The 144,179-nt window shown below is 37.5% G+C and overlaps 4 protein-coding genes and 2 long non-coding RNA genes across 7 annotated transcripts; 5 read left to right on the top strand and 1 right to left on the bottom strand.

Annotated features, from left to right (window-relative positions):
• Positions 1 to 44,134: 44,134 nt before the first annotated feature.
• LOC149696374 (uncharacterized) lies at positions 44,135 to 44,767 on the top strand. Its single transcript, XR_016382407.1, has 2 exons — positions 44,135 to 44,375; positions 44,436 to 44,767. It is a non-coding gene; the product is annotated as an uncharacterized LOC149696374 (long non-coding RNA).
• Positions 44,768 to 63,407: 18,640 nt separating this feature from the next.
• LOC149696373 (uncharacterized) lies at positions 63,408 to 64,908 on the top strand. Its single transcript, XM_089867336.1, has 3 exons — positions 63,408 to 63,531; positions 63,584 to 64,459; positions 64,556 to 64,908. The coding sequence occupies exons 1-3, from the start codon at positions 63,408 to 63,410 to the stop codon at positions 64,906 to 64,908; spliced, it is 1,353 nt and encodes a 450-aa protein (XP_089723462.1).
• Positions 64,909 to 72,954: 8,046 nt separating this feature from the next.
• On the top strand, positions 72,955 to 74,335 carry LOC149696372 (uncharacterized). 2 transcript variants are annotated; one of them, XM_089867324.1, is made up of 2 exons: positions 72,955 to 73,244; positions 73,319 to 74,335. In XM_089867324.1, the coding sequence occupies exon 2, from the start codon at positions 73,500 to 73,502 to the stop codon at positions 74,154 to 74,156; it is 657 nt and encodes a 218-aa protein (XP_089723450.1). In that variant the 5' UTR covers positions 72,955 to 73,244; positions 73,319 to 73,499; the 3' UTR covers positions 74,157 to 74,335. The 2 variants fall into 2 exon arrangements, with proteins under 2 accessions (XP_089723450.1, XP_089723449.1); XM_089867323.1 differs by having other exon boundaries at positions 72,955 to 73,248.
• A 23,399-nt stretch (positions 74,336 to 97,734) lies between these two features.
• Positions 97,735 to 105,262, bottom strand: LOC149696371 (uncharacterized). Its single transcript, XR_016382419.1, has 2 exons — positions 105,094 to 105,262; positions 97,735 to 98,703 (listed from the first exon to the last, which is right to left on the bottom strand). It is a non-coding gene; the product is annotated as an uncharacterized LOC149696371 (long non-coding RNA).
• Positions 105,263 to 121,370: 16,108 nt separating this feature from the next.
• On the top strand, positions 121,371 to 123,402 carry LOC149696370 (uncharacterized). Its single transcript, XM_089867335.1, has 4 exons — positions 121,371 to 121,508; positions 121,574 to 121,660; positions 121,739 to 122,380; positions 123,307 to 123,402. The coding sequence occupies exons 2-4, from the start codon at positions 121,577 to 121,579 to the stop codon at positions 123,400 to 123,402; spliced, it is 822 nt and encodes a 273-aa protein (XP_089723461.1). The 5' UTR covers positions 121,371 to 121,508; positions 121,574 to 121,576.
• An 11,138-nt stretch (positions 123,403 to 134,540) lies between these two features.
• Positions 134,541 to 136,441, top strand: LOC149696369 (uncharacterized). The gene is made up of 4 exons (XM_089867334.1): positions 134,541 to 134,612; positions 134,660 to 134,833; positions 135,428 to 135,583; positions 135,664 to 136,441. Exons 1-4 carry the CDS (start codon positions 134,541 to 134,543, stop codon positions 136,417 to 136,419), a joined length of 1,158 nt encoding a protein of 385 aa, XP_089723460.1. The 3' UTR covers positions 136,420 to 136,441.
• The last annotated feature ends 7,738 nt before the right edge of the window (positions 136,442 to 144,179 follow it).

Below are 144,179 nucleotides of genomic sequence, written 5' to 3'. Positions count from 1 at the left end.
TCCCTTCAAGGGAAAAATGTCTATACTCTGAAGACCTAGTCTGATCCTTTTATTTGGTCTTTCTTTTCCGTTTCATCAGATCTCTCTCCTTCAACTTCTAAAATACTCCTCGACGTCGGCCTTTTTGTACTTCTCTTTCCTTCGGACCCGACTATTTCTATAAGTGGCAGATCACGTCTGAGTTTTTGACGCAACCTGTTATACTCCGCAATGGCTCGTCCATCTGCCATAATTTTATTCAGGTCTAATTGCAAGAGATGGAAAATGGCCAAGGAAGTCACTTGCGATAAAGCGACGTATGCCGTGCCAGTTCCAATTAAATTTGATCCCAAATCAATAACTGCGCATTTTAAACTCATTCCCTGGCTTTTGTGTATAGTAATGGCGTATGCCAAGATTACCGGAAATTGCGTTCGTTTCACGTATAAATTGGTCATTAGCAAGAACTTGACGCTCATTTTCTCGACTAAAAAGTCGGGCTTATTGTTCTCGTCACTTGGTTCCCGATCTACTCTTATACGGATACCAGTGATGTTCCCACTGTCGTTCTTTTGGAATCCCGTTATAATGGCCATGGTGCCGTTAATGACACCTTCTTCAAAATTTATGTTTCTCCTAACCATTACTCGAGATCCAACGCAGAGATACAGCTTGCTCTCTAGATCTCCAGTTTTTGACGGCTCATTGTCTAACATTTTGAGCCTCCTGACAATGTTTTTGGTAATTTTTTTGTCGTAACCAATTAGTTTGTCTTAGCATTGAACGCATTCAACTTTCTTTCGGCTTTCCTCGAGCATTTTTAAGTTGAACTTATCGCACATGACCAAAACAGATGGGATGAAATCCCTCTTTAACTAGCTTAAGGTAAAGATTCATAGCCACCTCAATTTTGTTCCCACCCGGAAGTAGTCTACTTTCTAAGGTTGAAACGTCATCTTTCGTAACTGTCCCGATTCTAATTCGGTTAAGTAGGTTGCCATAAACTCGGTCGTCGGCCTGTCGAACGTTTTGCGTTAGTTCATCGTAAAGGAAATGAGAATGTTATACCCCATAGAGATTAACATTACGAGATAGGATTGAATATAAATAGAAAATCGCTTACATGTTTTTTCTCAATTACAGGCGAAGTATCCCGAAATTTACGCTTTGTTTCTAAAGAAACGTGCAGCTAGGAAAGGCGCAGCTCGCCTCAACCAGCACAATTGGAAACGCGCAATAGAAAAAGGTCGGAATTGAGTGATATATTGAAAATGTGGACAAGAGGATGTACTAGTATTGAATACTTTGCTTAACCAAAAGTAAGTGAATAATTTCAAGGATTCAGTCTCTTGGTCTACGCTCAAACCAAAAAATCTGAGGACTGCTTCTATTAATGAAAATTACGAAAATTTAATCACTAAGATCACTTTCCAAAATGCCACCTCAAGCTGCTAAACCCAATGAAGTCCAACAGCCCGGCATACCCTATGAAGCTCAATAGCCCGCTAAAACAGATTAAATCCAAGAGCCCGCTCAACCCGATGAAGCCCAACAGCCTGCTAAACCCGATGAAGCCCAACAGCCTGCTAAACCCGATAAAATCCAACAGCCCGCTAAATCCGCTGAAGTTCAACAATCCGAAAAACGCGAAGAAGTCCATCAACCAACAAAACCTGTTGAAGTCCGCGGAACTACCTCATCCAAGGAACGCCGCAAAATCGCGAAACCTAAAAGATTCCAACAACCCACGGAAAAGTCACTAAAGCGAGGACTGATTATTATTCTTGGGTAAGCTTTTATTTTGAAATTTATTTTTAAGGTTTTAAAAATAAAGTATTTTAACTACTAGTTGATTTATTTTTCTTAAACCATTTCTAAAATTTCCACAATGTCAAAATTACGTACAAGTATATTATTTAGGCTTTAGGTTATAGCAACAAATGGAGTAATTATATTTTCTGTTTTATTGGCACTTTGTAAGGAAGAATAATTAGGCTGAAATGGAGATTTCGGCTTCAGTTAATCTTAATATCCTATTCCGTGGATTTATGATTATTTAGACTCAAAGTTGATAGTCCTATCACCTATAAAATAAAAATTTTAGTATTTCAAGTTAGATTTTACTATTTAGTTAGGTGTAGTGATAAGCGTAATTAATTTAAATTCAGAGAAGAAATTTTCCAGCCACCATAAATAACTCGGATAAAGCAAAGGAGGAACCATCTATTCCATTTTCGCTTGGTAAGTGCCTAATTAAGTTAATTGCTTTTACTATAGAGGTATGAGTTAGAATACCATAAACAATTATGTGGCATAAGCGAGAATAAGAAACACATAAAGTGCATATTAACAAAGCGCTGTTAATGCAAAAGTATAGAGGAGGATAGTTTGATTCGGGATTAGAATTTGTGGCCAAAATACCAGGATGCTTTTCTAATTTCGTGAGATTGGGGCGGCTAGGATATTTAGATTCGGCCCCCAACATGTTAAATCTGTTTGGCTTTGATATTTTTCGGCTTAAAATGCTAGATACGCTTTTTGACGAGGACCAGACTGTGAAATAAGTAAGGTTTTTTTAAACTGGTTATGTTGCCAGTAGAGCCCATGCATTTTAATTAAAAAACGGGAGAGAGTAAGGATGACGGTATAGAACCAAAAATTTTACCCCCCCCCTTCCTTCCCCCCCTTGGGTGGGGGTAAAATTTTTGGTTCTATACCGTCATCCCGGGGGTTGGGGGAGATGGGGGCATTGATGACGTCACGTGATGGTGTTGGGGGGGAATTGATGACGTCACGTGAAGGTGTGGGCCGGAAATTTGTTGAGCCACCTGGTGGTGGTTTTCTTGATGACGTCACGGCTAATTTTTGATAACGTCACGTGGCTGGTACCTGTAGGTATAGGCTTATGCTATGGTAGATCCTGGTAGGCTTATACTATAGTAGATTCTGGTAGGCTTATGCTATAGTAGATTCTGGTAGGCTTATGCTATAGTAGATTCTGAAAGATATGCTTATGCTAGGTTATTCTAGGCTTATTATTATTACAATCAGATTTTAAATCAAAAAACATTTAATTAGCGTGAAAATAGCATATTTATTTAAGTTAAATTAATAATAAATTGGTTAAATATTTAAAAAACCTCCTTAAACTTGATTCAAGCCGTATCTGAAGATGTTTTTTCTATACCGGACTAATAAAGCGCCGTTGGTAGGAAGTCGAACCCTGGAATGGAAACTCAAATGTTGTTGAAACAACACAGAGCTGGACGCATTACCACCAGGCAACCACACGGTTTGTTAATAAGTTCCTTTTACACTTTTTTAGTCGTCGTATATGATTTTGAAATTGTTTAGCAATTTTCATATCGTTAATTTTTCGATTTGCGGTAAAAGCTCACACTCCCTTCGAAATTTTTTCTCTCTCCAACAATTCGCTTGTGTGACGTCACACTAGACCACCGCGGCTCTGCTTGGCATAGGAATCAGGGCGCGCGCTTTAAAATTTGTAACTAACTGCCCCTTAATTTCCAAAATTTGAAAAGCCCGATCCGGCCCGTCCCGATAAATTTTTCGACTCTGGAGACTCTACCTTTTCCCAAAATGGCTCCGAAGTAAAGATAGATTTTTTGAGCAGCGATGGATATCGTTGATCCTGGAATTCTTTTTACTCGCTTGTGAATGATATCAATCATCGTTAAGACTCTTATGACGCAAAGCAACCTGCTCCAAATCTGGAAAAGTGTTTTCAGAGAAGCAACGTTTAAGAATTACTTTGCAAATAAATAGATGGCTCTCAAGCAAAGGGCTTAACCTTAACATCACCGGCACTAACAGCAGAGTTTTTGAATATGCTTCACATACTTAAACATATACACGAAGACAAAATTCTACATATTTTATATACACTCCATTCTACATCATTATTTTGTAAGAAAGATTTTACACGAACTGCAGATAATTTGGATTTGAAGGAAAATGTTTTCCCTGAATTGAAACTCGTTCCTCGACAACTAAATCTGATTGGTTGGAGTAGTTTGACATTTCGAAACTCATAATTTTACGTTACGTTTGGTCATAGCATACATGTAGGGAACGATTTCAAAATCGCGGTGTAATCATGTTGGTTACACCACCCTATAGCTGGAGGCTCCTAGCAGCCCACAAACTTAATGATATGTTTATTTAGTAGTTGTAGACGATAACCTTGTTTTTCATGAATTAAAGTTAAGTAATTAAGATAAGCAATTAATTCTGAAACCCACAATTGCGACACTAATCATTTAAAGCTAGTTTAGGAATAGAGCTTACACTTAGAGATGTGAAATTACCGTAATTTTTAACAAGTCACGAAAAAACATTTACGTATCAGCTAGGTGTGGTTGGGACTGGGGCGTGTTAGTTTCGTATGAGCTTATTTAGTACAGTATTCGTGTTTTTTAACTCGTTTAGGTAATATTCGGCTGGGGTACATTAAGTTCTTACTACACATAGCTGAAAAGGTCTTTTCGTCTACCCAACATACACAGCAACCCAGCCTTCACACATAGTGCCTTTTGCGCCTAAAAATGAATCTCTCACACTAGCTACCTTTCCCGCATTCCGGATCTCCCTCTTGCGCTAACCCCTGAAATCGTAGTAAAGAGAAAATATTTTAATTTGAAACACTTTCAACAAATGTGCTTCGCTACAGCTGTCCATCAAATTAAACCAAATCGGAGGGTTACCGCGATACCAATGCTGTTTACCAATACTCCCAAGACCCGGAGCAGTGGTCTCGAATAATTAGTTTTACGTCCGTCCGAAGTCAGTTTAACTGCTGCAAACGCAAACAAAAGTCCCAATGTAACTTTTTTATGGAATTTCTTTGCTTAATCGGTATCTAGCCACACTTGTTCCTGGCTTACCCCGGCCACAAACATACAAACAAACACACGTACATATCATCAGTGCAAAGCAAGGTCTGGTTACATAACCACACCTAGCAAAATTACCTGTAAGTTAGCGATTAAAATTATGGAATAACAAAAATAACCGTAATTTATGGTATTTTATATTATAACAGGCTTATTACCGTGGTAATTTACGTAATTTACCGGTAAAATTTGTAAAATTACGGTTATTTACGTCCTGCTCTCTATACTTACACCAATGGAAATAGTTTTTAAATCGTCGAAGGCTCCGACTGGAGCAGCGTTGAACGTCAAATTTTTGGCAGGCAGTAATCTTTGATGGGCGTACATGACTGGTACAATGAATTTCGAGGAAACTTTGTTGCGCATTCCAAATTCGTAACTCATTGGAATTGCTACCAGGTCCGCTTTCTGGAAATGCGTATGAGAAAAACAGTTTGTAGTTGGCCCTTAATGGGAGCAAGAAGGGTTCAAAAAAGTTGAACTCATTCGCTTTAAAATTATACAGTGAAACGAAGAAAGGTTAATGAAAAATAAGGCCTCGCTTTTAAACGATTTTCATGTTGCCTGAAATGTATTCTCGACAATTTTTACTCTGAATTTCCAAGCAAAGCTCGACCATCCATTTTAAATAGGCCTTGCCAAGAAAACTAGATTGTTCTCTGCAGGTTGAGAAGATTTAACCTACTAGAGTTTTCGCGGAGAACGTTTCGTCAGTGGAACACGATCTAACACGCTACTACGTCACACTTGTTTTGTATTTTACTTATTTAAACTTTGCGGGTCAAATATTTTTGTATTACTCATCGCTAGGGTTCGCTAACGAACTAGTCAAAGCAGGCTACAATAAACCTTAGAACAAATATGGCACCCGAACATCGTGGTTGTTGTTTCTCATTCTTAATTAACACTCGAAAGAACCAGCCATTATAATTAGTTAAAAGTGAAAGAAACCGAACTAATATAAAAGAACATAAAAACACTCAAGGACCGTCGCTGCGTCGAATTTTTCAGAAAGAGAAATTCTCTGGCGGATTTTGGGGCCAGTGGAAAACGCGACTCTGGGCGAGTGTTGCACTCGTGTTCTCAGTGACGGACAAAACACGGCCCAGAGTGCGCTTAGAGTGTTCTAGTGTAGTCGGTGGACTTCGCTATTAAGTTTACCCAGTTCCTACCTTCAACCCTTCAAGCTCTTTGTAAAGCTTAATCGATCAGCGAAGTGAGAATATAATTTTTCAATTCACGCGTATGATCAATATTTGAGCCCTAAGTTTTTTAGTCAAGGCGTTGCTTGTTGCAATTTTGACATCAATAGCGCGCTCTGGTTACAACCTAATCCTTTCTTACACCAACCGACATAAAATGTAACTATCAGCCAACCATATTTGATTGTTCTCACGGCCGACTTCAAAACGGAGCTAGTAACTGAAGTTGGATAAGAGTCGGACTTCAGTTGTAAGTGCCGACTAGACCATAAAGCGAAGAATCTACCTCGAACCGACTCAAATGCGGAAGAAGCTTCATTACAACGAAATCTGAATTTTTCAGTGTGATCGGTAGGCCGTCGGATAAGTCGACCTCTAGACCCATATTATTATCTTTTATTTGATAGAAACGCGTGTTAGTTGGTAAGGAGTCGAGCAGCCGACCTAATCTTTCATTACATTAACCGACTTAAAATACAACTATCAGCCAACTCTATTTTATTGTTCTCACGGCCGACTGCAAAGCGGAGTTGGCAACTGAAGTTGGATAAGAGTCGGACTTTAGTCGTAACTACCGACTAGACCATAAACCGACGAATCTACCTCGAACCGACTCGAACGCGGAACACTCGTGTTACTGGGGTGGTGGTGTGTGGATGCCAGTGTGTACAAACTGGCGTCATGTGGGATGAACAATGAGCATATGATGGTGGTGATTAGAAGCCAGTAAGTTCAGACTGGTGTCCATGTGGGATGGGCAAATGACCAAAGGATGATGGTGTTAGACACGAAATGGAGTAGTAGCCGTTGTAGGTGGAATACAATTTTCCAAATTTCCTGGAACTGTAAATGCGGTCCGGAATTCGAGAACACGTTTGCTCCGACTTTCAAACTGCGAACGCGGTCCCCTGGGGTGTAACAACAGACAGACACACAGATACGTCGAAATTAGAACCTCTCCGTGACATACGTCATTTGGAGAGATAATAACGAAGGAAATTAAAAAACCAAGGATGTTTTTAAGGGTAACTTACCCTCTCCTCTCTCGAAGTTGGAGACGCAAGCTGGATGGCGCGCTTAATTCCCCCCCTTTGCCTTGCTGCTCTGCCTTTCCTTTCGCATGCGCGACCGCCAGCTTGGGTCCTCAACAGTGCGTTGTATCACACCTCCTCGGTGGTGAGAGCTGGTCAACCACTGCGTTTTGTGGGCTAAATTGATACGCGCCCTTCCCAAGCCAAGGTGTGCAGATTTCGTGCTGAGGGCTGTGTGGTACCGGGGAAGTTAACCTACGGTATCTCAAACGATCCTCTCGGGGCACCAGGCGAAACCCCGTTGTAATTAGCCTTCCACCCGGGTTGAGGACTACCGGGTGGTGACCTTTTACTTGCCTCATTACTCCTGGGATCTTTATGGATTCATTAAAAACATAAACTAAAAACAAACCTGGGCATGGAGCCGGTTCTACCGGTACCCAGCCTTCTCTCAGGGAAGGAGGCAACTCCCAACCTGCTTCTGGGCGTGATGCTGCCTCCGGCAGCACCCACCCGCAATCGGCGGAAGGCCAAAAGTCACCTCCTGCTCCTCAATCGGGTTCCACCAGGTTGAGTGAAGCTAATAGGAGGCGCAAGGCCAACCGCCGAAGAAAACAATCCCAAAAAGGTGGCCAGAACTCTGCACTGGGTGCAAGAGATACGGGCCGAGATGGGACTCCTGTACCTTCGGGTGCTGAGAGTAACGTCCCGGGTACGGAGTCTACGCCTGGTGCAAGAGAAGCTACCACCCTTTCTGGAAAGAGAGCTAGGGCGGAGGACCCTGATCCCTCGCCTAGCTTACAAGCTGCGGCGTCAAAGAAGACCAAGTCTTACTGCGACGTCGCCAGTATTGTCAAGATGGCCATCGTTAAAAATGGCTATCCGACTAATGCGGTCACGGAGGAGGACGTCGTTCCCATCCAGGCCGCTATACTTGACGCACTCGACGCTGAGCTTTCTTCGGGAAGCTCGCTGCCGCGTCCTCTCAATTTCCACATCATGGCTGGGGCCATGATCTATTCATGTGGGGATGTTGCGACCAGCGAATGGCTCGTGAAGATGCTACACCATAATGAGCGTGCCATAGGGGGAACACGGCTTTCCGTGATGAAGGCCAGTGAACTCCCGAAGCCGTTCAAGGTGTCCTTCCGGACCAAGGACCGTCGCACCACTGATCCGGCGGCTCTTCTCCGGCAATTGAAGGCCTACAACGGTAGGTTTCTGACCTACTTTTGGCGGTGCCTGAAGTCGTTCGATGAGAAGAGCACCAGACGCTGGATCTTCCTAATTGATATCTCCTCCATGGAGGTCATCAAGGAAGCCGGCTTCGAGGGCCTTACTGGTGTAGATGTCGGGACATTTAAAGTCTTGACTGCGCCAAAGGACCCTCTCCAGAATGCCTCTGAGGCTTCTGAAGAAGAAGGCAATACTGCAGCCAGCGTGAGTGGTGAGCTGGCAGCAAATGTTGCTGACATTAATTTAGAGCCATCCTTTCCAGAAAGCCCAGACATAGACCTCGGGACAGAGTCCGACTTTTTGAAGGACTCTGATACCGAGAGGACCTACGCTCCTGTTACTGGGATGGAGTTGGGGGCCGAGGGTGCTACTGGTGGAGGCGTAGGAGATACCGGTCCTGGATCGGGACTCCGCGCTACCGCCAAGCAGTAGCCGGGGCCGCCTCTCTTCCTAAGATATGAGCATCAAGGTGATCCAGATCAACCTGCATCACTGCAAAGCAGCCTCGGCAGTTCTATGCCGGAGGTTCGAACTAGAGGGCCTGGATGTGGCCCTCATTCAGGAACCTTGGATTCATAATGGTAAAATCCTTGGTTTAAAGAATGCAGGTAATATCTCTTATGACTTTACCTCACCCAACCCCAGGGCGTGTGTTCTGACCAGGAAGGGGCTTGACATCCTTCCGCTTCCGAACTACCTCACTAGGGATACTGCTGTGATTAAGGTAATGCCCTCCTCTTTTGGAGAGGCAACTGGGCTTATCATGGCGTCTGCTTACTTTCCCCATGATGCCACGGGTTCCCCTCCACCACAGGAGGTTGTCGTTCTTGTCGACCGCTGTGATAGGCAGGAGGACAGGCTCATTTTGGGCTGTGATGCCAATGCCCACCATGTCACGTGGGGCAGTAGTGACTGCAACAGACGTGGTGATGAACTGCTTGAATATCTGGTCGGTACGAACCTGCATATTCTCAACAGGCACAATGAGCCAACCTTCGTTACTTCTAACAGAAAGGAGGTCATTGATGTCACCCTGGCCACAGACAATATCAGTCTGTCGGTTTCTAATTGGCATGTGTCTAATGAACCGTCTCTCTCGGACCATAGGCACATCTGCTTCTCGGTCGCGGTCAAGTCAACTTCGGTTAAGACGGAACTGCGTAACCCCCGTCGGACCGACTGGTCCGGCTACAGGGAGGAACTTTGCCTCCTACTCAGAGGTAATGCTCCAAAGCTTTCCTCGGTGCTGGAATTTGATTTGGCAGTTGATCTTATGCAACAAGCCATTATCAATTCCTACCACCACAACTGTCCGGCGAAGCCTGCCAGCCGGCCGAGGCTCGTTCCTTGGTGGAATACGGAACTTGGCAAGCTTCGCAAGCTCAGTCGTAAACTCTTTAATAGGGCTAAGAGGACTGGGGACTGGACTATTTATAGACAGACCCTCAATAACTATTATATAAAAAAGTCTTGGTTTGGACCAAGGCCGAAAAAACAAACGATGTCTGAGGTTTATCAATTGACTGAAGTATCAGATATTGCAATTTCTTTTTAAATTATTTTTATTCCTTTAATCCTTAATCAATATTTGATTCAATCAACTGATTTTTACTGTTAATCGATCTTCTCCCTCTAAATTAATTTAAAAAATTACATATGTACGCTTTTTCAAGAATAATTCCATTTTCCGAAAACATTTTATCATGAAATTAATTATTTTCAAGGGAGTACGTGTTGGGAATGAATATTGAATATAAGTGTCTAAAAAGAGCAAGCGATATTTGATATAACTCGAAAGGAAAATGTAAATATGTAATAGTGGATGCATATATTGGGGACACGAATTTATACATTTAACTTCCAATATCGAAATGTTACATTTTTTGTCGCGACTATGAAGGACAGGTTGCACTGTAGTTTCCCTCTCCGAAGTTCAAAGCTTCTTGGCCATAACTCAATCTAGATTTGGACCGTCATCACGCCTAACTACATTGTTGGCGCTACTTGTACACCGGTTACGTATTACGCGTAATCATTTTATCAGGCCTAGAGACCATTTCGGAAAACACACAGGGGCGAGGCGACCATTGGGGTATTTTTCCTTGCACCAAGGGCCATCGCCAGAAGGTGCCAAAATTCACTACAGGCGGGAGGCTAGTCAACTCGCAATGCCTATAGCGGTGCTTCTAGGCGAGAGGGAGAAGACCCCAATGGCGGCATCGTTCCCTGTGTTTTAGTTTCTCCTTATGTAATTTCTGTATGATCGGTCCTAGGCACAAGTGGTAAGGAATGATGTGTTCAAGCATTTTATTTCCGCAGAGAAGTATTTCTTTTTATGTAATCTTTACCCTTTCCTTTGGCTATATTTATACCGATATCATATTTTTCCAGTGCATAAAAGCCTTGATAAAAGGTGAGCTACCTACTAAAAGAAACCACACAGGACCAAGGTTGTTGCTTTGTCTTAAGTAGACGACATTAGTTTATAAATTAGTTTGAGCAAAATAAATTATTTATCATAATTTCTTGAACATCAGTCTTCTCAGCAACTTACAACAGATTTGAACTTTTTTGGTGCAAACTTGAAAAATTGTGAAGGGAGCAAGAATTAAAACTCTGTCTGTCAAGGTGTTTAGAAGTTAGTGCGCATCGATACGAAATCCCTTCAAAATAATTAATTTCATGATAAAATGTTTTCGGAAAATGGAAGTATTCTTGAAAAAGCGTAGATATGTCATTTTTTAAATTAATTTAGAGGGAATAGATCGATTAACAGTAAAAATCAGTTGATTGAATTAAATATTAATTAAGGATTAAAGGAATAAAAAATATTAAAAAGAAATTGAAATATCTGAAACTTCATTCAACTGATAAACCTCAGACATATCGTTTGTTTTTTCGGCCTTGGTCCAAACCAAGATCCTTTTGTTTTGTTTGGCAGCATTATAAAATTTAATGTTACTAGATTTAATTGGCGCTGGTGATTTTGCGAACTATGTTAATGATATATTGAAATTAAAATGGATAAGCGTTCTTCGTTTGCGGGGATTATTTAGCAATAGCAATAGACGCCAGCGAATTAGTTTCTTCGGGGTTTGTGGATAACTTCTTAATAACTATAACTATTTCCTAAAACTTCGATGAATTTCAAAATTGCTGCAATTTAACTCGCAATAGTGAAGTTATAACATTTGATTTTGATTAGTTTTGTAGAACACTTAAACCATGAAATTATAATAAAGTTCCTGCTTAATATTTGAATGGAGTATTTGCTAGATAATTTATATTTTCCTATCTCCGTTATTTTTCAACAATTACTTTCTATTCTTTTGCCTACAATTTCTTCCCAGTTTTTTCCTCACAATATTTCCAGGTTTTTTCCCTGCAATTTCATTATTTTCTCGGTAACATTTTACACCAAAATCTGCGTATATTTCAAGGGCGAATTTCCAATGTTTCCTTAATTTACCACTTTTTATTGACCACCCTGAACAACGACAGTTTTGCTGGATTCTCTTTAAAAAAGAGGGGTGTGACTAAAATACTGAACCCTCTGAACCGCTGAATTACTGAACTTGGTACTAAAATCTCTACATGGGTGAAAAACTACCATCCACTCTCATAGAGAATTCAAATAGGAGTAATAAACAAAGGCTTGAATCTCAATGGACTGAATTAAAGTGACTATTTTACTGAACTCTGAACCGCTGAACCCTCTTCATAGGTCCCATATCTTAACATAGTCTGAACTTCGGTGACTATTTTACTGAACTCTGAACCGCTGAACCCAATTTAATATTTCAATAGCTTAGCAAGGTCTGAACTCGAGTGACTATTTTACTGAACTCTGAACCGCTGAACCATATTTAATATTTACATAGCTTAGCATGGTCTGAACTCGAGTGACTATTTTACTGAACTCTGAACCGCTGAACCCAATTTAATATTTACATAGCTTAACATGGTCTGAACTCGAGTGACTATTTTACTGAACTCTGAACCGCTGAACCATATTTAATATTTCAATAGCTTAGCATGGTCTGAAGTCGAGTGACTATTTTACTGAACTCTGAACCGCTGAACGATATTTAATTTTTACATAGCTTAACATGGTCTGAACTCGAGTGACTATTTTACTGAACTCTGAACCGCTGAACCATATTTAATATTTACATAGCTTAGCATGGTCTGAACTCGAGTGACTATTTTACTGAACTCTGAACCGCTGAACCCAATTTAATATTTACATAGCTTAACATGGTCTGAACTCGAGTGACTATTTTACTGAACTCTGAACCGCTGAACCATATTTAATATTTCAATAGCTTAGCATGGTCTGAACTCGAGTGACTATTTTACTGAACTCTGAACCGCTGAACCCAATTTAATATTTACATACTTAACATGGTCTGAACTTCGGTGACTATTTTACTGAACTCTGAACCGCTGAACCCAATTTAATATTTCAATAGCTTAGCATGGTCTGAACTCGAGTGACTATTTTACTGAACTCTGAACCACTGAACCATACATAATATTTGAATAGCTTAGCATGGTCTGAACTCGAGTGACTATTTTACTGAACTCTGAACCGCTGAACCATATTTAATTTTTACATAACTTAACATGGTCTGAACTCGAGTGACTATTTTACTCAACTCTGAACCGCTGAACCATATTTAATATTTACATAGCTTAACATGGTCTGAACTCGAGTGACTATTTTACTGAACTCTGAACCGCTGAACCATATTTAATATTTACATAGCTTAGCATGGTCTGAACTCGAGTGACTATTTTACTTAACTCTGAACCGCTGAACCCAATTTAATATTTACATAGCTTAACATGGGAATTTGGCAGGGGCGGACTGGGCAGTTGGGCAAAATCCCACGGGGCCGTTAGCAAATTTAACTTTAGTGGCCGCAAGCCAAGGAGGGAGTGGCCGGTCCTGCTTGCCAATAAATTCCTTAAAAATTTATCTGAGATAGTGAGAAGTGGCGAAATTAGCACATAGTAATAATACCAGCCTAATAGGCAAAAACTTTGACGGCTCCGAGCTTAACAAAACCGTTTTTCCCCACGTTCTTCAATAGACAAATCCATAAATTCCTCCAGAGAAGCAAACACACAGGAAGGGAAGGTTTTTATCTCGAGCTAAGAAGCAAAGCCAGATGGACCCCAAGTTCACAACACGCGGGGGCTAGCCAACTCATACTGCTTCAAACGGTGCTTTTTGTCTAGAGATAAAAAACCTTCCCACAGTGTGTTCGATTGAAAACGTATATCGAAGAACAGAAGTTTGCGTCAGCGATACTAGTTCCGTGGTAAGCAATCTAAGCCATGAAGACGAACTTTTACCTGTACGAACTAGTAGGCATTCAAGTTTCGATGCCAAACAGAAGAGTTAACTAAGAAACTGTGCATCTTCATGCTCCAGAGTTAATTTTAGTGGATGCCTTATATGTTGTTATCGTATGCTTTACAAATATACTCTTCATTCCTCTGCATACACAAACCTATTTCTTGTATACGAATATTTGTTAGCTTTGCCATTGTGTTAAGTTAACTGCGAAAGAGCCTTTTTCAAACTTATAATGATTAAAAACAGATTGAGGTCATCACTATGAAAATATTTTCTGAAAGCTTTAATGATTATGACTTTAGAAAGGGAAATTCTAAGGAGTATGTGGTAAATTCATATTAATTTATCTAAACCATGCTCGGTTTTTTCCTTTGCACTAATATCTAAACTCAGAATTAAAATACATGAGAAATTGGTCTTAAAATTTGGTTTGTCAATCGGGGTCCCGAGAATTGAAAGGCGTTGACAAACGATCACCCAAACATCATTGACTGCGGCGCCAATATTGGGGCTGTTTGAGCCATTTTTGGGGGCCGCGAGCCTACAATGCCCACAACACCAAAACGCCGCCAGTCCGCCTCCGGAATACGGGTGGTGCTCCCCTATATTTGTTCCCATACGAATTGCACGATGAAGAGAGAATGCTTGTTTGTGGAGGAGTGAACTCGTTTGTCGAACTTACCGCTTTGAAAAGAAGGTTTGGAAACGAGATATTAAATATGGTTCAGCAGTTCAGAGTTCAGTAAAATAGTCACTCGAGTTCAGACAATGCTAAGCTATTGAAATATTAAATATGGTTCAGCGGTTCAGAGTTCAGTAAAATAGTCACTCGAGTTCAGACCATGCTAAGGTATTGAAATATTAAATTGGGTTCAGCGGTTCAGAGTTCAGTAAAATAGTCACTCGCGTTCAGACCATGTTAAGCTATGTAAATATTAAAATGGGTTCAGCGGTTCAGAGTTCAGTAAAATAGTCACTCGAGTTCAGACCATTTTAAGCTATGTAAAAATTAAATATGGTTCAGCGGTTCAGAGTTCAGTAAAATAGTCACTCGAGTTCAGACCATGCTAAGCAACTGAAATATTAAATATGGTTCAGCGGTTCAGAGTTCAGTAAAATAGTCACTCGAGTTCAGACCATGCTAAGCTATTGAAATATTAAATATGGTTCAGCGGTTCAGAGTTCAGTAAAATAGTCACTCGAGTTCAGACCATGCTAAGCTATTGAAATATTAAATTGGGTTCAGCGGTTCAGAGTTCAGTAAAATAGTCACTCGAGTTCAGACCATGCTAAGCTATTGAAATATTAAATTGGGTTCAGCGGTTCAGAGTTCAGTAAAATAGTCACTCGCGTTCAGACCATTTTAAGCTATGTAAAAATTAAATATGGTTCAGCGGTTCAGAGTTCAGTAAAATAGTCACTCGAGTTCAGACCATGCTAAGCTATTGAAATATTAAATATGGTTCAGCGGTTCAGAGTTCAGTAAAATAGTCACTCGCGTTCAGACCATGCTAAGCTATGTAAATATTAAAATGGGTTCAGCGGTTCAGAGTTCAGTAAAATAGTCACTCGAGTTCAGACCATTTTAAGCTATGTAAAAATTAAATATGGTTCAGCGGTTCAGAGTTCAGTAAAATAGTCACTCGAGTTCAGACCATGCTAAGCTATTGAAATATTAAATATGGTTCAGCGGTTCAGAGTTCAGTTAAATAGTCACTCGCGTTCAGACCATGCTAAGCTATGTAAATATGAAAATGGGTTCAGCGGTTCAGAGTTCAGTAAAATAGTCACTCGAGTTCAGACCATTTTAAGATATGTAAAAATTAAATATGGTTCAGCGGTTCAGAGTTCAGTAAAATAGTCACTCGAGTTCAGACCATGTTAAGCTATGTAAAAATTAAATATGGTTCAGCGGTTCAGAGTTCAGTAAAATAGTCACTCGCGTTCAGACCATGCTAAGCTATGTAAATACTAAAATGGGTTCAGCGGTTCAGAGTTCAGTAAAATAGTCACTCGAGTTCAGACCATTTTAAGCTATGTAAAAATTAAATATGGTTCAGCGGTTCAGAGTTCAGTAAAATAGTCACTCGAGTTCAGACCATGCTAAGCTATTGAAATATTAAATATGGTTCAGCGGTTCAGAGTTCAGTAAAATAGTCACTCGAGTTCAGACCATGCTAAGGTATTGAAATATTAAATTGTGTTCAGCGGTTCAGAGTTCAGTAAAATAGTCACTCGAGTTCAGACCATGCTAAGCTATTGAAATATTAAATATGGTTCAGCGGTTCAGAGTTCAGTAAAATAGTCACTCGAGTTCAGACCATGCTAAGGTATTGAAATATTAAATTGGGTTCAGCGGTTCAGAGTTCAGTAAAATAGTCGCTCGCGTTCAGACCATGTTAAGCTATGTAGATATTAAAATGGGTTCAGCGGTTCAGAGTTCAGTAAAATAGTCACTCGAGTTCAGACCATATTAAGCTATGTAAAAATTAAATATGGTTCAGCGGTTCAGAGTTCAGTAAAATAGTCACTCGAGTTCAGACCATGCTAAGCTATTGAAATATAATTGGGTTTAGCGGTTCAGAGTTCAGTAAAATAGTCACTCGAGTTCAGACCATGCTAAGGTATTGAAATATTAAATTGGGTTCAGCGGTTCAGAGTTCAGTAAAATAGTCACTCGAGTTCAGATCATGTTAAGCTATGTAAAAATTAAATATGGTTCAGCGGTTCAGAGTTCAGTAAAATAGTCACTCGAGTTCAGACAATGCTAAGCTATTGAAATATTAAATATGGTTCAGCGGTTCAGAGTTCAGTAAAATAGTCACCGAAGTTCAGACTATGTTAAGATATGGGACCTATGAAGAGGGTTCAGCGGTTCAGAGTTCAGTAAAATAGTCACTTTAATTCAGTCCATTGAGATTCAAGCCTTTGTTTATTACTCCTATTTGAATTCTCTATGAGAGTGGATGGTAGTTTTTCACCCATGTAGAGATTTTAGTACCAAGTTCAGTAATTCAGCGGTTCAGAGGGTTCAGTATTTTAGTCACACCCAAAAAAGAGAGACTTTCTCTAGAAGGATGATTGAGACGTTAGTCAAGTTACTGACGAATCTGTTTCGCTTGCTGATTGTTGTATCACTAACCTCGTACCAGCTGTTATGTTTTCGAATAAAGTTCAGATAGTGACCTTGGTTTAAAGAGGAACCTATATGAATGATGACGACCCTAGTTTTGTAAACGCTGTGGTTTAAAACCACTTTCTGATTTTCGAATCCCGATATTTTGGTTGAAATCTTAATTGGGTGACCATTTACTACAGTATCTCTTGGAAACCACAGAAATACGTACTTACCGGCATAAATCAATACGTCACGTTCATCAATTTCTCTGCTTTGACTAGTTTAGCATGGCATCATTGTTGGTCTCATCCTTTGGACTAATAGTTTCCAATCAATTATACCGAGGTTTGGCAAAGGAAGAGTGAAGATGCAGCTTTGGATAATGTTTCCAGAACTTTTTGCTAGGTGACAGCTGGGGCATTTGGTAACGTTTTGCGACTTTGTCCATAATAGTTCCCGCAGAGCGTTAGAGTCAGGAGTTTCCATTTCTTCGCAAAGTCTTGGCAAGAGAACCCATAAGAATTCACTAGCATCTTGCTGTTCGTTGTGGGTAAAAGGCAACCCAACAGCCGTTGGCAAATTGAAACCATCGTCGCAGGAGCTCGTATTGGAATTTTCAACATGCTCAATAGTGTTACGGAGGCAAGTCAAAATAGGCTTATCGCTCAATGGTTCTTTGTGCTCTTTAATAATGTTCCTTAATTCCGGAATCAGTAACAGCAATTGCAAAACGCTATTTGCGTAGCACGTTACTCCATCTCCATTTTCAAATCCCTTCAAGGGAAAAATGTCTATACTCTGAAGACCTAGTCTGATCCTTTTATTTGGTCTTTCTTTTCCGTTTCATCAGATCTCTCTCCTTCAACTTCTAAAATACTCCTCGACGTCGGCCTTTTTGTACTTCTCTTTCCTTCGGACCCGACTATTTCTATAAGTGGCAGATCACGTCTGAGTTTTTGACGCAACCTGTTATACTCCGCAATGGCTCGTCCATCTGCCATAATTTTATTCAGGTCTAATTGCAAGAGATGGAAAATGGCCAAGGAAGTCACTTGCGATAAAGCGACGTATGCCGTGCCAGTTCCAATTAAATTTGATCCCAAATCAATAACTGCGCATTTTAAACTCATTCCCTGGCTTTTGTGTATAGTAATGGCGTATGCCAAGATTACCGGAAATTGCGTTCGTTTCACGTATAAATTGGTCATTAGCAAGAACTTGACGCTCATTTTCTCGACTAAAAAGTCGGGCTTATTGTTCTCGTCACTTGGTTCCCGATCTACTCTTATACGGATACCAGTGATGTTCCCACTGTCGTTCTTTTGGAATCCCGTTATAATGGCCATGGTGCCGTTAATGACACCTTCTTCAAAATTTATGTTTCTCCTAACCATTACTCGAGATCCAACGCAGAGATACAGCTTGCTCTCTAGATCTCCAGTTTTTGACGGCTCATTGTCTAACATTTTGAGCCTCCTGACAATGTTTTTGGTAATTTTTTTGTCGTAACCAATTAGTTTGTCTTAGCATTGAACGCATTCAACTTTCTTTCGGCTTTCCTCGAGCATTTTTAAGTTGAACTTATCGCACATGACCAAAACAGATGGGATGAAATCCCTCTTTAACTAGCTTAAGGTAAAGATTCATAGCCACCTCAATTTTGTTCCCACCCGGAAGTAGTCTACTTTCTAAGGTTGAAACGTCATCTTTCGTAACTGTCCCGATTCTAATTCGGTTAAGTAGGTTGCCATAAACTCGGTCGTCGGCCTGTCGAACGTTTTGCGTTAGTTCATCGTAAAGGAAATGAGAATGTTATACCCCATAGAGATTAACATTACGAGATAGGATTGAATATAAATAGAAAATCGCTTACATGTTTTTTCTCAATTACAGGCAAAGTATCCCGAAATTTACGCTTTGTTTCTAAAGAAACGTGCAGCTAGGAAAGGCGCAGCTCGCCTCAACCAGCACAATTGGAAACGCGCAATAGAAAAAGGTCGGAAGAGAGTGATATATTGAAAATGTGGACAAGAGGATGTACTAGTATTGAATACTTTGCTTAACCAAAAGTAAGTGAATAATTTCAAGGATTCAGTCTCTTGGTCTACGCTCAAACCAAAAAATCTGAGGACTGCTTCTATTAATGAAAATTACGAAAATTTAATCACTAAGATCACTTTCCAAAATGCCACCTCAAGCTGCTAAACCCAATGAAGTCCAACAGCCCGGCATACCCTATGAAGCTCAATAGCCCGCTAAAACAGATTAAATCCAAGAGCCCGCTCAACCCGATGAAGCCCAACAGCCTGCTAAACCCGATGAAGCCCAACAGCCTGCTAAACCCGATAAAATCCAACAGCCCGCTAAATCCGCTGAAGTTCAACAATCCGAAAAACGCGAAGAAGTCCATCAACCAACAAAACCTGTTGAAGTCCGCGGAACTACCTCATCCAAGGAACGCCGCAAAATCGCGAAACCTAAAAGATTCCAACAACCCACGGAAAAGTCACTAAAGCGAGGACTGATTATTATTCTTGGGTAAGCTTTTATTTTGAAATTTATTTTTAAGGTTTTAAAAATAAAGTATTTTAACTACTAGTTGATTTATTTTTCTTAAACCATTTCTAAAATTTCCACAATGTCAAAATTACGTACAAGTATATTATTTAGGCTTTAGGTTATAGCAACAAATGGAGTAATTATATTTTCTGTTTTATTGGCACTTTGTAAGGAAGAATAATTAGGCTGAAATGGAGATTTCGGCTTCAGTTAATCTTAATATCCTATTCCGTGGATTTATGATTATTTAGACTCAAAGTTGATAGTCCTATCACCTATAAAATAAAAATTTTAGTATTTCAAGTTAGATTTTACTATTTAGTTAGGTGTAGTGATAAGCGTAATTAATTTAAATTCAGAGAAGAAATTTTCCAGCCACCATAAATAACTCGGATAAAGCAAAGGAGGAACCATCTATTCCATTTTCGCTTGGTAAGTGCCTAATTAAGTTAATTGCTTTTACTATAGAGGTATGAGTTAGAATACCATAAACAATTATGTGGCATAAGCGAGAATAAGAAACACATAAAGTGCATATTAACAAAGCGCTGTTAATGCAAAAGTATAGAGGAGGATAGTTTGATTCGGGATTAGAATTTGTGGCCAAAATACCAGGATGCTTTTCTAATTTCGTGAGATTGGGGCGGCTAGGATATTTAGATTCGGCCCCCAACATGTTAAATCTGTTTGGCTTTGATATTTTTCGGCTTAAAATGCTAGATACGCTTTTTGACGAGGACCAGACTGTGAAATAAGTAAGGTTTTTTTAAACTGGTTATGTTGCCAGTAGAGCCCATGCATTTTAATTAAAAAACGGGAGAGAGTAAGGATGACGGTATAGAACCAAAAATTTTACCCCCCCCCTTCCTTCCCCCCCTTGGGTGGGGGTAAAATTTTTGGTTCTATACCGTCATCCCGGGGGTTGGGGGAGATGGGGGCATTGATGACGTCACGTGATGGTGTTGGGGGGGAATTGATGACGTCACGTGAAGGTGTGGGCCGGAAATTTGTTGAGCCACCTGGTGGTGGTTTTCTTGATGACGTCACGGCTAATTTTTGATAACGTCACGTGGCTGGTACCTGTAGGTATAGGCTTATGCTATGGTAGATCCTGGTAGGCTTATACTATAGTAGATTCTGGTAGGCTTATGCTATAGTAGATTCTGGTAGGCTTATGCTATAGTAGATTCTGAAAGATATGCTTATGCTAGGTTATTCTAGGCTTATTATAATTACAATCAGATTTTAAATCAAAAAACATTTAATTAGCGTGAAAATAGCATATTTATTTAAGTTAAATTAATAATAAATTGGTTAAATATTTAAAAAACCTCCTTAAACTTGATTCAAGCCGTATCTGAAGATGTTTTTTCTATACCGGACTAATAAAGCGCCGTTGGTAGGAAGTCGAACCCTGGAATGGAAACTCAAATGTTGTTGAAACAACACAGAGCTGGACGCATTACCACCAGGCAACCACACGGTTTGTTAATAAGTTCCTTTTACACTTTTTTAGTCGTCGTATATGATTTTGAAATTGTTTAGCAATTTTCATATCGTTAATTTTTCGATTTGCTGTAAAAGCTTTCAGGAAAGTTTTCGTACTTTTCTTCTTACTTCTATGAATAAGATAGAGGGCACTATAGTGCCCGCATACGCTACTTTCTAGCCTCTGAAGATGTCGCTTACCAAAATTCCATTTTCTGCAGTTTAAAGATAAAAATCTTCTTATACTAGGCAGAAATGGTGGCAAACCGTAGCTATCGAAATAATACCCTGCACGAGGTCTGTCTTTGAAGACCGATACCCAGTGAGACCCCTTTTCATAGTGCTGATCTAAATTTATAATTAACGATGCGGGATATTTGGTAACCTTAGGTAACCTATTTCACGCGAAAACACCCAAAAAGTTGGGCGTATCTGATAAAGCGAGAATCAAGTCTACGGTGGTAGTTGCTGACATTTTAATAATCTACAATTACGTTTCTATTTTTATCGATTTGAATCATGTTTTGAAATTCGGCGTATACAATGCTGACTGCGGCCTCGGGCAAAGGTTTAGCGAATCCCATGTCCAATCTTAATTGTCCTTGCTTAACGGGGTTCCAGTGGTTTGTTTCGCTAGCCGATAGGTCCGGTGTCAGATCAAAAGCGTACAGAGTTAAGCCGTTGGCAAACTCGTTGGGAGTAATATCGTTACCGTCGTCTTTATAATGAATACCCATGCCCGCGAACAATGTTTGATAAGCTTGTATATAAAGTTTTTACCGAAATCAGGAGTCAACGGTTTCGAAGGTATTTGTTCGTTATCGAGGTACAGAGACAAAAAATTTAAAACGTAAGTTTTAAAGTTAAAGGGATTCAGAGCGTAACTGCCCTTGAACGCCGCGTTGGAGACTATTCCCGTAATGACCCGATTAGGCTGAGGGCCTAGATACTAGTTTAAGTTTTAAGTTCGGTGCGCGTAAAATTATATTTGGCAGTACCGTTATTAAGTGCTGCTTCATGCGCTAACAATATTTTAGGACTGAGTTTAACTTTACGTACCGCGAGTGATGCGTCCACACCTCCTTTTAAGGTCCTAAATCACCTGGTGTGGGGTCCAATTAAAGAATTGACAAAATAAATTCTTTTGTTCAAGTTCAGCCCCTTTTAAAGGCCATAGACCTCTTGGAATGCCCCAAAAGGACAAAGGGAATAGATGCTTTTGTTCAAGTTCAGCCCCCCCTTTTCAAGGTCATAAACCAACTGATGGGGTGGCCCAATTAAAGAAGATAAATTCCAATGCATCTAAGGGGCCCGAGGTCATTCACCCCTCTGAGGAACTCTTACAGACCAAACTGAAAATAGGAATGATTTTGATAATTTTGATAAATTTATTTCAACGCTTTAAACATTTGAAATGTTTTTTTTTCAAATGACGGGTTTCGTGTTGATAAAATGTAATGTATACGTCTGTTTTCGTTGCGATGGTCTATTCAATTTCACATGTATTCCTATGGGATTTTAGAAAATTTAAATGACGCGTTTCGTGTGGGTATAATGCAATGTAAATGTTCAAAAACGTTTTACTTTTAACACGAAATGTGTTGAGAAAAGCTAAGTAACACCCTACACTATCACCACTGAAAAGGTTTTGTCAAGACTGTAGTAGGTATAATAGTATTACAAAGAACAAATTAAGGAAAAAAATTATATTTATTTCGAGTTACATTTCAAGTTTTTGACTGGTTCTTTTATAATTTATAAAACGTAATAAGGTATGGAATATATTACAACAATTGGATCTAACTTTCATGTCGCAAAAGTTCTTGAATAAACATTTCAATTATAGCTTTCTCGAGATTAACGCGTTTAATTCTTAGTGCAATATCGTCATTCGGAGTAAGTGTTGTTGGTATGGGTTGGGTTGGCGGAATGACTTTTTCTTTCTCCCACTCTTCTTGAGGGACATCTCTGTACTTTCTGTTTGGTGGCATGTCTTTAGTCAATGGGTTTTGGATGAATATAGGCATGTTATTAGTGGGTAATCCTTGAAGTAATGGAAAGTCTGCCTTGAATTTCTGATGCTCTTCGAAAACATTGTCGTTAGGTTCCCATCCTCGTAGCGTTAAGTCACAAAAATGGCATTTAACAGCGTCCGTCCCCGAACTTAAATAGTAAAACCCATGACGGGCTAGTTCTGACGGTTTTACAAACGTACTCGCAAATGCGCCAAACGTTTCTAGACGTGTAATTTCTCGATTCATCTTATCCTGGCGGTGTCTAACAATCAAATGAGGTCCGTACCAAATCAGACGCTATTTATACCCCAAATAAGGGGATGAAAAGTTTGATTGTAATGGATGATGTTTCTAAGCAGACGTTAATTCGCGAAGCTCTTTCAAAGCCAGGGATAATAGTGGCCGTTACTTTCATCCTGGTAACTGTATTTTTAGTTGAATTTGCATTTTGGTATTTTAAAAATATTACTTTAATTTCGGGTAACGCAACAAAGACATAACATGTTGAGACTTGTCAGGATAATGCCTTCGGGGCAAACACCTGGAAACAATTAAATGTTTCGTGGTAGGAAGAGTCACCAACTAACAAAGCAATAAATCCGAAAATAGATTCCGTTCATAACAATACAACTGATTCGACCATGCCCCTAAACCCATTAAGACACGTCTTTATAGTAAAAAATAAAAACGGATGGGGATAAATTCTTTTGTGCAAGTTCTGTCCCTTTTTACCTCTCCGAGTGACGTAAGTCACGGAGAGGTTCTGTAACGATCGTGTGTGTCCGTGTGTGTGTCTGTTGTTACACCCACGTGACCGCGTTCGCAGTTTCCAAATCGGAGCAAACGTGTTCGCCATTTCCGAACTGCTTTCACAGTCACGGAAATGGCTCCTCTACTTGAGTTCTCACACCACCATCTTCTGGTCTTTGTCCATCCCACACGGACACCAGTCTGTACTTACTGGCTTCTAATCACCACCATCTTTTGATCTTCGTCCATCCCACATGGACACCGGTCTGTACATACTGGCTTCTAATCACCACCATCTTCTGGTCTTTGTCCATCCCACTTGGACACCAGTCTGTACATTCTGGCTTCTAACACCACCATCTACTGGTCTTCCGTCTATTCCACATAGACACCAATCTGTCTCATTGGCTTCTACTCCATTATCATCGTTTGGTTTTAGGATATACACGGCGATCAGCTAGGGTTACGAGAAATGTCTAGCCTCCCTAAGGTGGGATCGCCACCAAAGGTTTTCGCAATTACGCTTTTTCCTTACTATTATAATGGAAACGAATTGTATATATACCCCAAAATTTGAAGAAAGCGGGCAAGAGGGGTACCCTTCACTTTAAACGTCAATATTAGCAAAGTTTGACATGATAATAGGTATAACTTTATTTTAAACGATTTAACTTTTATTAATGTTAATTATTGAAGATTAAAATAATTAAAAATTATTATATTTATTTAAATATTAAAGATAATCTTGTTTCTCAACTCAAAATTAATACGGAAAGAGTTAAAAAGCAGTCTATGTTTTTGTCTGTGTGTGTCCGTCCATTGTTACACTAGTGCGTCGCGTTAGCAGTTAGCCTTGTGTTGATGTGTTAAGAAATCATACAGAACCTTAATATTCCCTTTTTCCATAATATAAAGTGAATATGTGGAAGTATTTTTCGTAATTATGATGCATTTAGTACTTTTGTAGCTTTAAAGCTCTGTTTCATTTTGATATTCCAAAGATTTTTTTAATATTGTTATTTGAAATGGCTGTTTATATATTACTTAAACTATACTATGAATTCATTTACTAGCATGAATGTCTTTCCGGCTTACCATACATCGCCTCTTACTCGGCAGTAGGAGGAGCCTATTTTTAAAAAAAGATGTGGCGAACGGGAAGTAGCGATCAGCTGTTATTCTAAGGGAGCGGTAGCTCCCTTAGATAAGGCCTGATGACGGCTTTAATGTATAAGGAAGGTTTTTGGATTGGTTTTAACTTTTTTCGTATTAAGTTTATTGTTTCGAAATTTTTCTACTGAACTAAAAACCGGGCCCTTAATATGTGGTAAAAATTTCAAGATGATCCACCTAATAGTTTATTTTATAAAGCATAAAGTTACTAAGGGTGGTTTTCATTTCCATAAAATTAATCACAGATTTTGGCGAAAAACTAGAGAATCTCCATAGAAATAACATGGGAAATTTTCCAAACTTACCCATTTTGTAACTACCCTTACAAAAATAACTATTCGTTTGATAGATTTGAAAACGGTCTTAAATGTAAGCCCCATTTTTAAAGTGGGCGCCAATTTTTGTTTCATTAAGAAAAACAAAGTTTAAGTATTGTTTTTAATAGTTTTAAGTACCTGCTCCGAATTACGTGGTTTACCTTTAAACTGTGGAACTTAAGACTTTTTTGCTTGGGTTAAGTAATAAGGAAAGTCATTCTAGGACTTACGTCGTTTTACTGCGGATAATCAAATTTGTAGGGCAATTAGCTAGCTTAATTGTCATTATAACTATTGCGCGTCCAACTAATTTAGTTGCGAAGTACAGATTAAACTTAATTAAACAAAATAAGCAATTAAAGATAATTACCAATTATAGGTAATTAAATTTTTACACGAGTCTAAACTATAACATCTGTTTGTGTACAAGTCTACGGAATCTGTTTAAGCGCAGACCTACAGAATATTTTTGTGCAAAGGAGTATAAATTCTCTTTGTGCACAGGCCTATGGAATATTGTTTTACACAGCCTCTGGAATATTGTTTTACACAGGTCTACGGAATGTTTTTGTGCAAATCTGCATGGAATCCTTTTGAGTATAGGAGTATGGGATCTTCTGTGCACAGGTCTGTGGAATTTTTTGTTCATGGGTCTATGGTATATTTATGTGTACAAGTTTGAAGAATTTTTATGTGCACACAAGTCTGAAGAATCATTATGTGCACACAAGTCTGAAGAATCTTTATGTGCACACAAGTCTGAAGAATCATTAAGTGCACACAAGTCTGAAGAATCTATATGTGCACACAAGTCTGAAGAATCTTTATGTGCACACAAGTCTGAAGAATCTTTATGTGCACACAAGTCTGAAGAATCTTTATGTGCACACAAGTCTGAAGAATCTTTATGTGCACACAAGTCTGAATTATCTTTATATGCACACAAGTCTGAAGAATCTTTATGTGCACACAAGTCTGAAGAATCATTAAGTGCACACAAGTCTGAAGAATCTATATGTGCACACAAGTCTGAAGAATCTTTATGTGCACACAAGTCTGAAGAATCTTTATGTGCACACAAGTCTGAAGAATCTTTATATGCACACAAGTCTGAAGAATCTTTATGTGCACACAAGTCTGAAGAATCTTTATGTGCACACAAGTCTGAAGAATCATTATGTGCACACACAAGTCTGAAGAATCTTAGTGTCCAAGTGAAAAATCTTTATTTGCACAGGTCTACGACTTCTGTTTGTGCACAGGTCTACGACATCTGTTTGTTCACAGGTCTACGACCTCTGTTTGTGCACAGGTCTATGGAATCTGATTTGCTCATTTCTATGACATCTCTTTTTGCGCAAGTCAATAACATTTGTTTATGCTCAAGTCTAAAACATCTCTTTTTGCGCAAGTCAATAACATTTGTTTATGCTCAAGTCTAAAACATCTGTTTGTACACAAGCCTAAAACATCTGTTTGTGCACAAGTCTAAAACATCTGTTTGTACACAAGACTAAAACATCTGTTTGTGCACAAGTCTATTCCATCTGTTTGTGCACAAGTCTAAAGCATCTGTTTGTGCACAAGTCTAAAGCATCTGTTTGTGCACAAGTCTAAATCATCTGTTTGTGAACAAGTCTATAACACCTGTTTGTGATCAATTCTATAACACCTGCTTGTGAACAAGTCTATAACACCTGTGTGTGAACAAGTCTATAACATCTCTTTGTGCACAAGTCTATAACATCTGTTTATTCACAAGTCTATAACATCTGTTTATTCATAAGTCTATGAAATCTGTTTGTGCACACGCGAGTGACTTCTGTCTGAGCAAAGGTCTACGGAATATTTTTGAGCACGGGTCTACGTATTATTTTTGTGCAAATGGGTATGGAATATTTTTGAGCATAAGGGTTTGAAATCTGTTTGAGCATAGGGGCATTGAAAATGTTTGTGCATAACTCTATGGAATCTGATGTGCACATGTCTATAACATCTCTTTTTGCGCAAGTGTGCGACATTTCTTTGTACACAAGTCTGTGATTCTATTTGTGCACAAGTGTACGAAATATTTTTATGCATTGGTGTACGGAATATTTTTATGCACAATTGTACGGAAATTTTTGTGCATAGGTGTACGAACTGTTTATGTTCACAGGTGTACGAAATATTTTTGTGCATAGGTGTATGGAATATTATGGTGAAAATGGATTTGGAGTATTTTTGTGCACAGGTGTACGGAATATTTTTGTGCACAGGTGTACGGAATATTTTTGTGCACAGGTGTACGGAATATTTTTGTGAAAATGGATACCGAATAATTTTGTGAAAATGGATGCCGAATAATTTTGTGCACAGGTGTACGTGATAGTTTTGTGCACAGGTGAACGTGATATTTTTGTGCAAATGGGTAAGGAACATTTTTGAGCATAGGGATATGGAATGTTTTTGTGCAGAGGTCCATGGATTATTTTTGTGTACAGGTATATGGAATGTTTTTGTGCAGAAGTCCGTGGAATATTTTTGTGTACAGGTATATGACTCATGTTTGTGCACAAATCTATAGAATGTTTTGTACACCGGTCTAGGACATATGATTGTGCACAAGTCTATGGCATCAGTTTGTGCAAAAGTCTAAGGTATGTGTTTTTGCACAAATATTTGACATCTATTTTTGCACAAGTCTATGGTATCTGTGTGTACAGGTCTACAAAATATGTTTGTGCACAAGTCTGAAGAATCTTTATGTGCACAAGTCTACGGAATCTCTTGTGCAAATGTCGATGACATCTCTTTTTGAGGAAGTATGAAATCAGTTTTTTACACAAGCATCTGTTGTGCACAAGTCTATAACATTGGATTGTGCAAAACCGTGTGACTTCTGTTTGTGTACAAGTCTGTGGAATCTATTTGTGCACGAGTCTACGTAATATATTTGTGCGCAAATCTATGGAATCTGTTTATGCGCTAGTCTACGGCATCTGTTTGTGCACGGGTCTACGGAAAATGTTTGTGCAAATGGGTGTGGAATATTTTAGAGCATATATGGGTATGGAATGTTTCTGAAAAGGTCCAAGGCATGTTTTTGTGCACAGGTCCATGGAATATTTTTGTACACAGGTCTATGTCACATGTTTATACAAAAGCCAATAGAATATTTTGTGCATAGGTCAATGGAATCGTTTTGTGAACAGCACAGTTTTATGAAATATTTTGTGCGCAGGTCTAGGGAATATTTCTGTGCAAATGGTTATGGAATAGTTTTGTGCTATGGGTATGAAATCTTTATGTACACAGGTCTATGGAATCTTTATGTACACAAGCATATATAATGTTTTGTGCACAGTTCCATGAAATATTTTGTGCACATCTCCATGAAATCTTTTGTGCACAGGTCTATGGAAACTTGATGTGCACAAGTATAGAATGTTTTTTGTGCACATGTCTATGACTTCTGTTTGTGCACAAAACTATGGAATCTGGTTTGAACATGTCTATGACATCTGTTGTGCACAAGCCTGTGACTTCCACTTGTGTACAAGTCTACGCAATTTGTTTGTGCACATGGCTACGGAATCTATGCACAGATCTCCGGAATCTGTTTGTATAGCAATATATATGTTGCAAATGCTTTGAAAGTAATAAGACAAGATTTACAAAGGAGCTTTGGTTTAATTATAACCATAATTTCGTAAGATATGTTACATAAATTTGTCACTGGAAACTGAGAGCTTGTCTCGAAGTGACGTAAATGAAACGTCATAGATTCTCGTAAAGCGACGCCTGATGAGGCCCTGTCAAAGGCTTAGTACAGACTAAATAGGAAGATGGAGTAGAGAATCGTGTGTAGTCAATTCTCGCGTCGTTCTCGAACTAGCTCTCATTAAGTCTCTAGCATTTCGAAATATAGGAAGTGTCATACTTATGGAACGTAATCTTAGAAACATATGCTATAACTTTAAAACATCACAGACTTCCCTGACAAATATTTTTAGAGGCTTCCATAGCTTTGGTGATATATAACAAAACCAAAAGTGAGAGCGCACAAAATATCTACAATTTCAAAAAATAGGAAAATATAGGAAAATTATCGAAATTATAGGAACTAATAGGAAGACATCCGAAAATAGGAAAAATTATAAAATTTAGGAAATGTGGTCACCCAGCGCAGGTCTATGGAATATGTTTGTGCACAGGTGTATAGATTGTTTTTGTACACAGGTCTACGTAATAATTTTTTAGCCTGAGTCTTCGGAATCTATTTGTATTATTGCATCCACTGTGCTTTGCACGTGAAATCGACGGGAAGGCAATTTGAGTTGGACTGGGCGTTGAAGCAATCAAGATAAATACTTCTATAATAGATGGTTAGGGCCTTGTTAGTTCAAACGTGGTAACTAATATACGCGCAACACCACAAGACTTAAATGGAGCGCCTGCTTTTCAGTATACGTTTTAAAATACTAGTTTCTAAACAGTTTTAATTCATATTAAGACTGAAGTGACAGATATTAATAAAAACTGTCTTTGTACACAAAGACGCGAAAAAGTAAGAGATAAGTGTAGAAAATTAATTGTTTGAAGTAACAGATATTCAAATTTTCATTTTTGAAGACGTGATTATAAAACATCAATTATTTGAAAAAATTTCTTATCTTAGTTTTTTTCACAAAAAATTCAGAGAAACTACCTTAATACTACTTTTTATTTTCTAGAAACAATTGCTTCGAGGAAGTTCAAATACTCGGATATCTGAAAAATAGAGCTAGAAGAATTTATTTTTATATTTTAAAATTGAAAATATTGCGAACCGAAAATTACATTCGCCCTTTGACTGTGATGTAGTTATTAGAGTCAAAAGGATCTGTAGCTTGATCGTGATCTTTTGAGAGATATACATCACGTCAATTTTTGAAACTTCGAAAACTTTAAAATTAACGAACACGTTTTGTTAAGTTTTCATGCTTATTTTATTTTGTCTGCTATCAACGATTTTCTGTCCATTTTATTCTCCTTATAGGCCCGAATACTCAAACTAACTCTAAATTTTAAAAAGAAAATAAAATGCATACGTGTTCTATTTTTCAAATGATGCACATGTTTGAGGATAAAATATTTTACTTAAGGAATTTTGGTGAAAAAAACTAAGATAAGAAATTTTTTCAAATAATTGATGTTTTATAATCACGTCTTCAAAAATGAAAATTTGAATATCTGTTACTTCAAACAGTTAATTTTCTACACTTATCTCTTCCATTTTTGCGTCTTTGTGTACAAAGACAGTTTTAATTAATTAAAGAATTGATAATTTTAAACATCAATATCAACGCAAAGAGAAGCGCTTTGGAATTGCATTGGCAATGAATACTGTTAGTGAGAGAATATTATCTACTTAATTAAAGCCTTAAGGTAGAGCCATATTGAGCTAATTACTATTTAATTTTTGGGACAAAATTTTTTCTAGCCTGTAACAACCCCTAGAAACATTCGGGCATGGTGATACTGTCAAAAACGTGGCGCGATTTTCAAATACTCGTTCCTATCATCAGTTAATAATATGTTAGCTCCCTATAAGTTACTCGGCAATTCATTTTTATACTCCAGCGTTTTCTACCACGCCGCCGGCTTCCCAACTATATGCGACGCTCTGCGGCCGCCACGTGAACGAAAATCTTATTTACTCTTCTTTCCGGTTTGTCCCCGGAAGCGCGTGTATTGGAAGCTTGCCAATGATATAGGAGCTATTTAAGCAGCCAAATATTTCGCACAGTAGCCTCGGTTAAGAAAACAGTTAAGAGATCAGTGGATTGGATTTAGCTCAGTTGTATAATTTTCTGGTTTCAAGTCACAATAACAACTCTTATCTTTAGCATTATTTATCAATATCGGCAAATTGCATTGATTTCCTTTTTTGTCTCAGTACTGACACAAACGCCATGATTTAATGTTAAATTGTTAAAACTTAAACATTCACGACTAAAACACTCCCTTAGTGATAAAGCAGCCGACGACTCGAGGTCGAGGAGCCTTACGAGCGTGAGTTTTTTCGACAAGAGAGCGCAACATTCGGATTTTTTTCCTGCGCGGGCGAAATGAGAAGAAATCGCTGGATACATTACGCCTATGGAGCCTGAGTAACTTATAGGGAGCTAACATATTATTAACTCATGTTCCTATACAACACTTACCCTTAATGCACACGCTAGTCTTTCTGAAGGGTTAATTGGCTTTCTGAAATTTGTTGTGTTTTTTTTTCATTTTTGGGCCGACCGTTTTCGAAATAATCTCAAAGGGGTTCAGAGTCAAACGTAAATAGTTGAAATAACTTAATCATTATAAGCCATTGAATACGATGACCTTCCTGGTTTAAGCCTTTGCAAAATCTACCCCTTTGATCTGTAATCTTGAGATTCACTAACAAATTATGAAACTCCCCTTGTTGCTTTCTTTTCAGAAAAATTTCCCTAACCCATTTTAACCTTGCCCCTCTCCCCTTTTTTATTCAAAATTAAAATTACCCTTTATTTTCGTGCGAGTCCAGCGGGAAGCAAAATTCCAGTGTGAATGGTTGTCGCATGAAACGCTTGAACTACACCCGCGTTATTTAAGCACGAAGCTGTATCCGTGTTTTAAGCGAACGCGAAATTTCGAGCGACCCCAGTGGGCATCCCCCTTTACGAAAATAAGAAGTCGCTCAAATTTCGCAAGAGGAACAGTTGAATTTTCAGCGTTGAGTCCGACTCAATGGAAGCACCGCTTCGCGTGCAGGGCCGGAAATAAGAAAAATTTCTTATAGGACATTGTCCACTGGAGTCCGCAAAAATTGTGTCGCGTCTCCATATTTAAGTTATCAAAACTTCGGAAAAATTTACTGCTCAACTGTCCAGTGACCCCCTCAGGTTTTAAAATATTTATGGGACATTTTAAAATTTTATTGGTCAATGTCCAGTGTCCTATGCTTATTTCCGGCCCTGTTCGCGTGTGTGATATGGTGAGTTGCTTGTGGGGCCATCTACATGCGGCGAGGTAAACTAAACTATTACTAACCCAATAGTTTGTTACAATGTTTTGTTACACGATGAATTAATTGGTTACTAAGAGTGTTAAAGAATGTATAGTCATGTGTCTCTGCACCTCTTTCTTTTTGACTGGTATAATATCTTGGTGCTAGTACATGAAAGTTTGCCTGGAAACAAGTATCATGAGGTGACTGTTTTAATTGCGAATATTTATTTCCTCTTTCTGCTATACGATTTTTAGAAAGATCAACAATACGTGTTTTTTAAACAGATTCGAGATAAAAAGTACCGAGAATTCTTTGTAGAGTGATTGTGATGGGTGTAGAGATGTGAGTCCGTAAATTACCGGTAATTTACCAAATACCGCGTAAATTACCGTTTTATATCTTACCGTAATTTTACAATGGTAATTTATCGGTAAATTACGGCGGTAAATAACCGTGATAAATTATTAAACATTTTTATTACGCATTAAAGGTTCATTCTACACTTAAATGATCAATCATTTCTGTGTTTACTTCCAGAATGACTCACCAGGCGCTATTCGCTAGTCAGTACTTACAAAGTTGCGCTAGAAATTAGTCTTTAAGTTTTAATGAATCTCTATTTAGAAATCAGATTAGAAAGGCCACGGCTGCTGTCTTGGTAGCAAAAGCCGCAAATACGTGTAAAATAGTCAAATAGTCCTCACAATTAAACTTTTTTTTAAGTAATGGAATGTAAGCTCAGGAGAGTCGGTAATTTTTGTTTTCTCAAAATTTCAATCGGTAATTTACCGGTAAATTACGGTTTTTAAAAATTACGGTAATTTGACATCTCTAGTTTTGTGGCTCCATGGTCGTTTTCGAGACACCTGCGATATTTTGTTTTGTAGTTTCTTAATGATGTTTACGCTATTTCCGCATGCACTACCCCAACAAATAATTCCATATGACAGTTGTGATTGTACTAATCCAAAGTATACAACACGTATTTGTGTCTTGTTTAAAATACTTCTAAGTTGCTTAAGATTGAATAGCGCATTTCTCAATTTTTTTTATTAGTTGTGCAATAAAGTCATTCCATTTAAAGTGCTAATCTGCAATTATTCCTAAATATTTAAATTCGTCTACCTTTAATATTTTGGCACATTTACAGCAGCCTGAGGCATTATTCAGTAGACAAGTGGTTTCAGTATGCAGTTTTAATTAATTATTTTTGTTTCACCTGCATTAGTTAGGGAGAATAGATGTGGTTGGTTTTACTCGTGGTGAGGATAAATAAATTGATATCAAGCCATATTTTAGTTCTGTGAAAACCATGGTTGGCTTTTTCATACTCGTCCTTCGAAGTTTCACTGATGTAAATCAAGACAGTGTCGTCAGCGAAGGATATCGTGTGGTCGGATACGTTTGTTGTTAATAAACTGTTTATACAAATTAAAAATAATAGTGGTTCTAAAACCGTGCCCTGAGTGACACTAAAGGAATATGGCTGTGGTTCATGTATGGTTTGATAAAGTTTAATCTGCGTAGTACGACCAGATAAATGGCTAGTGAACCACTTTAGTGGTAAGCCACGGATACCATACATAGTGAGTTTTTCTAGTAATAATGGGTGGCTAACAGTGTCAAAAGCTTTTTCTAGGTCTATAGGGAAAGAGCGATGACTTTCTTATATCTAGTGGAGTCAGTAATAAAGTTCGTAAAAGAGTAAAGGGCGTCCTGAGTAGAAGACCCTTTTTGGAAAACCAAATAGTCGCCTGGACAATGCATCTGTTTTGTCTAGGAAGGCGTCTAATTGTTTTTGACGCATTTCTCTATTATTTTAGATTTGGTAGGTAAAATAGAAATGAGTCGATAGTTCCCTACGTTATTGTAGTATCACCAGCCTTGTGTATAGGCGTAATCAAGGCACTTTTGCATAAATCTAGGAAGACACCAGTTTCCATACTTAAATTTACAATATGTGCTATCGATTTACGTATGCATTCTTTAAAGAATATTGAGCTAAGAGCCTAAGGCCATCTGTACCACGAGAATTACTACTCTTCAAATTTGTAATAACAGAAGTCCATGCTGGTAATAATGCTTGAAATACCTTTTTCGTCAATAGGATGCATAAAGAATGATTGGTTATTTTTTCTGGTATCATTCCATGAGGTCTGGATGTTGCGTTTTTAATAGAGATAAGTCCCTATTATCCTTTATTGCTGCGGCTAAGTTATTACCTATTTCTGAGAAATATTGATTAAATTTGTTTGTTATATTTAATGGGTCGGTATCTATAAAGTAATTTTTTGATCAATTTTAATGCATTTTATAGGGGTCTTTTCATTTCTAGTTGGATTTAATAGCTTATTTACGGCCGACCCCATTTTTGCATTATCTAATCCTGCATTTTTTATTTCTGCTGCAAAGTAACTTTTTTGAAAGTTTAATGAATGCATTTATTTCTATATTTCTTGAATTGATAATTTAATCGAGAGTTGGAAGGTTCTTTATTGAGTTTAGTTTTCATTGCGTCTCTTTTCCTTATACTTTCTAATAGGCCACAAGTTATCCAGGGTTTTATGGCTTTTATATTAGATTTTATTTTTTTGGGTTTCAGATTTTTTAGCCAGTTTAAAATAGAATTTGACAGTCTCGATAAATTCCTTCAAAGCATTATTTACATCTTGCAATTTACACACTGAGAGCCATGGTTCATAGGAAGGTAAGGTGTTTAGTTTCCCATAGTTAGTTCTTTCTCTAGTTGGGATAAAAATAATTGGGGGTCTGAGTTCGGAGATCTATACACCGTGAAAAGGTTAAAGTTGTGCTTCCAATTTTCATTTCAACTCTTAAGCAATGACTATCATGTAATGTTATTTCTTCCTGTGTAAATTTCATTTCATTTCTGATAAATACCATCTGTGCATCTGCTTTATTCTTGAATTTTGTTGTAGTGATTAGTTTATAGTTTTCTAGTTTAAAATATGAAATATTTGTATCCCTAAGCCAACATTCTGATAACGTGGTTTTTACTTGACTTAAAAAAACCAATATTTCATCGAAGTTTTTGTTAACACTGCGTACATTAAAGTGAATCATTTTGAAGTTGTTGGTTTGTTGATAACGTTCTATTAGATCGGCAATTGTTATATATGCAGAACACGTGTTAGTTTTTTGCAGTATCATAGAGACATGAAAGTTAGTAGTAAATATTAGAAGCTAGAATACAAGTAGATTACTTTGCTTGTGTTAAATCCCTCGGATAGTTTTCTCTTCTTTGTAAAAAGTTGTTTAGCACTTTAAACCCGAAAGGGGACCTAATGACACAAAATGTGCATACTGTTAAAAGTCGCCGTACAGGCTCAGTTATATCTTAAACACAATAAAAACGAGAAAGCTCCCTTTTCGCACACATGTGTCGATTTTAAGTTTCCCTTTACTATTCAATACAAATGAGAGTAAAAGCTCCTATTTCTACATCTGTATCTTTTTTAACGATAAGAAAATAATAAAACCTTCACGCTTGCCTGTAACCTATTAACTTGAAAGGTTGAGAAGCTACCCTAAAATCTGTACGTTGAACCATGTAAAAAGTAGGGGAAACCAATTTTAAAAACTGTATAACCTTATGGGCTATAATGCCCAAAAAGAATCACTCTTCTCCGAACTTTGCTAGAGAGCAGATTAGAAAAAGACTAGCTAAAATTTTGTAGTAATAAAGATATTTAAAACTTGCAATACTTGTTAAATTAATTCATAGCCTTAAGTATAGCTACTGGTTTGGCGACTATAGCGACTTTAGGTCTTTAGGAAGGCAAGGGTAGGTCTCCAAATGAGACAATGGTTGGTCTAAAAAAGAGACAATGGTTGGTCTCCAAATGAGACAATGGTTGGTCTCCAAAAGAGACAGTCTCCAAATGAGACAATGGTAGGTCTCCAAAAGAGACAATGGTTGGTCTCCAAATGAGGCAATGGTTGGTCTCCAAATGAGGCAATGGTTGGTCTCCAAAAGAGACAGTCTCCAAATGAGACAATGGTAGGTCTCCAAAAGAGACAGTCTCCAAATGAGACAATGGTAGGTCTTCAAATGAGACAATGGTAGGTCTCCAAATGAGACAAGGGTCTCCATAAGACACAAGGGTTTCCATAAGATATAGGGGTCTCCAAATGAGACAATTGAGAAGGTCTACTAAATAGACATAGGGTAGAACTCTAAAAGAAGCCAGATAAAATAACAAAATAAATTCCGTAACTGTAAAATGATATACACTGCCGCAATTGCTGGACCGATTAGGACTCATTAATAAAAATCCACGACTAGACGTACCAGGGACTTAAACTTACAACCGTGGAAACTAAAAGAGCTTGCATGGACGCCTACTCAAGCGACGAGGAGCAGACGCTGGTGAGCCTACGGACCCAGGAGAGAAGGCGGTAGAACGAAATAAGGAAACTGGAGGTGATACGGAGATGTGCTAGAGAGAGCGTGGCTACTCTCATCGGAGAACTTGGAGTGTTGTTGAGTGGTGATAGAAATTCGTGCGATGAAATAGACGATAAAGTGACTTTGTTGAACCAACGTGAGTAAGAACTCGTAGCATTGGACGAAAAGATAAGAAACTATATCGATGATGTTGAGGCATTATCAAACGAGGTGATCGCCGCGAGAAAAATACGCGATGAAATCACGCTCACTCGGTCGACAACGCGACTCTTCACCGATTGGAAACAATCGCGCATCGGGACATGGGTCCGTTTCCGGTTGCCAATCGGGGTCGTGTAGTGCCATGAGAAGAACAAACACCAAATTGCCCCGCTTGGACATGCCAAATTTGGAGGGGACATAACTCAATTCAACTCTTTCTGGAGCAGATTAAAGGCTGCTGTGGATGATGATGAAACTGGTATGTTATCGATTGGGCGTGTTATCAAAACAGCATTGTCCAAAACGGCTTTTTCATAAACGCGTTTGCCATTATAGCCATTTCTCGTTTCAGCGCATTTTGATTACAGCGTTTATATCTTGAGCGTTGTTTCGTATTGTTGAAGGTATAAGTATTAGAAATCGGCATTATCTATCCCTTATCCACGTTATTTTATCCATAATCCAGAATTATCAACAGAAGTTGTATATTAAATCGAATTATGTCCACAACATTTATCTATAAATAATCGATTATTCACTAATTTACGGATAACGGATGGATAATGCCGAGCTCTAATTAGTATTGATTTCAGCTTTAGGTTTGAATTTTAATGGTTGTCAAACAAACAGTTTCGTGGTCTAGTGTGTTAATGCGTTTTAATGTTTGGTTGGGATGGGTTATTTGAACTCCTATCTCGTAAACGCGGCGTACCGTTACAGCAGCTCTCTAAAGAGCAGAAAAACAGATATGCAAAAAACGATAGTTGATTATTACTGTGTAAGCAGGCCCAGCTGAGTTATATGAACTCAAAAATAACTAGGTCAGATATGAATAATTTCGTTTGGTTAAGGTTGATTATTTCAACTAAATAGTATTAGGTCAGGTCAGGTTAGGTTTTTGTTTCGTTTGGTTAGACTTAGGTTAGTAATATTTGGAAATAGTGCAACAATGTTAGGCCTTTTCCAAAAAATTACTGTTTACAATTATCTACTTCCGAAATAAAATAACCTTTCTCGGTTAATTTTTCTATCCTGGCATGAGAATTGTAAACTGATACAGCCTGAAGAATAGTACAATATTTAATTGTACTTTATAAAAAATTCAAAAACACGATCCGTTAGTAGGTCACATTACTGATTAAATGATCACAGAAAAAAGTAGTTTTTGAAACCAACGAATAAAACTGTATTGTTAAGAAATGCGCAAAACTCAACACAAACACTGCTATTTCCCAAAATAGCAGCCGCTATTTCTAAAACAGCAGCCACTATTTCTAAAACAGCAGTTTTGAAAAACACCGCTGTTTTTTTGGAATCGCGGTTGCTATTTCGATAACTGCTCTACCGGGAACTGCTCATACGAGGTACACCCTGCTTCCACCACGCTGGTAGACACATCGAGCATTTTCGCTCAGCTGTTTAAAAAAGAGATTAGAGGTTGTAATTTGAAGCGAAAGTTCTAAGGCTAATCGTAGGACTGTTCAGTAAAACATTTTGTTTCAATCAGGCATATTCCACAATATTCCTTTTGTACCTTCCCATTTGCGTACAATAAAACCTTAATTCCAAGCATGTATTAGAGGTCTGTAATTTAGTATGGAGACGTCATCCGTTGAAAGTGTTTGGGGGCTGTTCACAAACGAAGGTGTTGGTCTGAAATCGTCCACACGGTATATTGAAGGGTTCGGAGAAGTTTTCAACGACAACTATAATAATTAACAGAAAAAACTAGCCTTTATAAATAGTGCTCTATCCGCCTGAGAAACTGATTGTCTCATTGTAGCTACCTTGCCCGTATTCCCCATCCCCCCTCGCAAACCCAAAAAGCCGGAGTTTAGAGAAAATATTTTAATTTGAAACGTTTTCCAATAACAGGATGAGTTCTTTGACGATGCCAATATTGTTTCTTTCCTAATACTTCCAAGAACTGCTGGAAGGGAATTTTTTTAACAAGGGTTTCAGACTCACTTGTTTTACTTCCGTCCTGAGTCAGGAAAACTGTTGTAAACGCATACCCTAGCGCTAATATTGACGAACATACATTATTTTACCAAAATATTTATTTTCGCGACGATGCATTTTAATGATGATCATAATTTGTTAGTTTAATTAAAGATTATCCATGTTTTTTGTAACCCAAAAAAAAATTCATTTTTAGGCTTGAAAACCCCATGCTTTTTCAAGGGAGAATTTACTGAAAAGGTGTGATTATCTTTCGTTCAATATTATGGTTGGGTGTCAAGTCTTGTACATTTTAATCATAATTATCAGGGATAGATTTAATTTTAGAAGTATTTCTAAAATTAAATCTATCCCTGTGGTTATCCTTTTTCTTACCTAACAAATTACTTTTTATTTTTGTTAATTTCAGGTTAATTATACTTAAAGGGTAGTAGGGTAGTTCAGTAAGGTTGATTTAGTTTCTACAAAAGATTTAGATAAATAATTTACTGTAAGTGCCACTTTCAGTTTAGTTTTTTTACGTTTTACCCCACAATATTGTGCCGAAAAATGCCGAAACACCATTTTATCCCGGATTGCCAAGCCAGAAGTCATTTAGAATGTTTCAGCAGACGACGCATAGGAAAATTTCTACTATTGTGGTTTGTGGAATTTGGCACAATTCGACTAAAGTTCGACAAATATAAATTTTGGGTAATATATTACTGTTTGGGGCTTAAAGAGGCTTTTTGCTTAATAGGTTTACCAGTGGACATGTGGTTTTTCAGTTTATTGGGCGTTTTACTTGTGCATGTTCAGGTTTCTGGAAAAATCTTTGTCCGGTCACGTCAGTGGCAGTTTTCTTTATATGTTCTGTAAGAAATGCGTGGATGTACTCGGGATTTTAACACTGAGAGGTGAGTTATTTGCAAGTTGGAAAAATCAAAATATTACCTCTCCGAGTCAAGTGGAATATTATCTCCCCATTTATTTTCCCTGAATATGCATTTTTTATTACTATTTAATCATAAGCTACCTTCGTTAAAATTAAAATTATGAATCATTCACTCATTATAAAAAACTATAATCACAAATAGGTTACCATTTACCCAACTAAATCAAAAGCTTTCCCAGCATGACGGCTTATTTTTGTTGATACTATAGAGCTGAATAATCTCTAGAAACAAAAGCAAGGAGTATACACATGGAATCTATAGCCCAGCATATGAATTATAACATGAGTGAATCCTATACTAGCTCCCTAGGGAGCTAGTTTATGATTCACTCATGCTTATAACAATTGCGATCTATTGAGGTAACGAGGCTATGTTCTTGGCTTCGAGAAATGAAATGAAACCCTTTTTTTGTATTAAGTTTACTGCTTTGAAAAAAATACACAGAACTGAACTTCGGGTCCTTAACGTGTGGTTAAAATTTCGAAGAGGTCCTGGCAATAGTTTTTCTTATAAAAAAACGAAGTTGCTAATTGTGAAAAAAAGGGAAATTTACCGATGGGAATAACATTGAAAATGTTTGCTGTGATAGCCAAAGTTTCTCGACGATTTTATGAAGACTATACGTTCGTTAGGTCCGAAAACTATTTTAAATGCAAGGTCCAATACTTGATTTGGTGCCTTTTGAAGGTTTAATTAAAATCAATTAATTTTAAGTATTACTTTTTGTACTTTTAAGTACATACTATTACGTTGTTGGACTTAAGAGTTTTACCCTATATATTGAACCGTGGAGAAAACCACTCTAGGGCGGATACGGATAGAGCGGCATACACATATTCTAGGAGAGCGGTAGCTCTCTTAGATAAGACTTCTTACTGCTCTTAATGTTTTTGTGAACAGGTTTCTGACATCTCTTTGAACACAGGTCTAAGGCATATATTTGTTCACAAATCTAGAGTATCTGTTCGTGCACAAGTCTACGACATCTGTTTGTACTCAGATCTACGGAATCTGTTTGTACACAGATCTATGGAATCTATGTATGCACAAGTATATGAAATCGGTTTCTGCACAAGTATATGGCATCTCTTTGTGCACAAATCTATGGCATTTGTTTGTGCACAAGTCTATGGCATCTGTTTGCGCACAATTGTATGGCATCTGTTTGCTCACAATTGTATGGCATCTGTTTGCTCATAAGTGTATGGCATTTGTTTGCCCACAAGTCTATGACATCTGTTTGCTCGCAAGTGTATAGCATCTGTTTGCTCACAAGTCTATGACATTTGATTGCTCACAAGTCTAAGACATTTGTTTGCTCACAAGTCTATGACGTTTGTTTGCTCACAAGTCTATGACGTTTGTTTGCTCACAAGTCTATGACGTTTGTTTGCTCACAAGTCTATGACGTTTGTTTGCTCACAAGTCTATGACGTTTGTTTGCTCACAAGTCTATGACATTTGTTTGCTCACAAGTCTATGACATTTGTTTGTGCACAAGTCTATAGTGTCTGTTAGTGCGCACGTCAATAGCTTCTCTGAGAGCGAACTTCCATATCATCTGTTAGTACTTATATAAATAGATAACGCTCAAGGAGAATACGTTTCTAACTATCGCGTCTACTGTGAAAACTAAGTCCTAAGCCACTCAAATAGTATAACTGAAGTTTCCCTGTGATGTGCATGTCAAAACGACGGGCAAGCAATTTTGAGTTGGACTTAGCGTCAGGATTTATACTAATATAATTGATGGTTAGTTAGTTCAAACGATTTAATTAATGGACGAGCAACGCTCTAAAATTTAAAAGGAGCGTCTGCATTTTTGTTCTAATTCTTAAGCACTAGGTATTTTTCTAAACAATTTTAATTAATATCAAGACTGAGTCTAATATTAATTAAAACTATCTTTGTAGACAAAGTCACGAAAAAGTAAAAGATAAGTGTAGAAAATTAACTGCCTGAAGTAACATTTATTAAAATTTTCAGTTTTAAAGACATGATATTAAAACATCAGTTGCTTTAAAAAAATTATCGTTTTTCTATACCTAAATTCCATTTTCCGAAAATATTTGTCAACAATATTTATGCAATTATTTTTCTCTAAAAATCGAAGAAAATGGCTTCTGCATTCTGCAGGAATATTTTAAAGGGGTACTTATTGGAGAAAAAAGTAGAATAGATGTAACCGTGGCACCCGCAGCTCCTTTCGCGTCGTCTGCTTCAGACAATTTTTGTTTATACTTTTTCACGTAAGTGGTGGCTTAAGCGCCACTGGCTACTATTTGTAAAAAACTATTTCGGCGGGCATAAAACCCCCGCCTCTCTCAGTAGTCAGTTGCAGTCAGTTAATGTAATGCGCTCCAGTTCAGACGTGTTCTATTTTTCTTTTGGTACAATAAATTCAAGTTCATATCAGTAAACTCACACTGCGTCTTTCTTTCTACAATGGATTACCTGGTAAATATTGCTAGTCATGGACAATAAGTCCTTTAAACGGGAACCTGGGAACTTCTTAATTTGCTAGTTTTAATTTAATTTCTTTGTGAGCCGTGAAATTAGGCCCCCTTTCCTACATTTTAATTTTACGGTTACAGCTGGATCAAAATCTAACTTTGGCGCTTCTTTCTACCTCGTTTGATGGTCGTCCTGTTTTTTTTTACCCCCTAGAACTTCAAGCAGCCAATCACGATGCCGCCTCTAAGGGCGTAGTCTGCTTTTGACTCACTTTCGTCTTGCTACTGGGTTTATGTTTTGAAATAATTTCATTAATTTTAAATTTAAAGGAATAGCGACGTGGTTTAAAAATTATCTCGATTATGTCACTAACACTTTAACTATGCCGGCGATAAAAATAGCATTGTGTCTAAGCCAATGTCCTAAAATCAGGCTTAACAAAAGGCATAAAATAACATTGTACTCAAACTGCAATATTTACGCTGTTAGCACCAAAATCGGTGTGGAAATGCATTTGAGGGCCACATTTGTAGGAAACGTAAGCAAGATATTGGAACTTCTACCGATAAAATCCAAGGACTTTCGGAAGGAGTTCTAGCACGCTTTAAAGTAAAAACTATTTTTTACCTCTCCCAAAGACTTATGTCACGGAGAGGTTCTAATTTCGACGTATCTGTCTGCGTGTGTGTCTGTCCAATCCGTTCACAGTTTGAAAATGGAGTAAATGCGTTCTCAATTGCCGTACCGCATTTACAGTTCTCGGAAATTTAGAAAATTTTATTCCTCTATTACTCCATTGTCTGTCTAACACTACCATCTTCTGGTCTTTTGTCCATTTCACATGGACACCAGTCTGTACCTACTGGCTTCTAAGCACCACCATTAGCTGGTCTTTTGTCCATCCCACATGGACACCAGTCTGTACTTACTGGCTTCTATGCACGACGATCATCTGGTCTTTTGTCCATGACCTCTGCTGGCTGGCTGGTTTTTTTTTGCTGTGACCTGATGAGTTTCGTCATAAATAAACATTTCGAATTTTAAATTTCCCGCGAATTTTCAACTCGAAATTCACCCGTAGTTCACGTTACACCTCATAGGTGGCGTAACGTATTTTATTTCAATTGAAACTATTTTTCTGACGGTGCTGGGAGGCGAACCTGCGATGTCCTGATCCATACTAGACGCCAGTGAAGGCGCCAGACAGCAGACACTCTACCAATCGACCTACGGTCGCTTAGAGTATAAAGCGACTTAAGTTAGAGTCTAGAGAAGAGAGAGGAAGCCGGATCTGGACTCCCCCCCCCTCCCCGATGCCCGCGACTTTCTGCGTTTCTGTAGCGACTAGCGAGAGACGAGAGAGAGAGCTGTCTGGCTTTAAAGCGGCGGCGCTTCGCGCGTCCCAATTTTTTTAATTTAGCAATATAATTTAAATCAATGAAACATACTCATTTAAAGTTAAATAGTTATAATTAGCTAATATGATTATTATATTTAAAAAAATTATATTATTTAAGTAATAAATATAACTATAGTTGTTGAAAGATGCAATAGAGGGCAACATGAGATGTCATAAATAGACTCCAAACTCCGTCTAGATTTTCGCCTGCTTATGGCAAAGTCTAAGATGATAGTTTAATCAGGTGTTTAAATGTAACTTAATTCCGCCAATACCATTAATGATAAACGCAATCAACATACTCATGGTTTAATTAAAGTTAATTAAATTGAATTGCTCAAAGATAATTATAAAATTAAATCAACAACTCAACTATCTGCTCAACGATAATTAGGCTAGTTTTTAACTTTTTGTCAGTTTTGCTGTTTATTTAAACGTAATTAAACAATGGTTAAATATCGCAGCGTGTATGGGTGTAAAAATAATGCCACAATGAGTGGTGTCCGCTTTCACCAATTTCCACGCGACGTTAATTTGTCGAAACAATGGGAAATAGCTTTAAAAATAGTGGTCGGCGTTTGGACAAGATAATCCACAGAACTTTGTTTAATCAGTTATCCATGGATAATAATCAGATAATTATTCGTGATTAAATTGCATTAATCATAGACTTCCCGTGGATAATTTCAAATTATGAATAAAGATAAAATAAACAGACATTATCCTATCCAAATGCCGACCACTATTTAAAAATGGGTAAACCATGCACCAAGTCCATGGTTGTCAGCTCTCATCATTTTAAAGAAGAGGATTACCGCCCTCAACCGAAATATGAACATTCAGGTATGTTTTAAGCGTATAATATTAATTTAAAACCAATTATAATAAGAGTTGTTATTGTAGATAAGTTAAGTTACCCTCCCAGATTTAGACCCTTGGCTGTTCCTTCCAAAAAACTCCCGTTAAGGAAACATGATCAACAAAAGTTCAAGGCTAATGGGAGATTGGAAAGACTGAAAAAAAAGGAATCAACTCTCACAATCTCCAACTTTGCATGCATGTGAAACAGCTGAAATAAATGGGCCAACAGACGCAGAAATTCTAGCTGAAAGATTGGGGATTGATGCGGTTCAACAAACTACCGAGGAAACTACGACAGACAAATGCACCACTCCAAACCCCAATGATAAATGCATTATGGTCAACACCTTGGAAAATCATACATGTTATGTTAATGCTTCTAATAGAATATTGAATGCCACCTCTATAATTTCATTAACAGGATTACAAAGTACTGGTCTATTTAATGCGATAGTTAAAAATATTAACAGCATCTCAATGAATGTTCGAGATAGGGTATTTTTGACAGTCATGAAACTAAAACTTGGCATTTCATTCACCGCTCTATCAGCTTTGTTTGGAATAAGTAAAGTTCAGACCTCAAATCATTTTAAATTAACTCTTAAGCAGTTGGTTTCGGTTCTCGGATGCGCGATAAAATGGCTAGATAAAAATTAAATTATGAAATGCATGCCCAGATGTTTTGCTGAGTTTTCTAATACAAGGGTAATACTAGACTGTACTGAAGTCGAAATAGAGTGTGGTATCTGCTGTTATTAATTTATCAACACCAATTTTGGCTAACGATTAATTTTAAATGTTTCTCAAAAAATTGTCCCAAGCTTGTTAAAACCCGTGAAAAAAAACGCAAATAAATAATGCACTCAAGACTCCTGAAATTTTGTAAAACAATTTATTTTGTAAAATTCTATCACATTTTAAGGAACTTAAAAATATCACGTCAGGCCTGCCATTTTTTTCCCCTAGAACAAGCTTCGCGTTTTCTCCGCACGGTGGCACTAGTGAAACTTTTCGTTCTAGGCGCGGAATCTGGCAGCCCTGAACCAGGAAAAGTTTGGTCCAAATGGTAATTTCATTGAGTTGAGAAAATTACCACTTGAGTGGCCTTCAGTTAACCTGCCTATTGGGGTACGTGGGACACTTTTGAAAACATTAGGACGGACGGACAGCTACCAAGTTTATCACTCGATGGCGTCGCCATCTCGAAGCCTAGATAGGAAATGTATAAATACATGTATTCTTGAAATCAGTAAAATTTCCCGCCTTTTCTTTTAGTTCCCTTGGTTGCACCAGGATGGCGTCACAAGCGCGTGATATAGTTAATCGGATTATATCCTAGCGGATGAAAGGCCACTCTAGTGGTAATTTTCTCAACTCAATGGGTAATTTAGTCCAGTTTAAAAAAATCCATATTTCCCACCCTGGTCCGTCATAAGCGAAGGACGTGACGTCATGCGAGACTGCGCAGTGCGAATTTCCTTTCGTTATCGCAAACATTTGCCCCAGAAAAGAGCCATCTAACGGTTACTAATCGCAATTTCAAAATGTCACATAAAAATGCTTCTGTTGTACATTCAAGGCAGTGATGTGCGTGAGGATATTTGTTTTCACGCTTAGAGGATAGGTAACTCCCTATCTCCGACGGCAGCGTATTCGATATATAATCTTTTCCAGCGTTGGTTGTCAGCACGCGCAAACCCAGATTTCTATGTTGGAGCGGCTAAATTGTGATCACTAACGTAGGTTTGTGCGTGCAGACAACAGACAATGGAATTACTGATTTACAGGATTTAAAACGTCGAGATTTTAAATCCTAAATATTAGTATTTTTTTCGTCTTTTGTCTCGAAATATTTCTTTCGTGTGTTGTCAGCACGCTTAAAACTAGGTTATAGATTACCGCAAAATCACTCCAGTATAGGAACCAGGGTTTGCTCGTGCTGAGAACCAAAGCTAGAACTAATTTTATATCGAATAAGCTGCCGTCGAAGATAGGGAGTTGCCAATCCTGTCAGCGAGTTTTAGAGGTTCGGAAAAGTATTGGTCCGACCCTGGCTGGCAGGCTGAGCGTCCGATCAACCACACTTTTAATTATAAATTATTTCCTTACTAAGTTTTTACTTTCGCGCGTTTTAGAGGTTCGGGAAAACTATTGGTCCGACCCTGGCTGGCAGGCTGGGCGTTCCTTCAACCCCATTTTAATTCTAAAAGGGGTTTTATACAAAATTAAGATATATGAAATTGTTTTTAAATTAACTTTTTTGGCACAAATATTATGAGATTTTTGTAAGTTTTTTTTCGGTTCCGGCTTCTCTGATTAATTAGCGCTTAGTACGTCATAAACAAAAACGAATGAGGTTGTTTTTGGCGGTAATATCTATCAAGCCTGCCTTCTATTCAGTACGATTTTCTCTGTTCTTTATCTCCACCATCCGTTCCCGTGTCACGTCTAGCGTTGTTCTTTACGGCTTATGCAAATTACTTCATTTCTATTGCGTCAAGTTTCAAGACAACATGACTCGGGGTAATTCTAAGCGCTTGTTGCATATTGCTATAAGCGTGCAATCAATGAATAATTTTCGTACCCATACACATCTATTATCCCACAAATATTAGGTTTGCAACAAAAATATCAACAAAACTGTTCCAGTTCATAGAACAGAAGTTTATTATTTACTTGTTTCATTAATCTATAACCCAAAATCATGCTATATTATTTTTATTCATAATTGGAATTATATTTGATATTTAAAAGAAGAAAAAAACCCGTAATGTATATAGGCCGGGGTCACCTTACAATAAATTTAGGTAGCCCAGGCAAAACTTTAATATGGCCGGGGCCATCTTGTTCTATCTTAAGATAATACTGAGACTCAGTTAAGGCGAGTCGATTGAATCTTGGATTCGTGGCGGCCCGGCGTACAGCATTGTGATTTCCATTAGTGTGGTTTAGTAAGCAAAGGCTTAGAGCCAATTGAGTGATCGTGGATTCGTGGCGGGAACTATCGTTCAATTTCATAGAATATATATTAAACCTAGTCACAACGTAGGATCTCTAGATCGACGTTTCGCCACGGAGCTGTATTGTAGAAGGAGTAGAGACTCGTAGCTTCCCCTCTACTAAAAAAAGCTAGACCTTATTTGTCCGTGAAAAGATGGTATGAATTTTGACCCTCCCTCCAAACCTAAAAGAGCCCATGTAAACAAGAAAGATGGACGTAAGCTACGGACGATGAGGAGAGTTAAGCCTCGGTCTTTTTAAGTATCGAGTCAGAGTGACAAGAGTTTCTCAAGTGTTTGTAAATCTTGTTTAAATATATAGTTTTACTATTATTTCTATTTGTATTAACTATAATATGGAAAATATTCAAAGAATTAAGCCGGGAATGAAGAAAACGACGCCTTCTTTAAAATACGTGATGTCAGATATTGTTTACATAAACTCGGTATGCGCGAAAATTGTGTGCGGAGCACTAGTACCCTTATCTCTAGGCCCTAGAGGCCTAGTCTCTACTCCTTCTACAATATACATCTGTTTTCGCGATACACTTTTTGTCGAGCATGAATCTTTATGAAATACGGGTGGCGCCACCTATTAATCACTTGAACTTTTTTATTACCGTTTGCTGCAATAATCTGTGTAACAAGCTGTCAAGATAGTTTTTTAAACGTTATAAATAAAATACGCAAGTTAAAAAATAAAAACTCTAGTCCTCTTTAATCTAATGGATGAAATAAAAATCATAACGATGTTTCTGATTGCAAATAAGCAAGTAAAAATTGTAATTATTTCCATTAGAGGCTCACAGATGGCGCAGTCATGTTTTGATAAACATGCTTGTTAAAAATAATAAGAAACGAAAATTCTTGTAATCCTAGCCGATCACCGCGTACGACTTAACCCTAACGATGATAATGGAGTAGAAGCCAATATTGCTTTCTAAAACGGCGACCGCGGTCCAAATATTGTGAACACTTTTGCTCGTATTTGCCTACTGATAACGTGGTCACATACAGACACGTCCAGTGTAATACCTCTCCGTGACGTCATCGTCACTCAGGGAGGTGAAAATTGTTAATGAGGCATATGCTTGATTTCAAACGTCAACAATAGCTGTTTAAAATAATTTTAGGAATGACGTTTCTCAAAACGATTTATCTAGAGTGAAGGAAAATTACTGATGATTAAAATAATTAATATCAATTATATAAATTTTAGCTATTTAATTATTTAAGAAAAACCTCTTAATTTTGTCTCGACTTGGAGAGGTATATTTTGGTTTCCCAAGTTGTTACTTTTTAGTGCCATCTATTGATGGCCTAAAAAGCTATGCATTTATACCGAAGATTTACTACCCCCACTTTTACCCCTTTCACCCCCACTTTTCCCCCTTTTTTCAGTGCCTTTCCCTCCTATATTACCCCTTTTCCCCCCATTATAGCCTATGTTCTAAAACGCGAATAGATGGACCTAGGGTAGATAAATTTTATATTATTTTATTTCGTAAATTTCCAAATCCCCGTTTCCAAAATCCGCTGTCTTTTTTGGTGAGCTCTGCTGAACGCAGCCCAGATCAGTGAAAGGTTTGATCGTAATCGGATTGTAGCTTCGTGTTTTCATGCTTTTTATGGTGAGCATTTATTTTCAGTGCGTCTAGCCACAAATAAGCTTTGGTGTTATGTAACGTTAACAGTCATGTTCACGAGCTAAGAAAATCGTTGTGGTGAAACGAGAGGATAGTTTTTACACGTGAACCGTGTTGTGAATATGGCTTTGAACATAGAGGGTATACAGTTGAGGTGTAGAAAATTGGGCCTTTACAAACACGTAAAGGTAAAATCTCTCCAAAGTTTTATCTCTTCATTTCCCGTTTTTTCCCCATCGGATGCTTTTAATGCGTATAAGTATATCCTTATTGGATGTAAAATGTCGTCTGATTTACTCGCTATGCTTTGTATACTTCTTTAATGTTTCATAAATTTTAATTTCAATATTTGTTCATAAAAAAAGAAACATTTCCATATCTGAGTAAATAAGTTTGTAAGTAGTCCTCCTCGGAGAGGTAAAATTTTGGTTTTCCCAAATTGTTAACTCTCTTAAATTTTGAACAATATCCTATTTCCCAAACCCCTTAGAGGACCCCAAATGTGAACAATCGCTGGTAAATGTAAACACCCTGACCCTAAATACTGAAGGAGGTAGTGACTGAACACTGGACCCAAATGCGAACAACAATGATAATCAAATGGGAGGAAACCAAATTAAACTTCTCCGAGCCGAGACGAATTTACTTTCTAAAAACAGGTCCACCAGCCAATGAGAAAAACCGGAAATCAAATTGGCGAAATATTGCCAAAGTCTTTAGCAAAGGCGTAAATGTTTAACAATTTCCTTTGTATGAGAACCTAAAATGTATCACTGAAGGGTGTATTTAACTTTCGGCTCACTCTGAACCGTTAACACCTTATATAAGAGGAGGCGAAACAAGGTCATTTCTAGTTTGAATGTAGGATATCTTATTTCACAGACCCAATCGTTTCAAGTGTTGTGGATAGATGAAGAATTAACATCCATATTGAAAATAAAAAATGCGTTTACACTATATATAAATGTAGTAAAGCTGAATTAAAAAGTAAACACCAAATTTGAAATGTTAATATCAAAAGATGTTCTTGGAATATTAAGATGAAACAGAGCTTTATAGCTACACAACTACTTAAAGAATCGTAATGCCGAAAAATATTTAAAATATTTCCATTTAATATTCTGCAAAAAGGAAATGTTATCGTTTTGTAAGAGATCTTGTCATCCTACTCGCTTTATATTAACTTTGATGTGCGTTTAGTATTTCGATTCGGATGCAATCTTTATTACTCGTTCTATATAAACTCTCACTTGTGTCATTACATAGAAATAAGTTTATCTTAAATAATTAATTAAATATAAATGATATTAATTATTTTAATCGCCAGTAAATAACTTTAAAAATAGTTAAATCGTTTAATATAAAGTTGTTCCTATTATCTTTCGAAACTTTGCTAATATTGACGATTAAAGTGAAGGGTACCCCTCTTGCCCGCTTTCCTCACATCTTGGGGTATATATACGATTCGTTTTCATTATAATAATAGATAAAAACGCATTCGCGTGAATCGATGGTGGAAGCCCTGCCATTGGGAGGCTAGACGTTTCTCGTAACCCTAGCCGATCGCCGCGTATATCTTAAAACCAAACGATAACGATGGAGAAGAAGCCGGAATGGACAAAGACCTGCAGATGGTGGTGCATAGAAGCTGGTGTCAATGTGGGATTGAAGAAGAACAGATGATGGTGGTGCTTACGAGCCAGCAAGTACAGGCTAGTGTCCATTTGGGATGGACAAAGACTAGCAGATTGTGGTCCTTAGAAGCCGGTTGGTAAAGACTGGTGTTGGTAGATGAATGGCCAAATTTCCGTGAACCGCGAACGCGTTCCGGAAATTGGGTATTGTTTGCTCCGATTTGTAAACTGCGAACGCGGTCACGTGGGGTCTGACAGACAGACAGACAGATACGGCCGGTGTAATACCTCTACGGGACTACGTCACTCGGAGAGGTAAAAAGGCCCTGGGAAAGGAGCTACCATTAGGTAGGGCCTAAATTCATGCACTTAGATTAAAGTTTACGCAGATGTGATAAGTGATAATAGGATAATAGGATAATAGAATAATATAGTTAAAACAATACCCGAGTCAAAATGTTCAATAATTTGTTGAGAAGTCCAATTTATTTCCATACCTCGCATAACAGCTGCTGTCTCGTTTTCTCGCTTTCCCGCCCAATAAGTACCGCTAAATTGATAAATTTACTAATGGCGCGAAATTTGAGTCTTTTTTGATCAATGATTTATTTTAAAATTAATATTATCCGAACGTAGATTCCTTACACCTTTTTATTATTTTATTTTTTAGTAAAATATATAAAACAGGATTCTAATTAACATTGAAACATTTTCAATTTTTACTAGGTTTTTTCCAACTCTATTTATAAAATCGAATTCCGAATCGAAACCACAGATATTAATATCAATTTTATAGCAAAAAACGTGATCTATCTAACGATTAAAGTTTTGCTATCGTGGGATTATTGTAACTCTTGCTAAAACTTATTCCCCGATGGTATTGTATTAACCTAACACCTAAAATTGGCATAAACTAAAGTTGATTAGTCCGAGTTGGTGTGTATATAGGTTCGTATCTTTCATCAACGTATTCCTACAATGTTCATACGATTTTTATCGTAATCATCGATACTCAGTCAACAAATTGAGCCCTTTTAAACGGAATTTAAGCCGCCCAAAAATTTCCTACAAAATTTTAAAGCAAAAATAGAATCGTTCACATTTACTAATACCAACCCTAGTTTAATAAATATTGTTCTGTAATTTAATTTATTTATTTTAATTAATTAAAGTTTTGTAGGTTAAGTTTAAAATGAACCTAATGAGTAAGTTACTGCAGTTTACTACTAGATTGATTTTATTCATAATAGGAATGCTATTTTGTAAACATTGAAAAAAAAAACCCGAAATTCTAAATTAGCTGGGACAGTGAGCCGGACAGACCAAATTCTCCGTCAGCCCCCCTTTCAAAAACGTTACCAGTACCAGTGGCTCTCTAAGAGCGTGGCGCACATGCGCAATCGGCGCACGCGAGAGAGAAAAAAAATCACAAGTTTGTTTACGTTATTTCGGCCGAGGACCCTTTTTAGTGTTTTATTTCTAACCTCTCAATATTGACAAATAAATAATAAATCTGTTTATAATACAGGGTGACTACGGAATTTTCAGAACCAAATTCCCTGACTTTTCCAGGTTTTCCCTGACCTTTTTGGGCCGAAAGTGTAAATGTTTACAGCACGTTATAAGTGCTTATAATTAAATAAACTCGATCTACAATAAGTTTTCCAATGTATTTGTTTCACCAAAATTATTAAGAAACATTTTCACTATAAATAACAGTCCGAGAGATTTTTTTGAAGGCATTTACTTTATAGAAACAATTCTAGAGATTTTTAAGGATTGCTCAAGAGTTTTCTGTGTTAAGAGAGGATGAGGCGAAACTTTCACTACTTTTCCGATAAAGACTTGTCCCCAGAAATTTTACCCGCTAAAATCAAATTCCCTCTCTCTCTGTAACCGTATTTTCAGGTTTACCCTTTTTGAATTTCCCTCTCAAAGGATCACGTGACATCTTACTCCTCGGCTGTGCGCGAGGTAGGTGCGCGTAAGAGCCATAGTGCCCGGCCGTTATAAAGTACCTTCCCCCTTTTATCTTTGACTCTCCTTTGGATTTGTGCTCCCTGGCTGGGGTCATCTTATAATGAATATAGTAATACTAATTCTTGTCACTAGAGGGCGGTAAAAAGTGTAATATGACTGGATCATCTTGTTGGTATTATGATTTCAGCGACTTTGGTTCAAACTCAAATGTCTTATTGAAAACTGGCGACTATTCGAAGAATGTACCTTAAAATGTACCTTATTTTACAGTCAGTAGTTTAACAGGAGTAGAGTCTTAAGTTTAAAATTGGGATTTATTATATTTTCTCTCTTAAAATTTAGCGTTTCCTGCATGCAACAGTTCAACGTTCAAAATATCTTTTGTTATTATGACGCTGTTTATTTGGGGTCCATGTTTCTTTCTATCAACTTGGTACAGCAGTGGGATTACAACTAACTTTTTTCCGGATATTACATATCCAATTAATTGTATTGAAGACCTGGAAACCCACAAGAACCAAAAACTTGTGGTTTGGAAGGGTGATACTTTAGGAGACTCTTGTTATACCCAACGAACATATAAAGTTGTAAGTTCATCGTGTTTATTATCCATTATTCACAGAATGTATGATATACCCTTTTACGTAGGAGGGTATTTTGTGGTATTATGTTGTTGCACGAATCTGTAAATAACCCATAAAAAGAAGGCATATAAGAGCTGAGAAGTGAGAATGTAGCGAAGTTGAGGGACTATAAAATGTTTTGCTAACATAATACTAAAGTGGAGAGTAGAAATAGGATTAACCTCATTACGTTATCCCGGTTCGCTACCCATACTTTTTCTAGTAGGTAGCGTATAGAAAATTAAAGGGCTAATGTTCAGTGTATCTATAGGGGACTTGAATTACTTAGAAGCATGCGCTATAATTGAATTAGTATGAAGCATGCGCTATAATTGAATTACTATGAACAAAAGGAGATGATCTAAAAGGACATAGCTTTCCAGCCTAGGAATGAGGGTAATGTGTGTCAGGTTCTCTCTAACGAACGTCTCATCTCGAGTGTTCCTAAAACTTGATATCCCAAGGCTAGGCCGAATGTATTTACTGTAGAGTAAATGGTAGTTGAACACCCAAAGTTTTTCTCTACTAACGTTTTTTCTCGGCGCTAACTAACATCAGCCGCGGAAAGCTGGGTCTCACTAAAAAAATTCCACCCCCCTTAAAATAAAATAAATGAACCCCGCCTGTTTAACTTCACTCTCCACCGCTGTGGAGCGCTGCTTTTAAAGCTCGTTCTCGGTCGTGGCCAATATTTTAGAAATTTTACCTCTCCATTCACGGGAGCTCCGTTGGGAACTTTAAAAAGCTTAACGTCAGAACTTTCAGACCCAGAGGCTACGGCAAAAAATCTTACATAGGAACTTGGTGTAAGATTATTCTACTTGTGCTATGAAGCATGCGCTATGATTGAATTACTAAGTGGCTTGCATAACATTCAATAGTTAAATAAAATTGAAAATGGTGATGATCCAAGTTAAATAATAAGATCTCGCTAATCGAGATACCTTAAATAAATCAATATAGCGAATAATATAGACTCTTAAATTACGTAATGCATTAAATAGAAGTAACGTTACGGTTGTTCTCCATACTACAAAGGGACGCATTCGAGTTCGAGGTTTCATGAACAGTATTGCGAGTTCTTATTGTTCCATACTCGTTAGGCAAGCATTTAAATAGGGCAAAGATAGTTCAAGTTCAGGACACTCGAGAATCAACCACAAATACCAATGAAGGGATTGCTACTAGTTTGTAAAATGACTAAGGCATCGTGAATTCGCAGTGCTCCTTGTAGGGAATCTCTATCGAGGTCCAGTCTTCTTCTCTCAGTGACTAATTCTAATGGCTTAATATGCATTTTTAGCCAAGACCATTGTGCAGGTTTTTAGACAATATGGAGATTTCATTCCTCGAAAAACATTTTTACGAGAATCCTACAGAATTTCGAGAGTTTGTTGAAAAAGTATTTAATGCGCAACTGCCATTAGTGGGACATGCGAGAGATTTCATTTTGTTACTCGCTAAGTTAAAACTTATTATTCTTGCGCAACAAGATCAGTATTACTTTCGTTTTGGACAAGCTTCAAGAGCCAAGCCTCTCGGACTACATTTCTGGAAAAACAAAAGTTCTACTGTAAAAGAAGAGTTCAACGTTGAGTACGTATATTGTATCTTACACTCCAGTTCCTTATAACAACGATTGTTACGTCACAAACTTAAACGCGAATTTCTCCATCAGAGTTTAACCCTTTTCTTTATATATATTTCGGCTGAAATTTTGTCATAACTTCATTGATATGACAAAAAATAAACATAACTTGCTTGTAAAAATGTCACCCGAAAAAAAAGAGAAAATGGTTAAACCCCAATGAAGAAATTTGAGTTTAAGAAAGTGACATAACAGTCTATAAGATACCAAGAAAGAATTCAGGATACCATAAGAACGCGGAATGGTAACACTGTCCACTGGTACCGTGAAGTCATACTTCTTTGGAAAACCGTTACCGCCTTCGTTCTAGGTAACGCCTTAAAATCCGTTTTTAGCCTAATCTGTGAGTTATAAATCAATTAAAGTGGCTATTATCACATGTAGCTTCTCTGCCCTTAAGTCTTGTCTGTCTAACCTCTCGATAAGGTTTGGGCGGGGCTTAGCGAAAGGAGACACTAGTCACGTGTCTGCTAGTGTCAGGAGCGGGAGAAGGGAGGGGAGTCCGTGGGTGTGTAAATTCGCAACATAACTTCCTCTAGTCTTGTGATTGGCTATTAGAGCCACGGAAAACGCGTCGAAGCTAGGAGGGTAACACTCAAAACCAAATCGATATGATAGAAGGGGCATATGATACAGCTGTATATTCATAGTTATATAGAATCATGTTAGTACGGACAGGCTATTTTGTTGGCGGACATAGCTTTTGGTGGGGAGGGGGGCTATATGTAATCTTCGCCCGCTCCTATCATTTACGCAACCCTCTCTCAGGAAGCGTCAGTAGGTAACGAAAGCATAGTATCGGGCTTTGTGTCGGGAGGGCCCTGGTTGAAGGCTGGTTTTTTTCCCGGTTTAGGAAATACATAAAATTTCTAAATTAAAAATAGTTTATTGGCATTGCAACTAGGAGGTAGCACCACCTATTATATGTAACCAATAATGACGAACAAAAACATCTACAACCCAGGCCAAACTTATAGGCCATGTATGTGCATGTAGCTTAAAATCCTAATTTGCCGAAATTACTCTCCCTAATTGACTATGGTGAAATAAAGAATAAATCGTTCCATTAATGGGGGTAGGAAAACTGTAAAAGTTGGCAAAGACGAAATATTTATTTTTAAATGGACAAGCAACTTTTCACTATTTTGTGTTTTGCGAAAAAGTCATATCCCCATTACACAGCGTTTCTACTATCCGCTTTGATTTTAGCACTGCTAATTGTTAATGGTAGCTCAACGAGAGACCATTCAATGAAATTTTCGGTACGTCTATTAATGGTTACATGTGGGTTACCTGTAAAAGTTTTATCAGAGTTAAAACCGGCGCTTAGAGGGGCTATTCATTCATTTTCTTACGACTATAGCATTATTTACGCTAGTGTTATGGTGATATTTTTCGTTCCTTGGGGATTTTCATTTGGCTAGGGATTTGGGGTTACGGGTAGGCCTAATCATCTTAATACCGTTAATAGTAGGTGATTTTCTTTGATGCCTTTAAATTGGATAAGGATCAAGGGTTACTTATGGGTTCTGGGTAATCATCTTAATACCGTTAAACGTAACGCGTCGAGGGGCTTCTCACTAAAAACTCCTTGCCGATGTAAAACGGATTGGGATTAAGGGTCACTTAGAGATTACGGGTTAGCTCTGTTAAAGGCAGCGTGTCGGGGGGCTATTCACTAAAGACAATTTTCGTTCATTGGTGATTTTCGTTTATTCTTTTAAAAGGGATAGGGGTTCATTGGTGTAGTCTTCTAACACTGTTAAAGGCAGCACGTCGAGGGGCTATTCACTAATGATAATTTTCGTTCATTGGGAATGTTCATATGCTTAACTAAATTGTTTCACGTCCGTATCCTGTTTATAAACTCAATTTATTTTATTTTCAGAGTTCTTATGTTTTTCGATACTGCGCAGGCAAGTACAATTGAACGTAAACCAGCATTTGAAGTTATAAAGCTGTTGTACCGCCCATTCAATACCGAAACTTTGCGTCCACTTGGCATGGAAATAATTTGGAAAGCTTGCATGCCATTCTATATAGGAATTCCTTTAGCTACAGTTGTACTCATATTAGAAATAATTTCTCAATGTTGGAACGAAAGGAGGCGTACAGTTCGCAACGTGTGGATGTAAAAAGAGAGGTTTTTGATCAAAAGTTTTTCTTGTAATAGACCATTTCAATGTAATTGTGTTTGGGTGACTGAACCCATTCACTCGTTTAAGTTTTCAAACAAATATCGTATGCGTTATAGCTCTTTTTACCTCTCCGTGTGACGTAGTCCAGGAGAGGTTCTGTAACGGCCGTGTCTGTCTGTGTGTCTGTGTGTGTGTCTGTCTGTCTGTCCGTTGTTACACCCACGTGACAGCGTTCGCAGTTTGCGTATCGGAGCAAACGTGTTCGCCATTTCCGAACTGCTTTCACAGTCACGGAAATGGCTCCTCTACTTGAGTTCTCACACCACCATCTTCTGGTCTTCGTCCATCCCACACGGACACCAGTCTGTTCTTACTGGCTTCTAATCACCACCATCTTCTGTTCTTTGTCAATCCCAACATTGACACCAGTCTGCACTTACACTGGCTTCTAACACCACCATCCACTGGTCTTCCGTCTATTCCACATAGACACCAATCTGTATCATTGGCTTCTACTCCATTATCATCGTTTGGTTTTAGGATATACGCGGCGATCAGCTAGGGTTACGAGAAACGTCTAGCCTCCCTAAGGTGGGATCGCCACCAAAGGTTTTCGCAATTGCGCTTTTTCCTTACTATTATAATGGAAACGAATCGTATATATACCCCAAATTTGAAAAAAGCGGGCAAGAGGGGTACCCTTCACTTTAAACGTCAATATTAGCAAAGTTTGAGAAGATAATAGGTATAACTTTATTTTAAACGATTTAACTATTATTAATGTTAATTATTGAAGATTAAAATAATTAAAAATAATTATATTTATTTAAATATTAAAGATAAACCTCTCGTGCAAAGAGAGAGATTATCATTGCCTCATATATCTACCAAGGCCCGTGCATGCGATATATTTCCTTCGTTGCCTCCTATATCTATCAAGGCCCGTGCATTGTGATATATTTCATTCATTGCCTCCTATATCTATCAAGGCCCGTGCATTGTGATATATTTCATTCATTGCCTCCTATATCTATCAAGGCCCGTGCATTGTGATATATTTCATTCATTGCCTCCTATATCTATCAAGGCCCGTGCATTGTGATATATTTCATTCATTGCCTCCTATATCTATCAAGGCCCGTGCATTGCGATATATTTTTCAAAACAACAACAAAAATGGGAAACCCCAACTCAGAAACATAATAACGTTTTTATTGGATTCTTAAGTTTATATAATCTTCTTGACACGGAGAGGTAATATTTTGGTTTTCCCAACTTGTTTGTTAATTATTTTGAGATTGGGGACGAAAAATATTTCACCTAGCCCATACTAGACGTTCCTTATACCTAAAACCAGAAGTAAGATGAGACTCTCATGTCTCATCTTACCTCTGCTAAAACTACATAACCGACTAAAATGAGCTGGCACATAGGAATATTTCAGTAAAATAATACTGGACAACTTTCCAAGTTAGAAATATTTATTAAATTTCATAGAATATTTCGAACTATTTAATTAGCCTTGTGTAATTTTCTCTGCTTTACATATATCCATTATAAAGATTTTACCCGATAGGTATTCGATGTCAGTTTTAATACCCAACTGGTACCCGAGAACCATTTTTTCTGACACCAGAAAAAAAATCGGATAACCGCTCCGATACCCGATCAGCAAATTTTTGATTCGGAATCCGAATCCAAAAATCACAACCGGAACACCCCTGTCTTTTAATTATATAGGGCTGTAACTAAAAAAAACCAACCGTAAGACCCCAGGCCCCTTAATTACGTATAATCTATACTTCAAACCCCCTTGTATAATAATTAACGAAAAATTCCAGGCATGACTTTTAATTTTTATTTTAATGAGCGTATTAATTGACGAATATTTCAAATTTAAACCGAGTTCTAAAAAATTCTAAAAATCAATTTATAAAAAAACCTCAAAAATAAATGAAAAAAAAAGTTAAATAGCACTTAAAAAAACGTAGTAAATGAGTTTTTAAATTATATCTAAATGGAGACAGAATTAAGAGAGGCAGAAGCCTCGATAAATTCTCGTCCCGTAAGTTATTGTTATAAGATCACTAATTACAGCTTCTGACTTTTTGAAAGGTAGAAGAATCATTTCTTTGCCCCCACTTCAAAATGAAAATCAGGTGCAAGATTAGATTTAAACAAAATACTCAAACACTTATAAAATATAGCAAGTAAACTTGGGAATTTTTTTCACAATGAATACTTAATAGAACTGCCAATTATGTATTAGAAATTAATGATTAAAAGTACCTGACTAAAAACAATATTAGAAAATAGAATAGAAAACATATTGTTGACAATTATAACTAAAACTATAAACTAAGGTAATACCTTGGAATACTCTTAAAACATAACCGGTCACAGTTCTAAGAAACTGAGCACTAACCACTTTAAACTTTAAAAAAATTTAAAAAAAATAATCCTAGCCCTAGAAATCATTGTTACGAACTTTAACCTCTTTATAATATCTCTACACCTTTTCGATGAGAAAAATATTATATTATACTATTGTTGTAATTTTAAAGAGTAATATGTAAACCCTCAACTTCTATCTTATCGAGCCTTAAAGACGGAAAAAAACTCTTCACCAAAAAACCAGCACACCATAGAAAATTTGTAAAAAAAACCTGGTTCCAAACGATTAGCTCTCTCAATGTGAAAAAGAGCCCTAATAAAAGAATAGAGAAGGTCTTTAAGAAGAGAGATGTTAGAGGCAACCCAAAATAATTTAACAATAATATAACCATTGGTTGGCTTGGTTCTCCCCGCTTGTTAAAGGAGTTTTCCTCCGCGGTCTAAATCGGTTTCTCCTTTCCATCAAAACTTACAGAGGTTAACCGTAATAGTTAGTATAGTTCGCTGTAGATTAGCTGTGGCATAGGGGCTAGCCACCACCCCTCTATGCATTGTGTATAGACCCACCTGTAAACACGCCACAGGCTTAGTGTGGAAATCCCTTCATAGACAAGGCGTAGATAAAAAATATTGGCCGATTTTCATTGTTAATATTGGGCGGAACTATGGCACTCAAATACTAGAGAGTGGCTTAGCTATTTTAGAAACACCAATGGAGTCTATAATCATGGATTTATCGTTCGCGAAATCGTATAAGCCAGCCTGTGGGCTTCTTTTTCATGCTTTAGGAAAGACATTTCACCACGTTATATGAATTTATATCAGCAATAGCCGTCTAATCTCTGTGTAAGATTTTGGTGAGACTCAGTCAACGACGACAACAGTCAGGTGGTGAAATTTCTTTCCCCGGGCTTAAACAAGAAGCAGTCACTTTAGAGCCAAGGCTTACGATTTCGTGAACAATAGAAGATGGATAGATTCATGATTATAGACGATTAAATAGCTTTGCCAATCTGTACTACTCTGTAGTATCAGTGAGCACAAATATTTGTGCTCCCTGGTAGTATTTCAGTGCCTTAGTTGACCCCAACATTAACAATGAAAACCCGCCAATGTTTAACACTGAAGCAACTCAATCAATGGTTATACTATTTTAAAATTGTTTAGCATTAATTGTAACACACTCTACTTTAAAACCATTAAAAATTATGATAGCGTCTTTTGTGGAAATAATTCGACAATATCAAATAGCAGCCAACACTTTTGTTCGAAGTGCTGCGTGTTTTTACGTACCCTATTTATAAAGTATTTCATTATCACACTAAGATGATTTTTAGATTGAATAATTAATTCAAGTTTCACTTTAATGATTTAATAATTAAATTTCTTTTATAATTTATCGCCTTCTTACCGATATAGTTTTAACTTGTTTCTTAATTAACAGGTACGTAATTACACTTTTATATTTCGATAAGACCATTCCATTAATTACAAGCAGAGAAACCAATACACCGTCGCGCCAATGGGCAACGCCAGACGGAGCCAGAGTTCACTATACTTTGGAGGAGGCTAGTGGATTAGCGCTGCCTGTAGTGGTGCTTCTTGGCGCCAGGTGGTGTTTGCTTCTCTGCTGGAACTAATGAAATGTTCTTTTGAAGTTAGTACTTTGGAAAATGATAGCTTACCTTTTCCAACCAAAAAATATTTCTACTCTTTCCATTCTCAGTGTTGTATATCTAGATGTGCCACGATTGAAGTGAATTTCTACTCTGCTTGGTATTTGGTTCGTCAAATTCACCGTTCTATTTTCCCAGGTGTCATGGTATCGAAGTAAATGTACACGTTTTTGTCAACTAGAAGATACGTGCCTGAAATACATATGAGCTCATTATAAAAGTTATATTTGCTTTTTTGCTCTTAAAATGTTCATTTATGTTTTTCTCATTTTCGCAACCAAAAATGTTTAATTATGAATAGATAAAGACCAAACTGTGTCTATTTAATATTTATTTCCAAGTGCATAATTATGTGTAAACCTTTTAAAAGTATTTCTGAAGTCTGAAAATTTACAAAGTGATATGTTCACTTTGGAGTTTGGACTAGTATATATAATAACTTTACTTTTTTGAAGCCATGGACAATAGGAAATTGCTTCAAGATACTCCTATCGATTAAATCCGGCTTGTTAAAGACCATTCCATTAATCATTTGAGGAGAAACCAACTAACAGTGGCTGGGCTGCCCTCTAGGGCTATTTCCAAAAGGCACCGCCAGACGGAGCCTGAGTTCACTCCACGCGGAAGGTGATTCGTACTGCCTCGAGCGGTGCTCCTTGCGCAAGGTGGCGGCGGTCCCGTCTCTTTAGTGTTTGCTTCTCTTCTGGAATTAATGGAACGATCTATTATAAATCTGGGGCTCCATGGAGCGTGCCATGGGCTACGGATCTTTCAATTTTAAGTTTGCTTTCGTTTTTTTTTATTGTAAAAAGTATTTTTCCGCGCTGTTCTTTTTGAAGATAGAAGTTGTTTTCAACATTTTGTAAAGGCATGGAAAATTTGAGCTTCGGAAAAAACTGGGTACGTCACTAAGACTACCGGTTTACTAAAAAAAACCAACCCAGAGAGCGCAGGGACAGAGCGCGTCCTAGGACCACACTAGTTGAATTGGTCAATAATAGAAAAATAAAAAAGTCAGTCTTGAACAGCAAGTTCTCATGAGCAGTTAGAAAAAGGGTAAGCTAGAAAGTGCGCGCCAAGCCCTAAGAATAGAAACTAAGTAAAAATGTACCTAGTAATAGTGCGAGTGCGAGTTTAGATAGAAAATTTAGCGCCAGATCTAAACCATTAGTTAATAAATTGCGCCAAAAAAGGAATAATTGCGTTTTCCAAAAAGGATTAAATTGCGCGGTGAGATAAAATAATTAAAGCGCGGAGTAATTAATAAACTTAGTTATTAATCTTAAATTTTCAAGCGCTAACAAAGGTTAAAATACTAGTGCGAACGGTAAATCTTTCAAAAAAGCAACTTTTTCAACCTCTCCCTTTTTAATCATTGAGTTAATTTTTCGTAATAAACAGTCATTGTTGAATTTTAAAAAACTTATCGTGCTCCTTATCTTTATTTACCAAAACCGAAGCGATCCAAAACTCTAATGCTATTTTAGAATTAACTAACTTGCATTTAATTGCGCGAGCGTGCTCGATGTTTCAGTCCGTTGAGCTACGCTACAAAAAAGCTCTCCCAAGCTATATTTCGTTACACATTTTGGTGCACGTATAAACCCAGGATCGAGGTTTTTGAACTGTATTAGATCGGGAAAATGGACGCGTTAGCTGAACAAATCGCTAGGCGAAAGGCGGTTAGAAACAGCATGAAGGCGGCAATGAGTGATATTCAAAACGAGCTACAAAATCCCGTGATAAACGTGGAACAATTAAAAGACAATCTAGCTAAAATCGGTGCTAGAGAAAAGAAACTTTCGGCGCTCAACCAAGCCATCTTTGACCTGATGCAAGATCCTGACGAGTTTGAAGGAGGAACTATGGAGGTGGAGCATTTCTTGGACGAAATAACTCTTTGGAAGGATAGAGCGAAGCGTTACGTGGACAAGATGGAGCAAGGGCAGCAAGGCGGCAGTTCCACACCGAGTTTAGCCAGCCAGGAGTAAAACTTTCCAAAAAGCAGAAGAAACGTGAAATTACCTCAGCTCGAAATCAAAAAATACAACGGTGTTTTCAACGATTGGCAGCGATTTTGGGGACAATACCAAGGAGCCATTGGAGGAGACCAAGAACTCTCAGAGACAGATAAGCTAATTTATTTAAAATCTCTATTAGTGGGACCGGCTTTAAGCGCCATAGCTAATGTCAAAGAAGGCGTAGGTAGCTATGAAATAGCCAGTAAAAATTTGGAAAAGCGTTTTGGGCGCCGAACCATTTTAATTAGTACAAGAATGAACAATATTTTAAAATTAACTCCTGTATTAAAAAGTAGCGACATTGAGGGCTTGAGGCATCTGCACGACACGTGCCAAATTGAATTAGCGAGCTTAGAAGCTCTTGAGATGTTTAACGAAGGTGATGGAGAACTTATGGCGCACATTTTGGGGGGGGGGGTTGTTACCGTTAGATTTATTAGAGCGTTTTGGAAATGAACCTGAAGGGCTACAAGATTGTTCGAAAATTAAAGACCTTTTGAACTTTTTAAAAAAGCTAGTCGAAGGCAAGGAGAGAGCGTTAGCTAATCATAGACCTGGAAACCAATCAAAATTTAGTAGCAACACCCATCATGACAAAACCCATACTAAACCAGTATATAGTGGGGGAAAAAATAGCTCCGTTGCTTCGGCTTCCTCCCTTAGCGTTTCAGCTTCTTCAGAGAAGCGTTCAGGTGCTGGCCAATGTCTCTTCTGTGAAGGTGCGCATCCATATTACAATTGTAATGAAATTCCAGTTAGTGAGAAAAGAGGCATAGTTATTAGCAAGAAAGTTTGTTTTTTGTCTCTGAGGTCTGGGCATCAGGCAAATGAATGTAGGGGGAAAATACCACAGTGCAGAAAGTGCAAGCGGAAACATCACCAGATACTGTGCGATGAGAATAGGGGTGAAAGGCGCGAAAATAGCAATACTAGGCCCAATCAAAATCAAGAAAATTCGAGAGCTATTAACGTAAACTACGCGGTGCAAGAGGGTCAAGGTAAAGTGAAGCTACTTTTGTTACAAACAGTTCAAGCGGTGGCGTTAGGCGCAAATGGTAAAGAATTAAAGGTCCGTTGTTTATTCGACGGCGGTTTCATAAATAATAAACTTTCCAGGGAGCTAGGGGTAGAGAAAATTGCCGAGGAAAACGTAGATGTATTCAAATTTGAGAGTAATGAGCCGACCAAAATGGTCAGAAATAGGGTTAAGGTGATTTTAAAACATGTGCAGAACGAAGAAGTAGTTGAAATTGAGGCCCTAGAAACTCCTGGTATTAGCGGGGGAGTGTTTTCCGTCCCAAGTGAAAGTATTGCGCGAGAAATGGAACAGTGAGGATATCCTTTAAGTGATAGAGAGAGCGAAGAGAAGTGGGGCGAAGAAGTTCCCTTAGACATTTTAATAGGAGCGGATTATTTTTCGACTGTAACCAAAGGGCCAGTTGAGAGATTGCCAGATAGTTTAGTAGTAATAAACACTAAACTGGGGTGGACCTTGCATGGGACAACCAGCGAAAAAGGAGCAGCTCTCACTGTAGGGGTTAACGCAGTAAATGTAATGCGCGTAAGCGTTAGTGCTAGGCAACCAAATGAGGATGACTTATTGTCTGATCAGGTGCAATCGTTCTGGGATTTAGAGCATATCGGGATTAAAGACCCACCAGAAGCAACCAAATTAAGTGAAGAAAATACCTTAATGAAGGATTTTCAAAAATCAATTCAGTGTAACAACTGGCGGAATGAGGTTGGAATTTCGTGAAACGAAAAAGTTAAACATTTGGGCGATAATTATGAAGTTGCTAAAAGGCGTACCCTTAATTTGTTAGAAAAATTGAGAAAAAAATGAGGAACATTTGAAGGCTTACGATGCCATTATTAAAGAGCAAATAGCGTCAGAAATAGTAGAGCGAATACCAGAAAACCATGTAATTGAAGGGCCCCTCTATTATATGCCCCACAGGGGAGATATTAGGGAAGAGAGCTTAACCACAAAATAAAGGATTGTAAATGACGGATCATCACACGCTAAAAATGTGCCGTCTCTCAATGAGTGCATGGGTGCTGGTCCAAACTTGATTCCCGAGCTATTCCAGGTTCTATTGAGGTTTAGAGAAAACCTTATAGCGGTGACGGGGCATATTGAAATAGCTTATCACCAAATAGGAATCATTGAGAAAGATAGAGATGCTTTTAGATTTTTGTGGATAAAGGGGTTGGAAAGCCCAGACAATAAGACAATAATAGAATTAAGTTTCACTAGAGCCTCCTTTGGAGGGAAGGCTAGTATGTTTTTGTTAGCGGGCACGGTTAAAACTCATGCGCAGAAACTTTCTAAGTAATATCCACGTGCCAGTTCAGCTATATTGAGCAACCTCTATGTAGATGATTTTGTGTCAGGGGAATGACGTAGGGGAAGTTGACAAATTGTTAACAGACACCAGAAACCTAATGGCGGAAGCGGGCATGATCATGAGAAAGTCGCATAGTAACTCAAAAGAAATTAGAGCAAGGCATGGAGGCGAAACTGCGGTAGTGATAAAAAATCATAAACTGCCTAATCAAACAAACGTAAAAGTTTTGGGCTTAACTTGGGATGACGTGCGAGATCTTTTGACTTTTGATATAGAATCATTACTGGAATTTATGTTAGGCAAACAATGCACTTAAAGATGGGTTTTAAGGACCGTTGCGCGAATTTTTGATCCTTCGGGAATAATAAGCCCTTTCACAATAAGAGCCAAAATGCTTTTGCAAGAGCTTTGGGAAGCTAAAATTAATTGGGATTCAGAATTAGAGCCCCGGTTTTCTGAAAAGTTCAATTAATGGTGCGATGAATTAAGAAATTTGATTGAGATTGTAGTCCCAAGGTTTTATTTCGGGGGTTGTGCTGGAGAATCACCCATCTCTAAAGAGTTACACGGATTCGCGAATGGTAGATAGGCAGTTTAAAACGGGTAGCGCTACAATTATAAAATTCGTCGCGTTTTTAGCATTAGAAGGTTTACAAAATAATTTTAGGAATTGTACTCGTCGGAAACTCTGAAATATAATAAAAACTAAACAATTTTAGGAATTGTACTCGTCGGAAACTCTGAAATATAATAAAAACTAAACACGTTTTTAAAGTAAGAGATATTTGATTTGTAAACCAAAAGAAATTAATACCGTAGTCTCTGGAGAGTGTATCAGGGAAACCTCTGTAACTAAGCAAGTTTATGATATTACCATCTCTGTAAGTGTTCGAATTAAATAAATAGATATTTATATTGTAAGTTAATTAAATTAACTTGCAAGTGCTTCAAGACAGACACATTTTTGAGGTTAACCATACCTGTACATTTAATTTGGGAATTTAGGTTTTGGGATTAGATAAGCTAAAGTCTAAAAACTTATTTTTTCTCTTTAAGCGCGTTACAATTTTGGACAAACAAAAACGATAATTTAATGTTTAATTTTAGTATTGGCATGCGCAATTAAATCTTTCTAGTAACGTTTGATTACTCAAATAATCCTAATAATAAATTTTTCGAAGCACAAGCACTTTCTAAGGTTCTTTTCACTTTTCAGTAACAAATTTTGACAATGAAATTATCATTTCAAGTTTAAATTTGCCTAAAAACGATAATGATAGTTTATTTAATTAACTCTTAATTGGATTCTTTTCAGTTACATATTTGCCAAAGACAAAATATCGTTTCAAGTTTAAATTTATCTATAAACGTTAATTTATTTAATAACTTCTTAATTTTAACTAATAAGAGTAATCAATTACTAATCATCACTTATGATCATTAACTTTAAGAAAAAAGTTCAATATTATTTTTATAAACGTAATCAAAATAAGCATTGTTAACATGATAATTCAAAACCTCATACTACAACTTCACATTAAGTAATGAGTTTAGAAATAAATGTACATGTTTCTCTCACCAGAAGGAAAACCAATATCTAGACATCAAGAAACAATATCAATATCATCATCCCATTCGTAAACGCAACAGTTATGAACCAAATTTCAAAATTTGCAAAAAAATATCTTCGAACTCACTTCCTTGCTGATTGCAGACGCTTTTTTATGCCTAGCAGCCTACCGGCGTTTCCCTATTGTAGCGTCATCTACGTACACTACTATTTTAGCAATTTGGAAGAAATAATTATTCATTGTTAACTATCTATTAAATTTAGTTTTTTAATTGTAAATTTTATGTATGAGCAAAACAGTTTAAAATTACTTTGGCATATGTATTAAAATTAGGCCGACATGATGGCGCTAAATAGAGCCTAGATCTGACTTAGATAACCAGCCTTCATTCCGACTCTAAGAGCATTCCACCCCCATTTTTCCTTATAACTACACCCCCAGTTCAAAGAATTCGATTTACATGTATAAGCGCGACTTTTGAAGAAAATTCGAAGGAACCGAAAAATAACATTAAGTTTTATGGGAGGAGGTAGGTATTTTTGCCAGATCCTTTCTTTGACCTATTGATTCAAATGACCTTAAATTGTAGTGAGACGTGTGTTTCAATGTGTTTTATTATACTGAGAAAGATTAAAGAAAGGCCAAACTGATGATATCTTCGGATCTACTGATCCAAATGTCCTGAAATTTCACCCTGAGGTGTGTAACAATCTATTCTATTACATTAAATAGGATAAATATTTGAATAAAAATGAATTTCTAATGTGAAAATTGTAAATTCAGTATTTCTAATGTGAAAATTGTAAATTCAGTATTTCTAATGTGAAAATTGTAAATTCAGTATTTCTAATGTGAAAATTGTAAATTCAGTATTTAATCCACAATTCAGTACTTACAACCATTTTCCAAGAAAGAAACCCATCCCCATCCTTGTCCAAAACAGGCCTTTTAGAGAGTAATAGATTATAAAACCAAGACCTCTTGAACCAATATTCTTAGATTTGTAAACGTTCCGAGGGGCAGGTCTCGCGAAACCTGATCAGTTGAATAACACATATAATGAGAACGTTCTGCGTTCGTTACCAAATGATACTGATAAAAAATTATTGCATTAAAATGAAAGGTCTCCCTCGCAAGAAGCTTCAGAATGTCATCGAAAAAGTAGAGTACCGCTGAGAGGAAGCTTTTTTCTTCTTGGACCTGCTTGACAACTAAGTATAATTTAAAACTATATCTCAAGTAGATCCTGGTTTTTTTACCAACAGTAACTGATATTGTAATACTTTTCCCCCACCCTTTCAGTTAGTTTCTTAACATAGTAACGTTTACTTGGTAGAAACACAAGGGCTTTTCTGAACTTTCCCATTTAGATGTGTTGTAAGCTTTATGGCCTGTAATTTGGTTTAGTTACAGGATTTTTAGTGCCATGTGTAAGCGATATGTTTAATCTTGGAAAGGGCCTGAAAGTACTAAATTTATCATTTTGACAAAACTAATTAATTTGAAAGTTTTTAACCATTTTTAGATATAATAGATTGTAGCACATCTCTCATTAAAGTTTCATTACATTTTGACCATTAGACCTAAATATATTGTGGATTGAATACTGAATTTAGAATTTTGGCATTGGATATTATTTATCAGCAAGTGGAAAAAAATGATACTTGAACTTCATATGATATTATTTGTGTTTTTGCTTTTGCGCTTCGAGTTGCAAAAGTATTGGCCTGACCCTAGCTGGCAGGCTGGCTGGGTGCCTTTCCGCCCTTTTTGCGTGTGGAATTAGGTTTAAATTTATTAATACCATTTAGAACAACACTTACGTGGCTTTGCAACATCAATGTATTTTATTTATTTAAGAAACTATTAAGATTAGTCATGGTAAGTAATTGATTACTCTTATTATAAGTTAAAATCAACAGATAGTTAAATAAATTATTAAGAACGCTTACAGGTAAATTTAAACTTCAAATAATAATTTTGGTTTGTCAAAAATTGTATGTGAAAAGAACCTTACAAACTGCCTGGTCCAATTTATTATTAAGGGTTATTTGAGTAATAGAACGATTTTGTTGCGAATACTAATGCTTATAATTTAATCTACAAATTATCATGTTTGCTTATAAAAAATTCCAACTGAAAATAATCGTTGAAAGTGCTTTGTCGAACTATCATTAAGTTTATCAAACCGCACTAGAGAGATTTTATTGTGAATACTAATTCAAAAAAGTTTGTATTATATAAAAACAACTGTAATTGTTATTGTTAAAGAATTTATTTTAAGGTCAAAATGATCAGTGATGTTTACATTAAACCAAAGTCATACTAAATTGATTTTGTTCATAATCGAAAGGATATTTGATAAAGAAAAAGAGAATACCGCCAAAAATATTTGCCGGAATCATACCTGTTCTAGCCAATAGAGGGCGCGCAAAGCATAATATGGCCGGGGCCATCTTGTTTCTCTGGCGCGCGTTACGGAGAGCAAACGAGACGAGTTTATAGCCCTTTCGACCCCCCCCCGTCCCGACCTTCTGAGTTGAGACTGAAGCTCGTTTATGTTTCTCTCTGCGCAAGCGCGACGTTTTAAACTTATCTTCCACAGACCGATTTAAAAAGGGGGTTTAAGCAGACAGAGTGTCCGCTGACGTATTACCCCCTTTCTCACCGGATCAATCTCTCCATCATTTTACTGAGGATAGCGGCCCCTTTGACGCCCCTTTTGATATCGGTCTATATTCGTTAAGTATAGTAGCATTGGCTTTATGCAGTTTTCGATTGTCATTAAATTATCTGAAACTTATTATAATATATACTGCTCTTCACCATAAAATAGTGGGTGTCTGCTATTTGTCCCGCATTTTTTAAGCAAAATCCAGCACTGTGAATCTGGAGCTTTGTTTTTTGTATATCTATAATGGAAAACGGCATCACTGTGTTCTGAAATATTTCCCACGATGTGTAGTACGTAGTTTCCAACCAAAGAAGTTAAAAGAAAGGAATGGAGTCGGTAGGTCAGGGTTTGGTTTCGATAACAATTTCCAGTAAGAAAACGTGCCGCTATCAAGGCAGTAGGAATGTAGCAACCACAGTTTACTGGAAGGCAGTTTCCAAAAATCCTTAATTCTTGAATCCTTTTGGGTCTTCGGGTGTTTTTGTTATACTGCGGAAGGCAGGGATCAGGAAAAGTTTCCAATCCTTACTTTTATATTATTTATTCCAACAGACCTTAGGCGTAAGCATGAGCATAGCCCACGCCCTTGCTTTTATAGCGGCGGCAGCTTGCGTCGTTGAGCCAACGGTTTTCATGTTTTTTGCTTCTCGTGAAAATAATACAATTTATCTAGATATCGTATAACGAAGTAGAAATATCTTCGTGTTTTTGATGTCTTTCTGTTCAATTGAAATTTGTAGTAAATTTTGTGTTTAAATTTGAAATAATACATCCGCTATGGGGACCCCATTCCCAACATTTTTTTACTATCTATCATATGGATGAATAAAAGTTAACTTCGAAGGTTGTCGTGTTCAAAAAAAAACCTTTACTTGAAATTTAAAATTTACACCATTTTGTGTCTAATTTTGGATTTTTAAACCCTTTACGGGGACCTTTGAGCCAACGGTTTTTCATGTTTTTTGCTTTTAGTAAAAATAATGCGATTTATCTAGATATCGTATAACGAAGTAGAAATATCTTCGTGTTTTTGATGTCTTTCTGTTAAATTGAAATTTGTAGTAAATCACGTTTTGTGTTTAAGTTTGAATTACTACATCCGCTATGGGGACCCCATTCCCAACATTTTTTATTATCTTTTATATGGATGAATAAAAGTTAACTTCGATGGTTGTCGTGTATAGTATTATTCAAAAAAAACCTTTTACTTGAAATTTAAAATTTACACCATTTTGTGTCTAATTTTTGATTTTAAAATACTTTACGGGGACTAATGATGAAAGTTCGTAAGGTATCGTACAAAACACTAAAAATAATTTTTCTTTTTAATAGGACCTATATATTTTTTAAATGTTTCTAAAATTGAATTTTACCATCCTCTATAAGGCCATTGTTCCAACGTTTTTTAATGATTTTTGTTCTTGATGAAAATTTTGATATATACCATTTTAATTGAATTTTATTTGACATTTGGTAGGTGGATCATGTTTCCAAGTTTTAAGTTTTTAATAGTTTGTTTCTTGAGGTTTCATATTACTATTTATTATTTTTCTAAATTTATACAAGTATTATTTTTAAGTTTTAAAAATGAATCTTGACAATATCAGATCCTTGATTACGCCTTATGCTTATCGTATTAACGTATTAAATTCCGTTTACTTTTGAATTGAGACATTTTGTTACCCATAACTCAAGCTTAGAGAATATTAGTGTATTGCTATTCTTACGGGGACAAAGTTAACCGGAAATACGTCATAGATTTTGGTCCCCATAAAGAATGTAATGAAAATTATGTAAAAGTTTCCTTTAAAAATATTTGGAATTCATTTTAAGATGCAATTTGAAACAAGTCATAAAAGTGAAATATATTTTCGATTTTACGATAAAAGCGGAGGAGATATTGCGTTTTCTAAATGTCCCCGTAAGTGACTTTTTAAACTCGGTCCTCATAAGCAATGTAGGACATGTAAGGGTGAGTGTGTCTATCATCTCCTTACTTCACCAGCTGTTTGCGTGTCATGGGCATGGATCATCAGAACTTAACGTTGCGTTTTTTTAGCTGAACTGTCAAGCATGCGAGGTAGAAAGCGTACCTTCAGGGACGACATGAGTAGTGCCGCTAAGGCGTTATTGGAGGAGGAGAGGCAGCAAACGTCCACCATGAAACGCATGGCTAAATACAAGGGGGAAAAGCAGCGCATAAGGGCAGAGGCCCTAAAAGCCCAAGCTGAGTTCATGGCGGCCCACACTGCAGCCTTGAATGCCAACACTGCAGCGATGATGGCTCACACTGAGGCCTTGAAAGCTCAAACCGACGCAATGAATGCCCAGACGGAGGTTATGAAGTTTTAGTGAGTAATAGCCAGGGAGTAAATCGTCGCACTTCAATAACCTATCACGTGTTAATTTCAATGTACCTTTTTGATTGTAATGTTTTATTTTGTATTTGCTCAATTTGGCATGCGGTTTCTTTTTCTCAATTATTATTTATTTCGTGCGATTGTTAATATTTATTACATGCTATTACTACTCATAACGCCCTTAATTTGGCATAACAGCTCGGTTAATATATAATTGCTTGTTGTGTTTTATTTTGTATTTGCTCAATTTGGCATGCACTTTCTTTTTCTCAATTATTATTTATTATCATGCACTTGGTTTTTCTCAATTATTATTTATTACGTGCGATTGTTAATATTTATTACATGCTATTACTACTCATAACAACCTTAATTTGGCATAACAGCTCGGTTAATATATAATTGCTTGTTGTGTTTTATTTTGTATTTGCTCAATTTGGCATGCACTTTCTTTTTCTCAATTATTATTTATTATCATGCACTTGGTTTTTCTCAATTATTATTTATTACGTGCGATTGTTAATATTTATTACATGCTATTACTACTCATAACAACCTTAATTTCGCATAACAGATCGGTTAATAAATAATTATTAATCACAAGCTCTTGCACACTCCTCAATGTCGCATTATTTAGTTATTCATGTGTCATAACGCGCTCAATTTGCTTAATGTGATTAATACCCGCTCAGTTTGGCATGCACTCAGCCTCATTGCTGGTAATTTAATCTAGTGTTAATAATTACTTGCTTAATTGTCATGTGCATTCCTCTATCATAGTATTATACATAATTGTATTATTTATGACTAGCTGAATGTGGCATGCACCAAGGTCCGTAAAATCGCAAAGCTCTATTTAGGTTAGCTTGTAAAGCGGTTTGTAGAGAGGAAAATTTTCAAAATCGTCGGGGGGCAAGAAAACGGTGTATTCCCTGCCGCGTGACGTAGTTGGCTACGGATTTTCGAAGAACAAGAAGTCGCTTTGAAAAACCTGAATCCGATGACAGCCCAGCTTCTTTGGAGTCGCAGTAACGGCAATATCACGGGAGTTCTCGGGAGGGAAGCCGGGAAGTTCGGGAACTTCAGTAACGTGAGCGGCGGCAGTTATCCCTAACGGCTTGAGCAGATAGTTATTTATTGTGAGTAAGTTGAAATTGCTTCTTAAATTTTCTTGCAATATACCTGTAATAATATCTAATGGGTATATTTCTAGATGCGAATCAGATCATGTGCTAATCAAATTCACCTTCAAGTTCCTTCAACATTCGGAGTCTTTTTCTGACAAAAAAACAAAGGCTTAACCCATCCGGATTGGATATTTCAAATTGCGACGGATTCGGCTAAGGCTTCTCGTGGCTTCGCTTAACTTTGATTGGAAGGTGATCAAAATCAAAATGCCTCTTAAATGCGCCGTTATTGAATGTAAAAACAACTTCGTGTCAACCAGAAATCAAGATGTTTCATTTCATAGATTCCCTTCTGATAATGTTATCAGACAATCTTGGTTAAGTAAGTGTAACTTACTAATAAATGAGAGAAGCAATTTCAACGTAAAACATGCCAGAATATGTTCGCATCATTTCACTATTTATGATTATGAAAGAGACTTCAGAGCTGAACTTATGAATACTAAGCCAAAGAAAACATTGCTAAAATCGGCCATTCCGTCAGTTAATTTACCAAGTTCAGGGGTTTTGCCAGTTTGTCAACCCATGGGGAGAGTATCGAGAGACACTTCCCGCAAGGTTTCGAGAAACAGTATGGCCTATGTTAATACTGCCGTTTGCTACAGGGTAAAAGTGATACATGTTTTGATATTGAACATGAAGAAATTTCTAATGAAGAAATCCTTCAAAAACGCAATAATTCACCTGAAACGTCATTCAACAGTTCCTCCTTACAAACTCAAGTACCTAACTTGCCAGACACAAATAGAGGAAATGAATTGGAAAGCTGTGATACGACAAAGAAAAACTGTGATTATACAGAATCAGTTCCTAAGTCACTTAACCATGATAGTATTATTGAAAATTCTCAAATTTCATCCATGAACAATAACTGTGATACTTCTACTCCAGTTAAAGGCTTTAAGCATTTTTCTAGAATTAATCTATTTCATAATGGTTCTCCCATTATTACCTCTAAAACCCATGTTCTAAATACAAGCTCACTATTGGATGTAACCTTAAATAGTTCAATTGTGTCAGTCAGTGAAGGTTTTACAAAATGTTCAGGCGTAAAATCACAAGAGTCCCCCAATAAGAATCTGGAGAATGTCAGTGTTTTGACTTCTCACGTAGAGGGAGGAATGCAATATCTTGCAGGTTGGGTTGCAAATAAGTTTTTAGCTAAATACCCAAATATTGATCTCAAATGTCAAACTGATTCTGTGATAGACCACGACTATGGTATTCCCTCTTGGGTAGCCCATTTAAATTATGGAGCCATTGTAGCTCCTTCTAACCAATTTTTAAAAGATACCAAATTATTTGAACACTATTTTTGCCAATATCATAAAGGTGAACAGGATTCAAAATTGCTCTTTCTAAGAAAAAGCAAGTGTGTTGTGAATGATCTTACAGATCAAATATGTCTCAAGATCTCACTATATCCTAGGGATATTATATTTTGTTATATCAAAATGCGAACCTTGATTAGGATGAAATTTATCAATATGAGTACAACCAATGAAGCTCAGGAAAGACAGAAAAATAAAAAAATTAAAAAGCTCACTAAATAATTGAGTTTATAAGGTTTTGCTTATCAAAATGTGTTGGTTAAAAAACTATATCTCATTAAAAAAACTAAATATCTCATTAAAAATAACTAAATATCTCATTAAAAACTAAAGACCTCATTAAAATGTTCCTCAATTTGTGAATGAATATTTATAAATTGGTAAAAAAATTAAAGTTTCTCTTGTTAAAAACTTTTTATATTAAATAAAATGTTCCCTAATTTGTGAATAAATATTTCTTAATTGTTAAAAAATTAAAGTTTCTTTTGTTAAAAATTTTTTATATTAAATTGGTCATTAATTTTTTAAAGTGTTAATTTATTTTATACTATAGGCCTAAATACCGTAAAACAATTATAGCTAACGTCTAAACTTTATCACGGCTAACGAAGTTCAGAGACAGACGAAATTGCTAATATAAATAAGCCTCCCCGAAATCGTACAGCTCGTAACCAAATACGTCATTCCCAGAGGCACGAGAGCGAACTAAGAGATTTCGAAAACTGGTCTTACTCGTTGGGCGAATGAGCACCCGTTGGGCATGCACTATGTTTCATGGTTTCGAATAACTGTACATACTTTTGTTACAATCTCTGGGATATTATGGTATATAACCATTGAACAGAATTCCATTGGAACGAAATTCCATTGGACCGAAATAAAAAATAAGTTGTTCTAATTGACCGAAGCTAGCCGGCTGTTCCCAATGGACCTAATTCCCATTGAGCAGACTTCCCATTCCTGTTGGACAGAAGTCTCGTTGGAGCGAATTTCCCATTGGCGCGATTTCGCATTTTATCGTATTCCCATTGAGCAGACTTCCCATTCCTGTTGGACAGAAGTCTCGTTGGAGCGAATTTCCCATTGGTGCGATTTCGCATTTTATAATTAATTAAGGTCGTTGAAAAATAAACATGGGCCTTTTCCAAAATATTCTTATTTTCTAGGTTGGCCTAGGGTTAGCTTAGGTTAGGTTTGGTTAGGTTAGGTTAGGTTAGGTTTGGTTAGGTTAGGTTAGGTTAGGTTAGGTTTGGTTAGGTTTGGTTAGGTTTGGTTAGGTTTGGTTAGGTTCGGTTAGGTTAGGTTAGGTTAGGTTTGGTTAGGTTAGGTTTGGTTAGGTTAGGTTTGCTTAGGTTAGGTTTGCTTAGGTTAGGTTTGCTTAGGTTAGGTTAGGTTAGGTTAGGTTAGGTTAGGTTTGCTTAGGTTAGGTTAGGTTAGGTTAGGTTCGGTTAGGTTAGGTTAGATTAGGTTAGGTTAGGTTTGCTTAGGTTAGGTTTGCTTAGGTTAGGTTTGCTTAGGTTAGGTTAGGTTAGGTTAGGTTAGGCTAGGTTTGGTTAGGTTAGGTTAGGTTAGGTTAGGTTTGTTAGGTTAGGTTTGGTTAGGTTAGGTTTGGTTAGGTTAGGTTTGGTTAGGTTAGGTTAGGTTTGCTTAGGTTAGGTTAGGTTAGGTTAGGTTAGGTTAGGTTAGGTTAGTTTAGGTTTGGTTTGGTTAGGTTTGGTTTGGTTTGGTTAGTTTTGGTTAGGTTTGGTTAGGTTTGGTTAGGTTCGGTGTGTGGAATCGGATATAGACGAATTCATTTATTCCATAAATAAGCCGGAATCGTCGTTAACAGCAGCTTCAAGCTTGGGCCAAAAAGCGACGCCAGTCATCGTTCACTACCTCTAGCGTTGGCTCTTGGCAGAACGAGAATGGCTGCTTGCCCCATGTACGGTTGGATTCTCTTCTTGTACTTAATGATTTCATTCACATGACCAATCTGTCGAATGGGATTTCCGACCGAAGGGGATTTCTGTCGAATGGGACTTTCGGCCGAATGGGATTTCTGTCGAATGGGATTTCCGACCGAATGGGATTTCTGTCGCATGGGATTTCTGTCGAATATGATTTCTGTCGAATGGGATTTTCGGCCGAATGGGATTTCATTCGAATGGGATTTTCGGCCGAATGGGATTTCTGTCGAATGAAATTCTGCCCAACGGATTCTATCCAATGGGATATAAGCGATATTATACTGTCATTATGGTATGCATTTATTCGTTCTTTTTTGTTCTATGTCGTTAATAAACAAGGTGAATACTTACAAATTGTTATACTTGTATGACATGATAGTCACTTCCCTTCATTGTTCTGTTGCCAATGAAATCGTAATATTATTTAGCCCAGTATTGCTAGTGTACAGCGTTCGGCAATTGCAATTTGACGACCTGAATATGACGCCAGGGATTAATAATTATCCTTTTACATAACAGATGCGTTTATCATTACTTCACCCTTCTCCACTAAGAGATGTTCACGCTACAAGTCCTATTATCAGGATGGAGCTGCAGTCATTTCACGAATATCTATATTTTTGGTAAGTAACACATTAATACATTAAATTTATTAATCTGACCATTGCAGATGAGCTTTACCTGATTCCATACCCATTGCCTTATCCATACGACAGGCAACACTAAGTATAACCTCACATTTGTGAGGCAACAATGGCTTTTGCTAATTCATTTGTCAAAAGTGTGGCAAACAATACTGTAGACATTGTAGTAAAACTGATGGATTTTAACGATTCGAGGTATATTCCCGTGAAGGGGTGTATGTCCTGGCATCTAGCAGCGTCATCAAGTAAAGTGAATTATCAGCTGCCTTGTGGTTAAATGTGCACATGGATGAGATGTCCTGTATGCTTAGCTGAAGCCACAATGAACTCTTCGACACAAGTTACAAGTGCTCATGGTCACGTCTTCGCGGAGAGTTCACGAACGCGTGTTCACTCACGGTCGAGCGGTCATAATAGAGTTGCGTGTTCATAAAAGAGATCACGTCGAGCGGTCATAATAGTTGCGTGTTCACAACAGAGTTCACGGACGCGTGCTCACAACAGAGTTCACGGTCGAGTGCTCTTAAAAGAGTTCACGGTCGAGTGCTCTTAAAAGAGTTCACGGTCGAGTGCTCTTAAAAGAGTTCACGGTCGAGTGCTCTTAAAAGAGTTCACGTCGTGGTCATTAAAAAAGGGTTCAAGGTCGAGTGCTCATAAAAGAGTTCACGTCGTGGTCATTAATAAAGGGTTCAAGGTCGAGTGCTCATAAAAGAGTTCACGTCGCGGTCATTAATAAAGGGTTCAAGGTCGAGTGTTCATAAAAGAGTTCACGTCGTGGTCATTAATAAAGGGTTCACGGTCGAGTGCTCATAAAAGAGCTCACGTCGTGGTCATTTATAAAGGTTCAAGGTCGAGTGCTCATAAAAGAGTTCACGTCGCGGTCATAATAAAGGGTTCAAGGTCGAGAAAAGGATCCGTTCACCTTTGGTAATACCCATAATTACGATACCATTCCGTTAAAGACCAATTAATGTTTGCCTGACGAGCCGTCCAGCTTGAAGCAATTCATGATCATGTAGGGCATTGTCTACTTCGTGTTCGTCGTCATTATCATTATGTGGACAAGTGGCTTGATTTGGTGGAGCTGCAAAGACACGCCACAGATTATAATTTGTTGGAAATAAACGAGAATCATGTTCTAATTATTTCACATTGGAATAATAACATCAACATTTTTTCAAGCACTTCAACTTACAAGGGCTATAGTAAAATGATGTACATGAATAATTGCAACGTTTAAGATAAATGAACATAGTTTACCACATTCTCTAGACATAGGCTGATCCAAACAGAAACTGTGGAGTATGCAGCAAGCATAGATCGTTCTTGCCACTTTCTTAGGGTTGTAGCAAAGTTCACCCCCTGACGAGTCCAAGCATCGGAATCGGCTCTTTAATATGCCATTGACTCGCTCGATGACATTGCGACCTACATTAATAATATATTTGATTTAGCTTCTACCTTCACAATGCTTTTCCCAAAAGCGTCATTTCCATTTGATCAATATTTAAATATTTGCCGTGCCACATGCAATTACCTGACATATGACGTTGATTATAACGTTCTTCATTTGGATTGGCCGCTTGGAGTAGCAGTGTCATCAAGAATGGCTGTAGTGGGTAGCCACTATCACCGAGAAGAAAACCCTGAGGCATTCTACCCAACTTGAAATCCTTCAGAATGTTACTATGACGCCAAATAAATGCGTCATGCGTACCTCCAGGCCAATTAGCTATAGCATTAGTAATGCGTCTTGAATTGTCGCAAACCTGGAACATAACAGATGTTCATTAATATGTGCATTGACATATAAAAATATAACACCACTTACCAATTGAACATTCATGGAATAATTTCCCTTCCTATCCATGTGCGCATTCGCCTCTACTGCTGGTGCTTTAATGAGTACGTGGGTACAGTCAATGGCACCCAATACATCAGGGAAAAAACACCTGGCTCTAAATGATGCCTGTAATTACCATGGTTTGAACTTAATTTTAGTTGCCTCTATATAATTGACCAATGAAACATGTTCAGTTTCTTCAGTACATTTATGAAATGACAATAAAGTTGGTATTACGTAACAACACACTTAACTTATTCATAAATTAAAAACACTTTTGTTTTTCTCTGCATCATATTCTAAACCAAACCAAACTTAGTCATCTCCAAGATGAACAATGCCAACCTAACCTCTTCACTACTTTAAGGGTGCTGAAACTGTTATGAGATTATTTTCTTTTCAAATATGTGCCGGATAGAGTAAACGCATACCAGATAAATACTACATACCTTGACTTCAGCCACTTCAGCTTCACTTTTCGGAAATTTTACAAGATGCCTCATTACTTTCAGTATAGAATTTGTCACATCGTCAATAGCTCGGCTCACAGAAGGTTGACTCATACCGTGTTCATAGTTACTTGCCAATGCGTGTTGAAAACTGCCTGAACCGTGAAACCAGAGTGTGACAAGCACCTCCTCCTCGACTGTCACAACATTTAAGGCTCGGTTGAGATCCTTCTTTAGTTCCGGCTCCAACTTCTTACACAACGCCTTCACTTTTTCCTTAGTTAGGCGATATTGCCGCAAAAACTCCGCATCGGTAAAGTAAAGGCAACGCTTCTTTCACGTCGATAAATTGGTCTCTCTTTGTCGAGATCCGCAGCAACTCCAAAAATCACACAACCACATGGTGCCATTGTAGAATTTGAAATGAAACAAGTATCACTGTTGTCTGCTGTGCAGTGCGTTCAGCACCATAAACGTAACCTTATTACCGGTACCTTAACCGATTCAAGTATCGAAACGTTTCGATGGTTAGATTTTGAATTTGGTGCCATTTTCAAGTATTGATTTAATGAGCATACGAAGAGCCTTCGAAAAGGCTAAACATGTAGAGTAGGGAGATAATAGTGCCGAGACACTAAAGACATATTTCGGTACCAGGTAACTGAGTATCAGAGTCATCTTTTGATTGGGCTTAAGGGCACTTTTAATGATTTTAGCTGCCTCTTGACTAAAATCTTTGATATTAACTTTGCAGTCAGTATCGTAGAAAAGGTCTAGCCCCAAGTAGGGTATAGGAACCCACGGGTTTACCTAGCTCAACTTATGCTCGCCAACAATCAAGTCAGGGAGTTGGTTTTTACTTCTTTTTCAGTTTTCCATTATAGGTAAAACCGAAATACTGCCACTTTGCCGGATTCACCTGTAACTGGTGGTTATGAAGGAAGTCAATAGATTTCCTATATAATTCCTCCAACGTAACGTGGTTATCAGCCACGAGGAAGAGATCGTCAGCGAACACCATTATTGAAAGATTGGCGTTATTTTCAGAAGTCACACCCTTAATGTCGCTTTACTCCCTAATCAGGGGTCCAACACCAGATTAAAAAGGAAAGGCAAGAGAGAATCACCCTGTTTTATTCCTCTCGTGAGCTTGACTTTAATATTATCCGTCTGGCCGTTCAAGTAGAACTCCGTGGTAGACCTCTTACACGTATCCATTATGACTCTGATATACGTTTTTTAGAGTCTCTGCAATTGACAGGTGGGACACACTATCAAAAGCTTTTGTTATGTCAATAGCACTCAGGAATAGGTTCCTCTTGTTTAACCTTTGGTGTTTTATGGTCCCCTGAAGTAGGAAAGTGTTGACATTAGTTGCGAAGTCAGTGCAGAATCCTGCCTGACGAAGGGTGGAGCGAAATAGACGAGTTAGTATATTATTCAGCTTTTTTGAAAAGAGTCTTAAAATGGTTGACGCCAAAGTAATTGGACGAAAGTCGATTCCAGACAAAGGAGCCTTCTTCTTAGTAGTACGCATGTCCTTTAGAACGCTAGGGATTTCACCAAAGTGGAAAAAATTGTTATAGAGGTATGTAAGAACTTTTACATTCATCTTTTTAAGAGAGGTAACCGTAATGCCATCCAGACCAGGAGCCGACTTGGAGTTCATATCTTTCAAAGCACCAGAGACTTCAGCTTCCATAATCAAGTCTACAAAGCGCTCCACCTGACGCTTTGGTGCAGCAGCAGTAGCTATAGGAGGAATTGACTCAGAGGGGAAAATACCATCGTACACCTGATGAAGCTCCAACATCGTAACTCTATTCTCCTCCGGAGTATCCCCATGAATTGATTCAAAGGCGAGTTTGGGGTTTTTCCAGTAAAGGTTCTGGAGTTTAGCATATTCTTCCACACGTTTAAGTCGACGGTTTAAATTTGCAGCCCGGTGAACCCTTTTCTTACCGGGTTTTTTTTTCTTAACCCCGCGTTCGGACTTATTCCTTTAATTAGGAAGGCACAAGCGACAGATTTGTATTAAATCGTCATCACTACATGGGCGTTTAGTCAACTCAGACTAGTCTGCATAGTTGATATTTGTGTCTGATCTGTTTTCAGTTCGGTTCGGTTTATTTCTTAAACTGAACTGATAAAAACTGAAGTACTCTTTCGATCTATCTCGAGAAACGATATCAATACGTTACCGCGAACATTAGTAGAACAATAGAAAACTGGCATCGTTTAGTATTGCATGCTGTATGATATTTTGGTGGATGTGTCCCGTAAAGTTACCTTATTAGTGTCGCGCATATTTCATCATTTATGTCGCGTATATTTAATGACGCATAGAAGTAAGCTATTAATTTTAGTCCAGTGATTAGCTGGGACCATCTGCAGAGAGACACAGGCTAAAAGAATACCAATAATTAGTAACTAAAAAGGGTATCATAATTAGTTAGTCAAAGTTAAATTGTACAATGTTAATAATTAGTAGTTAGTGGAATAAACATGACTTTTAAGGTATGGCACTTCACGATTCCAAAATACTAGTAGTAGAAAATGTTAGCGGTTAATAGTTACAATCTGGGTATTTTGGGCCTCTGACACCGTATTTTTCTTCTTGATAATCTCTGAAGGGGTTTTCGGTTCAGTTCAGTTATAACTGAAAAAGGAACTGATCAGTTCGGTTTCCTGGCTGAACTAAACTGATGATTTCAGTTTAGTTTCAGTTCTTGAAAATCTTAACTGAAAAGTTTCAGTTCAGTTTCAGTTTTAGTCCAAAACCGATTTGAACCGAACTGTGGGAAACCTTACTTAACAAGGCCAGAGCCCTTTTGTATCTAACTGACTTTCGCTCCTTCGGTTCTATTGCCAGAACCGAGTTGCGCATGCATAGTACTGATTAGATTAGCGACAGTGCCGATATGAGAACGTCGAATCTCGAGTCCTAATCGAACAACTGTCTCGATTTCAGATTGAGACCACGGCCTTCCTTTCCTTTCAGGAATATCCTGACTATACTCGATCTTATGTTTGTGACGACGGTGCTGCGACAGTCCAGATTATGATGTAAATGAAAGTACACAAATGTCTCAAAGCAATCTCAGACCTGGAGAAAAGGTTATTTCAGGTTCTTCAATACCGTCGTCACTAAGATCGCCAGACACCGGGGCGGACGGTACTGTTTGACTGGACTTTTTCTTCTTGCACTTTAAGAAGTGGGAGGAGATAGTCCCAATTTAATTATATCCTGACGGACAGAAAGGACAGGACATGACTACAGTCCTTTGATGTATTATGCGATAGTGTTCTACCACACACTGATCCTGTTTGTGGCTAGTTGGTGTGGACAATTTCATTGGACAGCGGCTACCTTGGTTCGTTTAGCTTTAGATGATGAAGTCAAGTCAAGCTTTCTTTTTCTTTTATTTAAAATGGTTCTCGACGATAGAGCAGCCTCGACAATGGAGTTTCTTTGAACTTCTCTCAATTCTGTACACCACTGGACATAACTTCGACTGTAACCGTGTTAAGGGCTTGGTAAATGATTCCACACTAGAAAGTCCCAAGACTATCTCGTAATTTGCAGAAATTCCTGGGCAAAATGCCACTTGCTTTCCACATAATAATTGTATAACATCATCAATGTTAGCGTGATCAACAATCACTTTTGAATCAATGATGGGAAAAATATTTTTAACTTCGAAGGCACGAAATGGTATGGCAGTTGTGTATTTTCCGGTTTCTGTGATATACACTTGAATCAAATCGATATCTGATTGAAAATGCTTGGCCATGTTAGAGTTTGAGATCATTAATAAATTTTCTCCATTATAATTAGATGAAAACTAAAATATCATGGATAAAATTGTTACTTATTTCATATTTCCGATTATTTTTAAAAGTATTTAAACTAAGATCTAACTACTGGAACTTGCAAATTAAATCTTCAGTTGAGGATGAATTATTTAGAAAGCCTGATTCAAATGCCACTGTTACACAATTATTTGTTTGAACGGTCTTGCTAAGTTTCAAAGTAAGAGTCTTGTGTAGCTATGTCTGAAAAAAACTCAACGTATTTAAAATTAATTTAACTGCCCAAAACAATTATTAGTGTTAAACGCTTACTGTGTGTGTTCTCCTTCTTTAGGTTTGGTTTGCCAATTGAAATAATGCAACACTGAGAAGCTTCATTTCTAAATAACTTTTGGTTTTTTATCATAACCGTCTGAGTACTGCTTGTTTTTTAGCCATATCGTAGTATACGATAGGCTCTTAGTTTGACCCGAGCCGTCCGTCCGTAGTAGTAGTAGTAGTAGTAGTAGTAGTGGCCGGGGTTGTCGCTTCGTTATCGTCAGATTTTAGCTTAAAAGGAACTTTATATTTCCACAACCCACCCATAGGGGTTACTGGGCTCGGTTAGAGATTTAATTTTAATTAAAATTTTTTCAGGTCAGACCCGGGAAGCGAACCCGGGTCACTGGCGCAACAGGCAGACATTCTAACCACTGAGCTATAGAGACTTGATAGAAACCCCGAGTTTTTTATTATTTATTCTTATCTCTAAAATGTCGGGGTGATGTGGGGTGGGGTACCTCTTAATCTGTGGGGTCGGAAACTTTTGAATTTTTATCTGTGGGGTCGGATGCTTATGAATTTGTATGTTTGGGGTTTTTATATTTATTTTCTTTTTATGTATGTGCTAATTAAATAGATAACGATTTTCCCCTCATGTGTTTCGTTCTCGTTCGGTAGCTATCGTCATCTATGTTATGTTTGACAGGAACGTTTTGGCGGTTAATTCAAATGTGGGTTTAGATAGAGCTAACATAGTGTTAAATGAGCGTTATGCGTTTGATCATTTTAGCATTGCTAAAGGTAATTCGAGGGATAATCACTAAAATGCGTAATCACTATAACTAAACTTTCTCTTTCAAAAGTTTCTGGGCATAAGTCCTTGTTAGAAATTTATAAGATGCGATAAGTGTGCATCGGCATAAGTCTATGTTGTAAACTCATCGAGGGGATTATCACTAGAAACTATCTGTTCTTCGATTCGCCGGAATATTAGAATTACAGCATAAGTAAATTTATTATACGGTTATAATTTAATCACTGTTTAGAGTAGGGAATCGAGGGGCTATTCACTCTGATTTTATGCACGGTAAATCATTTAAGCATTGAAAAAGATAGCGCTATTCACTCATTAGGGTAAGGTATAGAGGGGTTATCCACTCATTAGGGTAGGGTATAGAGGGGCTATTCACTCGTACGATATGGCTACTATTACGAGCCCTTGGGCCGTCTTGTTTTATTTAGTCTTGGTTTTTCTACTAGAGTTTGGGTTGATTTTACCCTTGTAGTTCTTGATAAAGGTTTTGGAGCTATTATACAGGGTGTATCTGAAATGGACGTAGGAGCGAAAGTATTTGGGTTCCTGGGGCCAATATAAGGCGAAACTGTGCTATGACATTTAGTCGTACGCCAACCCATTTGGAAGTTACTTGAACCTCACACTTGCTAGTTTGCATAAATCACAGCATGTTGACTTCGTCTTAAACAGTACGAATTAAGTTCAAGATAGGATGATTATTGCAAATTAGTGGTTGCCAGCTAAAACAAGAAAAGCCTCATAGGCATAGAGTTTATAGTCAATTTTTGAGGAGTAGAAAGTTGAACAGTTGGTGACTCATAAAGAACATCAATGCAAAACAACATGTTACGATTTAGTGTGTTGAAACAACTGACCGATACTAACGGGAAACAGACAGCGATAAGTAGCGCAAACTAATAAGGAACACCGACATTTTGCTTCATTCTTCAATCAATCTAAAGGTTGCATTTAGTTTAAAGATTAGGTTAATGTTGCAACTTATCGAAATCGGTATTCGTGAATAAATGTTAGTGGGCGAATGTTTGGGATGGGATGTTGGGCAACGCCTGTTAAAACTGAGCAGTAAAATGCATAATTTGTAAAATTAATCCTTATAAAAATCAACACATAATGAAGAGACCTAATACCTAGCCATAGTCAAAACAAATACGGATGGTTGAACAAGAAACTGTGTGAGAAATGATTGAAGTATCGTAGCATGCGAACGTTTTATAGTGATTTGCAGACCACCCTAAAACTTTAGACTAATGAAGTTTACTAACTGGTAGCAATCTGCCAGCGTTGAGAACGACAGGTGACCTACGTGCAATGCGAGATGCAATGTATTTTACCCATAAGAAAATGTACATTCTTACTCCTTAGAATTATTCTATGAAAATTGCCAATAAAAACGGTAAAAAAGGTTCTTCTTTTAAAGGTTCAAAGTGTTTTAAAACATGTAAAAACTAAATTTGATAATTTAGGGGAAACAAGACGTCGCCGGATATGTAGTCTTGAACACAAACCAAAATGAACGCTTTTGAAACCTTTCGATTGTTTGAAGAATGAAGCAAAATGTCGGTGTTTTTTATTAGTTTCCGCTACTTATCGCTGTCAGTTTCCCGTTAGTATCGGTCAGTTGTTTCAACAAACTAATCGTAACATGTTGTTTTTCAATGATGTTTGTTATGAGTCACCAACTGTACAACTTTCTACTCCTTAAAAATTGACTTTATGGCTATGAGGCTTTTCTTGTTTTAGCTGGCAACCACTAATTTGCAATAATCATCCTATCTTGAACTTAATTCCTACTGTTTTAGACGAAGTCAACATGCTGTGATTTATGCGAACTAGCAAGTGTAAGGTTCAAGTAACTTCCAAATGTGTTGGCGTACGACAAAATGTCATACCACAGTTTCGCCTTATATTGGCCCCAGGAACCCAAATACTTTCGCTCCTACGTCCATTTCAGATACACCCTGTATATAGATTACATTGAGTGGATTTACTATACAAATTCATTTTAAAGCTAAATTAGGTAATCAAACTAGAGAGATTGTTTTACAGAGCCGACATGATCAACTGCTGCGACTGTTGTAAGCAGACCAAAGCTCGAAATAAAGGCGCGCGTTCCCGCGAAATGACTCTGTTTCATTGGTGGCTTCGAACACGTGACTACCGGGTCGAGCTTTTCTTACAATCGTATCATGGTTGTATCTTATGCAGCGGCTTCTCACTTGCGCGAAATACAGTTGAATCCCGCCGTTTCTAGGAAACGTCAGATTATCTTGGCAGTGGCCATTTATCACAGTTCTCTCTCGAGAGGAAAAAGTTTTCTCTTCGCGACTAGCACGCGTCGGGAGGGGGAAAAATTCACGCTTCTTCACTCTTGCAAAGTTTTTTTTGGTTTTCTCTTCATAGATGATGTCCACGGTACTCACCATTATTGAAGTGAACTTCGTGTTAAGTCATATATTTCTGCCATTGCCTAATATAGAAGACATGCTAGCAAGAGTGGGAAGACCTAAATTCATTACAACCCTTGACCTTAAATCAGGGTATTGGCAAGTAGAAATGCACCCTAAGAGTAGACCAAAAACTGCTTTTGTGACTCATATAGGAAAGTACATGTTTAATGTACTCTCTTTAGGGCTTTGTAACGCCCCTAGCTCTTTCCAGCGATTAATTGACGAAATTTTTGGAGACGCCGATTATTTCCAATTAATTGACTATTTAGACGACTTAATCTCTCTTAGTGAGGATCAAGATCAGCACTTGACGTGTTTAGAATACTTTCTAAATAGATTAAAGGAAGCGGGTCTCACCCTTCAGTTGAAGAAGTGTCGTTTCGCTCAAAAAGAAGCAGTTATTTTCGGTCACATAGATAATGAACAAGGAGTGCATATTGACCCGCTGAGATTGAAGCCATTAAGAAATTCCCTCCTAAAAATATTAAGGAAGTACAAAGATTTTTAAGGATGGCAGGTTGGCACAACCGGTTTATTAATCACTATTCTCAAATAGTAGCTCCAATTAATAAACTTAAAACAAAAGGTCAGAAATATAATTTGGGTATCGAACAGCAACAGGCGTAAGAAAAGATCAAGGAAGAAATTTGTAAAGCTCATCCTTTAGCTTCCTTTAGAGGGGATTCCCCTTGCATTAGAACTACAGATGCTAGTGATGCCGGGTTAGGTGGCCTTCTTTCCCAAATGCAAGATAATGTAGAAGTTCCTATAGCTTACGCTAGTACAGCAACTAGGTACTCCACTAGCGAGAAGGAATGTTTAGCCATTTGTTGGGCAGTTAAGAAATTTAGGCCCTTTCTAGAAGGTCGGAAATTCACTGTCCTTACTGACCATCAGGCTTTACAGTGGTTATTTAATATCAGGGAACCAAATTCTCGTCTAGTTAAATGGGCAAAGTACCTTCAAACATTTGATTTTACAATTAAACATAAGAATGGAGTAGAGAATGTAGTAGCTGACGCTTAATCGAGAGCTCCGATAAACGTCTTAAGCATAAACTTTAGCTCCTCTACTTGATTCAACGAGTACAAGTTCAAATTCTACCGGTAGTAGTTCATCAACGTCCTCTACTGATTCTGTTGAAGGTTAAATACGTCCTCCAGGTCCTAGAGCCTTATATTCAGTATTTACATTGGAAGATGTGAGAAAATCACAAAGGGAAGACCCTTTTGTAGTGCTGTGCGAGTACTCGGCTCGATACTCGATAAGAGATTTTCTGAGACTCGAAAAAGTTTCGAGTATCAAACCAAGGCTCGATAAATACTCGAACCTGCTTTTGGAAAGCCTTCAACTCTGAAAACAGGATGTAGTAGCTATAAAAATCTACAAGAAAGTAACGCTTATTGGTTAACAGACGCACATTAGTGCTCATTGGGTAGTTTAGATCATAAGGCCAGTGCAATGTAGTAGGGTAGTAGCTCCTAGCTGGTAAAATAGTGGAAGTAAAAGTAATGAAATACAGTTAAAGGCGCGTTTACTATTATTATTTTATTAATTTATTTATTTTTTTTTTAAGTTTAGGTTCGTTTGGAACTTTGCGCGAAGTATAACAATGGCTACAAGTGACTTCGGTGAGGAATGAGATTCCGAAGAAGATATTAATGAGGGATTAAGTTAGTTAAATTTAAAGGGAAGAAGACTAATACCGTCTGGGAATTGATGGAAGTAGTTGTCGATGATCAAAATTACACCAAATGTCTATTATGAGAGCGATAAATTAACAGAAAGTGTGAAAACACTAGAAAATCAATTCCCAATTACTCGATAAATACTCGAAACAAATTTTCCAACTACTCGAGACTCGGCTCGATACTCGATAAGGGAAAATTTCAATACTCGAGACTCGACTCAAAACCAAAAATTCAAGGCTCGCACAGCCCTACCCTTTTGCTTCCTCTACTATAAATTCCTTGCAAGAACCTAACCCAGTTAGGTATTAGCTGTTCGAACTTAAAAATAACCTTCTATACAGGGTGTTTCTGGAAAGTCTGGCACAAATTAACAGGCATGTCCCTTGGGTCAAAATGAGTCCGAAAGGTCCTATGACGTTTTGGGTTAAAGCGCTCCGTTGCGACGTTATGGGCTCTTAAAAGTAGGCCGAAAAACAAGGAGATTTTGCAGAATTATAGCACTAGTATTGTGGTTTTGACCCAATTGTTTTCGATTATTGAGCTTAAGGCAATGATCGAAATAAGATCAAACCTAGTGGAAGACCGTGAACGTGTTAAACGGCCAAAAACGTTAATCCCTTTGTTTATATTAATGATTGTAATTAAAGGTAAGGAAAGTAGCTCAGATATCGGTTACTTGTTTGTCCAGATGTACTGGTAACTGACCAGTTTTTTATTCTTATTTCAATTAGACACATTACTTTTACAATAATTCGAATGAACCCCTTAAGTTTTACATTAAATCGAATGAACCCCTTAAATTTTACAATAAATCAAATGAACCCCTAAAACTTTACAATAAATCGAATAAACCCCTTAAACTTTACAATAAATCGAATAAACCCCTTAAATTTTACAATAAATCGAATGAAACTCAATTACATTGCTCTACAAAAATTGTTCAAAATGGGCACCATCAATGTTTAAGCAAACTTGCGCGCGTCGTTTGAAAGATTCACGAACACGTTCGAAGATTCCTGGCGTGTTACGGATGCTATCACATCCATCACATCCACTTTTTGCAACCGTGGCTAAATGGGGACGCGTACTTGACCTTTCTGCGTGACAATTTACCGGAGATTTTAGAAGACGTGCCGTTACGACTGCGACAAATAATGTGGTTCATGCACGATGGCGCACCGCCCCATTTTAGTCTTCAAGTTAGAGCGTAAGCTCGCCTGGAGACGCCTCTGGTGCAGATCTTGGTGGTAGTAGCAAATACTCAAGTGTACTGTCGCGTTTCCCCGTTTAGCCTCGGTTGCAAAAAGTGGGTGTGATATGGATGTGATAGCATCCGTAACACGCCAGGAATCTTCCAACGTGTTCGTGAATCTTTCAAACGACGCGCGCAAGTTTGCTTAAACGTTGATGGTGCCCATTTTTTACATTCGAATTAATATTGTAAAAGTAATGGGGTTCATTCGAATTTTTGAAAAAGTAATGTGTCTAATTGAAATAAAGAATAAAAAACTGGTCAGTTACCAGTACATCTAAACAAACAAGTAACCGATATCTGAGCTACTTTCCTTACCTTTAATTACAATCATTAATAAAAACAAAGGGAATAACGTTTTTGGCCGTTTAACACGTTCACGGTCTTCCACTAGGTTTGAACTTATTTCTATCATTGCCTTATGCTCAATAATCGAAAACAATTGGGTCAAAACCACAAAACTAGTGCTATAATTCTGCAAAATCTCCTTGTTTTTCGGCCTACTTTTGAGAGCCCATAACGTCGCAACGGAGCGCTTTACCCCAAAACGTCATAGGACCTTTCGGACACATTTTGGCCCAAGGAACATGCCTGTTAATTTGTGCCAGACTTTCCAGAAACACCCTGTATAGAAGACCTTACAGGACTTACCCTGAAAATATTTATTTACCACCCCGTTTAAGGCTAGAAGCCATGCGGCTATTACATGACCACCCTTTATCAGCTCACAGGGGCAAAGATAAGACCCTAAGTAAAGTTACATTTAGATATTGGTGGCCAACTATAGTTAGTGATGTCCAGGTCTATGTTAGAGGATGTACCTTATGCCAAAAATTTAAGTCTAGGAATAGGAAAAAGCCAGGGCTAATGCAACCCTCTGAGATAACAAGTCCTTGGGACCAAATTAGTGTCGACATAATGGGACCTTTCCCTCATAGTAGAGACCACTATAAGTATTTAATAATCTATGTCGATTACATGACAAAATTCATGGAAATGATACCACTTAAGACTATTACAGCTAAGACTTGTGTCCAAGCTTTTAAGTCTATTATTTCTAGGTGGGGTGCGCCAAAAGCTATTCTTAGTGATAGAGGGGTACAATTTACGACGAAATTTTGGCTGCAAACGTGTAGAGCTTTAAGAATTAACCCAAAGTTTACCACCCCCTAAACGCCTAAGGGAAATCCCACCGAACGAGTAAATAGAGTAATAGGCGAACTTATATCATTCTATGTAGGGAATCATCATGAGAGATGGGATGAATCCCTAGACCTTCTTCAATTTCCTATAAATTCTGCACCCATGAAACCACGGGCAAACCCCTTTCTTTTTGAATTTAGGGCGGGAGCCACGTCTCCCTTGGGATTTAGAAATTGAAGAACCCATTCTGACCCTGGTCGTACTAAGGCTTTAAAAGTTCTTAAGAAACAATTAGAATTCAGTAATGAATTATCTAAATTAGCTAAGGCTCATCAAAAGAAATACTATGAACTCCGCCCATGACCCTCTAGAATTTGAGGTAGGAACATTAGTATGGATGGAAACACATCCTTTGTCAAGTACGACAGGCCAAATTATGAGAAAACTCAGTCCTAAATGGGCAGGTCCCTTTAAAATAGTTGCTAAACATTCTCCCGTTGTCTATGAGTTAGAGGAAGCTAACTCAGGGCAGAATGTAGGGAAAGTTAACCTTGAACATTTAAAACTCTACTGGTTAAATGTAGCTGTCTTTGACTATGCCGGAATTGCACCCGCTTCACAGTCAGAAGTCGCCGATGACCCTGAGCCAAGCTCTCCTACGGATGATGGCCATGCACCCCTACCCACGGAGACTTCCTCATCATCATCATCATCATCTTCCACGTCTACGTCGCCTCCTCAGGACGATCAGGATTCAGATCAACAGATCCCTCCTGCAATCCCAGATGATTCTCATCTCCCTACTGACTCTGATAGTAAAACGGGCATGGCCCTATTTTAAGACCCTCCTCTCCTACTCCATACCTACCACGATATGCGAGCTTTCCAGCTCACCCATCCATCTAATGACAGTCCGCCTTCTGCGGCAGGGGAGGCTTCCCCGTCTGATCATGAACAACAGTCGCGGAATCTGAGCTACACCAATTACCTTCTTCTGGCTTTTCGGAGGAGATTTTGGCACCCGAACAGATTTCTCAATCGCAATCCCAATCGCTGCGTGCGTCTGAAAGTTCATCGACCACGTTATCGGAGTCCATGAGAACTCCTCGATTAAATAGGGCTACCTTACCCGATGCTTATTTGGAGCCTTTTAGATCGGGATGGCGGCGAGAGGTGTGCAAAAGGGCAACGGTTAGACCAGGAGGCAATGAAGTCGATATTTATTATCGCCCTCCAGACAATAAAAGATTAAGGTCACCTTATGAGGTCCAAGATTACCTCCAGAATAATAACATAAAAAACCTAACCAGGGAGGATTTCTCTTTTGCCCGAGAGCCAATCTCTATTTTTCCATGGGAGTTTATCTCCCAAGCTAATAAGAGACAATACTAGTACTGTATACTTTCAGATGGCTTCCAATTACCCTTCCTCACCTTGGGAATTCGACCTCCCTAAAGGAATGACAAAGAGAGCAAAGAATCAGAGGAGACCAATTAGCAAAATGGAGCAATCCATGATGGTATTAGAGGACTATTGTCCAAAGGAGCCGGAAAAGGCTCTTGGCCATGAGGCCAAAGATTGCTACATGCCTAATCGGTCTCTTAATCCAAATAATTCCTGTTCATCGTGCTACTCGCAAGGACATGTATGTATATTGCCCCTTTGAGGAAGATATACTTCTATTAGAAGATTTCAAAAGACGAAATGGAGGAGTTTGCCTCCCCTCAGTCCGTTCTGGACCATTCTTCAGGGTTACACCCGTTGGAATATCCTACATAAATTCAGGTCGAATCTGACCCGTGGTCTTTAACCCGCTATCTTCCCCAACCTCACCGTCAAACGGACGTTAACACCCCTGTTACGGTGTTCCACAAATTTAAGGCGGAAGTCCTCGCTAGGTTCTACCCCAGAACTAGAAAAATCTACGCGCCAGTGGAACCCCCTGGACATTAACGTCGACGACGACGAACAAAATTGGGAGCGTTTTGGGTCTATGGGATGGACCCCTAAACAAAATCTCCCTAAAATACTAGTTTCCTCTCTAATCCCGGACGCTAAGCATCCTTTGATCTGGAACACTGCAATTTGTTGGCGATGCCGAAAAATCGGACACCATGTCGTATCTGATTGCCCGGGGCAAAGGAGCAAAGCCTTTTTAAAAAGAAGGGAAGCCCGTAGGCTATCCCGATTAGAACAAAAACACAGGGAGGAAGAACGCAAGGAGAAAGAAACCACGCAATGAAAAAAAAAACTTTATGAAAATTCAATATTAACCCCTGCCAAAAATTCTGGGTTCCTCGGGGTAACCCTTTTCCTTTTTGTTGTGATAAACATGGTTCCTAAAGAGCGGGATGTAACATGGCTGCCAGATTCTTTGGAGTTTCGACTCCTTGGATCTGGCAGGGTATATATGCCTCCATGTTACATGCGCCTCCTCCTTTTTCTAATTCTGTGATTTTACTGCGATCTCAAACCATTCCGTAGTCGTCTCTCGGAGAGAGCGATTTTGTTACGTTAATCCTGTTAAACTTGTAAGGACAATTTCGGGTTTATCCCTTTTCAATTTGATTAATAAAACTTTAGAAGATTACTCTTCTATTTTAGGATTTTAACTGTAAGTTGTCTTTGATTTATTTTTATGGCCCTCGGGAGAAGCTCCCTTTTTGGTTGAATAACTATTGAGGGTTACATTATTTTTAAAATATTGTGTGGAAGAGTCAGAGGGTAGGGTAATAAAAAAACCCATATTAAATCGATTTCATGCACCCAAGATTCAAAATCTGAGCTGTAACCTTTCCAACGTACTAACAATTCTTTAGAGCCGTCAGCTTTTGTTCTTATTCGTAAAACTTTCGATTTTAAATTTGCAATTTTGTAGGTCTTTACCAACTCACTTTTCAAAAGCAATTTTAGATTTTATTCATTTCTTTTATTAAATATTCCGATGCAATAATATTCTCCAAGTCGCTATTTTCAATAAGCGTTTTCCTTTTCCTAGATTTTTTTCCGGACTCTTTCTTTTTTCTCCCACTCTCACGTCTATGTTACGAATGTCGTTAATAGGCTCGTCGGATGTTATAGACATGTCAGAGGTTGCAGGCTGCTCGGAGCTTGTAGACAGATCAGGGGTGTTAGAATGGTTGTCCTCACTCATCCTGAAAAATGCGAGGAAATTTGCGCATTCTTCGTCCTCTTTGTCCTCAACACCAACAACTCTTTCCACGATCTGTAGAGAAAGGGTTTAACTTCTGATCTAGCGAATTATTATATTAGCAAAGCAAATTTCTTACTTTAATGAAATTCTTGGACAGAGGTCCAATCCTTTCATAGATTTTCGCGATTGATACACGAGTTGCTAGTTGTACGTCTATGTATCCATTTCCGCCTCAACCACCGTTTCCCGGCAAAACCAATTCATATACTTCTTAACTATCAATTCCATCGTTCTAAATGAAAATGGGGGCAAATCAGGTCGTCCAGCAATTCTGTTACTTATCATCGAAAATCGAAGTACAGAGACAGTTCATATCTACTTGGTCGGCCATGGTATATTTCGGATGCAATAGAAGAAGATAATATTTGAAATTTAAATTATAACTTCTCTTTATACTAAATTTATACCACTTGAAATGAGGTGGGGTTCAATATAAACAACATTAAATTTATAAAAAAAAACCCAAGTTCGGCGAAAAGAAAAATCACCCGATTTGTACGAAATTATTGATTACAAATACTTAACACACTGAAATCACCTGAATATAATAAAAACCACCCCTGTTGATCGTGAAAAACTAAAAACCTGCGTAAATAAGATTAAAACAAATAGTTGGTTCAAACTTTTATTTTTCTTTTAATTGTTCCTGAAAGTATTTGGCATATTCATAGGATTTATATAGCGCGTAATTAACACTTTTAGGATGATATCTACATAGAGGCTTCTTATCGTATATGGGGATATGGCTAAACTTAGGACAACCTTCGTTCTCTAGATTTCTAACTTTTTTCCCTAAGAATTTGGAGAATATTTTACAATTTTCAGTTCCCTTGGTGTAAAAGTTTAAGATATTTCGGCGGCTATTTTAGGCAAATCTGCTCGACGAATTTCACCATCCTCCCGCTGCAGTCCACAAATGTTTTGCATTATCCATGACTTTGTTCGCTTATCCTTGTAATTACATGATACGGGGTAGATTCCTTGAAATGGAAAACATCTCCTTTTCCGGTCTCTGTATCATAGAAGGCCAGCTCTTTCACAACAGATTCACCATCCACCCGTAGGAAATTTCTTTCAATAACGCAGGCCATGTTAACTATTTACAGAAAATAATATTAAATTAATGCGGATCACCCACAAATAAGATAGTTATATTTTTCCTTTTGTTGAATATAATTGAGTACTTTACATTTAAAAAGGTTGTAGCTTTTATATCAAACTTTCTTATCTTATCTTGCAAAGACTATAACAGTTTGTTCATTGAATTCTAGTACAATTGTTCTCAAACACTCACACATACTAATGTCTATGGGGATTTAACATGTGAAAATTTGCCACCTAGATCCCACCTCATTTCCACCTGAAAAGTGTTCTCTTACCCCTACTTATATCGCATTACTTATTTATCGTATTTTATTTAATTAATTTAATTATATTTTAATTTATTTATTTATTTTATTTTATTTACTTTAAATAAATAAATAGGACTATGGTAAGTACAAAGTAAAGTTTTGAGGAAAACCGATGGATAAAGAGAAGGATAAGCGAGTAGTGGTTTATATGTTTTATTTTCCTAACGTTACATTTTTTATTGATCAATTTTTATGCGAAAATTAAAATTAAAGGAAAAAACGTCTTGCGATATACCATTTCACGTTTATTTAATGCCCGAGTCTTCTTCCGCCCTAATTCAGTCACAAAATATGCGAGAAATCTAGATGTAAAGATTAATTATTAGATAAATGATTCTCATTAAATTTATTAATAAAAATTACTGTATTCTATGCCTTTCAATTTCACAAAGCATATAGTGACTACTTACACTTAAACGTAGAAGAAAATATATTTCTTCTACGCCCATAGAAACGTATTCTCAATTGGTTTTTGCTTGAGAATAAAATATCCGCAACGACCTAAAATCAAAATTTAGTTTGCAAACTGTGCTACTTTGTAAATGAAGTATAATATTTACTTTAGTGCAATATTTATAAGGTATAACGAAGCGTCATTCGAAGAATTAATACCCAATTGTTTGTTAGTTTCTCGGACCGTTCTTTCAGTTGAGGATTGTGGGCAGTGTTATCATCTGAAACACTTTCCTCCGACACTTCTACTTGATTATTGTCGTCGCTACCGTGTTTGACTTTCTTGGTTGGTTGATTGGTAAGCCTTCATTTTCGTAAAATTTTCTTCAACGGCTACAGAGTCATGTTTTATTAGTTTATGGTTCTAAGATGAAAAATAATTTCTTTTCAAAACCAAATTTTTTAAATGAACTTGTTTCGTTGACTGAGTGATTTGACTAACCATAAATCTCGGTTTTATATGCTCCAAGAATCTACTTCTTAGACTTGAAGCAGAACAAGGTTTGAAATTGTCCTCTTTATTGCAATATTCTGCTATTTCAGCCCATAAATAATTTGATGTAATGCAAGTTCCAAAAGGATCTCCGCAAATTTCCTTTACTGCGTTTAAAAAAATTTCGTCGTCTTTCTCAGTGTCGGTTCTACTTTTCCTATTTTAAGATTTATTTTATTAAAACGAACACATTCCGTTACGAATTAATTAAAGGCACACATTTATATCTTACTTTTTTCTAGGTTTTTCCATCTCTTCATCTTCCGAAGATATATTTTCATCGTCTATTGAGCTACCGCCGTGGCTTCTTCATCTTTTTCTTTCTAATAAATTAATTATGTACTATTTCTGTTAGTTTTTAAAGTTCCTTTATCACACCTTAAATTTTGGTTGGATATTTTTTAAAAATTTTTTTCTCAAGGCCACTGCAGTACGGTTTTTTAGACTTTTCCGGTCTTTGCAATAGTCAATAATTTTTCTCTAAGTCTCCAATCCAGTCAGTCCTTTTCCAAGTGGAGTTCCATTAATTGTAATGACGTCCTCTAGGATTTAACTATCGTGTTTTTGATCGTACAATTGTTTTCTTTACGATCTGAAGAGAATAAAATAAGTTAACAGGGTGTTTCTGATAAGCACGTGATAAATTGAAGAGCTTGTTCTTTTGGCAATTTCGAGTCGAAAATGTTCAACGATATTTTTCTCTTTGGGTTTTAATGAAATAACTTGAAGACGGTGGCGCAGACGGCAAAACGTTATATAATATTTTTGACTCAAAACTGCCCAAAGAACACGCCCTTCCATTTATGGCATGCTTACCAGAAACACCCAGTATGTTAACCTATATTTTTCTTCAGCTTTCAGTCTTTTAGATTCCTTTTCGACTCTACTTTTCGAAGTACTTGCTGATTTTTTTCTTTTCCTCTAAATTTCACTTAGCTTTCCAATTAGATATGGAGACTTCGTTGCATTGTCCTTTGCTTTCTTAGCGCTATATTAAATGGTCTCTTTAATAAGAAAGAAAATTACATTTATAATATTACTAATACTTTTCTTCATCTTCCATCGTTTCATATTTCTTAAATTCCTTTTCAACTGTGCTTGTGGATGTTCCTGGAACGTGCAACCCTTTTTCTTCTATTCATCGGTGCCTATTGTGCACCGCCGCCAAGAGGAAGGGAGGCTACTTTATTTAACTTGCTCATAGTTAGAGATTAATTAAAAACAAAGGTATTTAGCAAGCAAATGGTCTAGTTTTAATATTTCAATTACCAATTAACATTAACATTTTTAGGAGTAAATTATGCTACTTGTAGGCTTATGATTACCCTACCTAAATAAAGCCAGGTGCCGCCCTAGCGATAATATCCGCGCGCGAGAACCGCGAAACCGATTTAACATAACAAAAATTCAAAACAACACTTATCGCTTCACGATCGTCCATTGTTCGGTGGAAACGGCAAGGGGTGGTCGATGAGGGCATTAACGGTGACTTTCATCCTCCTGGCGTTCTTGCGTTCTTGAAACAGTAGGTACGGCGTGGCCATCGCCTTGGCTATTCTTCTAGACTTGAAGTACGGGGACTTCGGGAGGCTAGGTTGTCATCTCCAGAAAATTGGCAGTCCTCCGCTCTTCTTTAGGATCAGCGTCAGGATCGTCGTCAGCCAGAATCGTCAGAATATAATGCCAGAATGCCTCTTCAGCCACCTCGCAACGCGTTTTTTGTGCACCGATCTTCTATTGCCGAAGTTGGTCACCAATCAAGTTGGTCAAAGTCTCTGACCCGTATCAGAAGACCGCACACCATTCGTCCACGCTTTCGCGCCAAACAACTTAATTGGTTGGTTTTTTCGCGCCAAAAGTTGACGTCGATGTCCAGGGTATTCAACCCTTGGGTCACGTAGCCCCTCGACCTTCGGTCGGCGCCGGATTACCTAGCTCTTTGGCGACCTGGCCTTTACCATGCATGGGCCTACATACTATACATCATTTTACGAAAATAGTAACCATGAAAGGCGTTTGACAATACCAATGCTTGCTAAATTGTTTCATATGTACGTATAAGAAATAAAGAGAGAAGGGCAAAGCTATTTACACAAGGGAGATCGGGACGAGCACAAAAGAGGACCGACCGAAAAGAAAGGGTGAGAACCTTCCTGAGCGCGACACACTGGCGCCTCTAAACTTTCTCGGACCAATAACCTCTTTACCTTAACCTTGACGACCCCTCTTAACAATCAACTTCCCTTGTCTATATAAAACTACTAGGAATTAAATATTCCTCAAATTCATAAATGTTTCAAATGTTTCAAAAACCTTAATATTCCAAAAATATCGTTGCACTCCCCCCCCCCTCTTAAGGCCGAACGTCCCGAGAGGCTAGAGGCAGTAGCTAACGAACAAAACTACACTAATAATGAATAACGCACTAAAAACCGCAATGGTAGAAACATGTCGAATGAAACCATACTACAATAAATATCATAGGAGAAAAAATAAAATAAAACAAAATACACTAGGCTTGAGCTTTAAGGGTTTGGGCACGAAACTGTGGAGTTGACTAGTGGATCCTTTCTAGCACACCATATCGCGCGGGGGCTGATGCTCCCTTATTTCCTTAAAAATTAGCCTAAATCTAGCAGCAGTTTTACTTTCGGTTCCTTAAAACCATGTGGAACCTATCATCTGGCGGGGGCCTGATAATTTGCGCTTTCCGTCTAGCTGCCCTTGGGTTTGAGTGATATTGACCCACAGGAGATGGACTTTCCTGTTCACGTTCAATGAACGGTTTTAACTCTCGGACGTGGAAGGTACCTTTCAGGGGTGCCCCCTTGTCAACCGGAGCTAGTGTGTATGTGAGCGCGCTGAGCTTCTTTTCAATCTTAAAGGGCCCATTCCAATAGCGCGCGAGTTTGGCCGAGAACCTCGCACCTTTTGAAGACTGGTGATGTGTTCTCTTCAAGACCAAATCTCCTTCCTTAAATTGGAAGTCACGTTTCTTTAGGTTGTAATATTTGGCATTCTTTTCTTGGCTTTTTACCAATTTTTCCTGGGCATTCCGTAGGGCCTTATTAATTGTCTCAGCTCTAGCAATAGCAGAAACCTCATTGCACTTCGGAATCTGATCGAACTGGTCATTATCAATATTCATAATGGGTACCTCCCGTAATTCCCTACCAAAATTCAAAAATGCGGGGGTATATCCCGTTGAATCATTCTTAGCTGCGCGCGACGCCATAATTAGTTATTGGAGACCCTCGCCCCATAACTGGTGACTCTCGTCTACATAACATTTAATCATTACTCCTAAGTCTTTAATTGATCGTTCCGCCAGGTTTCCCTGAGGGCTATAATAGGATGTAAATCTTTGCTTAATCCCAAGGATTTTGCAAACTTTAGCCATAAGTTTCCCGGAGAATTGGCTACCATTGTCGCTCACTATGCGTTTGGGTACACCAAATCTCGAGAAAACCTCGTCAACTAATTTGTTGGCTATGTTTTTGGCAGTCGCTTTACGTAAGGGATGTGCTTCCCCCCATTTTGTCGCGTAATCGACAACTAAAAGGACATATGTGTTCCCTTTCTTACTTCGGGGGTATTCCCCTTTTAAGTCTATACCGATCACTTCCCATGGACCTGGGGGAGTAGCGGATTTCATTAAGCCAGCTTCCTTTGTATTCGGGTTCTTATGTTCCTGGCATACCTTACAGGACTTAACATATTTTGTTATGTCTTTGGTCATCCCTTTCCAGGTGAAATAACGCCTAGCTCTATCAAGGGTTTTAGTGATTCCCTGGTGACCGGAAGTCTTCAAATCGTGGCATGCTACACATACCGTTTTAATTAAACTACATGGCAATAATATTGCCACTTGCTCCTTTAACGTCTTATATACAAGGTCGTTCGTAATATGACACAGTGGGGCCATTTGTTTTACCCACTTTCTAATACTATCGTTTGGGATTGGTACCTCGCTATCTTCTAAAAATGCCTTAAGACAGCTAATTCTAGCATCTGCCTTCTGAGCGTTTAAAATTAACTCTCGATCCAAGTTAAGGAGATCCTCCCCATTATCTATGTCTACAACCCCTACCATTGGGGCTTCCCCTTGGTGGTCTGCACCGGGGTTTTCAGGTTCTGGGATTCTTGACAAGGCATCCTTTACGATATTTGTATCACCAGGAATATAAATAACCTTGTAATCGAATGCCTGTAATCTAGTACTCCAACGGGCGAACTTCCCCGTGGGGTCGCGAGCACTTTTGAGCCACTCTAAAGCTTTGTGGTCAGTCCATATTTCGAAGCGATTTCCTTCCAAATATACCCGAAACTTTTCGACAGCCCAAACAATAGCCAAACACTCCCTCTCTGTTACGGAGTAATTTCTTTGGGTCTTATCTAACGCTTTGCTAGCGTACTGTATAACCCTATACGTTCCGTTTACCTTTTGCAAAAGTACCGCACCGAGCCCAAAATTACTTGCATCGGTTTGCATTACAAAAGGAACTTTAAAATCCGGGGTGGCTATTATCGGAGCTTCCGACAATTTTTCTTTTAACGTCTCGAAAGCTTTCTGTTGCTTTTCTCCCCACTCCCACTTAGCATCTAAATGCGTCAATTGTGTCAACGGGTACGCTATCTCGGCAAACTTTTTGATGAACCGTCTATAAAAACCGGTCATCCCTAAGAACCGTCTAACTTGGCGAACCGTTCTAGGTGGAGGGTAAGCTTTCATCGTTTCTATTTTTGCGGGGTCAACTTCGGTTCCCGCCTTTGATACTACATGTCCCAAGATATGGGCTTTGTTTTTACAAAACTGTGTTTTCGATGCCTTAGCTGTTAAGCCTTCCTTTTGAAGAATTTCTAAAACCTCTATACTCGTAAGGTGTTCCTCAAAACTATCAGACATAATGTAAATATCATCGAAATAGTCAAAGACGCCTTCTTTCTGAAGATGCGCGAAGAGGTTATTGACCATTCTCTGAAAGGTCGCTGGCCCATTTGATAACCCGAACATCATCACCTTTGGCCTAAAAATACCCTGGTGAGTTACAAAGCCACAGGTATCCCTACTCCCAATATGTAGTGGGACCTGCCAAAAGCCTGATCGCATGTCCAGTACAGTTATACACTCCGGCGACCTAACAGACTCCAAAATATCCTCCATACGCGGTAAAGGATAAGCGTCTTTCCGAGTTACACTATTTAATTTTCTATAGTCAATACACAGTCTCATTTTGCCGTCACTTTTACCAACTAGTAATGTGGGCGCACTCCAGGGGCTATTGCACGGTTCGATCAAGTCTAACTCTAGCATCTCCTTCACTATAGATTCTATTAGTTCTTTCTTGTGAGGGGAGTAGCGGTACGGGGGCTGAGCTATCGGCAGGCTATCCCCGGTATCTACATAATGCTCGACCGACTGCGTGCGGCCTGGTAGGACTGAAAACACCCCTTTGAATCTGTATATCAATTCTCTTAAGCTTTCTCTCTGCTTGTCAGAAATGGGGGCTTCGTCTAGCGCCTTATCAACGTTTTCTTTGTCAAAGTTTTCGTCCTCAAACAGGGAACATTCGCAAAGGTCTATACTGTCACTAGTATCTAAAAAGTAATATTGGATGCTGGGGTTTTCGCTCCAACACCAATCTAATTTACTATAGTCTATGATCATACCCGATTTCCTAAGAAAATCTAGCCCAATTATACACGGGTATGCTAATCCGTCCAATATCAACGCTTCATGTGTCATCTGCTTGCCAGGAAGTCCAAATTTTAATTCTACCTCTTCTTTGACGTTAAAATATTTGCCATTAACTACACGGAATTTTAAATTAACTTGTTTCTTTTTAAATTTTAATTGATTAAAAGCCGAATTAAAGTTACTGTCAACGAAAGTTACCGAGCTACCCGAGTCTACCAAAGCTGTAGTCGGGATGCCTCCTAATGTTATGTTAATTAATGTTTTAGCCAATTTTGGATCTGACACATGAAGGACGAATGGACTAGTCTTTAATCTAATTATTGCGCGTTCGGGAGCGGTCCGCCTTTGCCCGGCGCTCCCTTTTTCCCGTTTCCCTGCCCATTTCGATTGGGACAATATTTTTTAATGTGACCGACTTGTTCACACTCTTTACACACCACGGTAGGGCACTGGGGTAACAAATGACTTGTCTCCTTACAATTAAAACAATGGGCTCCGCTACGAAAATTACCCGGACCATTCCCATTTTTGGGTCGAGAACTATCATTATTACGAGAACTAGGACTATGTTCTAACTTGCGCGTGTTCTTCCCTGCAACACCTACAGCATGCTCTACTCGAGCAGCATGCGTTGCAAGCTCCCATGCTGTATTGTGTTCCTTTGAGGCTAAATAGGGTCTAAGATCTGGATGAATATTTTGGTACACTACTTGCACCTGATCCTCAATCGCCATGGGTTTAGCTAACTGGAGGATTATTTCCCTCATACTATCTATGTAATCCCCCACGCGTTCATTGTCCCTTTGACTGCGATTGTACAACTGTTCTTTCAAAAAAGAATCATTCACGGGAAAAGAAAATTCCGTAGTAACCATATCTTTAAATTGGTCAAACGTATCTGGTTTTGGGATCAATCTATTCCACCAGTCTAGCGCGGGCACTTGAAACATTGAGGGCGCCCAATATGTTAAGAAATCTAAGTCAGTCAACCCCTGTGAATCACGAATTTGTTTCGCTTTGGCTAAAAACTCCCTCGCACTTAACCCTGACGGTTTCCCCGAAAAAGACGGTGGGACAATTTTTGGGAGCTTTATTGTGGGAGGTACGTTAGCCGGCAAAGCGACGGTCGCCGTAGGGGGTACTATATAGTTTATCGCGCTGCTTTGTTGGGACGCGCTACCTGCCACACTACCACCTGAAGCTACCTGTATTGGAGGGACAGGTCCTAAAGCCTGGTTTCCACTAACACTAACTATAGGCTGCGATAACTGCTGCAATTTATCCTGCAGGTCGAGAATCTGTTGCTGCATAGCTGCCAACATGGTCGAAGGAACTAACTGCATTCCACTAGGTACTGTAACATTACCGCTAGAGGGGGATTGGGTATTAATATTACTATTCACTGGGGTACTATTTGCGCTGACGCTGGTTGCTGCCGACACAGCGGTTTGGGCACTTGGGTCACTCAATGTGTTACTATCAGGAGTTTCTGACGCTACGTTAGAAGTGTCTATTATTGTCTCGTCACCACTGCTATCAATAGCGTCCTCAAAATTTTCAACAGTTTCTACACGGTTGCTAGTGCCTGCCTTATCCATCAATTCCCTATCCGATCCCTTTCTAGCCAAATCCCTAGACGCTCTGTTCTCATATCTATGAGCACGCTCTAAAGCCTGATACTCATCTAAACAATAGAAACAAGCCGTGGATCGACCTAACACTGGAAAACACTTTGATGAATCTTTGCAACGATTCATGAATACATGACCCCTAAACACTAACAACTACGAGAAGGGTGAATTCTGCTTACATAACAGTTATTCTGTCATTGGAAAGCAAATCCCGGCTGGGCCCCCAAAAAGTGCAACCCTTTTTCTTCTATTCATCGGTGCCTATTGTGCACCGCCGCCAAGAGGAAGGTAGGCTACTTTATTTAACTTGCTCATAGTTAGAGATTAATTAAAAACAAAGGTATTTAGCAAGCAAATGGTCTAGTTTTAATATTTCAATTACCAATTAACATTAACATTTTAAGGAGTAAATTATGCTACTTGTAGGCTTATGATTACCCTACCTAAATAAAGCCAGGTGCCGCCCTAGCAATAATATCCGCGCGCGAGAACCGCGAAACCGATTTAACATAACAAAAATTCAAAACAACACTTATCGCTTCACGATCGTCCATTGTTCGGTGGCAACGGCAAGGGGTGGTCGATGAGGGCATTAACGGTGACTTTCATCCTCCTGGCGTTCTTGCGTTCTTGAAACAATAGCTACGGCGTGGCCATCGCCTTGGCTATTCTTCTAGACTTGAAGTACGGGGACTTCGGGAGGCTAGGTTGTCATCTCCAGAAAATTGGCAGTCCTCCGCTCTTTTTTAGGATCAGCGTCAGGATCGTCGTCAGCCAGAATCGTCAGAATATAATGCCAGAATCGTCAGAATATAATGCCAGAATGCCTCTTCAGCCACCTCGCAACGCGTTTTTTGTGCACCGATCTTCTATTGCCGAAGTTGGTCACCAATCAAGTTGGTCAAAGTCTCTGACCCGTATCAGAAGACCGCACACCATTCGTCCACGCTTTCGCGCCAAAAAACTTAATTGGTTGTTTTTTTCGCGCCAAAAGTTGACGTCGATGTCCAGGGTATTCAACCCTTGGGTCACGTAGCCCCTCGACCTTCGGTCGGCGCCGGATTACCTAGCTCTTTGGGCCTACATACTATACATCATTTTACGAAAATAGTAACCATGAAAGGCGTTTGACAATACCAATGCTTGCTAAAATGTTTCATATGTACGTATAAGAAATAAAGAGAGAAGGGCAAAGCTATTTACACAAGGGAGATCGGGACGAGCACAAAAGAGGACCGACCGAAAAGAAAGGGTGAGAACCTTCCTGAGCGCGACACACTGGCGCCTCTAAACTTTCTCGGACCAATAACCCCTTTACCTTAACCTTGACGACCCCTCTTAACAATCAACTTCCCTTGTCTATATAAAACTACTAGGAATTAAATATTCCTCAAATTCATAAATGTTTCAAATGTTTCAAAAACCTTAATATTCCAAAAAAATCGTTGCAAACGTCTTTCCTTCCCTTGTTTTGCTACGCTTTCCGATTAGATGAGGCTTCGGCTCACTTTCGTATTCTTTTCTTGTGCAATACGAATCAGGTTTCTTTAATAAAAAAGGGTTTAATTCAAGAAACTCTGTCATCGTGCTTCTAGACTGGTACCGCCGCGAATGAGTCCGTTCAAAGAAATGTCGGCTCTTTTATACCAGTAGTTCCTTTCCCCTTTCACCTTTCCTCCCCTTTTTATGACAATCTCCCCTGCTAACTGTTTATTAGAGAGATTAAGCATCCCTATTCGACAAAGCATTGGTACATAGCTATACGTACGCGTTTGGGAGATGCTGAAACTCTCTATTAACGGAAACCATTTTTTTTACCAAGGTTATGGTTTACTATGTTACCGTGGTGTTCCCTTAGTTTTATGGACTCGGAGAAAGTAACTATGTTACCGTGGTGTTCCCTTAAGTGAGACACTACGATAAGGTAACTACAAAGTAACTGTGTTACCGTGGTGTTCCCTTAGTTTTGGGACTCGAAGAAGGTAGCTACAAAGTAACTATGTTACCGTGTTGTTCCCTTAAGTGAGAGACTACGATTGGGTAACTACAAAGCAACTATGTTACCGTGGTGGTCCTTTAGTTTGGGACTTGGACAAGGTAACTACAAAGCAACTATGTTACCGTGAAGGTTCCTTAGTTTTGGGACTTGGACAAGGTAACTACAAAGCAACTATTTACCGTGGTGTTCCCTTTGTTTTGAAACTCGGAGAAAGTATTACAGGTACTTATAGGTAAGGTAAATAAAAAAGTAAGTATGTTACCGTTAAATTTATTTTTATTTCAAGTAAATTGGCGTGTGAAATTTTTCCATAGTACCTTTAACTTTAGCTAAATTTAAGTTAACGGTATTATTCGCTTCAATTTGAATTCCGTTATAGTCAAAATTTCCTAAACCTTTTAAATTTGATTTAGCCATACACTCGCAAAGCTTTTTTAAATTCTGATTGTTAAATTTTCGATCTATACGTACAACAGCCTTACTCCATGAAGAAATGGTTCCTTCCAAACGTTCCGTACATCCGACAGCCATAACAACGTAAATTATATCGCGTGCTAATGGGAAGAACAATCAACTCTCTTGCTTGTAAAGTTCCGTTTCAATAGTTTTGCCTACTTTTAGAGATAATTGGTATTTTGCCGAAGGACTAAGATATTGTAAAACCAATTTACGTAGCCAAAAAACACCGGGAACATGAGTGAAAAACGAACTGTCCAATGAGAAAAATGATGACCAAATGCGAAAGAATTTACAATAACATAATTGGAAAACTTTGTTAAAACGAAGGCTGTTTTCGATAATCGTGGCAAGCCCCTAATATAATTCCCGAAAGTCACTATTACGCAGTGACAACAAGTCTAACGCAATTGGTCCTTGGTGCCTAAGTACAGCTGGTATTTTAAAAACGACGACTTATTCTACTTCCGATTCCGCGAATTTTCGTTACATTCCTTCACCATAAATAAATAACCGCCTCCCATTTTAAATAACCGCTTAGTTTTAATTCAACTCAACTGCAACGAAACTTATTGCAGGCCGTATAAATCTAACCACCCTATTAACACTTGCGACTAAATGTGCGACTCTTTTTTGGAGGCGGGTTCAACCGCCTCTTTTATGATTGGTCGATTTATCTTAATATAGTAGTGCTTTTACGTTGGTCAACGCGGGCATATGGCGATATAGTAGGTGTTACTGTAAAATTGTCAAGAGAAGGTCTTAGCGGGAAGTAATTACAAAGCGTTAAGAGCCGTTTTTCTCTTACCTTTTTTCCATGGAGTATCTTTACTGGATTGGTAATGAAAGATGCCTTAGTTTGGTTAGTATTTTAGTACTTTCACGTTAATCTCACGCAAGTATGCCTCAATCCCAACTAATATTTTATTTATATTAGTGTGTTAAGCGTCTTTCTTAGTTTAGTATGTAAATAGGAACCCCAACCCCGAAAAAAAAATCCCGCAAGGATTCCAACCAGAGAATGTGATTTTGTAGGCGGTTTTTTTAAATTGTGGATTGCTTTGATATACTATGGATGTTTCATTTGAAGTACAGTTTTGGTAAAGTGAACTTTATTTTTCACATTGGTCTACAAGAAATGCATAAATATGTGCTTTTTTGGTAGTTCTCTGTGAAATTTACACAATTCCAATGGTACCACAAATCGCATTCTTCACATTGCACTATGTTAATTTTCGTTGATACGGTACGGCATTTTCCGCACTTCCATTCCGCTTTCTTACTTTTCAATACTTCACGTATTGCAAGCCAGGCATCTGGCGAAACGAATTCTTTGACGAACTCTACCGTTGTTTCTTTGATGTTAATTACGTCGTCGTCAACATTTTCAGGGATCATCTCGCTGTCTTCTTCGTCTAGTTGACGTGTCCCATTAATAGTTTCTTCAACCTTTTCTTTATTCTGCACGAAGAACTCGAGGAACGCCTGAATTTGTTTCTTTTTTTCCTTTCCGAAAGATCTTGATAACTTAGAAATAGGTTTTGAACGGCAAGGCACATCTGCAGCATTGAACCTGCAGTAAGAATGTTCAGATTCAGAATTTTTGCTGCTGTTGGCTCCGTTGTTAGGTTGTGACAAATAAAAAACAAGTGAGGCCTTTTCATTTAAATCTGGTTTCGCGTATCGTATATTGTTTGTCTTTCTTTTCTTCACTGTTGAAAAGAACCGTTTTTGTTTATCTGCCAACTAATTATGGAGGACATTCTGTATTTTTATTACGTTCTTCCCCAGAACTCTGTCATTTGTTTATCCGCTTTATTATCTTTTTTGGTTTTGGCAGTTTGAATTTCTAAGAGTGACTTAGATGACCTGGTCTGTTTGGTGACTACGTCTAAAATATCACTGTTTTCACATTTTTTAATGGCATCAATCAATGACATGACTTAAGAGCTTCTTTTTTCAACTCGAGATTTTCTTTTCCACTTGATTCTGCCAAAATCTTCATCAGGAAAGTTTTGTCTGTAGGAACGCTTATTTCATCAATGTCTTCAGTTGGACCTTTTTCATTGTTCACATAATTTGACCCTTTTTCTGAGACTGCATTTCCGTAACTATAAACTTTAGGAGTGGAGTCTTTATCTTCAATGGTGTTTTGATTAAGGTACCGAATACATAGGTGAATGTGCTTACAAATCACTGTGTGTATTAATCGATCCGGACAAGAACACGTAAATTGGTGAATACACGTGTTGCACGCAACACATATGGAGTTGCATTTTTCACACATTTCTCGCTGCTTAGTAACTATGTACTTCAGATCGTCATTAGCGTCCGTTTCATTGTCTTTCAAGGTGGCTTCGCTCGCGATGGACCAAGAGCATTGCGAGATTGGTTTTACGAGAGACAAAGGCAAATCCATGGCGTGTTTGTGTCTTTTGAAGTTCGCCGTGGACTTCCACGTTATTTTCCCCTTTTCAATCTTTATAAGGCGTTGTACTGTTTGGTCACGGTCATATTTAAATAACGTGGAATGGCACTTGTCAACTCGTTTGTTCTGCTTGCCTTCCAAGTAATTATGCTTTAGAACTTTGTGGAAAGCTTCCAAGAACATATTTGTGTTGATCTCGCTTCCTTTGCGATAGCAAGCAGCCCATTCTTCTTTACAAGAAACCCATTCGTTATAGAAATATTTTCCAAACTCAACAGTTTTTTCGTTTTCTTCCATTTCCGAGAGACAGTTTTTAAGCATGAGTTCAAATTTTTCCGGATGCAACTCGTCCATAAGTATGGCTATTCCTTTAAATAAGTAAGAAGCTACTTCCTTGTCCCCAATTATAGATATTTTTTTGCGAATGTCATGATACACGTGCCATTTGCAAAGCAACTTTTTTGGTTCCCCTCCATTTACTTTCTTCCAACTTGAAAAATACTGAGGAGCCTTGTCAGACATGATGACTTTAGGTACAATTATCCCCGCAGATTTTCTTATTTCTTCGAAAAATATGCTTAGGACTTCTCCATCCTCTCTATTTGAAATCAACCAGGCCACTGGTATACCTTCACGAAACTCATCAACAACAAGAACTGTCACCAATTTAAAACTATAAGCGTTTGTGCCATGAGTTGCATCAAAACATATAATGTTTTTCCCAAACTCTTGCAGCAAACTACTTTGGAACTGAGTCATTATTCCTAGGGTAAAATCTGGGGGCTTTAAATCCACGTAGTGCATGGTGTCTGCTGGTGTGAAGTTCTTCTCGTCGTGTTGTTTCTTATAGATTAAAATGGTGCCGTCATTCTTTTCCAAATACTCTTGAACGTAAGCCTCAACGCTTAAATGATCCTCAGTGTGGCACTCTGTAATATTTAGACCGTAAGCTTTGCCGATGTTATTGATATCTTTCGGAAGAGTTAAATGCTCTCTCTGTATGTCCTTCATATTACATCGTAAATCGTCCAAAATTATTTTCTTTGAAACTCCATTAGTAAGTTTTCCCGCTATCATTTCCCTCGCAGGTTTTGGGATTTGGATGTGGCAAAGCTGAAGTTCGTGGTCGTAATGATTACTGCAAACCTCCGCGTTTACTTTCATAACGCGAATAGCAGCTGTGCAGTGTCCATTTATTTTGCAAGTGCCCATGGATTTCGGTTGTCGTTGATTTTGACTATTAGGTTCATAGTGTCCGGTTCTATTGCAATACCAATATTCAGGAGTGCCAATTTTAGTTGGTTTACCATTTTTACGAAGTAAATACTGCGTGTGTTGCGTTTTTTCAAATTCCACTTTCCAAGACAAAAAAGCTAGATAGGAACGTCACAATTTAACTACTTATCAAATTATGTTATTAATATCTAATATTCGACTAGGTATATTTGGAGATGATTGCAGTTTCTTGCCCCATATATTAGAAAGAAAACATCATTAGGTCAAGGTTGCACAAGGAAAAGATGGCTGAACGTTCCGGGACCCTTGGATTAATTGCCCTTAAAGGGGTGAAGTGGAAAATCAAGTGATTTTTTTATCAATTCTTCTACCAATTAATTACAAGACCAGTCTGCATAATGAAACATTCTGCAAATACTTCCGAATGATTTTCAAATTCAAATTAGGTTCAGATGTCAGGAATAAGTTTTAATTTTCACCGCCGACCAATCGCGTAACGCCTTGCCTTTTTATTAACAAAATTCTCGTGGCATGATCCATGTCCCGCGTCACGATTGTCACGATTATCAAATCTCGTGATAAATTTCATTCAACACGGAACGTGACACGAGAATTTTGTTAAGAGGAAGGCAGGGCGTTACGCGATTGGTCGTAGGTCCTTATTTAAAATTATCCTTAAAATCTGAACTTTATTTGAATTTTAAAATCATTCGGTGCTGGTATTTCCTGAATGTTTCACTATGCAGACTGATCTTGTAATTAGTAGAAGAATCGATAAAAAATCAATGGAATTTTTATTTCACCCTCCCTTTAATCGAAATTTTCAAAGGGAATTTTAATTCATGAGTGTAAATCATGAAATTCATAGCATTAAGAGCGCAAACCGATTGCCCCCCCCCCTACCAAAAAAATAGACCAATATCAAAATGTAGGTGAAAACTTCAAACGGTGCCGCGGCAAACTGATATGGACATGGATTTGGTACATTGGACTGTTACACAACCTGACCTATAACCTTGCCTACCTGTGATCAGTTTGTGGTCACATCCCCAAATAGGCAATAAAACATCAAATTTAAAATAAAACATAAAATATAACCTGTAATCTAACGTAACTATTCCTGGAACATTTATTACACGTATTACTATTTACCTCCATAATTTTCAAAATCCAATTTTTCGTTTTTAAATTCGAATTGTCAAATGAATTTTTAATTTAGAAATGGTTTTGAAAGACAAGCTACAGTTAGCTTCTTTGCATTTAATGCTAAATTATTTTTTTTCCATTATCGTTTAAAACTACAATTAAAACCTAGAGTTAATTCCTGTGAACTAGTTTGCTAAGAGAGAAACGACGATTAACATAAGAATAACCCGATTTCCCGCCAAAAACCTTTATCGTCTGCCTGAATCTATAGGAACCGAGTGAACAGCCCCTCAGTAAATCAGTAGAGAGACACACTGCACACCCCTTTCAAAACCATAAAGTTTATATGGATTAAGGATAATGGTACATGTCCAATTTAGCAATAGAACAACGCGCGAGAGACAGCTAGGTACAGACTCTCAACATGGAGCAATATTATTACACTTAAGGCATCTTTCATTACCAATCCAGTAAAGATACTCCATGGAAAAAGGTAAGAGAAAAACGGCTCTTAACGCTCTGTAATTACTTCCCGCAAAGACCTTCACTTGACAATTTTACAGTAACACCCCCTATATCGCCATATGCCCGCGTCTGACCAACGTAAAAGCACTACTATATTAAGATAAATCGACCAATCATAAAAGAGGCGGTTGAACCCGCCTCCAAAAAAGAGTCGCACATTTAGTCGCAAGTCCGATACATTTATATTAATTATAAGCAGTCGACATTTTGGCGATTGTGCCTGCAATTGGCTATTATTATTAACCCGGGGGTTCGACGTCATAAACCAAAACGGCGGGGTACACGGCGGGCTTATTTAAATTAATTAAAATAATTTAAGCGATTTCAAAATTTTTAGACTTCGATTTCATGTTTTGGAAGGTATATAAAATATGTTTACGGAGAAAAAAAGATAAGTTGGAATTTTCCTTTAAGTATAAGTAGTGGCAAAAAAAAGTGTCGTAAGGGAAAAATATATATGAAAAAAAAACAACTAAATATCTATATATAAAAAGCAGCTACAAATCACGTGAATAAATATAATTTTCCACGTGTTTTTTATTCATTGAAATTAATTAATATTCTTTTTTAGGACCTTTTCATTACTATTACCATAAATTATCCAGAATGGTCTCCTTTATTATTACTCCATAGTGGCGTATGTGTTTTTGGCGCAAAATTTTCAATACCACGTAGCTTTAAGACGATTTCTTATTGGTTGGTCCCCTAGCGTCGCGTACTATAGTCCATTTACCATTTGAAATTTTCGCTTCGCTATGGAGTATTCGAGTTTCGACATTCTAAGCTTAGGTTTTAACGGTTTTTTCGCGATATAGAAGACCGCGGGTAGAGAATTTTAATCGCGGTTAATTTAGGTTTATGTCGCGTATTAAATGTATATGAAGTTATTATCGCAATCCTCCGTGATTTGAGCATCGTTACGAGTAAGTATTAATTTTAAGTATTTCTTTTTTGCGCGAATCAACAAGTAAGTCGAGTTAGGCTTAAGCAAGTAGTCCACTAAGCCTTGCCACGGATGTGTATTGTAGAAGGAGTAGAGACTAGGCCTCTAGGGCCTAGACATAAGCGTACTAGTGCTCCACGCACAATTTTCGCGCATACCGAGCCAATGTAAACAATCTCTGACGTCACGTGTTTTAAAGAAGGCGTCCGTTTTCTTCTTTCCGGGCTTAATTCTTTGAATATTTTCCATATTATAATTAATATAAATAGAAATAATAGTAAAAATAAAAATTTAAATAAGATTTGCAAACCGTTGAGAAACTCCCGTCACTCGGAAGTCGACACACAAAAGACCGAGGCTTAACCCTCCTGAACGTTCGTAGCTCGCGGCCATCTTTATTGTTTACATTGGCTCGCCTAGGTTTGGAGGGAAGGTCAAAATTCATACCCCGTTTTTGTGGACAAATAAGGTCTAGCTCTTTTCAATACACATCCGTGGTTAACGTAACGTCACGTATCCAAATAGGGCCGTATTTTCATCGTTTGAAAAATCGCGCGTCCATTTAATTTTCCTAGCGTCTCCCGATCGTCTGCTATCTCAAAAATAAAAAAATTGGCCTTCACATTGAAAAATCCAGTGCCTTTGCTTCAAGCATTTGTTTTGGTATTTTGTTTGAGTGGTTCGAGTCATATAAAACTGGAAATTGTTAACTAATTCGATCAAAGCCTCATTGAAAAGTTAACTTTCATCTTCCGCCACTGCTAAGCCTTGTCCATCACCAGTACTTTCACAGCTGGTTTGAATCAAATTGTTCGGCACATTTTAAAAGAATTTATACAATTAAAAACCAAATTTTAAACTGACGCTTTATAATCTTAAATTTTTAAATCGCCTTGTTTATGTACTCACAAATTCTACGCTCCTACATTACGCAGATCTCTATTTGAAACTTGACATTATTTAAATTACGAACAGAACGCCATCTGAACGCGTTTCTTAAACGATGCTATTAGACTTAGATAATGGGCGCCCTCTTTCGGATGATTTAGGAACTTAAAACGGTAACGAAACCGTTACGCAAGTGGACTACTCGCTTTAGGAGGGCAGCGTTTTGTACAAGAGAGAGAGATAGAGCGGGATAATTTTTTTTTCGACCCGGGCCGGGTCCGTCCGTTTTCCGTTTAAAATTTAGGCGCGGATTGTATTTTTCTATGTGGGCTTATTTTCCCTAATTTAATTTAATATTGAAGCTAATTTTGTCGCTGTACGGAAAAATTGTGAAAATTAAACGAACTGGTGTTGATGGGACCACATTCCCTCTCATGGCCCAGTTATGTTTGTTTGGAAGGTATGTTAAGAGTTAATTTTTCTTTGTAGTCGCGTAAATAGTCGATGTAATATCTGATAATTAATCAGGGATCACTCTTGCGATATTCATATACAATTACCAAATGTTTCTAAAAAACATTGCGCTATCGTTGTGGGAGATGATGGGAGGGTTTCTGTAAATGCCTATAATAGAACATTGATTAATGGCGTAGAAGTTAATGGCCGGACTGATATCAATCATAAGGATATCATGACTGTGTCTGATAGATCTTTTCGTTTTGAATACCCACCCAACTCTGTTTTTAGAACATGCACACCTAGTACTCCGGTAAGGTTTCAAATAAGGTTTGCCCCGACAGCATTTATATATGTAATTAAACAAAATTTCAGCCCCGTACTAGTTCTTATCTTTTAGGACCATCTTTGGAAACCCCTAAGGATACTTCTACTCCTAAAGCCCCAGCTTCCGCGTTTCGTACACCGCGTCCTTAAGCCATAGCATTAAAACCAAGTAGAATATCGAGAGTATCTTCACCAGCTGTAAAAGTGGGTGGTAAAAGCAATCAAAATAAAAAGCGTCAATCCGAATCCCCTAAGCCTGAAACTCCCGCAACTGGAACTAAAAAACGGAAGATAATCAAATCCCCAAAATCCGTTAGACAAGTAAATTCAAGAAGAAAGAATGTTTCATTTGGACCTTACTTTAGTCCTGAACGTTTTGACTTGAATCTTCCCGCCAATACGCCTGTCATAAAGGGAACCACGCCTAGACGAGTCTCTAAACCGCCCAAATATTTTGGTTCACCCATGGTTGATTCATCTGGAAGAGTTCATCAGGCTAAAAGGAAACAAAGTTTTAACGTTACTCCAATACTGGAAGAAAGGGTAACTAAGTCACCAGCCTCTGCTAATAGAAGGAAAACTTTGTCACCCGGAATGAAGAACTCACCTTCTCCAGAAACCCCATCGCCGACGCCCAAGAGGAACTCTTTGCCTTTACAAGTTTTCCCTGATAAGAGTATTTTTTCTCTTGGATCAAGTTCAATTAATCTGTACTTAAGTAGTAGCTCTCCAGAAACCCCATCGCCCAAGAGGAAGTCTTTGCCTTTACAAGTTTCCTCTGATAAGAGCATTTTTTTCTCTTGGATCAAGTTCAGTGAATCTGTACTTAAGTAGTAGCTCTCCAGAAACCCCATCGCCCAAGAGGAACTCTTTGCCTTTACAAGTTTTCCTTGATAAGAGTATTTGTTCTCTTGGATCAAGTTCAATGAATCTGTACTTAAGTAGTAGCTCAGATGTTTCTACAGCCAGTACACCAAGATCTAGAAAAAGTACTCCCAGCCCTGTTAAGAAGGGTTCGAAGACTCCCAGCCCTGTTAAGAAGGTTTCAACGACTCCAAACCCTGTTAAGAAGGTTTCAAAGACTCCCAGCCCTGTTAAGAAGGTTTCAAAGACTCCCGGCCCTGTTAAGAAGGTTTCAAAGACTCCCGGCCCTGTTAAGAAGGTTTCAAAGACTCCCAGCCCTGTTAAGAAGGTTTCAAAGACTCCCGGCCCTGTTAAGAAGGTTTCAAAGACTCCCGGCCCTGTTAAGAAGGTTTCAAAGACTCCCAGCCCTGTTAAGAAGGTTTCAAAGACTACCAGCCCGGCCATGAAGGTTTCAAAGACTCTCAGCCCGGCCAAGAAGGTTTCAAAGACTCCCAGCCCGGCCAAGAAGGTTTCAAAGACTCCGAGCCCGGCCAAGAAGGTTTCAAAGACTCCCAGCCCGGCCAAGAAGGTTTCAAAGACTCCCAGCCCGGCCAAGAAGGTTTCAAAAACTCCCAGCCCGGCCAAGAAGGTTTCAAAAACTCCCAACCCGGCCAAGAAGGGCTCAGGGACTCCCAGCCCGGCCAAGAAGGATTTGAGGACACCAAGTCCAGTTAAAATGAATCCAAAGACTCCAAGGTCAAGCAACAAAGCTCAAAGTTCAGCTAAAACGACTCCTGGAAGGAAAACTACACCAAAGAAAGTTTCCCCAACCCGTACAAACATTTTAGGCTGTAATTCATCTGCATACGCACTTTTTTATCGCTACCACGCTGTAATAGGTATACATTAAGGCTACATTTTCTGCAGCTCGAAAAACGCGAAAATTTAACAAAAATTTCAAAACTGCAAATTGTCTGCCGTTTCTACATTTTCTGTTTATTATCTGTTAATTGTCTGTACTAGCAGAAATATGCAGCGTGATTCTGCAAACGCGATGCAAAAGTAGAAATAACAGCTGCTAGTTTAAAACTGTAATTTGACCACAGTTATAGACATGTTACAGATCTGCAAAAGTGATGGAAAAGTAGAAATCCAACTGCAATTTGACTATATTTATTGACATGTTACAGGTTTGCAAAAGTGATGAAAAAGTAGAAATACCAGCTGCTAGTTTAAAACTGCAACTTGACCACATTTATAGATGTGATGGAAAAGTAGAAATCCAGATGCCAATTTAAAACTGTAATTTTACCTCATTTATAGACATGTTACAGGTCTGCAAAACTTATGGAAAAGTAGATATTCAGCTGCCAATTTAAAACTGCAATTTTACCACATTTATAGACATGTAACAGGTCTACAAAAGTGATGGAAAAGCAGAAATCCAGCTGCCAATTTAAAACTGTAATTTGACCACATTCATAGACATGTAACAGGTCTACAAAAGTGATGGAAAAGCAGAAATCCAGCTGCCAATTTAAAACTGCAATTTGACTATATTTATTGACATGTTACAGGTTTGCAAAAGTGATGAAAAAGTAGAAATACCAGCTGCTAGTTTAAAACTGCAACTTGACCACATTTATAGACATGTTACAGGCCTGCAAATGTGATGGAAAAGTAGAAATCCAGATGCCAATTTAAAACTGTAATTTTACCTCATTTATAGACATGTTACAGGTCTGCAAAACTTATGGAAAAGTAGATATTCAGCTGCCAATTTAAAACTGCAATTTTACCACATTTATAGACATGTAACAGGTCTACAAAAGTGATGGAAAAGCAGAAATCCAGCTGCCAATTTAAAACTGTAATTTGACCACATTCATAGACATGTAACAGGTCTACAAAAGTGATGGAAAAGCAGAAATCCAGCTGCCAATTTAAAACTGTAATTTGACCATTTTTATAGACATGTTAAAGGTGTGCAAAAGTGATAGAAAAGTAGAAATACCAGATGCTAGTTTAAAACTGTAATTTGACTACATGTATAGACATGTTACAAGTCTGAAAAAGTGATGGAAAAGTAGAAATTCAGCCGCCAATTTAAAACTGTAATTTGACCATATTTATAGACATGTTACAAGTCTGAAAAAGTGATGGAAAAGTAGAAATCCAGCTGCCTATTTAAAACTGTAACTATTCCACATTTATAGACATATTGCAGGTAGAATTTCCTACTTTCGAATACCTGCAATATCTCTCTAAATGTGGTTAAATTACAGTATTAAGTTGGTAGCTGAATTTCTACTTTTCCATCACTTTTGCAGACCTGTAACATGTCTATAAAAGTGGTCAATTTAGGTCAAATTAAAGTTTTAAATTGGCAGCTGAGTAGTGAACCACCTAAAATATGGAGTGGAAATTAGGTCATTTAATTGGGTCGCCAGCCTTCTAGCGCGCTAGACTCGCGCGTGTATACTCGCGTGAGTCTAGCGGGGGTGAACACTGGATTTTTATCCGGGGGGGTTTCTCTGAGTTCGTTTATTGGTCGAGAGTGGGGGTCGCCAATTGATTAGGTCTTTTTTAATTGGTTAAAGGGTTAAGGGGCGTGAACTTCTTTAGTCGTGACGTAATCGCCAGATAGAGTTTGTCTGATAAGAGAGTGATCTCTTTATCTCGGTTATTCGCCTTGAAGAGAGCAGTGACTTCTAATGGAGATCTTTTTACACAGTATGCGTTATATAGTGACGTATCAACGATTCAAAATCTGTTAACGTCTCGAATTTCACTCGAGACGATTTTCTTTACTCCTACATATTATCCGTTACTCGGTCATTGCGCTAGAAAGATATTACTATCAGAAAATTGACTAAACAAGATGTCGCGAATACGTTTAATGGTATTGACAGCGCTGTGTTGAAGAGAATCCCTATTTATCATATATAATAACGTAAATAAAGGCCTTTGTCGGCGATAGGACAAGTTAGTTATAAATTGTCGATAACAAAATTTAGCCCTATGGTTATAAATGAACAAGTTGGATAAAATAAAGAGATATGGTTGAAGACTTGGAAAAATAAAAGATGAAATTTAATATCACTGTATATGTACAGATATAATGATGAAAAAATAAAGGCGTTCATCGGCGATGGGAAAATTTTATAAATTGTTTATAACTAAGTTTAATCTTGACCCAAGGTTTCACTTGAACTAGTTGGATAAAACTAAAGAGAAGCAGATATGGTTGAAGGTTTAAAAAATTAATATTATTGAATCCATACCCCCACAGTAGCGATAATAAGTAATATGACTCCGCTTAAGTGTAATCAGAAAGAGCTATTCATACCCTTACATTAAAGGATAGATATTTTTGACTTAAAGCTAGAAAAGACAACGCTCATTTAGTATAAAAGATCAGACTTAAAGGACGAGATTCATTCGTACCGAAAAAATACTTTAGTAACAATTTGTGATAACACATTTCTATAAAAAGGTGAGTACTTTGTACTTTTCAAATGGACTGGAAAATTTAGTAAAAGGGAAATAGTTATTTTATACAGCGAATCAAAGTAAGAGACCGAAATGAAAGAAGAAAATATAATAGAATCCCCGAGAAAAAAACAAAAAATAGAAGACGTTAAAGTAACGTCTTTACAAGATATCGCTATAAATAATTTGATGCATGTTTTTAAATATAAGTTTCATAATAAAAGATATTTTAATTTTAACGATGTAAAAAATTTCATACCGAAAACCTTTTGGGGACACGTAGAATCAGTCTTTTTTAAAGCCGCCGAAGTAGATAAACATCGAGCACCTGGAACTTTCGAAGATTTGGATATAAGTATATCAAAATCGTCTATAGAGAGAGAAATAGTGTTCGACGAATTCAGTCCCTTAACGTTCGAAGAATTTGAACTAGTGCATCGCAACCGGATAGAAACGCCACCATTTCTCTTATCAAATGAACAAAATCATTTACATTACCAATATTACGTAAAAATATGCTATTGTGGTTGCCCGCAAAATTATAGACGAATATGTCCCGCTTGCTATTTTCATCATAGTTTAAACGATTGTTTAAACGCTAAATATGAACAAGTAACTGATCACTATCAGGTTAATAGTAAAGACGTGCTACGCAATTATATCTGGAACTATAATAAAAGCTGGTGTTCCAACTGCATTTTACAACCATTATTCTCATTAAAAGATGCTGACGATTGCGAACAAACTACTGATTGGCATAGTCCCTCAAATAATTATCCCTTCGAATACGGTTTTATCGGGGAAGACATTAACCGTAACACTGTTCCAAGACCTACAATAGAAGATGCGTTCTAACAGTTAATCACATACAGGCTCCGCTCCAACATGGTGCTATTTAAATATCTTAACAATGGATTCATTTTTACGGTTTGAGCCTCGTAAGCAGAAAAGGTTCCATTGAGGAGAAGGAAAAGGCCTGGGTTTTATTATTGGTTAGTAACGCCCATGCCTTTTCCTTTTCCCATACGGTTCTATAATCATCTCTTCGAAAACGGTTTTATCGGGGAAGATATTAATCGTAACATTGTTCCAAGATCTAAATAGAAGGTGAGTTCTAACGGTTAAAATATATAAAAGCACGGCATTAACGGATGAAATTCATTCGTGTCGAAATAACGATACTATCAACTAGTTTTTAAGATTGGTGAGTACTAAATATTTATCATTGGATCATTAAATTTCTGGGAAAATTGGTATTCATTTACTTTCGGAAAGAAATATAGATTTGAAGTTTTTTCCCGCTAAAAAAAATGTCGGACACTTCATCGTCGGACACTTCAGGGTCAGACGATGAGGTTAAACCAGTCGATTTAGCTACTAAATTTCGACCAGAGCTATATTATACGATAGATAAAACATCAAACCGTGTATCTAGGAAATATAGATGCGTTACAACCGAATATAACGTTAAATTCCGCAACTTAGAAGAACTTAAATTAATAAATATTCACGATCAACTTTCCCAAATTTTGAATTCTCTCATAACTCATGTTACGCAAAATGCTGAAGAATATAATTTAATAAGATTCGCCCTGAGCTCTGACGCTTTAGAGAACCCTATCAATTTAAGATTCATGGCTATAAATGAATTAACTTCTGATCGGTTACTAGCTAGTATTGAAAAGGTGGCGCAGTCTAAGCGTAATCTTATACTTGAGGGTACCCTAAAAATTGATGTTATTCTTCTAAAATGTAAAGTTCCAATGGCAAGTACCTTCCTTATCTAGTTTTTGGGCTTATATGTTAAAGATATTTAAATCATCAAGACCCGTCTGCCACGTCAAATGAGAAAACGGACCACTAAACATCGGGTCACGTTTTCCCACCTTGTTAAAGTGAGAGTGATACCGTACGAAGATCGAGTCAACTACGAGTTCATAGACGATATTAGAGAACGTTTTAAAAATGGAGAACGGGTTAGAGTATCGCCTCCGCTTAGAAACACCGATGACCATTTTACTGGCTGGCCCAAGCAGCTCGGGGAAAACAACGTGGGTAATAAATTTACTCAAATATAAAGACATTATCATGGACAAACCTCCTGATAGAATAGTCTATTGCTATAGTGTTTATCAGGACATTTTTGATGAACTGAAACTCTTTTTACCTATTGAATTCCACGATGGACTAATTCCTAATGATTCTGATTTTTTTGATAAACGAATAAATAATCTTTTAATCCTAGACGATCTAGCTAACACCTGTACCAAACAGAAGTTTATAAGTGATCTTTTTTGTGTCGGGAGTCATCATTTATCTTTAAGCATCGTGCTGCTGTCTCAAAATGTCTTTAACCCAGGTAAATATTCTAGAAATATATCATTGAACTGTTCTTATATCGTTATGTTTAAAAATCCTAGGGATAATAACCAGGTTCGCTATTTAAGTCGTCAGCTTTTTCCTACAGACACCAAACGCCTAACAGAAGCGTACGAAGAGTGTACCAAAAAAGCGTATTCTTATATCTTAATAGATCTAAAACAAAGTACCGATAATAGTTTAAGACTTAGGTCCAATATATTCCCTAATGAAGGACCGATGGTAATCTACGTTAGAAAATAATAATCCATAAAATATAAATCTCAATTTATTTAACCTCATTTCGAGACATGCCTTTACCCGTGTCGGTTAGGAACCAATTACCCTTTTTAAATCTCTTGCGTAAAAGCGGTGTGAAACAAAGAAAACTTTTAATATCAAAGTGTACGCGACCCCAATTTGATTGTATAAGCGGTATTTGTTATAATTTGAAGAACGGAGGTATTCCATTGAATCGACATAAAAAGAAAAGACTTCAACGTTACAAAAACGTTATAAGGTATTTATCCAAGAGAGGTTTAAGCGACAAAAAGAGGCGACAGGTGTTAATTAAACAGGTAGGAGGATTCTGGCCGGCGTTGCTTTCAATGTTAATACCGACAATAGCTTCGGTCTTTACTAGATAATGAAAAAGTGCGTTTTAGTACCAGCGGCTTTACTGACGGACAATCAAAAGGAAGTTAACAGTTTAGACAACGCCATTAAAGAGGTACTGAGAAAACCTGGTTCTGCCGAGGAAAAATTGAAGGAGTACCTTTTAACTCTTCAGAAATATTTATCTTTAAAGAGTTTAGCGGAGCCACCAAGCGTTACTATCTTGCCACCTACAACGAGTTCGTCTTTTCCAGCACCCGGAGTGTCGAGTAAAATACAGCCTCTAAGTCCTTCATCCTCGTCTTGGATTCCTCCATCGTGGCCAACCCCTATCCAGAATATACCTATTAATATCTCTACCCCCTCCCAAAATGTCCCTACTAATGTCGCTACCCCTCCCCAAAGTATCCCTTTTAATATCTCCTCGAGTCTGACTACCCCACAGCCTATAATGAGTAGTACAGTAATGGGTCAAACACCGGCGATATCGTTTACTACGCCAGCGTCACTCTCTCGAACGACCAGTATGCCAATTTTAACACCCATGGGACCCGTGGTACCGAAACAGTCCGGGACGTCTCAAACGCCGAGTATGCCAGTTTTAACACCCATGGTACCGAATCAGCCCGTGGCGTCTCAACAGGCCTTATCAACGAAGGGCGCTTCTGGTTCAAAGTTCCGGAAACTTAACCCTAACGATGAGACTTCGCCGAAAAAAAGACTCGCGAAAAGTCCATCTACGAAACCAAAACCGTACCCTACACAAGCCAAAATAAAAAAAGATCGCGAAGCTAGCTTGAAAGAGCTTCAAAAGCCCGAATCTAAGATCGAGTGGGTAACTTATAGAAAGGCAAAAAAATAACCTTAATAATGATTATTCCATTTGATATAAAAGCATCTAACTCATTATATTGAAAAACACGTATCTGATTATATAAAAGCATGTATTTGAGTATATAAAAAATCATGTATCTGATTATATATAAAAGCATGATAATTACAATTTATATAAAAAATTATAATCGAATAATAAATATTTTTATTCTCGCATTCAATACAAATGTATCTGATTATTAAAAATTACAACTTTAATATTTTATTGATTACATTTTTCATATCTATGTCTTAACAAGTGCAGGCAGATATTCCATAAAGATATGGCGTCGTTAATCTCCGTTTTAGTTTCGTACATTTTCAGAATTCTTTGAAACGAATTTCCCAGACATCTTTGAATAAGGAAGAATATACAATGAGGTCCGCAACAAAGGGAGAACATATCTTGAATTAATTTATCGTTATAGATCCATCTGGACGCGTATTTAACCAGGTTAATTTTATACGTATCCGGGCTCTGCCCGTAGCTGCAGAAAAAATTACCTTCATCGTTTTCAACGTAAATGGCTACCCAATGAAGCCCAGGATCCTCGGCTCTCTCCGTGTTCAGAACAAAACAAAATTTCTTCTTTTTAGGTTTCCTGGGAAGCATGTCTCTAGGAAAAGTACCTAGATAGTAGGGTTTTGTCCTCTGATCGCATGATAATATTTGATTTATTTGTAACGTATTCATAACACTTTAGATAGTTCGTATTCGTAAAACGTTCCTTTAATTATCTCGTTATTTTTGTCTTTAACGACGTATACTGGAGGATTACGGTATAAAACCTTATCAATAATAAAGATCTCTTTAGTAAAGTAGCCTTTATATCCCTTTGAAAAGGTTTTTTCAAATTTACTCAACCTTACTAAATCACCTTCTTTTAGCTTTGGTTTTGTCCCAGGTTTAATGGTACCGAAAAGACGGTACCACACCTTATGCTCATTTTGTACGTTAACATTGACTGGTGCGATACCCGTTGAGCGGTGTATCGAGTGATTGTAAGCCTTAACTATTTTTGGTAACGCACTCAGATAGCTACGAGTATCCGCGCTAGTCATGAATTTGTGTATTTTCTCTTGAACCGTTCTGTTAAATCTCTCGCAGATCGCAATTTTTTTATTCCCGTAAGCTACGTAGTGATGAATACCTTTCTCTTTAAAATATTGCTGAACTGGTTTAGCTAAAAATTCAGAGCCTGCGTCCGTATTTATATTCGTGGGTACAACATCTTTATGTATTGTTTTGAAAGCTCTTATAACTTCCGCGGAAGTCTTGTTTTAATAGGTATAACGTAGGCGTATTTACTCAAAACATCTACATTACTTAACAAATATTTCATACCCTTGTTGTATCTGGAAAGTTTATCTAAAACTATTAAATCAGCCTGATGAGTCTCATCCATAGATGTCACTGTAATTTTGTTGCGAGGAAACTTTAATCGACGATAACGATGAATAGTATAGGTGGGTTGTTTTAATAGAAAACTCTCAACTTCTTTTCTCGAAGACTGAGGAACTCCTTTCGTTAATTTATCCAATCCGGAAAAAGAGGAGGGATTTTCGGGGTCGTAGTACGCGTTTGAGAGAGACATTTTTTCTAAACAAGATCGAAAATGATATCTGATAATATAACGTAGTTGTAGGGTATTATATAAGAGGGAGAGATACAATTTTCTGGAATATTTTCTAAATAGGGAAAAAAAATTGATATATAACGTAGGTATAGGAAACGCAACAATAAGAGTAATTTATATTTTATTCGGTTCCTTAAAAATTAACAATACATTGTTTTTAGACCGAGAAAATTTCCAAGAATATATTTTAAATAGATACGTCATTAAACACTGGATCATTTAGGACATTAGCTTCGGTAGTGGTTGTTCTCTGGCGAATATCTCCTGGTCCCTTGGCACCGTTTATCGAGTAATTTCGATATTAAATTCATTTTGCTCTTCTCCGAGGTAACGCATTCCAACGATTTCAAATCCTCTCGGAATATTTTCAGACGCCTTAGAGTAATCCATGACCCAATACACGCGAGATAAGAGTGCTATCTATTTTTAACCGTAAATTAGTTCAGTTTTTAGACCGACAAAGTTTCCGAGAATATCGTTAAATAAAATTGAGACGTCGTCTTCGTAATCTCCGTATTCCTCGACAAAGGATTCTAGAATTCTTTTGTAGTTAAGCAACGGAATAGCTCTAATTAGGTTTTTCTCCACTCTCTCGCTCCAATTAGTATCCGTGGGTAAACAAGTGATATCGTGGGCGATTTCGTTATGACAGCTGATATTTTCGCACGAATCAGTGAAATTAAATAAAATATTGATCAAACTGTCCAAGATAATCTTCTTCATTATTTCTCTGGCCTCTTCTTTTCGCTTTAATTCGCTACCAATCACATTTTTCAAGTTCTTTAACCTTAACCAACTGTCCTTATTTAATGAAAATCCTTTCGATGTTGAGAATAGAATATTATATCTATTATTCGACCCTCTAATATATTGACGAATATCAACTATTTTTCCTCTCTGACATACGAAGCATTCTAGTTTAACTCTCTGAGTACCGTCAACTAACCAAGTCAGAAATCGTCCCGTTATTCCGTTAAAGAAAGCGTCAATATCCGCTTCAAAAGTCCATATACTATTCCAAATACAACTGTCGAAAGACGCTTCGGTTTTAGTATCGAGTCGTTTGACATTGAAGACGGGAAGAATTCCGCTTCCAACGTAAATGTTTTGCTTCTCCGATAGGTAGTGTACTTGATACATCTCTAACCGGTTATGAGGGAATGCTTCTTAAATCAGAGGTTATATAGAGCCTTTTTACTCGGGATTAAATAACACCGAGCGATCCCTAGTTATCATGATAGAATTTTCGAATTCGGAATAAATTATGCACGTGACATTGTGTGGTAAATTGTTTTTAAATTTCATATTGATACGTAGATTTCCTTGTCGGGGCAAAGAAAGATGACTAGCCCTCGCATTTTCATCCGGGCTTAAATCTAGGCAGTACAAAGCGTAACCTTTTTTGTACTCTTCGTACGTGATAAAATTCCCCTTGTTTTTTCTGTATGTATTTAAAGAGGTGAATAACGACATGTACTCTCGAGTGTATAGATTGTTTTCGTAATCAGGCGTAAAGGCTTCCGAAGGATAGGTATCAGTACCGACGTTGACGGATAGGTAATTAAGATCGAAGGTTTCAAAATTAAAGGGGTTTAAAGAATGATTACCATTAAAGGCCGAGGTTCGAACTAGGCCTATGATTACTCTTTGAGGTATTTTACCTAAGAAGACGTTTTCTCGATTAACGTCGTTCATTCCAGCTGGAATTGAAAAGGTTTTCACGACTGTTTGATTCAAAGGATAGATGGCGCTGGTTTGCTCTAATACCGTAGCGTGGGCTAACATTATTTCGGGATTTATTTTTAGTCTTTTAACGAATAATGAGGCATTATCGATAACTACTTTATATTTCTTATCAGCGGCTTCTTTCGATATTACGCAAAACTCTGGTTTAGATCGAATAAGCCTAAATCTAACGTCTACATTATTCAATAGGAAACGATTTAAGCGACAAATATCAACGTGTAACGGGGCGTATAAAGCTATCGTACTCGATATCTTGGCTCTCTCGGCTCTTCTTAATATCCCATTGGTAGTAAGATTATTATTGGCTGCCACCCAGGCGGAATCGGGATCGATCGGATTATCCTTATAATATAAGGCTAGATTTAGTTGGCTTTCTTTAGCATCTATACCGTAGTTTAATAAATTCTCGAAATAAGCGATATAAGGGGCTCTTTGGTTAGGGGACTGAACGCTCGTGTTTCCTAAAAAGACGTATATTTGGGAAAAGAGGGCGGCGTGTAAAAGATTAACCGGAGCTACTTTTTTTTCAGCCGCTGGTACGTCGGTGCCGTCCAAATGAAGCACCCTGACCTTCAGCCTTAACCTAGTTTTAGAAAGGTCGACATAATGTTCGCTCGTGCCAGGGACAAAAAAATCCAAAGGTCCACTATCCGTTACGGAGCTTAAAGGTTGATAACTTTCGTTGCTACTAGTTATAATGTTAGCGTTCAAAGGGGGGTGGTCGCGAATAGGTCTAATTCCCCCATCATGCCTTCGAATTGGGCCATCTTGTTTTACGATAAAAAATCGGCCTTTGATCTACTTTTCTTCTTTCGTATCTTCTGACGTTTCGTCGAATACCAGACCCGTACTGAGAATTAGCCAGACTATCACCCGCTTTATGAATTAAATTTGAGCCCGCTATTTTTAGATTCCTTTTGAACGCTCTCTTGGGTTCTTCTCCAGCGCTCATATCTTGAATAAACCTTCCACCAAGTCCTAAAGCTTCTTTACCCACGCTCTTAGCTATTGGTTTCGCTAGAGGAGTTAACATTCTCATCAAAGCTCTAAAAATGCCTCCTAAACCAAATCCTTTCTGCACTAATACACCTGGTGGAGATAAAAGGAACTGTTCCTGATAATAGAACACGTACCTATTAGGTCGAGACATGTCGTCTAAAGTGAATTTTGATAATGATGCGATCCGATATAAAGGATATAGGAGCGTCGGCTTCGTCTCTAATATCAATTTTGATAGTTTCAATTTCGTTGGATCTTATAGGATAATAGTCTATAGTATCGTATGTGATAATTTTCTCCGACGTATCGTTTTTAGTGGGAATGACGCGTAGAAGAGGTTTGAAACCAGAGCCTATAAACTGGGGGTATATCAGATCAGTGTAAACGTATAAATATTGACTGACTAAATCCGGTTTGAAGTTGGCGTTTGCAGACCCTAATAGACGATTAGTTTGGTCACCGAATCCTAACATAGAACCTAATTTGTTACGAACGCCTCTAAAAAGCACGGTGCATTCCTTATCAGTCATTATTCGAAGGGTACCGTTATCGTTTAACGAGAAATTAAACCGAGATTGATGAGCTTCGGGTATCGCTCTATTCATAGCTTCCAATAGGGCGTCGACACTATAGGGTCCCTCAGGAATCTTTACCGTTACCATACGATTTTGAAGTTTTAAAGTTTTTTTCAATTTTATCTCGATATAATTATTGGTGTAGTTTATCGTAATATTTCTAGCTTGTTGAGACAATGGAATGGGACAAATGTATTCCCCAGTAATGTACTCGTCCGTTTCGAATCCTAAAACCTGAGCCAGAGGGCCAGGAGCTAGCCTGGCCTGGTGACCGGCATCGACTGTTAATTTAACTCTCTTGATAGGAGGCCCAGTCGGGACTGACATATCTATAACCTGTATTTTCACGGGAAAATTCTGTTTTTCAAGCTGAACGGTTAAGTCACGCACCAGTTTATTCTGCATTGAAAAAAATACGGCGTTTCCATTTTTATCTTTCGAACCTTCGTACTTTTGCGGTATTAACTCTACTCTTCTAATGTCCCAGCCATCATTCGTTAAATATCGTTCAGGTACCTGTATTTCGAAAGAGTTACAGGTATTGTCTATTACGGTTGAAATTTTCGGTGTTAATATTTCCGATAAACCAATTTCCCATTCGTTTGAAAGAATAATTGGTTTACCTAATTTCAACGTGAAAGACGATTGTGAATTATCGGGATATTCATCAGTTTTATCACTTAACAGAGTAACGAAAAAAGAATTGACCGACATAATTGATACTTTATTTAAAAATGAATGAGGATTTACACGTTATCCAGTTTTATTTAGAAATAAAAGATTGAACTCGATGTGATGGTTAGAGCGGGTTTCGATCTCGCGATCTATTGATTGGCGAACAAACGCGCTAACCACTACACCGAGAGCAACCTTAATCGCTTCCTACGTTTTAGAGAAGATTACATTAACATATACTTGGAAATAAAACGGGTAAATGTTCATGATAAAAACTATCGGGAGTACCGAATTTACTCATTTGTTGCTGTATGTATTTTATAAAGTCATTTCCGTAAAATTCAGCTTTTTCTTCTAAACACAATGGCGCCGGTGAATCCGTTTCCGGGGCTTTGGCTCTTGGTTGATTTATACCGTGACCCAATCGGGTAAATAAAAGTCCATCATCTAATTCCTCCAAAATAATGGTACTTCTAGGTAATATGAATCGTTTCAAAATTTCCACCTGATTCTGATACTCGATATCTTTTTCTTGAGGCTCTCTATCTTTAAACATCGGGCATTTCTTCGTAACACGAGCGATTTTCCCACTTTCAGATACTCGGTGTTCGAAACATATTGTATACATAGCGCATTGATCTAATAGATACGTGACCATATATTGGAAATCCTCGCGCCCTTTGAATCGTTGATACGTCACTATATAACGCATTTTGTAAGATCTCCCTCGGAAGTCACTGCTCTCTTCAAGGCGTTCGTCGAATAACCGAGATAAAGAGAGATCGCTCTCTTATCAAACAAACTCTTATTTAAGTCTGGCGATTACGTCACGACTAAAGACAAGTACAGACACGTCCAAAAACCGTTTAACCATATAGAGGGGAACTTTTTAAAATTATTTCCAAATTTTTGGATTCATTATCGCAGAATTTAATCATGATGTAATCAGTACATTGTTTTTAACATTTTATTTCAAAATTTGATTTGTTTTCTACACCATTGACATATTCGTTTGTTTATATATATGTCAGGAAATAGTGAATATGGTAAAAGTAAAGGATAGAGACCAAAAAGCGCAACTACTGGGTTCATCGTCAACATTCCCAAAATAATTCCTACAGGTACAGTTATAGGAAGTAGAATAATATATGTTCCAGCTATAAAAGAATATTTGATTCCAACCTGTATAACCCGCAATATACAACATCTATTATTACAATATTCTTTAGTCTTGGATTTGTTTGCACTTGAAACGTATTTCTCCGTTACTGACACATCTCTCCCAGACTCGTCGTTAGAACAATTTATAGGTATGTTACATGTTGAAAACCCTTTAACAAGCGGACATTCCGGGGAATATTTTCGATGCTCCTCATTCTCCATTAGAAGTCACTGCTCTCTTCAAGGCGAATAACCGAGATAAAGAGAGCACTCTCTTATCAGACAAACTCTATCTGGCGATTACGTCACGACTAAAGAAGTTCACGCCCTTAACCAATTAACAAAGACCTAATCAATTGGCGACCCCCACTCTCGACCAATAAACGAACTCAGAGAAACCCCCCCGGATAAAAAACCAGTGTTCCCCCCCCCCGCTAGACTCACGCGAGTATACACGCGCGAGTCTAGCGCGCTAGAAGGCTGGCGACCCAATTAAATGACCTAATTTCCACTCCATATTTTAGGTGGTTCACTACTGACAGACATAAACACTAAATCGAGGTTCAAGTCGGGCGAGAGAGCGGGTCAATCCAAAGCTTCAATTCCTTCGTTCTCCAGAAATCTTGCCACGAATCGGGACGTATGGGCTGGGCAATTGTCCTGCTGAGCTTGAAACCATACACTAAAACAATGTTTTAAGTTAGACAAGAATAATTATCAGGTTATTAATATTAATACCGCTCACGACGAGGGCTGGTTACTCATACGGAGAAAAAAATACCAGCGAACAGGGCGGATCTCTATTTTTAATATTACAATGCTTTACCTCCTAATTTCATTAGAGTTTATGTCTGTCTTTTAGAATACGATTGAGAATGTGTTTAATGGGAGTGTGAAATTAAAGTCAAATAATTTTTTATTGACTCTTCTACTAATTATAAGACCATTCTGCATTGTGAAACATCCAGGAAATATCTCCGAATGATTTTGAAATTCCAATTAGGTTCACATTTTATGGATAATTTGAAATAATGACCTCCGACCCATCGCGTAACGCCCTGCCTTCCTATTGACAAAATTCTCGTGGCACGCTCCATGCCGAATGAAATTTATCGCGAGATTTAATAAAAGTTGCTCGCGATATGACTATCGTGGCGCGAGATATAGAGCGTGCAACGGAAATTTTGTTAAGAGGAAGGCAGGGCGTTAAGCTATTAGTCAGTGGTGCTTATTTCAAATTATCTTTAAAATCTGAACCTAATTTGAATTTTAAAATCATTCGGAGACTGTATTTCCTGAATGTTTCACTGTGCATATAATGCAATGCTCTTATAATAAGAAAAATCGATCAAAAAATTCACTTTATTTTCCTCTTCATCCTTCCTTTAACGGCTAGGGGATGTCCAATAAAGTATCAAACAACAATTGAAACTGAAAGTGACTGTCTTTTTTGTAAAAATAGTTCAATAAAGCACACGAACATTCTTCAATTTGAAACTCGAAGGAAGTCTTCTTATTTGAAAATTAGAGGTTGCCTAAGGATGGAAATCCAAGTTTATCTCAATAAGTAGTTTCATTACAATTTTTTTGGAATCAGTTTTGTTTTAGAAGACCATGAAAATAAAAATTAAAGCGGTGAAAGCAGAAAAATAGTCTTTTTATGGTGCCTAACGGTGCGAAAATTTTAAATAGGAGTTCAATAATTATAATTTACATGATAGTTAGTCGTTCTAAATCGATTTTTTAAATTAATTTGTTCGATTTGCACGAAAAAAACTCGAATATGATCGGCTGACTAAAGTACAGAATTTTTCGAATCACCCGCCTGAAAGATCTGATTTCATTATTCGTTGACAAAATATATCCTACTCAGCGGGTGCCTAAGGGTGGTTTCAATAAAGATTACTTGAGAAAATAAAGTGGAAAGATACAGGGGGAAAGGGGAGTTTTTTTTAATTAAAACCACTTGTTTATATTGAAATAATTACATGAATTAGTCTCGGATAATTTGTAAAATGTAGGGGCCTAAGCTGACTAAAGTACAGAATCGTGGGCGGAGTTAAGTTGAAGGTATATTTCTCGCATGCACTCCCGGCATTTGTCGAACCTCTATCGTGACGCAATAAAAAGGATGAAATTTAATGATTAGTTTTAATGAAAATTAATATCGTGATTGATATGGTATTTGGAGACTAGCTGACTGTATTTTTTAAAACGGTTTAAAAGTCGAATATTTATCATACCTGGATTTCGTAATTTTGAGGTTGCAAAAAAAATAAAGGTGTACCTCATTAATTAGCTTAATTACAATTATGTTTGGATTCGGTATTAAGTTAGACTGTTAGGGGACCTTGATAATTAAAATTTACGCGTTTAAAAGTACAGAATTTTGTCAAATGGCCGTTGTTTTGAGGTTGCCTAAGGATAGATATCCAAGTTTATACTTTATATTTAGTCTAATTACAATTATGTTCCGGATTGATTTGGTGTTATGAGATTTTTATAATTAAAATTTAAGCGTTTAAAATGTAAAAATGACCTTATCGAGAGAGAAGAAGAATAATTATTCAATATGTTGAATTGGGCTTTTCCCATCATGATTCGGCTATTTTAAATAATTTACACTTAATTAATGAAAAAACGCAAAATATCCAAGCTAACGCAAAATATCCAAGCTGACTAAATTACAGAATTTTTTGAAACACCCCGCTAGTTAGCTTCATCACCTTCTTCTCAAAATTCTAGAAGTACACGGGAGCTTAAAGGTGATTTTAACAAAATATTTTTGAAAAAAATTACTTAAAAATTAAAAATGGTGTATTAATAATACAAACTGTTTACCTAAAACAACTTGCCCGGGATAATTAAAATTCTAAAAGGGGCCTAAGGTAACTAAAGTATAGAATTTTGGGCATCATCAAGCGGGCCTAAGCGGACTAAAATGCAGAATTGTGGGCCGCCGTCATTGTAAATCGTTTATTTTTTAAGAACTAGTTCAGTTGAATGATAAAAAAGCTTAATTTTTTTAATTTTAATTAATTGTATTTTACTCCGCATTGGTCTCCTTGGTAAAAATAACGTTTAGGAGGATGTTTCCTCTACCGCCGTTTCACTCGACTGGGATTTTAGTGATTTCCGTTCTTAGGCAACCTTAGGCACGTTCGCTTTTTTCTCTACTTTAGTCTTAACCATAAGGGGCTTAACGTGAGGATTCCCTTTTACGCGACAAGAATATGTTCATTTCATAGAGAATATAATGAAATTTTAGCCAATCAATTAAAGTTACATTCAACAGGAATACAGTTCAGTTAACGCGGAACGAATTTACCGTGTTGTTACGAATGTATAAATTCCATAATGGTTTTTCTTCTTATTCGTTTTAAAAATAGCGAAAGTATTATTGTCTTAAAAGGGTGTGTCGGGTGCAACGACGCGCATTATCACTAACACACTCGATCGTTTGTCCAAAAGTGGTACTTTAAATCTTTCTGAGGAAAGCCTTTTAAGTTTTAACTCTGTCGATCGAAATTCAAATTGGGCGAGGAGAAGTGACAGCAGAATTGCCCTTTCGTTCCGGCATTAAGGCCATTTAAGGGATCAGAATTTTTGGCTGAGCTCTTAGTGGATTCAAGCACAATATTTCATGATGGAAGGGTCTAAAACTATTCGACTGTTTTCGATACACACGGTATGATGCATTTATCCGATTTAAATGAGTTTCTATGCAAAGCCTAAATGAATACGTACCCTATCGCTTAATCGCACCGTCGAGGAACTAATTGCAAATTCTAGTTGCTTTTATATCAATCGCCAGTTTGCTCCATAATGTTACAAAATACGGCAGAGAACGTCAAGACCGTTCACAGTTGTTTTATACAGATAACCTTTTAGCGGATCACGGGTCGAGAAATCGCTTTGAAATGTAACTTAAATCCGAGTACAAGCTTCTCTTAACTCAGTGCGGTAAAAGTACTAAGCTATTAGGAAATTAAATACGAAATAGCGCGGCCTACGTAAAGGGACCGTCCATTGATATTATTAATTCCTCGACCGACGATTTTATTCTACATTTATGCGAAATAAGTAAAAGTGAACTTGGCCAAATTAATTTCGATCGTTTTCTCTCGATTTTCAGTTTTATCCCTTAATTTATCTGAGAGCTGATCGCAGTAAGATTTTTAAACCCGTAATTGACGACTACGGTGGAATTATTGCTGAAATCATGATGGCAATAAGGAGGAATCTTAAGTAAATATTTTTAGCGATATTCTTGATAATATAAGCTGTGATAAATTTATTATGGTTAATTTCCATCTAACCTAGCTAGAAACATAACTGACTACTTAGGATTCTTATTAGATCAGGAACACATAGATTTATTCTTATTGGAATCTTTAAGAGCCTTTAGACCCCCTAATAATGTCTGATAGTAGGTAAGGGGAATGGCTTTAAGCGTTGCTAAACCGCCCACTCTTCCTTCCTCGCATTTCATTGGCTATTCACACATGTAGGACTACCCTTGGCTCTAATTGTACTCGTTCAGAACACGTAAATAGAACTTGTTTATATTCGGACTCTGTGCTCATAGATCCCATTAGTCGTGGCACAGCTCAGGTCCTAGTTAAGTGGATGTCAAGAAGGACGGTCGCTACCCTTCCTCCCACTTAATTCAAGCAGAAAGGTACAGAAAATAACCTGAACAATAACAAGAACAACAAATCCATGTATTCCTGATTAGCTAAATAGGATAACACAAAACAAAAGACGTTCTTTACTATGCGCTTTCCTTTGGAAGAGTTAGCGTACCGTGTATCGTCGGTTGCCTTTCAAATTGAGGAAATTAAGCGGTTGAAAAACATTCCTTATCATGCTCGAGGCCTTTCGAAACGCACTAGCAAAATATGTAGCCACAGCTTTAAAAATAGCTGATAATGGATAATGATACGCATTCTTTTATTTTTAGCCTAACATATCAGCAGGTGTACGGATTGGTAAGACTACACATTTTTGATTACACTTTAATATTTGTAGCGATTATATAAAGCCAGCAGATGACAAGTCAGAAACAAGAATCATGTTCACCCACACTTGCTTTTCTCTACTTTTTGTTATGGGTTTAACAATACATAACGTATAGATACTCTTACCTTTGACTCATCAAGTACTGGTAAACAGGGAGACATTAACACCTTTTCTAGTGCTTTTCTCTACTTTTTGTTATGGGTTTAACAATACATAACGTATAGATACTCTTACCTTTTAACTCATCAAGTACTGGTAAACAGGGAGACATTAACACCTTTTCTAGGGCTTTTCTCTTAAGGGTTGAATGTCTGACTCTTATAATTTGAGATGGATAAAAACCCTAGAACAACTACCAGCTTTACCCAAACACAATCACGTGAGTCTGGAAGTCAGAGAAACTATATCTTCCTTCATTTATTTCAGGATTCACCAGGTAGTTTTGACTTGAAGACCTTTCCGAACGTTATTTCGTATAACCGTATGAAAAAATTAACATTTGCGACTGAAATCTATTACTCCAAAGTCACCATGTTCTCGCAGCTTTCTCAAACGCAACGTAATACTTTTCTTTCGAATATAATAACGATACCTTTATGGGTAAGACAACAGAATGCATAAACTAGTCCTAATTTTGTTTTTATTATTGAAAAATATACCAGCAATTCTCAATTCAACCTATCAGTATACATTTTATTCTTTTTAGTTTCTCGGATTAGTTTTTCTCGCCATTTTGCTTCTTTCGGCGTTAACAAAGGCTTTCGAAAAGTCAAACAAACCACGGAGTGTGTATCTTTAAGAGGAGCGGTAAGCGCTAGCCTTCCACTGTACAAATGTTCTCTTCCCGCGTGTCGATCAGCTTGAGCGGCTGGCTGGGTGTAATCCAAGGTCGTTTGCATCACGTGACCATAAAATTTCAAAATGGAGACGAGAGAAGAGAGGCATTGACATTCAGGTAAAGTTTCTTAGTATTTCTTACTATTTATTTCAACTACAGTCTACATTTTGTTGATTTCTACCTTAGAATTAACGCGCAACATATCCTACGCTATTAAAATGCCTAAAACTAAGCAATGCATGTACTCTCTCTGCCAAAATGCGATATATTCTACTAAGCCTCGGACTATACAGACCTACTTCATACCTTTTCCAAGGCCTCGAAAAGAGCCTGACAGGTGTAAATTGTGGATTTAGGCGTGTGGTAGATTTGATGACCGTATAACCTTTGAGAAATTGACAAAAAAAACATACTATTTATGCGAAGAACATTTTGTGGGTGGTAAAGGTCCAAGTGTGGAAAACCCAAATCCAATACCGTTTGAAGAAACCGCAGAAACCAGAAATCTTATGGTTTGTTTCTAAAAATTTCTAATATCATTAGCTATTTGATTTCATTTTATTGTATGGATAACATTGAATTTTTAAAATAGAACCAGTCATCATCACAGTCACTTAATCTTCAGGAACCTCAATCACCATATGTATTAGAAGTATCTGAAATTTTGCCCGAACCTGCGATGGTAGTTAGTGATGTACAAATGGACTACATGGAGTCAGATGTGATTTGTCTATATAAAGTAGAAAAATCCACAAATCTAGAACAAAAGAATTATCCTGAACCAAATTTTAATTCTACGACATCTATTGACCAAAATACATCAGAACCGGTTCGAAGCTCTAACTTGAATGATGTATGCCCGAGGATTGGCTTTAGTAAACAAGCAAATATTCAAACTCTCGCCGGTAAACCGATACCAAATAATTGGACCCTGATTGTTATGGAAGGAGAAATTGCTCTAACAAAACAAAATATTGAGAAGGCCCTAATAACAAAATGTTTCCGCTTAAAAGACCATGAATTTCGAGGGACATTAAGATTGAATGGAAAATTTCTAGATCCAAGCCACCCTTTTATGAAATCTCTGCCTGATGTTACGAACAAAAACACGCTTTTTCAGCTGCTGCTTGCTGTTGATCAATTTCCTCTCTGTTCTGGTATTAATCAAGCTGAACTTATAAATCATTTTCAAAAAAAGGAAAAAACTGAAGGCAACATAAATTTATATGACGATGCGCTGCATTCTTCCTTATGTGAAATAGTTCAGAGCCGCCAGAAAAAAAAACCAAAAACAATTTTGAATCAAGAAACTTATGCAGTTCTTGTACCAGGTATCGAAGAGTTTTAATTAACAGTATTAGCCGCCAGAATAAGACTGTTCCATCGAGACGTGGGGAGAAAAGACTTCAATTTTTACAGAGGAAGGAACTGTTGAAAAAACTAAAAAATCAGTCTCAAAAATTTAGTAATCAACAGAAAAAACTACGACGAATAAGGAATAAGATTAAAATGGACTGCAAGAAATCTGGGCAGTATTTTTGCGACAAAGATAGCCAATTTATATGCGAGCAACTAGAAAAGCAGAAGAAATTATTACCGAAAAATTAATTTAAAAAGCTTTTTGTAGAACAGCAATTAGCTATCCTCAAAACCAAAAGTAAAACTCAAAGCCGGTGGCACCCAAAAATCATCAAGTGGGCAATTCATTTATACAAAAAATCTTCGTCAACATACAATGCTATAGTTTCTAGTGGAATGTTTGAACTTCCTTCAAAGAGAACACTGTATAACCATAGTTCTCACGTCGGTTTAAAAGCAGGTTTCACAAAAGACAATTTCATTCAGGCCAGAGAAATGCTCAATTCAAGTTGTCGCGAAGAACATCAACAGTATGTGTCGGTTATGATTGTCTACCATTGGGTCGAATCCCATTGGATCGAATGTCTTGTTCGACCGAATCCCATTAGACCGAATACCGCAATTTGGGCGGTTTTCCAATCATGAATTTTCCTTTCATTCCTATTTTTCAATTGATTTTTTAATTAAACTTCTTGATATTGCAGCAAATAATATTTATGTTCACCAATAACATTCTTCAATAAATTTTAGTTATTAATTTTCATTGTTGGAAATTGTCTAACCTAACCTAACCAAACCTAACCAAACCAAACTTAACCAAACCAAACCTAACCTAACATAACAGTAATGTTTTGGAAAAGGAAAATTATTTGAGAAGTCAATGAAACTAAACATCAATATTTTGGAAAAGGCGTAACATTGTTAAATGAATTATAAAATATTACTAACCTAACCAAACCAAACCTAACATAACAGTAATGTTTCGGAAAAGGCAAATTATTTAAGAAGTCAATGAAGCTAAACATTAATATTTTGTAAAAGGCGTAACATTATTAAATGAATTATAAAATATAACTAACCTAACCTAACCTAACCAAACCAAACCAAACCTAACATTACATAACATAACAGTAATGTTTTGGAAAAGGCAAATGATATGAGAAGTCAATGAAACTAAACATCAATATTTTGGAAAAGGCGTAGCATTGTTAAATGAATTATAAAATATTACTGACCTAACCTAACCTAACCAAACCTAATATAACAGTAATGTTTCGGAAAAGGCAAATTATTTAAGAAGTCAATGAAGCTAAACATTAATATTTTGGAAAAGGCGTAAATGAATTATAAAATACTACTAACCCTAACCTCACCTAAAATAACCTAACCAAACCTAACCTAACCTAACATTACATAACATAACAGTAATGTTTTGGAAAAGGCAAATTATTTGGAAAAGGCGTAACATTGTTAAATGAATTATAAAATATTACTAACCTAACCTAACCAGACAATAAAATTGATATTTTTATTAAACTTCTATATTGCAGCAAATAATATGTACGTTCACCAATGACATTCTTCAATAAATTTCAGTAAATAACATTCATTTTTGAAATTGTCTAACCCTAACCTAACCTTACCTAACGTAACAAGATCTCCCTCCCAAGTACTGACGGCACTCGATGCTGCTTAACTTCTTTGATCATCCAAATCACTTAATCCATTGCGCTACTGGAGCTTGGCAACTCAAGGAAAACGCTATGATTTTATATGTGTAAACCCATCCCATTCAGTCGAAAGCTCTTCCATATAAATATTCTCATTCAGCAGAAAATCGCTCCTTGGGCTATAAATTGTTTTAAATTTGGCTACATTTGTAGAAATCTGAATTCGGTCCAACGGGATTCTATCCAATAGGAGTATACCGTCGGTTATACTAGATGAAATGAAGATTAAGGAAGACATTATTTACCGTCAAAGTACTGGGGAGTTGGTGGGTTTCAGTAATTTAGACAAGACTGGAAATGAAATTTTACAAATCAGAAACGAAACTAGCGAATTACCCGAAGTAGCAACTCATGTCCTTCAAATAATGATTAGGAGCATCACTGGTAACTTTAAGTTCCCTCTTGCCTACTTTCCATGTAAGGATATGGACACTGACAGTCTACATAGGATTGTTCTGGAAGCAATATCTAAATTAGAATTTCATGGAATTAAGGTTCTTAGCATTATCGCTGATGGAGCGAGTGCAAACCGGAAAATGTTCCGTAACTTCATTAATGCTGGCTTCTGTTGGAAAAATATTTTTGCGTGCGATGAAGAAAGGCATATCTATTTTATATGCGACCCTCCGCACTTAATAAAGACAGCTAGAAATTGTTTTAGTAATAGTAACTTCCACACAAAAACCAAGAACTTATATAAAAATGGACAACCCATTCACTGGACACACATTCTTAAACTATACGAACTACACTTGCCACGAACTGTTAAACTGGTTCCAAAACTCACCAGAGACCATGTCTATTTGGATTTTCATTCTCGAATGCGAGTCAGGCTTGCAGCCCAGGTGTTCAGTAAAACTGTCGCAAATGCACTTAAATTAGAGTTTGGTGACCAATACAGTGAAACCATTAATTTCATTTGTGTCATGAATCGTTTTTTTGACTGTATGAACGTTAGACATTTTAAGGAAGGAGTTTTCAAGAGAAACCCTGACCTGCTCCCATATAAGAGTGGAGATGACGAGAGATTAAAGTGGCTTGAAGGGCCATTTATACAATATTTTCAAGATTGGCAAACTGAAGTGCATAAATTAGGAACCTCACTCACTGCAACTGAAAAGAATAAGATGGTGTTAAGTAGAGAAACTGTTGAAGGATTATTGATGACAGCACAGTCAATCCCAGCTATAGTAAGATTTTTACTGAAAAAGAAGGCAAAATTCATTTTAACAAGTCACCTAAATCAAGACTGTTTAGAGCAAGAGTTTGGGAAACAGCGCGGCTCCTGTGGAGGTAACACAAATCCTGATGTATTGCCTTTCGCGCAAAATGTTGATAGATTTAAGGATTTAAATGACATTATAAGAGCTCCCAGAGATGGGAACACACAAGTTGATTGATAACCTATAGTTTGTTTTCATTTGTTGTCAAAATAAAAAAGCCATTTCATTTAATCATAACAAGGATATTTATTCCAGTCAATTTGCTTAATCACACAAGAGATTCAATTTTTAGGAAGAAATACAATTTTTCGGAATTAATAATACATTTTTGGGAATAAATACCATTTTTAGGAATAAATAATACATTTTTAGGAATAAATACAATTTTTAGGAATAAATACCATTTTTAGGAATAAATACCATTTTTAGGAATAAATAACACATTTTTAGGAATAAATACCATTTTTAGGAATAAATAATAAATGTTCTTCAGACACTTACTTGATTGGCAGGACTCTATTTTTTTCTTTTTTACTCCTAAGTCTGAAATTGACTTTGTTTCACTTTGTTGTGCAAAAGATGAGTGGGACACTTTCGTGGATTTCTTGACTAGAAAAACGTTCACACTCGCGTCTAGCGGGACTTCCAAATCAATATATTCTTCGATAATTAAGGCCTCCGTCTTTTCAACAATTGTCTCTCTTTTGAAAAATTTAATTTAATATTAGAATGATTAAACTAAAGTTTTCCATTCACTAAGGTAAAAATGGTATTAAAACCATAGCCAAGGCTTAACTCATTTTTATAAATATTTGAACCTCTATAGGTTATAAATTAACAAAACTGGCACTTAATATCCAATACAACAAAATTAATAAGAAAAGGCATAAAAATCTTACCTTTTCGCATAGTGATGATCCTCATGAAAATCATTTTTCTTCTTTTTTACTCTCCCACCGTCTCCACCCAAGCGAAACACGCGCGCCATTTTGTTTTTCTCAAACGACCTTGGGCTACACCTCAGACCACGCTCAAACTGATCGGTTCTCGGGGCTAAAATGTGACGCGCTTACCGCTCCTCTTAAAGATACACACTCCGTGAACAAACTTGGGTCTTACATGTGGATGTATTTGGCACCACTCTTTCAGCAAAGTGACAAAGCACCACCAATGTTTTTAGAACTTTTCTGTTGACACGTATAATTTAATTTAAGGTTTTGAGGTGAAAACTGTCCACCGGGTTTCGGCGCATTTGTTGAATATCTGGTACGCGACTTTGATAGTTCTAAACATTGTCGTGTTGGGCTATATAACAGCCGATGTCTTAGTGGGGCAGAAAATTCTAATGAATCATTTAAGCGACATCCTGAAAGTTAAAAACGTCAGATTCTTGACGCATGGCTCCGATGCCATGCTAGACTTTTTTAGAGTGAGTAATTTTATGGCTCTTTATTGAAAAATGATACTTGTACAGAGTGACAGATAACACGTTTCTATGATGATTTATTGAACAAAGTCTCGTCCTGTCCCTCGTATTCTCATTAGCCTAGCGAACGAACTGTTTGATGATATCTCCTATTCAATTAGGGAATACCTGGTAATAATGGAAAGAAAATTCGAAAAAGATATTATTTCCCGAAGAAAGGTGTCAATCGCTTCAAGAAAGTCGTGAATGGAGAATTGGTTTATATCGACTGGCACGAAGAAGTGGCTGGTCTCGAGAAGTTTTGTAGGGATGAAATGAAAGGGGAAAACGACGGACGTCCCTTAATTTACCAGTCACCTTTTCTTTTGAAAACAGATTCCGATGGGTTCATGATGTCACGAAATTATACAATTGACAAGGAGACTTTGGAACGAATTAGTCAAACGTAAGCCTGTAATAAAGTTATAACGCTCTATCTCTTACCACAGAAATAGCCCCCTTTCCGGGGCGAATTGCGTTCTACTATAAAATTTCCAACAAAGCGGGGAAAAGCAGCTAATTCCCCTCTTTACCAAAGTATTCTCCACGATCAATATATTGATACCCCATAGATATTGTATTTGATATTGAGATGATGCTCAAGTCGTCAAAGGGGTTGTGATGACAAAGTAATTATCCCTCGAGCAAATGGAATTTGCGAGAGATACGTCATCCTTGTTCCAGTATTGCCATTAATTTCTGGAGCGTTAGGCTTAAAGGGAGTTAGAAATAGGTTTAAAGTCATCAGTGTTTCCTTAGTAAGACACTCCGCATAGATATATTCTACTTGTGTTCTCGAACATTTCAAAGACATTATGCATGACGTCAAGGGTGAAGGTTTCTACATCTCGTTCCCTTTAATTCAAGCAGAAAGGGCTCCAAAAATCTACGTTTTCCTGGTATAAGTAATCTTACAAAAAAAACTCAAATAAAGAATGTTTTGATGGTTTTCAAGCATGCTGGGTTGCAGAGCGAGAAAATCCGAGCAACAATTATCTGAATGTTTCTTCAAAATACCCGTAATGGTTTCAATGTTCAAAGTTAAAAGCATTATATTTAAAATAAATAGTAGTAGACCATATAATGTTGCGTTTATAAGATGTTATACGATATTTTCTCCTTTTTCTTTGCAGTTTGCGGTACGCCGCTTCATCCTGCTTGTGCGACGAGGCGATTAATAAAGCCTTCGCGTGGATGAACACGAAATGCGTCTCGACAGAGAATCACGTCCAAGACGTGGACTACACCAAAAACGAAAGCGAAGTGCGTCTCTTGCTCAGCATTTTCATCATAAGTTTAATTCCGGCGTTCTTAGAAGTAACGTTGGAACTTTTCTTCAAACTATGTCCGTGTTTCAAAGCAGAGCATGTTTAAAAGTCATCCCGTCGCACGAAGAAGCTGCGAATAATTGGCTGTTATTCTATTTGGGGATTGAGTAATCCAGCACTTGCACGTCTCCCTCACTTCAGAAACTTACATTAGCTTCTAAACTGTGGTCTACCGACAGTACACAAAAATGAAGAAACAAAGTAACAGTATTTATATAAAAAAAGTAATTTTATTCTAATTGACCCTTAAACGGTAGTCAATTTCTAGCAAGCTAGTTAAATATAATTTTAAAGCTTAAGGGCTTAAGAGCTGTCGGATAAAAACATTTGTATGTAGATTGCCCAATTTGTCACTATAATGACAGGAAATTTAAGCTGTAATTCTTTTGCATACAAGCTTTGTTACCGCTACCACGCTGTAATAGATATAAATTATGGCTACAATTTCCGCAGCTGAAAAAACGCAAAAATTTCACAACAGTTCTAGACCGGCAAATTGGTTGCCATTTCTTCATTTTCTGTTTATTAACTGTTAATTTTCTATCCTGCCAAAAATATGCAGCGCGATTCTGCAAACTCGAGGCAAAAGATGAAATACCAGCTGCTAGTTTGAAACTGTAAATTAACCCCATTCATACACATGTTACAGATCTGCAAAAGTTATGGAACAGTAGAAATGCAGCTGCCAATTTAGAAGTGTAACTTTACCACCTTTACAGACATAATGCAGGTAGAAATACCGTCTGCTTGCTATTTTAAAACTGTAATTAAGAAAATCTCGTCAGGAGATTTCTATTTATACTTAATCCAAAATTGTATGTTTAATCCCTCTGGAGCTTAACATTACGAGGTGGGTGAATTTTTGCGAGTTAGACCCAAGGTTTCTCGATCAAAGGGGGTACACTTTTTAAATAACGTAACTTGACAGAACTAGCAAAGGCTGTAAAGTTAAAGTATATCATTTCTCGTAGTGAAAAGTTAAGTTGATCTTTTTGTATAGGTTTTAAAAAATCCTTTTAATCCACGCGGTACATTTTATTAAAATTTTCATTTCAAATCTTGCTCTAAAATACACCATTTTATATTCTCAAATTATGGACAGGTGATTTTTCAAAATCCTCTTGGATCTACTTTTTGTCCTGCAAAAGCTAAGGTTAAAATTATCACAATGAAATACTTTGAGAGTATTTACAATTATCAGCTAGTTTCACGAGGTTCGATCGTATGTTTGGCAGTGTGTCCTTTTATACAGGGCATTGTGCTTTCGGACCATTCAAACTCTAAGTTGGATTGAGTTTGACAATTCCAGAATTAATCGATTTCATTTACTAACGTTTCTCCCCAAAAAGGGACAATTATTATACAAAAACGAGTTTTGCTTCGCAGTCCTTAGAGAGACTGCATTTATGGACAATCTTTGGCTAAACAAGGACACCTATTCAAACCCAAAAGGGCTAGAAATTACAAATTATTATATGTATTGCAGTTTGAAATAAAGCTTAATCGATATGGAAATTTGGTTTTAAATGCGTAGTTCAAATAATTGTTATGATTAAACATATTACAACGAAAAAGTATAAATGCGGCGTTTCGGGATAATAGGAGCTCAGATTTTCATAAATGAAATCTTATAGGATCTGTTCTCGTAAAAATGTTCCCATGTAAAATAAATAAAGCAAACAAATACAAAATGAGCTTTTAGCATTTGAAATATTCAGGGTGGAACAGATCAGAAGAACGCTTATTTCGAGTAAAATGTCGTCCATCCATCATTCTAATTTGTGACTTAAAAAGCAATGTCGTATTTCTGACATTTATCATACATTCAGAATGGGGTTTTAATATGTGTGTAGTTACCCAGTATGAGTTTTAAACTTCAATTTGAACTCGAGTCGTCCTTGTCCTTTATTTTAGCTGTTTGTTACAAAATGTTGCATTTATACCCTTTTTGTTGTAAAATATCTAATCATAACAATACACCACTTCGTCATTCTGTTGCGCGC

This window comes from Phalangium opilio, unplaced genomic scaffold, assembly GCF_054372755.1.
Source record: "Phalangium opilio isolate 3A_F unplaced genomic scaffold, DU_Popi_V2 ptg000021l_1, whole genome shotgun sequence".
Taxonomy (NCBI): domain Eukaryota; kingdom Metazoa; phylum Arthropoda; class Arachnida; order Opiliones; family Phalangiidae; genus Phalangium; species Phalangium opilio.
Note: the sequence above shows the minus strand (reverse complement) of the source record. Positions and strands in the feature narration are given on the sequence as shown.

What these genes read in the sequence shown, in the direction of transcription:
- LOC149696369 (XM_089867334.1), top strand. Translation starts at nt 134,541, where the DNA reads ATGTCTGACTCTTATAATTTGAGATGGATAAAAACCCTAGAACAACTA. An exon ending in CTTTACCCAAACACAATCAC is followed by an intron (nt 134,613 to 134,659) that starts GTGAGTCTGGAA and finishes CATTTATTTCAG; the next exon opens with GATTCACCAGGTAGTTTTGA. An exon ending in CAGAAACCAGAAATCTTATG is followed by an intron (nt 135,584 to 135,663) that starts GTTTGTTTCTAA and finishes TTTTTAAAATAG; the next exon opens with AACCAGTCATCATCACAGTC.
- LOC149696370 (XM_089867335.1), top strand. Translation starts at nt 121,577, where the DNA reads ATGAAAAAGTGCGTTTTAGTACCAGCGGCTTTACTGACGGACAATCAA. An exon ending in TAGACAACGCCATTAAAGAG is followed by an intron (nt 121,661 to 121,738) that starts GTACTGAGAAAA and finishes TTATCTTTAAAG; the next exon opens with AGTTTAGCGGAGCCACCAAG. An exon ending in CCGAATCTAAGATCGAGTGG is followed by an intron (nt 122,381 to 123,306) that starts GTAACTTATAGA and finishes ACCTTCTTTTAG; the next exon opens with CTTTGGTTTTGTCCCAGGTT.
- LOC149696372 (XM_089867324.1), top strand. Translation starts at nt 73,500, where the DNA reads ATGCCTCTTAAATGCGCCGTTATTGAATGTAAAAACAACTTCGTGTCA.
- LOC149696373 (XM_089867336.1), top strand. Translation starts at nt 63,408, where the DNA reads ATGAACAATATTTTAAAATTAACTCCTGTATTAAAAAGTAGCGACATT. An exon ending in TCTTGAGATGTTTAACGAAG is followed by an intron (nt 63,532 to 63,583) that starts GTGATGGAGAAC and finishes TGTTACCGTTAG; the next exon opens with ATTTATTAGAGCGTTTTGGA. An exon ending in GTTTTCCGTCCCAAGTGAAA is followed by an intron (nt 64,460 to 64,555) that starts GTATTGCGCGAG and finishes ACATTTTAATAG; the next exon opens with GAGCGGATTATTTTTCGACT.